The sequence below is a fragment of the Acipenser ruthenus genome, chromosome 9, assembly GCF_902713425.1.
Source record: "Acipenser ruthenus chromosome 9, fAciRut3.2 maternal haplotype, whole genome shotgun sequence".
NCBI classification, from domain to species: domain Eukaryota; kingdom Metazoa; phylum Chordata; class Actinopteri; order Acipenseriformes; family Acipenseridae; genus Acipenser; species Acipenser ruthenus.
In genome coordinates, this window is record NC_081197.1 from 10,258,946 (window position 1) to 10,403,124 (window position 144,179).

Genomic DNA, 144,179 nt, shown 5'->3' on the forward strand with positions numbered 1-144,179 from the left:
GTTTTAATTTATCTTACGACTCATTAATTAAAAATGCACTCGGAATATAAAATGAAATAGTATGGCAGATCACCATGGCTAAAAACCAGTGGGGACGTGTATGTGTGTGTATATATATATAATCTCCCTTTCATTTAGGCAATACAGCATATAGGGGATCAGGTGATGCTGCATACACTGCCCAACGATCTGAGGCTCGTACGGGCAAAGATTCTCTCCTTTCTTGTAAGTTGTGTTGGATTTATTGTGTTAAATATTAATTATGCAAACAAATAAAGCACAATCAATACCTTCATTTGCAATTTTATTTGGTCAATTCTGAGAGGGCATCAACAACTGGCTTATGACATCCAGCTCGCCAACTATATTTATTAACGTGGAGGGCAGACACGCGTTGTCTTTGGACATAGCTGGGATCAAAAAAAAAGGACGGGAATTAATTCAGTTAGACATTTAAGCAGCTCATTTGCTCTTCGTGGTTAACTTTAGCGTAGTTTTTACAGCAAGGATATTCTCAAACAGCTGCTTTAATACTATAACAAGGGCATAACGCAGTTCATGGTAAGTGGTGTTCATGGTGTTCAACATGACAGGCCAGACACAGCAAAAAAAAAAAAAAAAAAAAGCCACCCGCATTAGCATTAAGGTGAACTACACCACTGCTAACCATAAAAAGGCTAATCAGCCACTACTTTCTGCCGTCTTGGAATCCACAGTAACAACTGACCTGCTCCCTTGCAATATTTATAGTTAAGGATAAACACGCTCATTAACATTTACACGTGAAATGCGGGTTACCATGCAAAACTGGGCGTGGATTTTCCCATGTGTTTCGGCATTTACACGAGTAAATGAGATTTACCCTGTCCCTCTCTTTGGCCATTTTTTCGGCCACAAACGTGATTTACACAAGTAATTCTCCCAAACGTACACACGCGTCGCCATTTCACGTGTAAACTGACCCGCATGGAAACCCCATGATTGTCTATCACATAATTTCTTGTATTGTCAATCCTTTTGTAAACAAAATGATCTTACGCAAAATCAAAGCAAATATATCTATAAACAAAGTTTATAAACATCTGAAATGTTATTTGGATGACTGTGTTAAAATGGAGTGAGGTAACCAGTGGAGTACCACAGGGATCAGTATTAGGTCCTCTGCTCTTCCTAATCTACATTAATGACTTAGATTCTGTTTTAGTTAACAAACTTGTTCAATTTGCAAACAACACAAAAATAGGAGGAGTGGCAAACACTGTTGCAGCAGCAAAGGTCATTCGAAATGATCTAGACAGCACTCAGAAACCAAGTTCTGCAATAGACAAGGTCTAGTAGGACCTTTTACCCACCAAGTAAAAAAAAAAAGGGTTAACATACACATTTGTGCGAAAGCATTGTTTTACATGACAGGCCTATTTGATGCAGAAGAGAGAGAGAGTCATGATACTTTATGGTATGTATCAAAGTCAAGATAATTTACTCATCATTTCTAGATATCACTATCCTCTCCCAGAATGAAGCACTGATGTATACTAAAGCTATTCTGGGTAAACTGCCACTATATTTTAATGACAGAAAATCACTTGGGGATGTTCAGAAAAGGGCAACCGTACAAACTTTTTTTTTTTTTTTTAACATACAAATATATACATCGGATAGTTTACCAGATGAAGTAGTGTAACACTACCAAAAATATGATGGCCACCCTGCAATGCAAACTTTGGGACATTTCTTATGGACTGTAACCATATAAAAAGCTCTTTACTAAAATCTCTTCAGAAAACTCAACAATAAAGTGTCTGGATAAGAAAGTGCATTATATTAGAGGTCAAAGAGCCAGGATACCAACTGAACATCACTGTCTGCATGAAGTGCGGGAAGTTTAGCACATCTCTGATTATCAATGTGCCAAGCAATTGCTGCACATAACCTTTGTCATAGGCGATCTCATGAACTGCAACAGGGATTCTGAATGCTTGCTGATAAAGAGAAAGATATGTATAACAGATATCTGTTCACAACTAAGTTCTCTGTAGGCAAACTTAAAGTCAACATCCCCTCAAGACATTCTGAAATATGTTTGTGTCAAGGGGAACCTACATGTTTATCAGCCCTCTTCTTCAGGGCTACATAAGCAATACTTATACTTCTTGATACCACAGTCTTTATTTGAAGATATTTATGCTGAATAGTTGTCCTTAGATGGAACATCATGTTCATGTCTAATGTAATACTGCCGCTAACAACATAACTTACGAACTAATGAATTATTTTCTTTGCATCCGCAATACAAGAATAGCTCAAACAGTTCATTGGAAGCTTACAGCATTTATTCACAATGGAAGCTTCAATTCTGCCCTTGAGAGACCAAAGAGTGAGGGGGCATTTCTGTCTCAATGCACATCCAATCCTTTCTCTCTTTTTGTGGCAGTTTGGTGAATTATGCCAAAGCCAGAAAGTCTTATTCATGAAACACAAAGGCCACCACCAACTTATGTTTAAAATACATAGAGGTTTTAAGCAGACTTACAAAGCTTTTATTTAAGATTTTAGAAAGAAAATCTAATTGTTGGCCGAAGACTCTGGTATGATTTGTGTGCTGCTCTACCCTGACCTGTATGACCAGTCTTCTGTTCCATTGGTGACAGTGTGCACTCAGCAGAACTGCACTGTTATCTCAGAGTAGACGTTGCGACAACAGCAGCCCCGAATAAGGAAAGAAACAAAGAAAATACCTTAAAGTTACCCACGTACCAGTTTGTGCATACTGTATAAGGAGGCCACAAATCAAAATCAAGTTTGTTTTTTTTACAGTACTGGTTTAATGGCGTAGAGGTCTCATTCCTCTTTCCAGTATTCCCTCTTTTCAGCGTCTACTCCGAATATTCCTTCCTATCCCAGCCATTCAGCCCTGCCCTTCTCTAATTACAACTATCGTCACTGTGACATGACATAAAAGCAACTTTAAAAATCAAACCCAGTAATACAGACAGGCAGTTGATCTGAAAATACTCCATATTCAACAGTGCAGAAACAATGCGCTCCTTTATTACTAGCCATGCTCTTTTGCCATGTTGACAAGAGAAACTGATCCCTAGTTATAAAGTAGTTTCATCCAAAACTGCCTCATAATCTGACTGTAAACAAACTCCCCAGCTTGCAACAGTATCTACATTTGTATCTAGTCTAACAGGAAAAAAAAAACACTGAGAAAAAGTTTCAAATATGTGAATAGTTTGTGGAAACACACACACACACACACACACACACACACACACACACACACACACACACATATATATATATATCTATATCTATATCTATATCTATATCTATATCTATATATATATATCTATATATATATATCTATATATATATATATATAGATACTGTATATATATATATATATATATATATATATATATATATATATATATATATATATATATATATATAATGTGTTGAATATTATGCAGTATTCATGTCCACCAATGGAAATGGTTACATCTCAAGACAGAACTGTCAAGATCATATGATACATTACAGTTCATTCTTAAACAGGTCTGGTGGCTTTTAAGTTTACAGTAAATGAATAGCAAAAAAAGGAAATATAACAAAGCAGATTGAAACTATATATATATATATATATATATATATATATATATATATATATATATATATATATATATATATATATATATAAGCTTAACATAACAAATTTACATACAAAATATTTAAAGCCACTACATAACAACACAGTTTGTGTTGGCCTCCAGTAGACTACAGTAGGACAATGGTTTACTCTTAGTGGAAGTCTAACAGTCATATTCAAAACATGCTGTTCAGTGGTGTTGTCAAATGCAAAGTTGGTATTGAATAGGATTGTGTAACCAACCCCACAGGAAGCCGAGTCCATTTCAGTGCATTCTACTAGTATTAGTTTAAGGATCTGCCACACCCCTGTTGTTTTGCGCAAATAAAGATTCATGGAGTATCATCAAGCTATTGGTCTTTATTTATAGACTTACATAGACAGCTGAGCTCATTAGAGTACTTTTTTTTTCAATTTAGCCAATAGTGAGGTGTTTCTTTGACGTGAACTAAAATTGTCCAATGACCAAGTAAGACAACAAAACTAATTTCATAGTCAGACTTCAAATGGATCGTTGACCCACTGCATCAGAGTTATTTATATTTCATCAGAGAGAGAAAAGTTTATTTAAATTTAAATATGATGTACAAAAACAAACAATATGAGTCAAAATTTAACATAAAAGTGATGGATCTCCAAACAAACTTATGAGCAAGACAAAAGTGTCTTTTCAGTATCTCCTCAATCCTCTGAGTGCGATCAGTTCAGTGCGTAGTGCATGTCAGGGATATGGGTGAGACAGCACAGATATGAGCATCCATCTAATTGTAGCTCTTGCAAGATTTCATACACACCCAACCATACCGGTCTGTCCAGCTCAGACTAAACTATACACTGAAAAAATAAACCACTTTGCTTATAGCTTTTTCTTATTAAAGTTAATACTATGGGTTCTATTCACAAAACGTTAAGGACTGTTTTAAGGAAACATATATATGGCATTAAGCGCCATATATAAATGCAATGTTGCTGTTTTAGTTAAGAAAGATAGATTAAAAATGTCAATTGAGATTAAGATGTTTACTTTTAATTAATTCAGAATGCTGGCAAATATGTTATCTACTCACACACACAGAGAACACAAAATTGAGGTTTAAATTGTATTCTTAGACAAGAACTGTAGAGGGAAAATTCAGATTCATTTAGAAAATTCCGGGAAATGTATTTATTTGTGTCGTAGAATTTAGTGAATCTAGATACTCTAAGCCTTCACACATAGTAAGTGGCACAGCTGAAAGATTACATTAATAAATCTTTAAAGGAATGTTTTGTCTTTTTCTTACATTTTCCAAAATACAAGTTTGATGAACCATTGCTCTGATGTTTTTGTCAGGGCCTGCTGATAATGACTGAATTGTATATACTTTAAAAAAGGAATTAAATGCTTGGATTATTCCATGATAGGGGCAAGTACATGGATTCACCCACATGCATATATGAAGTGTGTTAATGTGCTTATAAAATGGCACCACACCCTACCCCACCCCTACCAAAGTGAATTTACCATGTTACAACTTGTTTACTTTCTCTTTAGAAAAACAAAGTATTTTTTTTAAGCTGTACCGTTTTTATTAAAATAGAAGAACTCTTACAGAGTAACTAACCGGTGTAGTTATGACAGATCAGATAAGTCTGGGGTTTTGGGGGTGGCTCAAACAATAAAACAGCCAAAGGAAAACATACAGTCCTTCATTGTTCTGAGCCTGTCCAGCCACATTCCTCTGGATGCATAGCAAACGTGCCAAACACTATGACAAGAAAACACAGGTGACTAAAAATGAGGAATGTGTGTGGAAAGGAGGCTCCAAATACAAGGCCCACACATTATAACAACCCTGAGCTGCTTCTTCCTCTTCTTCTTCTTCTTGGGATGCTCATTAGATGCATGTTCTAGTTGAGCCCCATAGTGGATAGTTATTTAAGTCAGCATTAACCCACGAGAAGTCCTGGGTTGTACTGATGCCTCCTGAACCCCCCTGAGAAGTGGGTTGTAGCAGTATAACCAAAGCCTTCTTGAGTGTTATTGATTACTTAACAGGGCAGCAGTGTGGAGTAGTGGTTAGGACTCTTGACCGGAGGGTTGTGGGTTCAATCCCTGGTGGGGGACACTGCTGCTGTACCCTTAAGCATGGTACTTTACCTAAATTGCTCTAGTAAAAAAAACCCAACTGTATAAATGGGTAATTGTATGTAAAAGTAATGTGTAAAAATAAATAACAATGTAATTGTATGTAAAAATAATGTGATATCTTGTAACAATTGTAAGTTGCCCTGGATAAGGGCGTCTGCTAAGAAATTAATAATGTCTTACAATTATTATTTTACAAAAATAAAACAATTAACGTTTTGGGTGTGACTCATACAAAAACTCAGAAATTATGTCAGAATTTCTTCATATCTTTGTTTTTATTCATTAATAATTGATTATGGAAGTTAAAAAAACAAAACAAAACAAACAACACTCGATTTTAAACTTAATTTATTTTTTATGTTCCTTCCACCAACGCAAAATAGTCCATGTAGAGGGCTACTAATTGGCTTGAAGAACTTATTACTGCTGAATTAATTGTTCATTTACTTTGTAGATATGCAAATGTCTTTATTTGTTTATTTATTTCATATTCTGCAGCTTGAATGTATTGTTTTTTTTTCTGAAAAGGAAAACTACAAAGAATGTAAAAATATGCTTGTACGCTTTACACACATTGATATGGAAATTTGATTTTTGAAATGTATGTTACCCTACAATAATCCTGCTCTGCACCTTTACATATGAAATGCAAAGCCCTCCTTTATTCTCACTACCAGGGCTCTAGGTGAAGGGCTTGTTTTTCAACACAGTAATGATGAACACACAGCCTGATTAAACCTCAATTACTTCAATCAGGAAGAATTTTGGAAGATGATTAGGACTGAATGGACAAAAATAGACAGCTAAGGTTGTGTGACAAAATGCCTAGAGTATGTGCAGCTGTGAGTCCTAACAGGGGGTGGGGAGGAGGGATATTTTGATGAGAAAAAGTTGGCAGTAAAATGTCAGCAAAACATATCCTCTGTTGCATTTTCTTTTGAGAAGGTTAATAGATGCTCATATAAATCAATAGTTTATGCTGATTCTTCCTTTCTTTGTTTTATTTCAGAAAAATGTCCAGGTGTCCCTATAATTTTGACCACCAGTGTATGTCAATGTTATAATTAATATAGTGGTCAATATATAGGAAGTGGGACTGAGAAGTCCTGTCAACAAACAGGGTTAAAATTGAGTGTGCTTTATACTCTATGTTCAAACATCAAAGGGTTAAAATCAAGTTTACTCCATATTCTATGTTCAAACATCAAAGGTTTGGTAATTCATGGTTATGCTCATTATGAACTATCATGCAATTTCCGGTATTTAATTCATATGAAGTATACATCTATTATTGTAATACATTCATATTAAACCCTCAATCAACATAAATTAGTCGTGAATGAGTACCCTCTTACAGTGTGATTGAATGTTTAAACTATTCAACAAATGGATATATTCTTTGGCATTACATCATCTTGACTGGGTGGTAAGAGTGCAACAAATATATAAATGATGAATATAATGCTCATGTTGCAATTGGTACTCTCAAGATTGGTTGTTGCTAGAAAATGTGTTTCTTCCCATTTTTGCAGGTGTTGACAATTCTAAGGAATATACACTACTGCCACCTGCTGGATATTCAATGCAGCACAACTTAGTGAACTAATAAAACACCATTAGTGTTACTCAATCCCCCAAAAAGCACAGTTATTTGTTTCTTCTTTATATATAATGTATTGAGACCCATATTTATGCTGTGGCCAGCAGGGTCAATAACCATGCTAAAAGATGTCTCTAACTTTCATTCAATGTGTTTTGAAATGCTTGTCATGGAAAATTCCATAGAACGTATTATGTATTGTAGTCTTTTGGCAGGGTAAAGATGTGATGACACAGGATGGTAACGTTAACTGTGCTTGAGACTTTACTAATGATGATCACATGCCGTTTTACAACTACTCCTGTTCTACCTTGGTGATTGCACAGAAACAGCCTTCTTTCTCAACAAATTGTTGACAAGATTCATTGAATGCTAATGACACAGTCATACTCATTCAGAGTGAATACTGAATAAAATAAACTCTGTGCTGGCTGCAGAGATTGTCATCTTTGTGCAAAGCAGCTTAGACTTGTATTGAGATCAAAAGCCCGCATTTCACAGTCTCGGTAATCCTGTTTACTTTCAAAGTAGTTCGCCTCACTGAAGACTTTTACAATAAATAAATATATATTTTAAAAGTTTTTGTTGAGTTGTATCATTTTGTTTTCTTATGCCATATACTGTATATAATCTATACTACAGTGGGCTGTACAATACATACTGAAATCCACTCCACAGGAACCGGCTTTCTGTTATGATTTCCATTTGATACAAAGACATTTTCCTTGACACTAATATATTCACACCTTTATTTATTTATTTATCTATTTGTTTTTCACATACATTTTCTTTCTGCAGTCTCAAATGAAATCAATTCAATTTTGATCTGCTACTTATTGAAATGAACATGACTGATTCTAAAATTGTTTTTTAAGTCAGTCCAAGTTGCAGATGGAACTTTTTTTTTTTATTTGTTTATTTAGCAGACGCCTTTATCCAAGGCGACTTACAGAGACTAGGATGTGTGAACTATGCATCAGCTGCAGAGTCACTTCCAATTATGTCTCACCCGAAAGACAGAGCACAAGGAGGTTAAGTGACTTGCTCAGGGTGGGAGGAAACCGGAGAAAACCAGAGAAAACCCACGCGAACACGGGGAGAACATGTAAACTCCACACAGACACACGAGGCCGGAATCGAACCCTGGGACCTGGCACTGTGAGGCAGCAGTGCTAACCACTACGCCACCGTGCCGCCCTTTCTATGATCATGGAATACATATTTAGAATCTGAAATTATCACTAGTCTTTAACCAAATATTAGAATTATTAGATGAGTATTATACAATGTTATAAAACTATCAGGGAAAATACGTGCCTCCAGGTTAAAATGATTCCCCATTTCGATGGCTGAATAAAATGATATCTGTCAAATGCATAATGTGACCTGCATCATAATGCTCCACAACATCAAAACAAGGAAAAAACAAAACCAACCCATAGCCTCAATCACTGCATGGTTTGATCTCAAGCATGGCCAGACAGAGTCAAAGATTTTACCTACAGTATGTGAATACTCTAAAATGAGTTTTGTTAAAACCCATTTCGACTGATTAGACTGGAGAGATAGTGTGTGGGTGCGTGACCCATTCGACTCCTTGAGACCATCACTTTCAATTCAAACACAAAATGTCTCGTTTTCAACTCGACAACATCCACAGTACAAAAATGTTCATTAATGATCAACAAAATGTGAATACGTTAAAAAAAATGATGTAATGCTGGTACATTCATATCTCAGACAAACTGGAGAGTAACAGGAAATTAAAACAAGGTAAAGGCAATCATCCAAATAAAGCTGAAGCACTAACGGACATAGAACATCTGTACAGCACTGAAACACTATGTTTAAGAAAAGCCAGCTCTACTGGTGAACTTCGTCTTCTTTAATATTAGCATAACAAGGGTATCCATGTATTATACAAAATAATAGATGGGCCTCTTCAGTGAGTTACAGGAAAACAATTCCATCTCAGGTTTCTGTGACAGTTTATAAACTCGACCTTCGGTCTCGTAATTTATGACGTCACAGAAACCCTGGATGAAATTATTTTCCTTTAACTCACTGAAGCCCATCTATTATTCTATATATGTATGTATGTGTATATATATATATATATATATATATATATATATATATATATATATATATATATATATATACAATGACATTTGATATACATATAAATAGCAGTTTGAGATTCTATATATATATATATATATATATATATATATATATATATATATATATATATGTATATGTGTGTATATATATATATATATATATATATATATATATATATATATATATATATACACATTGAAGTTTGATATATATTTAAGGTATAAACCACGACAGGCCGTGCGATTCCCATGAATATATGCACACCTAGGTGGGATAGATAGATAGATAGATAGATAGATAGATAGCTAGATAGATAGATAGATAGATAGATAGATAGATAGATAGATAGTATATATGCAGGCTATTTTGGTGAGCAATTAAAATTGCCAATTTAAAAACTGACAATTATTTGAAGAGCTAACAGCTCTGTGTAGTCTACTCTGTGACTGCTACTGCAGGGCAGCAGACTATGACGTCTACCTCCTCTGTATTTGCAGACTAGGACGTGACACGAACGGCTGAATTAACAATCAGACAAGAGAGTGACAACAAGACAGTTAAAAGGGGGCAAGATGGCAATTTTGCCTACAAGCAAATATTTAACTTGGAAGTTGTTTCACTTTAATGGAACCAGAATAGGGTATTTTTTGCACAAACAAATGTGTCTATTTAATCTTATGTAGGCCTGCTTCTGCAATGCTGCTCATTTAATGCTAAACAACACAATGAAGACTGACGTTTAATATGGTGCTCACATTGGAAAATGGATTCAAAGCAGGAAAAGGACCCTAAATAAGTTAAACTGCATTAGTCGTCCTACGTAGGATTCGGTAAATATTTAATTTTATAGAGGATAGAGGTTTAATTGGCTCAATGAAACAAGTTATAAGAGGATTGGAACAAAGGCTTGGAGTAGAAGGGCCACCTCTGCTATGGGGCTTCAAATTGTATTGAGATGTGTTGACTGCACACACCAAGGTTACATGGTATGGGTACATGAATACCAGGAGCAGTTCTGCCAGCATGGCATCATTGCTTCCTCGACTAGGAACTGGCACTACAACTATGATGACAACCAGGAGCAACTACACATAAAACCTTCAATCACATGTCCAAGCCCTTAACTTAATCCTAACCTCAAAATCACTGTTGCACTATTGCTATTCCAACCTGTACAATTGATGCTATTCAAAGTGTGGATTCTCCCAAAGCATTCAGCACTGAGATGAACTGACAGCCTGCATCACAGTCCAGCTATGGTCTTATACTGTGTGTGCAGGGTCAAGGCAATTCTGACCTTAAGACAGGGCAATATATACCTCATGCCGTATATATACACTGTACCATTTGATTTTTGTCCACAGAACAAAATGTAGATATGAAAACCTACTTTTAAATTCAGAAACTTGATGTTTAGGCCTTTAAATTAAGTTCTATATATAAATAACCTAAATAAATAAGTGATGTCTGTCTGCACATCCTGTTCTTGCCTGAACAAAACACATATCTGGCCCAGAAAACACATCACAAGATGGAGCACAGCCTTCATCAATAGGACTGTCAAAGAGAGCCCTCTAGTGTGTCTTTCCAATCACTACACCAACTTTTATTTTTGTATCCCTGTCTTGTTCGAGCTTGTCCTTCCATGAATCCTCTATAAATTATGTGCGTTTCTCGTGATTAATGCGAATAACTTGGCAGTCAGCCTGCAGTTCTGGGTGACTGAATCTATATTGATTAAAATACTGTATACATGCCAAAAATTCGAGACTTATTTAAATCCTCAGATAACATGGGTTTAACCTGAATATATTAATATACACATTCAATTATTTAGACATTAAAATAACCTTACGAAGTAAGAGCATAACACATAATTGAATGGGGTTTTTTTTTTTTTTACAGTTCAAACAAATGTTACCAACAAATTTTCTTTTCGGTATCCTTTTCACTTTTTTTTACATGGATGTCCTGTTCTCATTTTGAGCCGGATGAATAAGTTGCTGCTTTGAATTCATTTAGTTGGGGGAGTGGGAGTTAGCTGACACCTGCTCCCCCCCACCCTACCCCCCCTACCCCCCCTATCCCCCATAGCCCCCCACAGACCGTGCCCCCAGCTCTGCATACATTGCAGCATCTATAATTAGATTCTGTAATCTGACAAAATCTGAATATCTAGAGGTATATTATTTTATATTATGGCTGCCGCAGCATACAGAGGTCTACAAAATGCTTACTCATTAGCATTGTGTAAGACCTCATCCATCATGATTGTTGTCTGTGTAAAGAAGGGAATAAAACTAATGAGGGTCTGCAACACATTTTATGTATAGTAACATGATTTCCCCGATGCCCAGGTAGAAATAGAGGATACACCATTAACGTTATGTAGTTATTCCACAACTGAGCATTATGAAATTTCCAATGAGCTTGGTAAAATACTTTATCTGGAAAAAAAGAAAAACACTCAGCAGGATTGAATATGAAAAAGTTATTAAATGTTAGATCTCTTCACAGAAACGCCAGGGTGTGATCTCTTGTCACAAGACTGTCTGTCGTGCACGTACACGTTTTATGATGTCCGTGTATCTTCAGAGACTATAGCAGTTAAAGGCTAGTCCATTATGTGCCTGACATTGATAGGACACGTGTTTGAGTCCCAGCAGGAATGAGGTAAATGTTAAGTAAATGAACATATCACTACGATACTTGACAGTCCACATGGCATGTTTGGGTGTCGAAAACCATCATGTTTTTTTTTCTGCTAAACTGTTCTGAAGTAAGAAAAAAATACTTAGCAAGCTGAAGAGGGTGTGATAATTGTACTCTTGTTTATGGTTGCAGTAGTAACTGTGTGAAACACAGCCTAGCACTATTACAATGCAGATCCAAACAAGTCAGATCTGCTGTGCACACAGTAAATCAAGTGATTAGGAACCTATGCTAGTATTTATATTTTACACAGCAGGTTTTATTATGGTAAAGCCTATGTGTGTAAAACGTATAGTTTAAAACAATTAAAATGAACACAAATACGCGTACTTGATCTGTTTCTCAAGGTTTGTGTTTTATTCTTAAACATTTGTGTTTACAGTGCCGGGAACATAACCTCTGTATAAATGCAAGACAACTGTCGGGTCTGTGCAGGACAAAAGAGTTTGTTATTGTCAACAACCACTAATGAACATATTATAATTACCAGATAAAAAAATATTTCTCAAAGTTCACCTTCCAGAGAAAATCCCTTTCCCTTACGAAAAAAAACCGAAACAATTTTATTCCCTTTTTCACACTAATCAGAGTCTCTTCTGTGAATAATGACATGGTTAATGGGGTGATTGGCATGTAGCCAATTCCATATGAAACCTCTGTGTCCCTTTTTGGAGCTGGCTTCTGGAAGATTTCAATAAATAATTGATTTCATGCAGCACTCATGAACGAATACGGGTACAATGTCATTTCTTTAGATCACTCAAAAGCTTGTTGTGGGCTCTTTTTCAAAAGGAGTTCTGATTCTTATCTATTTAAAACAAAAAACTGGTTTAATTAAGCTTTATGGGAAAAGAATTGGGAAATCAAGTTGTACATATATTTTATTATTTGAATTTTAAATATAACCGACACTGTAGAAGTCAGGCTGCATTTGATAAAATCCTTAAAAGATATTCATAAATATTAAAAGATATTCATAAATGTGATACTTTTAAAACATATTTGACATTGGCAAAATAAAACATGACCAAGGTTTTACCAATCAAAACTCCACATTACAAGTTTGACGTCCCGTCCTTTGGATGAGACGTCAAACCGAGGTCCTATTGTAAGTGTCTCTGCAGCAGCAGTTGTGATGCATAGTTCACTCCCTAGAGTCTGTATGTCTGCTAAATGACTAATTCATATATGAATGTGCTTTTTAATGTTAAATCTATGTTAGGTTAAGTGTAGGACTATTACGATTAATATTGCTAGTGCTTGCAATAGGTAGGAACATTATTTTTTAAAACCTTGGTTACCACTCCTTTAAGCATTATTTAAAGAGTGAATAAGTAACTGAAATACTATACTCAAAGCATAACGTTTTTGCTTGAACAAAGCCATAAATTATAGCAAAAGAGTAACCTTTTATTTTATTTTGAAAGAATTACAATTCATACATACCATACTACAATACAGGCTCCAGTTTGCTGCAGTGAGAAATGTTAATGAGTACAAAATGATGTTTTATTTTTTTTAAAATTTTTTTACAATACAAAACTCTTTTAAACAACAAAAGACTTGATTACATATTAGCAGGCCCCTATTCAGGTTCCAATATTAATATACAGTTTAGGTGAAATTGCCATAGATACATTGGCAAAACTTTAGATTGTTGTTTTTTTTGTTTGTTTTTTTTGTACATGATAGGTCTTCATTAGAATAGTATACATCAGTAACTGAATAATATCAATTAGGCTTTTCTCAATAAACCATTCAACCAATCCCTAGGGTTGCCACCTCTCAGATACAAAAAAAGAAATGAAGGAGGTTGCTGCAGCTTAAATGTCTCTTTAGAACAACTGTATTGAAAAAGGCAGTAACAGTCGATTACAGAAATATTCTATCAGGCAGCAAAAACCAGGACTCATGATACTATCATTGTGTTGTTGCTACAGTTATCTAAATGAATGTGGATGCAGCTGCTGATGTGTGCGGCCTGTGTGCAGGGTTGTGTCACATGCTGAGTAAAACCCAGGACTAGTGGCAACTCTATTCCTGACTGACAAGAATACCCGCAGGTTCTGCTGCTTGATCGTTTTGGCCATTATAGTCAAGTTGGGGGCAAATTTGATGGGAGCCATTAATGTTAAAGACACATGTTCATTTTCTATTATTTGGTAAGAACAGTGTCTTTCATTGGGCCATTATTTTACCATTGCATTGTCATTACTATGTAATCTGTGTTGCTATGTCAGCAAGTGGTAACAACAACAGCTGTAGGTCGTATACACACACATTACCATGTAGCTGTTATAACCATAAATAACCATAAGTATAAATAATGTCCGGTAGTATTTTGATTATCTTTAATTTTAACATCAATGACCAAGAGCTAGTGTGCATTTCCTGTCTCACCCACAACAGTTCATCCCTCTCCACTTGTTCATTATACTTCCATATCTATATTCCAACAAGAATTGTCAACTACTTCAAATACCAGTTTTTTGTGCCTCATATCACTGTAATAGCGTTTATAAAAACAATAACCAATATACCTATGACTTGGTCCATATCTAGGATATATCAGATAGGTATTTTAATTATATCTCTGAAATGTATCTAAAGCATATTTTTTGCCCCTTTTTTGTATATTTTAAATATTATATATATATTGGATATGTGGAGAACATTTGAAGAATATATTAAATAATCACAAAACCATTAAATAGCATCACTCTTTTTTTTTTTTTTTTTTTTTGCTAAATATGTCTAGACTCAGCAAGTAAAAAACCCATTCCTAGAGATAGCTAGTGTTTTTCTTTAAACCAACAGCTATTTCAAGAATATACCAATAGGGGGCAGTGATTACACTGCAGGAAAACATCAGTCGGATCAATCTGTTTGAATGATCATCAAACATTGAGGGCTATATATGTTCCAATTAAAACTGTTCTGCGCCTTTTAAACTGTGTTCTTTACCTTAAGAAGCTTGCACTGTTTGTTATGTTCATTATCTCTCTCTTCTTTACAGCTATTCCAACTCAATCCTCACCATCTCAATAATAACACAACCTCCTGCTCACTCTAACAACACTAAAGACCATTGCACACCAGATCCATTCCGTCAAGTCAAATCTGATCACGTCTCAAAAATTATTCTGATTCCAAAGTCAATGCATTATTGCCGTACAACCAATGACGGACTCGGTTTGGATAAAGAAATAGCTCTGGAGTGCAATAGCCTTAACTCTGGCCAATGAAGACTTTCAATTAGGGTTAGAAAATGACACCCTGTCTGGGTTTTCAGATCTTCTTTAGATGTATAATGAATTTGAGCAATCAGTTAAATCTGCTTATGAATAATACTATATACATACTACCTAGTAATGCATGATCAACACACTCTGAAACCATTCTTCATTCACAATATGATGAGCGATCATTATAACACAGGACCGATTGCTCAAATAAAAAAAAATGAAAAAAAATTCCCCAATGCCAAGTTTCTACATAGTAAAGATAATTATTCTACACAGACTTTTAAAGTGTGTAGATCGCTTCAGGTGGACAAAATAACAACGCTCTAACAATTTGAATTTACATTGCTTTTTAGTGTGTATGAAAGGCAACAGTGTGTGATAGCTATTCTGTGCATGTCAGCCTACTAAACAGATTTGAACACTGGAATATACTTAAATTATGCCTGAAGTTAAATTCTCATTGAAAAAAAGTGTCAGACCCCCACACTTAGAAAAATCTAAATGACCAGCTACAAATAGAAAAACAATTGTCCCTCAGCCCACAGACTAGTCATGTGTTCCTATGTACATTACTGTAAAGTCACATATTTCACCTCAACAGTTACCACAGTCCCAATCAACCTTTACACCTGCATTTTTTACAGGAATGTAGGTAGTGCACCTATCCAGCAGATGTCACTGTTCATTAAAAAAACATCTCATAAACAAAACATGGTGAATGTTCTTCTTGCATTCTAAGTAAGAAAAAAAGACAAAGCAAAAAATGTTGATGTCAAACTTGCAGCACGCTAAGTAATTCATGTTACTTCTTCATTGTATGAGCCAGTAACAAATTGTATTGGCAACTTAAAGGGGTATTTTATGTTGTCTACATTGTCCCAGTTTCTTTCCTGTTTCATATCCTATTATGCATGTTCTGTGTGATTCTCTTTTGTTGAGGATCCATGTCAGTGCTGCACAAGCTTCAGAGCACAAAGCTTCTCCTTTGGGCTTCTATGCCCAACACAATGCTAACATCCACACTTCACCTCAGAACAAAAGCCTTTACTAGTTTTGAGAAGCAATCCCTGCTAGAATAGGTAGTAAGCAACAACAAACAATATAAAGCAGGTAAGAAAGAAATTGTAGGAATATGCAGACAACATAACCATTTAAAATTCAACTTATTTTAGTAGATATCCAGTTCAGCTTTTTTATTTATTTAATATTCCTGCAGATTTATAAAGTCTCAAGTTTAATGGAAAAACAAATGTGAAGTAAACCTGAGTGCACTTAGCACCAATACTTTAGACAACAGCTTTGACGTTTCCAGTTTTCTCAACCTAAACTTTAGAATAATGTGCATGGTAACAAACGGAAAGTGATTTTTTAAATCATTCTTTGTGAATTTTAGCTGATCTTGGACCCCACCTGATAAGAGAACAGGAATACCGCTTACAACGGTAAAGCACAATCATTTTAGGAGTTCACTTAGTTACATGATATTTATATATTATGTTCATTTTATCACTTTAACCATCTGGTAAATATATAAAAGAAAAGAAAAAAGTTATATTAAATCAAAAGTAAAATTTTTATAAATGTCAGATGCTCTGCATATATAAATTGTTAACCTCATAAAAACATGAGTCTTTTTTTTTCATGGTAAACAGATAACGCTAAACAATTACAAAGACAAAACAATCCCAATATAAAAATGCTGTAGTACACTGTAGTATTCACAATACTATAGTCAGTACTATAGTCAGCATTTATTCTTGTCATAGTTTCTTCTGCCAGCACCAAAGAGTACTGTAATACTTATATGTGGGTTTGCAGAGACATATGTAAGAAATGTTCATTCTATTTGCCTGCTACTTCTGCTGTCAAATATCATAGATCTCCTCTGAGGTTGGTAAAAGCAACTTGTAGAAGTCTCCAACTTCTGACCACTTTTAGGCATGGTCATTTTATTCCTCAAAGTGACCCCTTCAGGTGTCTTCAGATTATCAGCGAGTTCCTTAGAAAGACAATCCAGAGCAGACCTTTCCGTGGGGCTCTTTATCGGGGAGAGCAGTGATTTGCTGCCGGCTGATGGATGGTCCATGATGGGGAATGGCGGACTGAACAATATGAGGCTTTGAGGTCTGTTGGATCTAGCCCTGTAGGATGGTTTCTGTGGTGCTGGGGATCTGTCAGATTTTGAAGACAGATCAACAAAGGCTTCACCGTTGGAATTGCGCTTTCTTCTCAGCACTGGAGGCCCCACTGGCCCCACAGATTTAGGCAAAGGCATCTCTAAAGACGAGTCACCCCCAGAGTGCCTGGGAGTTTTAACGGCAGGTTCATTGTTCTCTTTTTCATCTTTGGGATCGCTTACGAAAGGATGTGCTTGAGGAGAGTCTAGTTCCTTTCTTCCTGAACTTCCTGAAGTCTTCTCTTGGTCCGTCTGGGTGTCAGAGTTCTTATTCTGTAAAGGCAGAGGTATCTGGGTGTATTGAATCTGTGGAGGTATGACTGGAACAGCTTTAGCTTGACAGGTCTTGATCATGAAAGTGGTTCTTACAGATGACACTGACACTGGGGCAGAGTTACGTCGCACAGGAGCTTGCCGGTCAGTTAAAAACATTTCCAGTTCTAACGATGAAGCACTGTACTTGGATTTCACCCTGCACTCATCTGCTGTCTTGGACTCTGACAGAGTGACTGAACCATGACAATGTAAAGCGTTGTTGGATAAAACATTGTTGTTATATTTACAGGGATTACTTGTTGTTTCTGTTGTGTTACCAAATGCACTGCCTAGATCCAAATTGAGAGAGGACGGTCTGTGTTTTAAAATGACATTTTCATTAGGTTTGTCACATCCTGAATTCTGTTGGCCTTGTGATTCCATGCTGTCCAGTGTGGTTAGAGAGTCTTGCTGCAGAGAAGGGGTTTCCTTTGATAGTTTACACAGTTCTTCTTCCGTTATGTTCATGTTTGCAGACTCTGTGTGTGTCTTTGAGGCTGCACTTGATGCTGCAAGCTGAATACTGTCAAGCTGCTTTGCCCCACTTGTTTTGACACTAAGTGGCTTCAGTGACTCGCTGGGTGGCAGCAACCAGTTCTCAGCTTGCAGATTGGGAGTCATGCTGGAAGTCATTTCACTTTCTGCCTTTGATCCACCTTCCTGTGAGGGCTCAGCTGCCACTCTAAGTTTAGTTACATCTGTGCACAATTCCTTCAACTGCTCTCTAGCGTCAAGAGCACTGCATGAGCTGCGTCTGTTGAAAAACACATTCTCTGTAGTTGAACACACAGGGAAATCATCTTGCTTCTGTAGGATATTCATTGTATTTGGTGAATGAAGTGGACTTGTAACCCATTGTTGGGTGTAGTCTTCCCAGGGCTCAACTAGCTCTAAAGCACATGAAATATCCAGCCCTGACTCATCCTTGTCAATCAGCAAGTAAGGACTATCCTCCTCATACTTTGAAAGCCTTGCGCTACTCTTCAGTAGGTCCAGGGACAGGTTCTTACTTCCACTGGTTAATCTAGGAGATTTTATTTCTGGTCCTACCAAGTCATTCAGACCTGATGACATTACCGACTCATTGATGTGTTTCTTCTGAGCTTTATCACTTTCAGGGATTAAACCTCCCTCAGACTCTGCTGAAATTGACTCATTAATTTTAGAACTTGAGGGCTTATTATCAGTGTGAAAGTTACTTCTTGAGTCACCAGTAGGTTTTATTGAAGGTGTCGTCTCAGTTTTGTTTCCAGTCTTAGCTAACACATTTAGGTTTGGATTACTTTCCCTGCTGACGTCACAAGACAGGTTTCGTTCTGGCACCGTATAAGAACTATTTTCACCTGAGCAATTTTCATCTGAGATGTGTAAGTCTGTCTTGAGAACTTCATCTGCAGGACCAGAGGGCAATAAAGGATACGTGGAAAAACTGCTGGTTCTCTTAGCATTTGGGTCTGCTGTTTGCTTCAGATCATCACTTATCAGGACAGTAAGTGGTGGGCTCTGTACAAAGATGTCTTCATCAATAATATCCACATCAGGCTCAATGATTTTCAGCTCAAGTTGGATTTCAGGCCAAAGATTATCCATCAAAGCATCAGCAGCAGATTCGTCGGTCTGCAGAGAACAAAAACAGAAAAGTGACCATGCATATGCGCAAAGCATCTCAGCACAACAACTGAAAGCAACGGAAAGGTTGTCTAAATGATTTACAACTCATGGAAGTTCAGTAATTGCATTCATTTATTTCAAAACTATTTCTGAAATAGATGTGGGTGTTTATGAATGAAATGAAATGAACTTTAATTCATACTGTGTATTGTTTAAAGCACAGATATGAATGGATCATAAGATTAAGACTAAGGTCCACAATATGGTATATCTAAAGAAAGAATGCTGTATATAATCTTATGCTAGATACCATATGACGTAGAGGTGATCGTAAAATGTGTTGTTTGGCATGCCTGAGACATACTGTGGCCAGAGTGTATGCTCGATAAGAATGAGAGCCCACAGTCATGGAATAGTTTTAATAGTAAATTGGGTGTGCAAGCAGAAAATCATTTTCTAAGAAATACATTATTGGAGGTGAATACTCTGTGTATCATACCAGTTCAGAAAGCTCTGCAAGTTCTTCCGTTTCACTCAGTAGAATTTCTAGGTGGGTTTTAGCTTGTGTCGTATCAACCTGGGTAAAAATTGCTGGGAGCTCATCACTGGACCTGACTGTCTGCAGCGAATGCATCAGGGCAGCTGTATCAGTGCCCAAGGCTGATGGGAGGATGTTCAGCTTTGACTGATGGGTTATTGCGCATGGTGGTTGTTGTTGCTGTTCATCTGTTGAAGTTACTGGAGAGTGCTTTGGATATTCAGAAGTATCAGTCAGCCTACATTGGGATTCCATCCGTGTAGGGTCATCTCCTAAGGGGATAAACAAAACATTAATTTAGTTGATTTACATATGTTGTGGGAGTTTGCGACAAGTACCAAGGGTTCCAACATAGACTTGGAAAAAAACGAAGCAAGGCAAACCAATGCACACCCGGGGGAGGGTTCATACCTGTTATCTGACTATCTTCAACGTTGTATGTTTAATTAATGGTACATTCTTGTGATATCCAAAATATTAGCATAACCCCTACTTAATTACCATAAAATGACAACCAGTGCAGCACTTATGAGTTTGTTGGAAACCCTTGTCAAAATAAAAAGGGCAGTGTCAAGAAGATGTTTTTTCATGAACAATAACGCTACTATCATAGCATGCTACCTTTATTTTTGTTGTGTACCTTACCTTCTGCATCGTCCATGACGGTAATGGCTGCTTGTCCACAGTTTACTGTAGGCACTTGCTTATCTTCCTTATTTTGAGTTATCAAGTCACTACTATTACTACCACTACTACAACCACTGCTGCTGCTGCAGCAACTGCTTTGGTCGGCAAGTCCGCTGTCATTACTAGTCTTTAGTGGGGACGCTTCGCTGACAGGAGGCAGAGTATTCTTGTCTTTCACTGAAGTCCTGCAGGGGGTGCTGTTGGAACTGATCACTGCAGAGACCCTTAAAGGCACGGACACAGCAAAGGGTTCGGAAATGTTAAGGGCTTTGCGCTGGTGTCGCGGCGATGCCTCAAGAGGGAATAGGCTGCCAGGAAAGGTGGGTTTGGAAGTTCCGTCGCTGGCACTGGTGGAGTAGAACATTCTCCGCGTCTTGGGAGAAGTGGGCTCACAGCAGTTGAGGTCGTCTCCCTTGAACACTTTGAGCTGCTCTGGCAGGGGTTTGTGTTGGGGTGTGTTCTTAGTGTCCATTTTGTCCTTATTGACAGGTGAACTTCCTCTCATTGCACCAGGAAGGCTCTCGTGCTCCAAGTCATGATCCTGCTTACTTAAATCATAAGTGCTTCCCGTGCCCAAGGTACGGGATTTGAAAGCAGGCATGAAGAAGCCACCAGTCGCAGCCGAACGTTTAAATTGGCTGTCTTTTTCATCTTCTGAAAAAAAATTTGAAAAAGCAGCAAACATTATTATGATGCAGCTGCTGTTTGTGCTTCTTCTTTCACATGTTTCCATTCACATTTTAAAAAAAATAAAAATCAGCCAAATAGATAAGAAAAGACTACCATTGCATAACAGGCTGAGCCATTCCAACCAAGAAAGTGAGAGAAACGTTGTTATACAGTATGACTAACTTTCATCCCAAGGATTTAAATGTTTGTCTGTTTCAATTAGTTTCTTGTTGTTTTACCTCAGAATTCGGATTCAGCACTTATGCAGTTATGGATGATTTATTGGATCTCACTTTAAAAACTTTTAGATTAATTTTAGTTTTAATTTTAAAAAGACTATTTATCAGTAGTACTATCATCTCCTCTGCTTACACTGTCTATGTTCTCAACGAGGATGCTTTCTTACCTTCTGTGGGCAAGGAGCAAAGAGAATCCATACTTTTTGCAGGCCGAATGGTAGCTTTTTCTGTTGATAGAATAGCAAAGGAAAATATCAGTATTTACACAATTAACATATTTTTTTAACATACAATTTTTCTGATAGGAATAAACCAATCGTGACAATTGTATAAAACTAGAAAACTAATGAGAACACTAAATGAATTTATAGGAGGCTATGCTGTACAGTGGTTAAAGAAACATGCTTTTAACCAGGAGGTCCCCGGTTCAAATCCTGGCTCATTCATTACGTGACCCTGAGCAAGTCACTTAACCTCCTTGTGCTCCGTCTTTTGGGTGAGACGTAGTTGTAAGTGACTCTGCAGCTGATGCATAGTTCACACACCCTAGTCTCTGTAAGTTGCCTTGGATAAAGGCGTCTGCTAAATAAACTAATAATAATAATAATAATCTTACATCAGAAATGTTGTCTTTTATTATTGTTTCCTAATAGGGCCCTATTTTGGTATACTCAATACAGTGTGTTAGCTGTTAATGTTGAATTATAAGACTAATTTGGATATCTTTCTCTCTGAAAGAATATGATAATCTCTAAATGGCAATTCAGTCTAAAGTGTGCCAATCATATTACAGTGAAAATGAAGTACGGTGTAAGTTGGTGGTTCAAATAAATACATTTTACTGTAGAACTTTTTTTTTAATGAATGGATGCAATATTAATAGTCATTGATAGAGTAGTATGGGAATACTGGAGCATATTTCACGTGGACGTATTACTAGGATTGAAACTGTTTTAAAAGTCAACTGCTTTTGGATATTGTGTTGCTGCTTGCTCTGGGAACCCTCTGGAAATGAGATATTGGAGTCGGTAATTATTGAGTAATTATTCCTGTTTCTATTTCTAAGTAAAATAAAATAAAAAATATGCCTCATACCTGCTAACTTCTGTCCTCTCACAAACACACTGCCATTCCTGCTCAGCTTGGATTTGGATTCAGATCCGGACCTGCCCAGGTTAAATATGGATTTCCACATCTTTGATTTTCCTGACAGCTTTCTTCTGAAACAAAATAGGATCTATAACTTAGTACTGCACAGTGAAAATAATATTAGAAAAAAAAATGTATCTGCTGGTATTTAAGTAGTAGACCAAGAAGAAATTGAACCTGTTGTGTATACTTTTTTTTTAAAGAGTCCAAAGTAATCCAAAATAAATCAATAAATTAATAAATAAAGATATACAAAATTGGTATATACAAAATAAAATAAAATAAAGGCCTCCATTTGAGGCTTAAAGGGTCTTGTTAGATCACACCTTTAACTTCCTTGCTGTTATTATCTGTAATCCAAAAAAGGATGTAACTGGTCCTGACTGTATGCAGGCAGTTTCTTTGTAGTTTTAAAAAAATTCACAGTGGAGAATGTTTCTTTGGTGCAAGCAGAATAACAATTATGCCCGTTAACGGTGTTGATGTGCAAAGGGCAGAGGCATGTCATACTTGTTATCGGGCAGGTCGATGACGGTGTGATACAGGGTCCCGGTGTTGAGCCTGGTGTCCGGCAGGCTGTTCTCCCGTCTCTCCCTGCGGGCCGGGTGGTTGGGGCTCAGTGACCGGGCCTGAGCCTCCTCCAGACTCACCAGTTTCATAGGCTGAGCCTGGCTGCTGGCAGGGAGGGACATGCACTTTGCTACAGCGCTGCGCTCTGGAACAAGACAGCAAAGATCACAATGGATACGGTGCTACAGAAAATGTGATATTTGAGAGACGTGAGACATCTTGGAAATAAGGAAGGAGCTGCTTTAAAAGCAGCACCGCTTCAACTCGTGCAGCAATTTCAGATTAAGATGTCGCTGTGCTGCTTCTAAAACATTATAATCAGATACTGTATCCACTGTTCTCAGCTGTAATTTAAACATCATGTATGGATTTCTGTATCCAGCTCACTTTGCCATATCTGAATCAGAGAGCCCTGTTTGATATGTATTTTTAAAATTGAGTAAAAGACTGTCAAGGTTTTTCCCCATCTTGTTTACAAAGACGAGGGGGACACAGGTACATTATATTTATGTGTACAGGTTGCTACAACTTCATGGTCGTTTAACACTTTGATAAACTTCTATCACTGGCCAAATAGTGAAACTGATTTTTACTGTTCGCGATTTTACTTTAGCACAGAACGCCACCAAGTGGATAAAAATTTCAATTTCCACAGGGTTGACAAGACTCCTACTGCAGATTGTTCTAGAACCACTGTAAATGCAGGAGAGATGTGATAGCTTTGTGTGATTACCATCAGACTCTGGAGCAGGATGGCTTGCGTTGTTGAAGATCTGCTCTATGTGGTTTAGGATGAACTCCACCACTGCCTGCTGAATCCTGACCTCCATGAATGCAGCATCACCATTACAGGTAGAAATCTCAATCTCCTTTGATCTGAAAAAGAGAAAGGCTTTATCTTAAGAGTACAATCGGATTAACATTTTTCATTTTATGCTCATTTCCACCCTCTCTACCATTATATAAAATGAACCATGGTAAATCTGTTTTCCAGGGTCAATACGAATAAAATATGTATAAACTTATTTTTTGACAAAACTTTAAATATACACCAATAATACAATAGTATTAAAAGGTGAGATGATACTAAACCTAAAGACGAGAGAAACCATTCTTATTCCATACATTATATTTCTGATTTTTCAAGTGACAATTACTGGTGCAAATTTAAGTTTTGCTCATTTTATATCCCTATGTGGTGAACTTGATGGTGAGGTGCAGTGGCATTGGTACAATGCAATTGATTTCTTGCCTACCTGAGGAGATTAGGTGCCCACACAAGGGCAATGTTTCTAGCATGCATGTTTGTTTGGGTGCTGAATGATGCCAGGTGTGTCAGGTGTCTGGTAAGATACTCCAGGGTTCTGTAGGGAATGAGAAATAAAGAAGATTGAATGGGTAGAAATTGAAATATCTACTGTACCTGTTATACAAATATAAACATATTTTGTCCTGGAAGGTTTTACTTTATATTCAATGTAGCAGTTGACGTCACAATAATGACTTTAAATTCAGAGCCCCCCACAGCAGTGATCATATTTAATGCATAAAACTTGATTAAATCTTAATTAAAATGTTGCCTATCAATGAGACAGCTTACATAACATCAATGTCACATTCACACGCAGATGTCTTTGTTAATCACTTCTTTGCTATGCATCTAGGCTAAGATAGTTAGCAGTAAGCAGTTTTCAGCTGTACATAACGCAACTTGCCATCACAAGACAGTGGGAGTGATTTACATGTGTTGACATTTCCTATCCACACATGTAAATTTGCTGGGAATTTAATTAAATATCTGGTGCAAGCTAGCACTTTATAATTACAATATGTATGCTTACAAATCAGTTCTATATGAAGGTATAAAGCAGAGAGGTCTGTAGATCAGGTTGATTCTGTGGGGTCAGATAGTGGTTGACAAAAAGCTGCCATAATACTTTTCACATAGCAACCCGTGATGCTACTTTTCGCTTTATAAAGTAACAGGGGGCTTCATTAGTGATTTACCTATACAGTATGTGACCCCTAAATGGCATTTCTGAAGTGTTTTTATTCTGTTTTTGTTGCTGTTGCTGATCTGCATTATCAAACTGTCACTGCTGTACTCTCACTAGGAGAAGCCTTTGGGTCCTTATATACATTTTACATTTCTCTATTCTTCTAAATGTGTTGCATACCTTGCTGTCATTTACAATTATTCTATCTGTATGTGCTGTGTTGACAAACTGGGAACCCCCAGTAAGGGATTTTGTTTATTTGTTTTATGTCATTGTGTACCTTACCTTTCACTCAAATGTGACTTTTAATGTGACTCTGCTTATAATAATGGTGGCCAAACACTATATAGCTGCCATTCAATTCAGATCCAAATTCTGATTATCCCAAAATGTCATTATACCAAATAAAAACATGAAGTATAATGGATATATGAAAAATATCTGTGTCTAAGGTAATGGAACTGGACTGAAAGAATCATAGAAAACAGCTGCATACCAATAAGACAATGGGGTCTATTCAATGTATCTAAACTAAGGCAGATCTAAATAATAATAATAATAATAATAATAATAATAATAATAATAATAATAATAATAATAATAATTTATTATTATTAATTTATGAATTTATTATTGCGCCTTTCACACCTAGGTGTCTCAAGGCGCTGTACAAAACAAAACGACACAAATCAGAATGACAAAAAAACAATGAATAACAATTAATCAGCTAAATTCTATAAATACATAGATAAATAAAATACAATAAAATAGGTAAATATAGATATAAAATCAATCATCATAAAAGTACAATACATTATAATAAACACTGCAGACTGCAGTAAAATCAGAATTACGAAAATACAGCGGAGAATAAGTGTGTCTTAAGGGTATTTTTAAATTTGGCTACTGTTGTGGATTCTCTAATAAAAGTTGGTAATGAGTTCCAGGGAGCAACACAGCTAAAACTACGCCCTCCACGTGTAACACGTTTTGGAAGCATGCATTTGAACAGTCCAGAGTTAAAGGATCTAAGCTGCCTCCCAGGGATGTAAGGGCTAACAAGGTCCATTATATAACTAGGACCCTGACCGTACAAAGCCTTGTAGGTCAACAATAATATTTTAAAGGAAACACGGGACTGGATAGGAAGCCAATGCAAAGACTTAAGGACCGGAGATATGTGTTCTGTCCGCTTGGTACCGGTAAGAACCCTTACTGCTGCATTTTGCACCATCTGCAAAGCAGGAAGATACCAATGTGTACATCAGTCTCTTTAGTGTATTTGTGTCACTAGAAATATGTAAAGTGTCACAAAAGGTACTCATTTAATGATTATAGTATTTAGATCCACCGCTGTTTTCTACTGAAGAGACCACTGAAAGTGTGCTTGTTAAGAAATCTGCAGACACCATTTGTTTGTTGACTGCCATTGTTACAGATACAGAACATATGGAAAATATAATCTGATAAAGGTCTAGGGTTTTTATTTTTTTTGTATGATACACTATGAGCCAATGTGCAATGCAAGCTATCAGCAGTTTGTTTCATATGTAATTTAACACAGAAGGCAGCAGCCAGCAATCTCACCGGTAGTGAGTCTCAGGAAGTTCTTTGATGACATTTTGAATTCTGGCCAGCTGCTCTTGTTCTTCTTTGACAGACACGGCATCCTGTGATTGGAGAAAGAAAGACACTTACAGCTGAGTTTTACATGAACACAGCAGTGGACAATTCACTGTTGTTTTACTGTTCAGTCCTGCGATAAGCCGTTTGCTATGGCAGTCATGGCTTGACGTTATAAAGAACTGTATAAATGAAGCATCTGGTACTGTGCTGAATTATATTGAACTGTTGCTTGTCTTATGAAGAGGCAAAACCAAAAAAAAAATAAAGAGTTTTTATATTGGAAAAAGACAACCACTAGGGGTCCTTGCAGTATATATTTTTTCTTAGGCAGACCTCAAAATGTGTTTCAAAAGAGAAATGTTTAACTTTTATTAATGCTTAAATAGCATTAATGCTGGTCCACCTTTTATCCTGCTTATAATCTTTTTTTTTTATATATATAAGTTACATAATTTCATGATATGCAAATATTTTAAGAACATCAGTTTAGATAAACCTCTGCATTGCAATAAGTCACATGGTCTGATTGGAGCTAGACCATTGGAGTAAGTTTGAACTACAAGCCATGAAGTAATTAAGTACTTGGAAACAGCAGCAACTTTTCATCTGTGACAAGACATTTAAAATATCTGCATATCCTAAATTAAATTATGTAAAACTACTAAAGAAAAGGGGAAGTTATAATGTTGCCAGTGCTAATAAGAGGTAAGAAATTGTACTTTAAAAACCATGCTTAGCACTCCTTCAATAACTTGTTCTTTTTTATTACTGTACGTTCCAAAAAAGTTATATAGACTATACTGCAGTTTCAAAGGGTTTACACTAGTTAGTTTAAAACATCCTGCAGGGATCATAATAGCTAACTATGTTACTGTTACAGCCTATGAATTACTTTGATCAGCTTGCCTGTGAGAAATAAGCTAAACATTAGTCGTTTAGTAGTCCTGAGTGTTATTTGAACACAAGAGTGATGAATCCCTGATCCCTCATCCACTGACCAGATGTCTAGACATTCCACACAGGATGTTGTGATAATCCTTTTAGTCAGTGGCAATTCTAGGAGAACACTGAAGCAATAATTAAAAAAAAAAAACATCTTCACAACAAGCCTCCAGCATGCCTGACCTCAGCACAGGGAGCAGCAGCATTCTCCACTTACACTGTGATCAGAAAATTAACAGCAATCTGCAGACACACACATAGGGCACTGTATACAATACGTGTTTCATGTAATACAATGTGGTGTAGTGATCTGGTTCATTTTTCCCTGCCTTTTTTCATTTGGTGCAGAAATTACAGTTTCCCTATAAAGGGGAAGAAGCAATTATTTGTAAAAGTCTCTGCCCCTGAGGCTTCACTATGGATCTGTTTGCGTGTTGGCAGAGATTCCCTGAATTAATTTATCATACCGCTTTGTTTTCTCAATATAGATTTTAAGATTTTAAGGACCTTTTTAACTATTCCCCTAATCAATGTGTAATTCTGCTGTTCATTTCAAATAAGCTTCTGAAGGTACAACACCATACATCAGCCTGCTATGCCCATGTTTGTCCGCAGGTAATAGACAGAGTGACATCTTCAGAGGAAATATTTAACTGTGTGCCATTCACATATTTCTCAGTTTTCTGTAAAACAGGATGACAGTGGAGTGGCGTTCTAACTGGAATACACTAAAAGGTGTGGACCAAAACAGAAGAGAAGGCAGCTCGATAGTGTTGCACCATAATGCTTTTAAAAGTAAAAAAGTACTCTAGTATTAGAAGTAAAATCTCACAACACTGGTGTAATGGAAAATGCAAGCCAGCTATATTCCAGCCCAAAATGAACATTGGTTATTAATGCTAGTTGCTAAATTATAACTTCTGGTGTTTTTATAATCGTAACACCACATTTACAGTGGACTGTTTGAGTCACATAGGGTTGTTAACTTCAAAAATGCAAGACTGGCTGACTGCCTGTGTCACAAGCTTCTTAAAGCTGTAAATTGATACACACACTACATGGAAACCTTGCCTACTGTAGCACAATAGCAATCCTTGGTTCGAGATGTGGTTTCTGACGATTTATGTTGAAATTACAAAAAAAACCAAAAAAACGTCTATTTTAAAAACCATAACATATTTAGATTACAGTGTCTTCCTGTAAGTGCAAAACAGTAGTTTTTTTTTTTTTTGTCTTACCATTAATTCAGTTTTGAACCTGGTTCAACAACAGCATCATATTTAGGTTTTCATTCAGTTGAAATTCCCATGGTTCTTGTTACTCAACACCTGTGGTCTTTTTATGACTTTAATTAGCTGTGAATGCAGATAGTTTATGTCAGATTCCTGGTTGTGATTAGTGGTTTAATAAAGTTCCTAATGTTTTGAGACCACAATGATCTCAGTCATACCTGACTTGCTATGTCCTCCGCTGCTGACTCACACAGGTTCCCATGGTAACAAGTGTGTACTTACCAGTACCACCAAGCAGTAGAAAATGACTTCATTTACCATAGGGCTACTGATGGTTCCATTCATAGTTTCAAAACACAAAAGTATTCTTAATTTGGGGGTTAAGTGTGGGGTACTGCACTGTATATCACTCTGCTGTTATCAACAGAAAAGTATTTGATTCTGTAAACAGCAATTACAGTCGGGATTAGCAAAAACTCCTAATGATGGTAAATGGATGCAATGTGTTTAGTGACATATATTTGCTTTGTTCTAAAACGCTACTCAAGTCAGCACAGCCTGTGGGTGTTTAATAGGATACTTATCTAAATGATCTGCACTTCCTTTTTTATTTCGTACCTGTTTATTTCCTTTGATGAATGTTCAATATCATTACGCTTTGTTTCGGCATAGATCATTACTCACCACACTTACCAACTAATCCAGCAGCAATTGCTTCTGAATGGTAATGATTGTGGGGAAGTGAATACTAATGTAATATTAGGGAAGCAGATGTTATGAAGTACCCCTTTAAGGTGGTATAAGTCACATAGGGCTATACTGATGAATCCAATGAAGGCTGGGATATGAACAAGACCCTTGTTACATATAGTACCAGTTCGACAACATATTTACCTTGAACTTCAATTAGTTACACCTGTGGTTTACCTCAAATTTCTTTTGTTTTTCATACTAAGCACAGGTGTGATTAAGCTCCTACAATATTAAGACATGGAATGACTGAAGCTACCTGAAAAAAAGCAGTAAAAGTTGGGTCTTTAATTATAGCATTTCAATATCAGGAGGTGTCAAGAGAGCTGTAAATTCAACTCATATAGTACGATGTGTCTAAAACATTTTTAATGCCCCTAGCTCAGGGAGAGTTGTATTATCAGAGGACATCGACCTGCACAACCCTTGCTCACTATCCAAGCCAGCAACATCAAAGATAAAGTGCTTTAAACGTCTTAAGCCATTGATGCTATTGATGGTAAGCATGGCCTTGTCATCCATCATTGTCAGGTAGGTCGATGTCTTCAGCAAAAAGAGGCAAAAGCCTCCTAATATAACTGCTGAAACACTGACTGCCTGTTCAGATTGAAGCTTCATTTGTCACAGCATTGCGGTGGGTACTGGGTTTGTCTTGGGCCCCAGCCAGCTGAGCAGATTGAGTCTTACCGTGAATTTCTTGTAGAGTTCGTAGGTCAGGAGGGGGTTTGGCAGCTCCCTGAAGTAGAGCTTGCATAGCGACCCCACACAGTGAATATCCTGCAGATACACTTCCCTTGTCAGGTCCGGGCAGGGATCTGAGCCAAACTCCTGCCTGAAAATGTACACGTGGCATTGATTACCAGCAAGGCAAATGGGCAGTGATTTAAGCTGAGGGCTAGGGGCTAAGCAGCTCTTTTTTCCCTAGACCTCTGCTTAAATGTGTTTGAAACAAGGACCAACTTCCAACTCCCTGTTCAGTGTCATCCAAAAAGACTCACAGTACAATCTATTGAAGCAGGACACTTACCTAATGTATATCATTTTATAATTCTACAAACATAAAACAAAACCAATAACTTGCTGTTCCTTATGCTTCTGCTCCAGTGCAAATGGCACAATTTGTTTTTACTTAAACGCTAGAAATAAAAAAAAATGAAGAAATGTAAGGACTTCTAAAGCACACGCGTGTACAGTACGTTTTTGCTTTTAGTACTTGCTTTGCAACATTGGGCCCTATTCACAAAGCTTTAACATATTCATTTTATTTTCATTTATAAAATAACAGTAATATTGTTTCGTAACCTTTAAATTAACCCTATTGCATTATTGATGCAATATGTTAGCCTGTTTCATTGCTTTAATTTCACATTATTCACATCTGTCCCCCCTTGCCTAAGCTCTCCAGGCTGCAGGGGCTGCAGGTAGGTCGATCCATGGCTAACTTCAATCTGTACAGCTCAGTGATCGCATCGCGGTACACCTAGGGGTTGGAGTGGATAATATTCTGGCACTGCTGGGGAGAGCTTTGGACGACTGATTGACAATAATTTGTGTGCAAACGCCAAGCCCAATGCCAGGTACTGCTAATAACTGTGTGTATATCCATAAGTTTACATATATAAAAACATAACGATAAGAACCAGGAGGTTTAAAAACGCTTTCTGAATATCATCAAAACAGAAGAAACACTCATAAGTTAAAGCTTTGTGAATAGTGGTGTGAAACATGATGCAGGGAAATTCTATCCAGAACATGTGATACTGAAACAAACTCCTCTGAAGCAAGAGCTTCACAAAGACATATGTATGTATGAAAAATAAACTGAAAATCCAGATTTATTTTGTGCCTTCAGTATGTACACAGACTTTAGATCTGTTGTTTGTTTACTCCTTATTGATGTATGTGGGTTTCTGAATATCAACACAGCATCAAAGAGTCTCACCCTAATCTTTCTGTCTGCAATAATGAAACACAAAACATCTTTATATTCTGTGTAGCTGTACCGACCACTCTATTACAGTTACGTTCCAAGAAGGAAAATGTAAGTCAGATCTACTCTGAGAACTATTGGCAAGATTCTGGGAGCCAGCTTGTTTATTTAAATGAATTATCCATAATCCCCAGCTTTGAAGGGAAACTACTTCTCCAGTGAATTCTACAACCACACTGATAAAAAGAATTGAATGGTTTAATTTAGTTCACTGTGTTGCTTCCAGGTCGGTACAAAAGCCCTTGGTAATGAACAACATATGAAAAAGTGAGGAGAAATCTGCTGATACCAGCACCGTGAATATAGGGAATGCAGAAAATGGCTATATTCTATTTTTAGAAAGATTAGGCCTTATTCACAAAATGTTATCTTTAAGTTTTTTATTTATGTATTTATTTATTATTATTTAACTTTGGTTAAGGGTGTTTTTAATTGACACTTTTTATTTTTTAAAGAATACACCATTTAAAAATGAATTTTCTTTTTTTTTGACTGTCCCCTTAACGTTGTATTATGATTGTAATCATTCTGAGTGGTTCTATTACAATGATTTACTGGACATACTGGGATTTATTTACATGTTTTGTTAGCTCTGTGTTAAGGTGCTTTCCCCTGAGTCCAGGAGCTGCTCTTCAGTTCCAGTTGATTATCACTGACACACATATTGTAGCCAAGGCTCCATTTTGCTGGCTATACACTTGATAGTGCTGGTGCTTGCTGATACAAAGATACTTGGGCTGGTTTAGTCTACATTACTTTTGCCTAACTAAAGAGAGGCTCCTGAACTCATCATCAGGGTACTTAAAACAGACTTACCAAAAAATTAAAATAAATTACAATATTTGAGTCATTTCAATAAAAAAAAACACTCACTATGATGACAAACCTCATTAAAAAAAAAAAAAAAAACTAAGAAAGTGTAATGCGGGGCTACTAACTCTTTGAAATACTCCCAGGTACAGTTAACAAGTTGTAAACAGGACTCACAGCAGCAGTCATGTCTCTTATGTGAAAGCAAAACACTGCCATCTTCACTGAACACAGCAGCGTTTTTATACCTGAGTCTTTGGATGTTGGAGGTGATCCCTGAGAGCCTGTAAATCCCATCCACAATGCCATGCTCCTCAATGAACTCAGCACAGCACTTAAGGACCTGGGGAACTGGAACAAGAGAAGATCGCACTTAAAATAGAGCCTCAGTCAAGAAAAACAGAGAACCGTATCCTGTTTTATTGATTTTAAGAACTTAACATGATCGCTCTAGCAAAGAGCATATTGGAAATATAAGACACAAAGGCCAACAGGATCCACTGTTACACGGGAGAGTTCAGATATGCTTGTCCTTATCATAGGAACAGTCTGTGTTTCCTTCCCAAAAAAGCCAGCCTCATCCTGTCCGTAACTGATGAAGAAACAACAATATGTGCTATGTGGACATGTCCCATAGTTCGACAACTCCGGAAAAAGGTATCCATATCATTGAATAATCTTAGAAACCTATATTATTATTTTCCCTTATGCTTCCCCTCAATACATTTCTGTTACCATACTGTTAATACCCCATAGCCCTGGGGGATAAATCAAATATACAATGTTCTAAACATGGACCATGACACAATGGAACCCCTGAACAAATTGAACTGTTTTAAGAAGTTTTTAAACAGTGCAATATACCTTGCCACACCAGGTTCATAGAAAAAAATAAAAAGAACATAGTAATTACACTTATGGTTGTATAGTTATAAAGCAACAATGTATTGAATGTGGATGTATTAACAATCCAATTACTGTGTAACCCCGCAAACAATTACAGTGTAATTAGAGTCACTAAATGTCAAAAAGTTACTTGAATAAAAAGAAAGAAAGCAACAGCATCCTGAACTGCAATTTTGTAATATTCTACCATAGCAAACACTGGACTGTTAAAAGGCATGTTTTTTTTGTCATACAGTCATACACTTACATAGCATTGGTTCACAAGATAATGTGTCAGTGACCCTCTCAACTGTCTGACACTACCACAGCTGTAAACTAAATATGCTGTACACAAAATATAAAGAGCACAAAGCACGCAAACAAAAAAACATGCTTCCGAAACAGGAAATGAAGGATTTATCAATGAAGCCGTGACATCACCAGGAAGGGTGTGACGTAATAGAGAGAATCAATACAGGTGTCTATTTGTGCATCTTATTATTTGCCTGGTTGTTAGTATTGGGTTCCAACTTCCAAATAGAACACCATAACTTTTTATTCTTTATTAATGTCTAAGGGGATAATGTGACATGATCAATACATTTTAATTACAGGATAATTGCTCCTATGAGGGAGTAATTAAAACACAAACAAAAACCCCAGTTGCAATATTTCATGGTTTGAGAAATCTAGACTCAGATTATCAAGCACATTTTTTTCCCCTCTTCATTTTGGGACTAATTACAGTGGCAGCCAAAAAACAGCTATAAGAAAGCTGAAGTCAATGCAATGTGTAGCTGTGCGTAGACCCGTGAGAAGGCTCTGTGAGGTACATGAAAAATCTGTAGTAATACTAGAAATTATGCAACAATATCAAGTCTATACCCCACCAAAACCCTACAGGAAAGCAAGAAAAAGAAGCAAAAATTAATAGCACAATTATTAACAGATGTCCAGATTTGCTTCTTAAAGTGATCACCAATATTACAAAATGTTTTACTTAGATATACTGTTATCTCTTTCTTATCTGACTTTTACTATCGTGACCCAAAACTCATTTCACTATTGAAGACAATGAGAAAGACTTCTAGATGTCAAAGAATTGGCTACAGTAAAAAAAAAAAAATGTTTTGCCAATGTATCCCAATAATGCAGAGCCCCTGTAATTCAGCCTGGGCACCTATCAAGGAGTGACTGCAGAATCCAGGTGGTTTTGAATGGGGTACTATCCACTGATGGGTAAGTTGAGAGACCACCTAATTCATTTAACCTGTGACCTAAACTATTTGGTACAGTACTTTAGTTTAAACCCAGACCTCCAGGGGTGAAATGAATGAATTTACTTTGCAATTTGCACTGAAAACCCAAAAGTGGCATGACCAAGTTTGTGGCCCCAGGCCTGAATAGGATTTAGTTTAGTTAAATGCATCATTACTATTCCTCAAGTTGTGGGTATAGGAGCAATAGCATTGAACAGCACATATTGTCCCTGAACATTTCTGCTTAAATCACTAATGCACATAAAAAATTCAATTCCTCCATGACTTCCGTCCTGCCTTAAAGCATGCCTTTATGTGGTGTTTTATTTTTTCTGTCCTAAGCAAGATGACACATGGTAAGCTCACTCGCTCTGCTTCTCCATGGCTCAGAGGAACTCAACCCAACAGAGACCCATCATAGCCTCGACCCCCTACTTATTCCCCTGACCTTTCTGCATCATTTCCAGAATAAAGAAGCTGGAGGAAGAAAGTTCTCACAGAGAACAAACCCAGAGTACAACCCACCGAAGAAACAGCATGGGCAGCTAGCTTAGGCCCTTGTCTTATTTATGTTTTTTAATTAAAATATTCCATGTAAGAGCATTGAGATAGATATTTTGTTTAAATAAGCAATCCTTTAAAGAAGAAACAGTATTCACACAATTAAACCTTTCATATCAACGTCATACCGCAGTCTAAAAAGGCAGAAAATGTACATAACAAATGTAAGAGCATCATCAGTTACTGTACTGTAGATACTTTACACATATATCATGACATGACTTGAGATCAGAGTGCCTTGCAACAGGTATGTGTTCTTTATATAAGTAACTGAGCCATCTCTTATCACGTTATTCAATACGAGATAAAACCACCACACATTTGTCACATGTCACACAGTAAATATTAAATACAAGGAATAGTTTAGCAGATAAAACCCTAGGAACTTAAAAAAAAAAAAAAAAAATGCTGCGTGGAACCTTACATTTCATTTGATTTTGTCCTGGGGAAAATGGTATGTTAGCATTGGCCTCTTCTCTTTCCGAAGATCTCTTGTTCACATGAGTAACACTTTACATGAAGAGTCTGTTACTACACTGTAATACTACAGTAACTAAACATATTGTTGTGTAGCTAAAGCAACAACCTGTTTCATTACAAAAATGTAAAATGTCAGTTGCTAACCTCTTTTGTAATTATTATGTATGTGTGCATGAGGTTGCGAATGTACAATATAATTACTACAGTATGTAACCACACGTGCAATTGCAGTGTTAATGCAGTTTAATTGAATATATATGGCACAGCCCACATGGTTTGAACCTTTGGAAGATGAATGGTCCTTGCCATCAACTTGAGACCTTCCAGCACGGAAGACCCAATGCCCAGACCTATGCAAGTTGGACCAGCTTTGTACAAGTGATGAAAGTTTGTACAAGTGAAGATAATAACTTTACGTTAACTTCACAGACAATTGACACTTTTATAATAGTATGTACTTGCAATACAAGTGTCAAGCTTCTAGCTAGAGATGACCTTTAATTTATTTTTCTTTAAGAGTGTCTATTTATATCAGCAATGCAAGGATTGTAGTTCAATTAGGTTTTTCCCCCAATTAGTCTATATCTATATTCCCTGGGCAATGCTGGCATTAACTTAAATAGTCATCAGATGCAATCTCAATTAGTTGAATTCTATAAAGCCCCATTGCACTTAGTTGATTTTTCAGCTGCCATTGGCAGTCCCTTAGAAATACAACAATTGGCTGGGCATTGATGCGTAGCAACCATTGCGTCCCCCAGAGATGTTGGTCCCCACAGGGCACAGGGTTGAGGCAGACTGGAGGACAATTCTAACAATTATTTGATCTTCAGTTCAATCCAGATTAACAGCAAATGATAAAATCAAATGATGAAATATTTATAAAGATGTTATCTTCAACAGCTCCGCTGTTGAAGTGTAGGTTTAAGTTATGCATACTGTGCAGCATATTAAGTGAAAAATGGTTTGAGTGCTCTGACTAGTGTTTCACTCCTCTCCCAATCATTATGTAAATGAAGTAATCTCCAATCACACTCAACTCATGTCCAATGACTCGAGGAACAGAGCAGTCTGTGACAGTAAGAGGGCAGCAGATAAGAGCTTTCCTCTGCCCTGTGCTGGAGGTGTAAAAAGAGGGTATTTTACTTGTTAAACAGGTTCCTGGCATGTTAAACTCAAGACAAATGATCATTTCCTGTGGGTTTTACAACATAAAACTGTCTGCAGGCCTAGGTTAGAAAGAACACAACTGGAAGAGGGATATACGAGTTTCATTAAAACCAGGGTGGGCAGCAAAACAGAAGCAACAAATTCATGGCGACTGCATTCCAACAGACATCCAAATCGTCTCAATTTGTATATGGATTGAGTGGAAATATTTATACAAAAGGTCAGAGGAGGTTCTACTTGTCATTACTTTATAGTTTCTCTTTTTGGATCTGATTTATTTCAGCTGATGCTTGCACTCTAATGCAATAGTACTCTGTTCATTTTAATTCCAGTCAAATAACAGGATAGATGTTATTATTAACAGTGCCATTTCCATTTCATTATCACACCCACAAATGCAACAAACTTTTCACACATTTAAAATATGTTCTTATCTGTTTTTTGATGTTACAATTATAAACCTACATAGTCTTTGTCAATACAAAAACCTTCCTAAAGCATGTACTGGTAAGAGTCAATTTGTAAAAAAATAAAAAAATAAAAAAAAGTTGATTATATAAGCCTATACAGTTATACAGAAAATGTAGAACTGTAGACATTTCCTGAAAATATATTCAGTATAATAAAACAGTATTATATAAACTGATGCCACTTTGTTTTGCTTCCCTAAGATACAATGGAATTTGCTGATGAAGTTCAGAACTGTACTGTAGGTAGTAAGCTGGAGCACATCTGTTTAGTTTGCGTATCTGCAGCTGAAACTAATGTACTGCTAATGACTTTGCCAATTGCAGACAGACTAATGTCTGTATACCGGTATGCTATTTTAATTGTGTGTGTGCTCATGTTTTTAGTTTCCTTCTCCCATTTTAGGTGAATTTATCTCTCTGTAATTATCCTTGTCTTTAAAAATGGACCACACCAAGCAAAGATGATGGCAGCAGTGGTTGGTTAGCAATTGGCAATTATCAGAATTAAAAGAAAACAAATTCTGGTCAAACGAAGATGTTGGCATTACTACATGCTCTGTGAATACAATTGTTTGGCTCCAGGTGGGCTTCAATAAAAGCAGTGACGTTATTTATGTAAGGTTGCACACATGTGCTCTGCAAGGTATCACACATGTGTTCAGATTGAAAATGAAAAGAGTTTTCCAAGCTGAATGAATAAACCTGCTTGGCTCCAGTTAAAGCTGGGAGGTTATGTAAGGTAGCACACATTTGTTCTTGCTGACATTTTGTAAATTACAATTATTATTCTAAAGAACACTTTACAATGGCTGGAATGTATGACAAAACTGCTCGACACAGACGTGCTCACAGAATATAACGGTCTAACATTCAGTATGTGTTCTCACAGTGAATGCTTTTTTTTCCATAGAATGTTTTTTTTTGTTAGATATTTGTCCTATGGCCAGTTTTACAAGTAACACTTGTAAATCTATCCCCAGTAAAGAACCTTCCATGGAAGATGATACATACACTACAGTACATAAAAAGTCCAGAGAACCCTGCTATTTCCGTAATTACATAGAAGGACATCATTCAGATTATTACTATTAAACACTGGCTATGAACTCGGTATTCCACTATTCTGCAGGAAGGTAGAAGTTCACAGGAAGTTAAAAAAATGGCTTGTTTGTTTCAGGGGAAGGTTGACACACCCATCGCATGCAGCTGGTATAACTTAGAATCTCTCCCGCATCAACACTTCCTCTTATAGAAACTGGTTCCAGGAGGTTACCACCCTATGTTTTAGCACTTGCAAAACATACACTTTCATTTGAAAGTTTCAAGGACTGAAGGGCATATATATATATATATATATATATATATATATATATATATATATATATATATATATATATATATATATATATATATATATATATACTATTGAACTAAAATACAATCTCCATATTTGGATTTCCTGCACAATGCAGTTCAAATTAAATGTGAAGTACTGCCTTAGTTGTACTGTATGTACCACATCCATAACTTCAAAAACACCAAGTCAAAAATTTGAAGGTAAAAACTGTAAGAAACTTGCTGAAATGTTTGTCTACCTGACATAGTGGGTTTTATGGAGACTTTGACCACAAAAGGCAAACGTTTTCACTATAATGTGCTTTATTAAATCTGTGATATCAGTTCTCTAGAGTGGCTATTGACCTGTTTTGTGGGCAATCGCACAGCTATTTTGGTAATATATTAATAATGTTGCAATCCAGATGTTTCATACTTTGTAGCATGGTTTGCACATAGATGGTATGACAGCTTCTTCTCAATATAGCATCCTGCTTTTGATGAACAGACTGAAGATTATATAAGTTTTTTTTTTTGTTTGTTTGTTTGTTTTAAACGAAGATGGACGAGGAAACCTTTGAATAATTAGTTAAGCGTGTATAAAGATATGGTACTCCTGCTCAGAGGCTGTCAGTGAGATTGAGATTCTGGCTTCTTGTAAAGTTACTTTACAGTGTGTAAATTTTACCATCCCTCTTGTTGTAGCCTTTCCTTGAGTCCAGACATAAAGGTAAACTACTACAAATAAGAATTATTACTGATTCCTTTATTCCTTTATTTTAAGTATGCGAAGAGTGATGAGGTGAACTAGCTTCAACCAGCTTCTCTCTACTGATGTGGGAAAGCAGGGCCAATGCAATCCTCCATTTGTGTCCCCAGCCAAGATCAGCAATTTGGCAAGCCTGATTCAAACCATGACCACCAAGTTCACCAAGCTCTGAACGACACTGCTTTTACTAGGAGAGCAACTGGGGACAAGAGTACGTCATGTTAAATCTGAAGCGTCCCACAATAATGCTCAGTTTTAGACTAAAATATAACTTGTTGGTTTATGTTTACTACATGCTCCCAGTCTAACCTTCAGTGCACTGTACATAATTAGAATGCAGAATTTGTAAATGTTGACAGCCCAGTTTATTTGCATCCCCTAAAGGGAGGTAATTAGCTGTAGTAACCTAAGCCTTGAAATATACTGGCCACAATGTCACAGTGAGACAAAGAGACATGCTCATGTTATTATATGAGTCCGTAGGAGGTTATGAATGACATAATCAAGTTTTGTTTTAACTGTATAACGCCAAATGGGGATTATATTTTTCCACATGGTGTTAGTATTAAACTGACTGTAGTGTTCACTCCACCAGCTGCTCTAAATATGTCTGCTTACAGGCACATTGAGATTCCACATGACTTGGTCAGCTGTCCTTTGCACTTTGCTCATTCATTATACACGTTTTTTATTCACTTTAGGAGTGTGTCCTTACATAATCCACTCACCTGTTGGGACATCCTCCTGCGGGAATAAAAACCATATATCACTAACGATCATTCAGTATTCTGTATATATACTGTATAGACTATTGTGCAGGCTGCTGTACGATCCAAGCTTACTGTATATCACCATACGAGAGGTCAGAGCTACTGTTTTCTTGCACTCTGGCCTTGAGTGGAGTAAAAATCAGCTTGTGCTCTATGCTATATTTTTTATACTCATAGTGCAAATCTTAATGTGACACCCTTATTGTCTGATCTAAGCCATCTGACACAAATACATTTCATATGGATGCTTCACATCAATATCAAGGTCTACTATATATTAAAATGTGATACAATTAACTTTATATAAAATATGTACAATTATTCAATTTCTTATAAAACCAATCCTATATCACACTCAGATGTAGAAGTACTTCATTACTTATTGTCTTGACATATTTGTTTACATTCCTCAAAATTCACCCACCCGTGTAGCAATGAGAAAGTTTTCAGGAGTCCTAGTTCTAAAAGCAAGGCCTGCTGCTGTAAGAGGAGATTGATTGTCTATAAAGCAGTATTCATCAGAGTGTAAAATATATTTTATTCCACTATGTGTTCTCAACCTTGTTTGTGTCAGAACTTTGTTTAGAAACATAGTAGTTAAGTTACATGCCATTTACAGAATGTGTGGTACGTGTATCCCTTGGTAATTAAGTATACTTCCCTTCTGTACAGACATGCTCAAATTTGTTGGTACCCCTCCACAAAAAACGAAGAATGCACAATTTTCTCTGAAATAACTTGAAACTGACAAAAGTAATTGGCATCCACCATTGTTTATTCCATATTTAATAGAAATCAGACTTTGCTTTTGATTTTTTATTCAACATAATATTGTAAATAAGAAAACAAATGAAAATGGCATGGACAAAAATGATGGGACCGCTAACCTAATATTTTGTTGCACAACCTTTAGAGGCAATCACTGCAATCAAACGTTTTCTGTAGCTCTCAATGAGACTTCTGCACCTGTTAACAGGTAGTTTGGCCCACTCTTCCTGAGCAAACTGCTCCAGCTGTCTCAGGTTTGATGGGTGCCTTCTCCAGACTGCAAGTTTCAGCTCTTTCGATAGATGTTCGATAGGATTCAGATCAGGACTCATAGAAGGCCACTTCAGAATAGTCCAATGTTTTGTTCTTATCCATTCTTGGGTGCTTTTAGCTGTGTGTTTTGGGTCATTATCCTGTTGGAGGACCCATGACCTGTGACTGAGACAGAGCTTTCTGACACTGGGCAGTGCGTTTCGCTCCAGAATGCCTTGATAGTCTTGAGATTTCATTGTGCGCAGCACAGATTCAAGGCACCCTGTGCCAGGCGCAGCAAAGCAGCCCCAAAACATAACCGAGCCTCCTCCATGTTTCACTGTAAGTATGGTGTTCTTTTCTTTGAAAGCTTCATTTTTTCGTCTGTGAACATAGAGCTGATGTGACTTGCCAAAAAGCTCCAGTTTTGACTCATCTGTCCAAAGGACATTCTCCCAGAAGGATTGTGGCTTGTCAATATGCATTTTAGCAAATTCCAGTCTGGCTTTTTTATGTTTTTCTTTCAAAAGTGGAGTCCTCCTGGGTCTTCTTCCATGGAGCTCACTTTCGCTCAAACAGCGACGGATGGTGCGATCAGAAACTGACGTACCTTCACCTTGGAGTTCAGCTTGTATCTCTTTGGCAGTTATCCTTGGTTCTTTTTCTACCATTTGCACTATCCTTCTGTTCACTCTGGGGTCGATTTTCCTCTTGCGGCCGCGCCCAGGGAGGTTGGCTACAGTTCCATGGACCTTAAACTTCTTAATAATATTTGCAACTGTTGTCACAGGAACATCAAGCTGCTTGGAGATGGTCTTGTAGCCTTTACCTTTACCATGCTTGTCTATTATTTTCTTTCTGATCTCCTCAGACAACTCTCTCCTTTGCTTTCTCTGGTCCATGTTCAGTGTGGTGCACACAATGATACCAAACAGCACAGTGACTACTTTTCTCCATTTAAATAGGCTGAATGACTGATTACAAGATTGGAGACATGTGATTGGATACTAATTAAATAAACTAATTAGTTTGAAATAGCACTATAATCCAATTATTTATTATCTTTTCTAAGGGGTACCAACAAATGTGTCCAGGCCATTTTAGAATATTTTTGTAGAATGAGCAATAATTCATCTCTTTTCACAGCTTCTTTGCTTTATTCTATGACATACCAAAGGCATGCAAGTATACATGATAAAATAGCTTTTAATTTCATCACTTTTCAGGAGGAATGAAGCATTATTTCAAGGAGCTGTAAGGGTACCAACAAATTTGAGCACGTCTGTACATGTCATCCATCATACTGCTGTCCCATCCTTTTATATTTCCTTTACATCAGATTAGACAGAATTCATAAACCATGATCTGTGAGGTGTAAGAGAGTTAAATAGCTTTTCATCACTTAAACAGCCTTATATATTCTTGTGATGCCGCATTAAGTTGAATCCAACTAAATGAATCAGCTCATTCAACCAGAGTTTCATGCATTAAACCATTTATAAAAGTGGGTCAAGTGATATCCTTTTAATGAAACTACCTATAAAAAAACTCTGATGGCTGTCAAGATACCTGATAAATGGGTTTCATTAACCAGTGTGTCCTCAGCTGGCCCAAAGTAGACATTTAAGCAAAGGCCTTGAAGAACTGCTAATAAATTACAAAGTTAGATACAGACTTCCCTGAAGTGTTACAACATGTTGTTTCCTACATTTTGTTTTTTGTCCTCTCTATGGTCTGTGTTTAGTTCATTTTTACAAACTGCAACCAAGGGATTACCATAAAAAGTTACCATGATCAGTAGCAATGGTGCTTTTGTAGTAGACTTGAACCAGATACATCATGATCCAATGAAGTGAACCTTTATTGATTTATTTATCGTTTTTATATAGCGCCACTTGCCAATTGGCATTGGAGCTCTGTACAAGGCAAAAAACATTAAAATCATTTAACATATAGTACCATGTGATAAAAAACATGGTACATCATAAATAATCTAAAACACACAGAACAGTACCATGTAAATATATTTATACACTTTCAAATCATGTATTAAATTATTAAAACCGTTCCAACGCTCAAGTTACCCAAATATTCTTTGAGAAAGCAAAGTTTTTAATAGCTTTCTAAATTTAAGAAGGCTGGAAGAGGTTCTAATTTCCACTGGCAACAAATTCCATAGATAAGCTGCTCTGGCCTGAAAGGTGCGGCCTCCCAAATTAACGCAAGAGAAAAATGGAGGAGAAATATGGAGGGAACCATGCAGACGTAAATTCCTGGTATTGATTCGAACAGGAAGAACAGCTTGAAGATAGGCTGGTCCAACTACGTTTAATGCTTTATAAACAGTGCAAAGGATCTTGAAATCTATTCTCTCACGGACTGGGAGCCAGTGCAGGTCCTTCAGAACCGGAGTGATGTGGGAGCGCCACGGAGTCCCAGACACAAGGCGAGCTGTCATGTTTTGAATCCTCTGAGGTCTATTAAGCTGGACCTCAGGAAGGCCTGAATAAAGGGAGTTGCAGTAGTCCACCTTTGGTCTTAAAAGAGTTTGTACAACTGTCTGAAAAAAAGGGAACCTGGCAAAAATGGTTTAATAACTTTTACATTATGCAAGAGAAAAGTAGAGGAACTAACCACCTGGTTAATTTGGGGGATACATGAAAGGTGGTTATCAATAATCACTCCTACGTTCCTAGCTTTAGTAACTACAATAGGTGTGGTTCCATTAATATTCGGAGGGATACAATTATTCTCGAGCTTGGTGAGAGTCGCTGTGGATCCCAATTCAATGTATTGCCTTACAATCAATTACCCTTCTAAAATGAATACGAAACAACTGCTTTTTGCTGGAAACTATTTTGGGTGCATATCAGGTACACTGAAGTGCTATAAATGACAATATGGAGTAAAGAGCTTTGAAAAAAAGTGTCTTAACCACTGCACAAAATCTTCCTTCAGAATCATTTGCATAGGTAGTTAATAGTTCACATCATAACTTCATATCAACAAAAAATGTTAAAGCCAATTTGGAAATGTAATGGACTTTATAACAATAATAATAATAATAATAATAATAATAATAATAATAATAATAATAATAATAATAATATAGAAAACAAATATGTTCCATTTGCCCCACTATGTTAATGAAACATCTGGCAACACTAAGCGAAATACTTGTACTCTATATAGGGGTACAAATGCAATTCAAAGATTATACTTGAAAATAATTGAACTGCATGAGATGACTGCTATGTAGTCATATTATTCCGGTTAATGAAGTTTTGTTTGTTTTATGCTTTAACAAAAAAAAAAAAAAAAAAGTTACAGGTTTGTTCCATTCTGTTAACGTCTCTCATAACAGGGTATTGTAAAAGTGCCAACCGTGGCCTTACAGAGCACATCCTGTTGATGTCAGTGCTCACTTCCTGTAAAACTGCCGGGCTTCCTGCCGACAGCCTAATTCCATCAGGAACTACACATGCAGTTGTATACACAATGGGACCTATTTTGAATCAAGTGCAAAGGCAAAGGAACATTTTCAGAAATAAATGACACAAAACTTGCAAGAAATTACTCTTGTCAGAACAATAATTTAAGTGCTCCTATTTGAAAGAAAAAAAATCTTGTTTTGTCATAATCTTCATTTTTCTAGAGAGTATGACCGTTTTCAACATTAACATCCAAACTCATATAGGAAATAAATAAACTGGAGGAAGTTACACCTACAAAAGTACCTTTACCTGTCGTCACTGCTCTAAATGACAGCACTACATGGGACTCAAAAGCCTCCATCTGCTGTAACCTCAGGGCACAGTACTGAAAATGCAAGGCTCTTAACCCAGGCTCATAAACACCTCATGAAAGGTAGAAAACATGTAAAATGTGCCAAATTTATCGGAATTACGCAAACTTGGTCCCCCTAGGAAGTCTGGGAAAAAATATATATGAGCAAGCAAATGAAAACAAAATGGGCCAGAGCAACCATAGTTTTTCTCCAACAGAAAGCTTTTCTAAAATATTAATAACCAGTGCAGGCGCATACAGAGGAACCTCATAATAAGCACACTGTAAATGGAAGATTATAGTCAAATGCAAGTGATGATGTAATGCTTTTGGATTATAGCCAGATGCAATCCTAAATGTCATTAGGAGGCTAGGGGAGTATGATTCAAGATTGGTGCAAAATCAAGACAGTTATTGTGCTTACTCTGTATGTTAGAGAGACAGACGGATGGACGGACAAAACCCAGAACGAACATTTAAATATATGAACTTAACAGCCTTGCTCTGCTCAGTGCTGGTGGAGCAGAGGAAAAAGCCTGTACAAGTTAAGAAAGCAGGAACTCTTTGACAATAGACCCTGTGAATACTGTGTAAACTAAATGAGCAATCGAGGCAAGGGCAAAACAGTTGTGCTTTTGCAACAAACAGAGTATGTCGCTTGTACCATTTGCAGTGGGGTCAATGACTTGATTAAAGATTCCTTGCAGACTAATATGATTGGCTGTCTATCGGTGGACGCTCTTGACAGATGTCCCTAGCACATGTGTCTGGAAGCATACATTATTCTGATTGATCAGCACAGTGTTGCATAACCATACAGTTGGCTGATCGGACAGCTGCAATACAATATACAGAGAGAGTGGCTAGAGGTTAGTTTGGATTGCCATAATCTCTACTTTTAACTCATCTCCACAAAGAATACATATTCAAGTGGGGGAGGAGTTCATAGTTTGATATACTTTTTAGGGTATATGTTAGATTTCTTTTTTCGGACATGGTGGTTTTATTCTAATACCTTGGGATTAAAAGATTAGCCAATTTAAGGTGTGTTCATCCAGTATTCAGTATGAAATGTATAGAAATACAAACCTCAAGGGCCAAATCAATAAAGGAGGTGACCAGTGTTAAAGAGACACATGCTTGTCCAAAGCTATGGTACGTTTATCGGGAAATGTGTATCTGTCCTGACACAGGATAATGCGCCAATCTTTTCAGGAAACCAGAGAGACGCTAGATGGAATGGAAAAAGGATGTTTTGATGTGAAAACATGTTGTTACCTTTACACTACCCTGTTTTCCTTTCACTGGCAGACTGGATGTGAAAAAGTTAAAATCTCATCAAGGATCAGTAACAGACATATAGAGAGCACTGTGTCATTTTTACCAGCTCAATACTGTACTGTTGCTGCATCCTGCACTATTGCCAAAAGGTCTTTTTAACAATAACTGTCATTGTTTTGTTATTTGTATTCACATGGCTGAGTCTTTAATGAGCTTGAGTATTGCTGCTAAACTCACGCCACTACCCAGCAACCACACTGACTCATATAAACAGAATAGTCTGAAAGTTGTAAAAAATAACTTTGTGTTCTCTACGTCTGTAAGAAAAAATATTGAATATAGGTTGTCGCAATATCAAAAATAGTTGATTAGAAAATAGGAGTGCAGAACCCTGTGGTTGGATTTCTTAAGCCTCATCAAAGCTATTTTTGGCTTGCTGTACTCATTTTTTTATTTTATAATCGCAAAAAGACAGTGTGCATGTTTTTGTGTACTTAAGGTGTTTGCTGCATTCAGTTTTGTCCTTTCCCTAACAATGCACTCCAGTAGTAGTGTGGTAATTTCAATAAAACACGTTGGCATGTCTTATTGCTTAAATATCAAATAAGACATACTGTATAAGGGGAAACTTGAAATAACCAATTTCAAAACACATACAAGCCTTTGAACTAAATTTACGAGTTGTCTCTTTCAAGTTTTATAATTTCAATGAATGTTTTGTAACTTTAAGAAAAATGACGCAAATAACACTTTGTATATTTGTGTACCTTGGCTCTCACCCTAACTGAGTGTCCTAAGTCTTACCTGTGCCCCTTACCAAAACTATATAAAATCATAACACATAGTAAAAACAAATCACGTAGTACAGGGCTTTTAGTAGAAATATAGTACAATCCATTGTAACTTTGCGGTTTAATTTAAAGTTTAAATATTTAGAAATGTATCCACAATATAAATATAACACAGCAGGCAAAAAAAGAAGAAAAACAGAAACGCCTGCACTTTGTCACAGCTGAAAGTGTACAGTACCTTGATATTCATTTATTCCAAACAGGCAGTCTTCAGAGAAGACATTTAAATGTAGTCTACCGACAGGTTTCTCTTTGAATTATCGTACATTCTGTAGCCTAGAAGCAACAGAAAAAAACTACTGAATCTGATATATGGTAGGTCCTACCAACGTCAAGATTGTAAGTATTTCAATACGTTTTGGGGGTTTGAAAATAATTGTAGCTACAGAGTTTGTAAATTCAAAAAAACCCTGAATATATTTTATAAAAATGGAAAGAAGGGTCGTGTGGTTTCCTCCCAAACATCATGACCCTTCATTATTCATCACTGTAACTGGTCCCTCAAGGGTGCATGTCTCCACCACTTTCATCATGGAAATTCAACAGCCTTTATTGTCTTCCCCAATAGTCTGAATAAGGATGATATTATGGTTAGCGTTCAAGCTTTAAACCAACATTTCATTTACTTTTTACTTTTCTGAAACTTGAGTACATGAGTACATTTTCTTTATGGAAGAATGTGACTTCCAGTATTTCAAGACTGTTTTGTAAATTGTGTTTTTTAGAATTTACTGTAATTTTCTAATCAAACCAGTCTTTATATAACTCACGAGTTTAAGCTTAGTGAACTGGGTGTTATGTGATAAAGGTTCATTTTTTATTTCATGTTAGAACTTTCATCCAGGAAAACACTACCACAGAACATTCCGATAGAACAGCTAGCTTTTATAAAAAGGGAAGCAACATAATGAAAAGACAAATAAAGCTGTAAGTTAGAGTTTTGAAATGTTTAAATAAAGAATAAAGCCACTGTTCAACAGTTTCTAATTGTGATAAAACCCTGATTATCAGGCATTAGCTTGGAAGTTGTCTGTATGGAGATAACTACCGGTTGGTAATCTCTCTAATCAGGGTGTTGTTGCTTAAATCATTCCCTCACCATTGAATTGATAATGAGATGTTGTTCAAATTGAGAACATAAATGGTCAAAGTTATCTTTTAATACAACTACAGCTTATTAGGGAACTTTTCAGTTAGGGGTCATTCAAAATGAATTGCTCTTTATCAAGACCTGCCCCCCACCCCAGCACTAAATACGTACATAAAAATGCTCACATCAGAAGCAGGTTTGCAAAATGTAATTACTCACCATGGTGAAAGGGAAAAGAGGATCAAAATCAGCACCTTATTTGGCTCATGTATTTCCAAAGCTGGTATTATTTTTTATTGTGTGTCTAAAAAACACTTAGAAAATATACCTACATTATTGTACGGGTTCACAGACCCTAATTAGTCTAATTCTGGACAAACTTACTGAAGATGACATTATGGTGTTCCAAGATTAGTGCTAGTCATGGCCTCATCTAATTCATTGACATAATCACAGATACGCACTTTAAAAGCACTTTATAGTGAAGAGAATATGAATCGGAATTATGAATACCATGGTCTCAATTCATAAAGCTCTCAGACAGTATTACTTTTTAATTTTGCTGTCTGATTTCTGGCATTCAGGTTAAGGACCCAATACGTTCGCCCCCCCCCCCCCCCCCCCCCCCCCCCATTAACCCTTATGTGGTTGATTCTTAAAGGTCTAAAAAGCTACAAACGTGTGTCTGTGAGGATTCAATAATGTTGTTTTTCTTTACAATTAAGCGTTTTTTTAAACAATGGAGCTGAATGAATACTATATTGGTGATGCAGTACGGTAATTAGAAAATCCATTTCAAACACATAGTAAAAACTCAGTAATGAAGTTATCTTCGGGATGAATGAAGCTACTATAAAAAAAGTGTAATGAATATCCAAAATGTTATCTGATTACCACAGAAACCTCCAAGCCACATCCCTTATCCTGTTCATTGACAATACAGTCCTCCCATGACCACCCAGTTCTGCGCTATTCCTTCTAAAGAATTCCAACGGCCTTGTCTGACAGGAAGTGTGAGACTGTTTACATAATCCAAATCCTCCTTTCAACGACAATGAACTTCTGTCAGCTTAGTCTGTAAATATATATCATATTTACATAAGTCACTCACAGATGCTGCTGAGTGTTTTATAATATATATGAGGTGGTCACTTGAGGAGTCTGGGTGAGACATGGTTTTGAAGTACTGATAATCTGGTACCTGTCCACATCTGGTACCTTTGACTTGAACTGAAAGCTGATTGACTGATGGTACCTGTCATTAATTCATAAAACAATTTTTAAAAATCAGTTGGTTTCATCAGTGCAAGTCAATGATCATTGTTACTTATTCATCTATTAATTATTTGCATTATTATTATTAATTAGTCATTTAGCAGATGTTTTTATCCCAAAGCAACTTACAGAGACTAGCTTCACGACTGCTGCTGCAGAGTCACTTACAAAAGGACCTCGGTTTTACATATTATTCAAGGTCACAGGGTCACACACAGTGAGTCAGCTGGGATTGAACCAGGAACCTCCTGGTAACAACCCCCTTTCTTTAACCACTGGACCAACAAGCCAACAAGCTATTTGCAGTGCTGCAATGTATGCCAAACCCTAAGAGAAGGCAATATAATTCACCCAATATAATCTGATGATATCAGTCTGTTGCTTGGCTGAATAGAAGCAGACCAAACTGCCATTAAATGGCTAGAGTTTTGGGGTGGGATCAGTGAATAATTGCATGGAAAATATGTGCAGAAAGATTTCAGCATTTCATGTCCTCTGGGGCTTTCCTCGGCTGCTCAAATTTATGAGCCCAACAATTACCACCTTTAAAGCAGTGTTGAGCACTAGAAATATGGTGCAATGAATTCTAAAACTACTACTTGGATTATACTTCAGACATACAGCAGAGGAAGGAGTGTGCAGCTGAGTGAAGTGGGGCAGAGTTTCCATACCCTACTCATTCATGCCACAGTCTCCATTCTAATGAGAAAATAAGGCAGAATGCAATATTATAAGCAGGGAGGAAATGAACTCTGGGAAAATTCTGGTAAAGCAGTGGTTAATATAATAGCAGTTTATGCAGTACAGTCTAATTTTCCTATGGTAAAATAAATTCACCATCTGCTGTTCCCATTAAACAGGATATTGGGTAGTTCTGTTTTCTACCGAATTACTAGTATCACATTTCATATCTAATAAAGAGGAAATTGTTGAGGGAGTTCCTGTTGCAGCAAAGGCAAATGTTACAGGGAACAACCTGCAGGATTACAGTATTTTCTTTGGTAAAACGTCATGTAGATAAACGTTTGGGTTTTGTGCCTGCTGCAGTGTAGTTTGTTAGACTGATGAAGGCACTAGCTGCATTTAGGGTGTGTCCCAGTACCGAACTATGTCTAAGGTAGATGATAAAAGAAATTTTTAAAAAACTACAATACTGAGGGTAGAATTATGACTAACATTAGTCATTGTGATGCCTAAACGTATCATTTAACTGTCATTTTGAATTATTGTTTAAATAATCCAAATGATGCAAACATTTTGCCACGACCCACCCATTCCCCACGCTACTCAGAACATCTGCTTACATGTTATGTTGGAGGTATTTGCTGTTTTATGTACCAGGTATTTTTAATTCCATAAGTAAGACACAACTGCTTTCCGTGTTTCATTGAAAGAAAAACAACTACATTTTACAAGATTTTCAGAATCACATTTTGAAAAACTTTTGTGAAGTCGGCTTCTTGATTTCTTATAGATTTACCTCACGATGTATTATTGAGTATACAAAGCTCTTAATGAACTGTCATACCCAATTTGGAAACATAGTCAGTCCACACTATCTGACACTTTTAGGTCCACTGCCATTGGTATTAACTTTAGATACAACATGTAACAGCTTGTAACTACCAGTTCCGATAGAAGAGAAAATCCCGGTATAAATAGAAGACAGGGGACACAGGAGACACTGGATTTCAAAAGAAATAATGTGCACTGTTTTTTTGTTTTTTTGCCATATGCAAAGGCAATTATAATATCTGTTAGATTTTTATTTCAGGAAGACAAATCAACAATACAATACCAGTCTGAGACATATCCGATATAGGTGAGTGAGAGGAGTGAGAATCTGAGCCCAGTCCATTCTTGTTTTACGCCTACAATCATTTACTTTCACAGGAAGCATCCGAGTCATGGGTCCCTGAGGATGTGCCTATAGAGCTGACTTAGACTATTGCAAGCCCCTCTGCTTGTGAATTTTAGGAGTGTACCCCAATGCAGTGGTTTTACAATGATAATCCAGTGATTCTGTACTATAATTGCATGGGCCTCAGTGGTAATATCTTCATAGTTTCACATACCAATGGTTACACAATGTTATAAACCAATAGGCACTTGCTATCCATTTTTCTATGGTATTATGTACCCTAAATGTTGGCTTCCTTTGAATGCTGCAGGCTTTTGGATTATTTATAGCCTCAATCAGTGTTGCAGTCATGGGGTGGAGACCTCTTTAGGGAACCTGGTACAATACAGTACACTGTTTGTTTTGTGTAACTCTTTGTGTAGATGTATAAATATCTATATAATTGGTGATGAAAGTGGTTATTTCTGTCAAGATCTGAAAAAAACATTGAATTAATATTCTATGTGAATTCAATTTTTCATAATGGATCAAAATGGAACAATGTCTATTTCAAGCATCAGCTCTTTTTTTTTCTTGCCCAGGATGTTGTTCAAACCATGCTTATAATGAATGATTGAGCAGTCCAGATCCTTGTTTCAACCTGGTCTGTAATAGGTTAACTGAACAGAGGTTTTCAATACAGAAATGAAGTCCCCTTAACTTAATAGCAATTACTGAGTTCCAAGTACTAAAAGTATAGTTTTGAGTAATCAAGCTGCAAAGTTTTCATAGATCACATTTGAATGCTGTTCAGTAATATCTTTGTCTGCTATATCCCTGCGTGTTCATCACCTGAAAGACAATTCATAGATAGATAACCATGGGCCCACCATTAATTTTGGGGGGATTTTTTCAAGGGGAGCTTTGCAGATAGAACCAAGCAACTCAACAGAGTCAATATCTTTTGAGGTACATAATTCCATTTGACATTAATATTGTTTTCTTTTCTTTTTTTTTGAATAAACACAGAACTGATCATGCTTATCAACAATTTAACATTTCATTTATCTTATTTATTTATTTTTTTCCTGGAAAACATAAACAATACATAAAAAAATGATTTCATTATGTCTTTTTTTAACAACTTATTAAAAACCACATTTACTCTCCTATTCATGGCAATTTCATCATAGCCTTCGTCCTAGTAGAATCTCTCAGATGGATAACATTTTTACAGCAACAGATCAACAAAAGTATTTAATTGTGGAGTGTGGAGTGTGGAGTAGTGGTTAGGGCTCTGGGCTCTAGACTCTTGACCGGAGGGTCGTGGGTTCAATCACAGGTGGGGGACACTGCTGCTGTATCCTTGAGCAAGGTACTTTACCTAGATTGCTCCAGTAAAAAAAAAAAAAAAACTGTATAAATGGGTACTTGTATGTAAAAATAATGTGATATCTTGTAACAATTGTAAGTCGCCCTGGATAAGGCCATCTGCTAAGAAATAAATAATAAAAATAATATTATAAAAACATGTTGTGATTTTTGTGTCTTTCATACAACACGACACGGTTGCTTCTATATAGCGCTCTTCATGCAGATCGTCCGAGGGCTCTTTAAAATGCTAACTCAAAAACCCATTGGCCAATCAGTCCAGGTCAAACAAATTTGTTTTGAAATGTGATTTAAAAGATTAGATTGTGCCCTGCAGTAGTTCCATTCCACCACTTGAAAGGAGCCCTGACTTTATCTTTCATTGCTTCTGGTACAACACTTTTGGGATGATTGCCTCTTCCATCTGGTTTTGGAGTCCCTGTTATTGGACTTTTCTTTTGGTGTATATTCTGGCTGAGATCTACTGCACAGTTGATATTCTTTGCAGACCCTGACTCTACTTCCATGAATACTGAAGTACTTAAATGAACATTTACGACGTGAGATTTTGCTTGTTGTAGCTCTTACCTTGGTCTGGTACTCTGTGGTAGTAGTAATCAAATCATACTTTCTGCCCTGAGGTAAACTATAGTTGTTATATATTTTTCATGCCACTGTACTTGCGTGAATTCTCACAATCTTAAAATGATTTTACAGTTTTTGCAGCTATATGCTTTCCTTCCTGGCAGAGTTTCTTATTTGTAAGTGCATTCCATTCCTGTGGGTTTGCTATGGTCTTTTTGACCTTTTCTTATTAATCCTTGCATCTAAATTGCTATGCGGCTGCATAGACCCTGCACTGTTGCAAAGATAGGTTTGCATTGGAATGCTGTCACTGGTGCCTGGGTGTGTTGACCCCTGCTGTGAGTCTCTGTCTAACTGAATCTGCTCTTTGATTTGACTGAAATATAAATTGTATGTATCAGAATGTTGTAATAATTAAAATTATAACAATCTCTTTTATAATCTATGAACTACATATACCTTGTCAACTTACAATATGGCATTCAAAAACTGAGGGGAAAGCAAATGCAAACTTAAGCTCTTTTTATAATTAAAGAGACTAGTACTGTATGTGAATATTTACTACTGTTATTACAGAATGAATGACTTGGGATAATAAGTCAGATTTATTAAACACACTTGGGACTATGCTAAGGTTTAAAACCCTGTAATTCCAAGCTCATGAATAGTTGAGCAATATCTGCCAATTCAACGTGTATGGTGAAAATAAATTGAAGCTCATCTAAACATGTATAAGGAAAGTAGACTTGTGTAAACACAGTCAAGAATGTTTATCTATTCCGTGACAGTAAACTCTGTTTTTCTTATTACCATTACTTTGCCAGAAAGCTGTTTCTCTTGCATTTCCAGCTCTGTCACTCAACAGGAGGCAAATCTCTTTTATATTTCTCCAGGAAGGTCCCAAGTCTTCGGTTCCTGAGGAAGTCTCACTCTCAGCGTCAGCCTGTACTGCTCCTGCAGACCTGCTTAAATGGCAGGACTGCTGACAACAGGCTTAAGAACAGCTGTGATTTCAAAACCTGCACTGCCAGACAACATCTCCAGACATGCCAGCTGGCATTTCATTGGTAGCATGACAAATGAGCACGAAATTATTTTTGTGACACTGGTTCTTTAACCCTTCAGCGCTGTATTTTATGGGTTTAAACCATTCCTAGTCAATAAAATCTAAATTGTTTGTATTTTTTTTTTAAATCTAATTTTCAAGGGTTTCTACATTCACGTTTACTGTTCTCTGTTTCCCAGTATGCAGCTTGGTGTAGGGATATCTACCATTGATTTGCACCTTTTTGAAAAGAAGTGCCGACCCATGGTGATATGCTGTAATATCAACACCCTCATGGGACCTGTTTCTGACCAATCAGGATAGAGTATTTAAAATACAATGTATTTGATTTAATGCTAGTATTCTAGGTTTTTTTTTTTTTTTGGTTAACCACTCCATAATTTGGTGGCTTGATTAGCAAGGCATACTTTTAAAACATTCATGTTTTTTTTTCTTTTTTCCTGAAGAGAAACGTGAGCTAATCAGAAAGGAAATAACGTATGCTTACTTTTCCTAGTGAGTTATATAAACAGAAGAACAAACCTATCTGGAGCACACCCATTTGTGTTGATGTATCAAGTTCTTGACGTCATTAGCAAAAGAGCTGTTGGTAGGGGCTCCCGAGTGGCGCATCCGGTAAAGGCGCTCCTCGTGGACTGCAGGAGGCGCCCTATAGCCTGGAAGTCGCCGGTTTGAATCCAGGCTATTCCACTGCCGACCATGGACGGGAGTTCCCAGGGGGTGGCGCACAATTGACCGAGCACCAATTGGGTGGAAAGGGCTTAGGTCGGCCAGGGTGTCCTCGGCTCACTGCGCACCAGCGACCCCTGTAGACTGGCCGGGTGCCTGCAGGCCTGCCTGTAAGTTGCCCAGAGCTGCGTGGTCCTCTGATGCTGTAGCTCTGAGGTGGCTGCATGGCAGGCCTGCAGAGTGAAAAGAAGCGGACGGCTGACGGCACACGTTTTGGAGGACGTGTGTGACTTCGTCTCTTCTTTTCGTTCCAGTCAGTGCAGGGGTGGCAGCGGTGAGCCGGGTTGAAACTAAATAATTGGGCTTTCCAAATTGGGTAGAAAATTAGACAAAATAATTGCTGATTCCAAATTTTGTTGTTGGTGTATGTGTAGTGGTGGTAGTGGGGGCAGTAACTACTGTTACAATGCACTTTCTGGTTGGGGTTTTCACCTTGAATTTCTGGGTATTTACAAGTTCACATGTAGACAACATGATAAGCATCATAAATTCTTAATTTTTGGACATTTAGTTTGGCTGACAAAACAGCCATTTGAAAGGTTATTTTAATTTAACTTCTCCCTTAGAAAATTGTAATAAAATATAGTAAAATCATAGCAACACAACAAGAAAATCATGGCAAACCATGGTAATTTATGGGAAAAGCATGGTTTAAATTGTATACTTTTAAAAAGTCTGTTGTAGAAAAAGTACATTTTGTGGTCGGGTAAATATAAATGTCTGGCTACAAAACAGCAATAGACCCACACTTTTTGGTTGAAAAGAAAAACAGGCCTGTTCCTGACCTGTTTCTTTAATGCATGAGCAATAGACATACACTCTGTTACATGGATCAATGAGCAATCATTGTGTCCACAGTATTGAGGTAGGACAATAATTAATAAAGAATTAGTGGAAAAACAAGCCTTTTCCTGGCCTGTTCCTTGACTGCAAGAACACATGTTATTTTCCGACAAAGTCCTCCGAATCATAATTCCAGTATGAAATTACTGTCCCACCAATACAAGTTATTTGTAACACCTTTCTGTCTAGTTCTACCTATTTATAAAAGATGATCATTGTGGCAGGCAGAAGCCCTGCTGCTGTAAATAGTGTGGGTGTGGGAATGTAAGATTGGCAGGGATGGGGTTAAATCTGTCCCTGCCCGCAATCACAGGTGTGGCCATCCCTCAATTAAATTAGGTAATCGATGCTAATTGGGAAGTGGCCACATGTATGAAAGGAAGGAGAAATCCTTTGTTTGAGAGAGGTAGTTAGGAGAAGAGCTGGAAGTAGCAGGTTGCGCTGTCGTGATAGCACTGCTTGGGTGTGTTTCTTTTGTTTGTTTAAACGTTAATTTTGGCCCTCATGCCTGTTTATTTGTCTGTGTTGTTTTTTACAAAGGACATTACAGTTGTGTTACACAGCCACCATTTTGTTCTTGTTTTATCTGCTGAATGTCATTTGCTAAATCTGCTGCGTGACAGCGTACCGTCTTGTTGCCAATTCGGCTTCAGCTCTGGGAAGTGCTGTCACAAAACCTGTTGTGAACAGTGATTTAGAGACCTGGATTAGCTATAGCTGCTATTTTAGAATTGCATTTCAGTACTAGCATGTCTGGCAAGCAATTTAAACTAAATATAAATGTGAATTCGGTCTATCATGTTTTCAGAAGCGCACCGTAATACGGATTTACTCAGTCCATGTCTGGAACAAAGCCTTAATAAAAACCTCTGTACTTTACCCACGTATCACTGGGGATGGGCCATTGTGAAATCCTCAAGATCACAAGTCTGTTTTAGTCTTTAGTGGTGCTCCCAATGAACCGTTTCTAATATAATTATGCTTTTCAGTCAACTTTCACCCTGACCTTGGCCATAACCCCTCTGCCAGCAATATAACATATGAAATGCATTGTACCCTCAAGACAAATATCAATACCATAAATCACTCACATTTTCCCATGGATACTTTAATGCTATTACACACAGACTAATACACAATTTCTCAGTTGAGTTCCTTTGAAGTGAGCATTGATATGAATTTGTGTTGATTCAGGGTTTAATAGCAATTAAGCATGGATTGCATTAAAATCAGACAATGAATTACGTTGTTTAAATGTAATTTAATCACTTTATGTTCAACAGTTTTGTGGGACTTTTGTATTCTGATTATATATATATATATATATATATATATATATATATATATATATATATATATATATATAACAATTTCTTAGCTTGAAGGATGCTGTGTCAAAACTTCCAAAAAGTCAACTAATTCCCTGGCTGGTGACATATTGCAGAGGCAAACAAAGTGAAAAGAATTGTGTGGCTCTGAATGCAGTGTGTGTCTGCCAAATCATGAATACCAGCAGGGCATGGAGAAGCAATGTAGTTAGAGGAATAAATGAACAGTGTTCAGACAATCAATTGACTCTCTGTTGAGCAACAATACATGATTCTGTCAATCGGATTAATGGCCTCAGCCTTGGGACAAACTTGAGTAATTTCACTTTCTTGTGAAAGACAGAGGGCTCAGTCACTATGGCTGAGTGACATCACTGCAAATACTTGGGTCTAAGAGAGAAAGGAAGTGAGATGTTGTGAAGCTTATCAAAGAACACCATCTGCTCAGTTTGCCCTCCTCAGGAGATATCAAAGGGGCTGTTAAAATACCAGCCAGTGTCAGAGGAATGAAGACACATATCCTCACGTAAGTGAACGGAACAGGAAAAACACCCATACTGTACATCTTGAGGGCTCATATCCCAGTGCTGACCATCTATGACCTTATTTTGACTGGTTAAAACAGAACATTGATTTGTTTGGCAGCGGTGGGTTATGATGGCATGTATTTTGTATGTGTTTTTTCCAGACCTGGGCATTTGCATGAAGTCAAGCCTGAGAGCAGGAACAATACGAGTGTGCGTCCATAGTTACACTGTAACAACAACAAACACTTGCCACAGTACATCTTAATATTCACATCAGAGGGAACTGGAGTTACAAAACTGAACCTCACATCTGGTGAAGAGCTTGAATTATTTGCTGCAATGAATGCCTGCAGCCTTGAACATCCTGTTACATATACAAGCTGGCTAGGAAAGCTCCAGTGTAAAATGTACTCTCTGTTCACAAAAGAACAAATGCCGTTCACTAAATAAAAGAATTTGGGTAACGCTGTTTGAGTTTGAGATGGTGATGTTCAAGAAACTTTATTTAAAGGCTGTTTTCTTACGATTGTAAACTGTTTTTTTTTTTATTTGGGTTATTATAGAACAACATGACCTTTTGTAGACAGCTCATACTTACCATTAAGTTCCTGCACACCCATTCCACCAGCTAAAAAAAGGCAAACATTTTGTTGTTGTCAATACTGTGTGTGTAGGAACATCATTCCAAAGTTCATCTGTTCTCTTGTCTATTTTAGACAAGTTGCTCATAATCAGCCAACAAAGTCAACATACTTTAGATGTAATCCATTAATTCAAGATCACTTTCATTTCTGTATTTAAACTGAATTCAAAATGGATGCCAATGGAATTCTTCCGAATACATGCCAGTGATGTTAGCTTGGATTAATTCATGAATGCATTTATAGTACAAAAAGATTTAATTAGCTTACTAAAAAAATAATACACTTTGAATCTATTTATGTTCCCAGATTAATGAATGGTTCATATATCTACAAAGACAGTTAGAAAGACTTCTAGTTGAAACTTTGCCAAAGTATTTTCTACATTTCTTTTAATATTACCATATATACTACTATTGTTCTATAGTATCTACAGGCTCACTTGTGATAATCACAGACAACACCTAGACGACCGCAAAATCGCTTAACCTTCTAGCCTGACTGAAAAAGTCAAAGAAGTCAACTACATTGTGCCTCAAGTTATTGTCATTCTAGAATCAGCTGGGAAGCAGCATGCCTTCTGCAATGAAAGGCGCATGTGTTTTGTGTTATCAGCATGACATGTCTCTACCACCCACTTTACAAAAAAACTACCATCAAAAGGTCAACCTGTGCCAAAGATTTACCAAGAGCTGTGGAACATTACAGGAATGCATGGAAAAATTGTGGCTGACAGATTTCAGCGCACCAACAGTACTGCATAGCTCATAGTTTTGCAGATGTGTTAGAAGAAGGTGCCAGGCTGGTGAATGTTTGTGAAATGAATAAAGCCTGTGTTTCCTGTTTGAATTTTTTCATTTTTATTTAGTGTGCCCAATTATTTAGCCGCCCCCCCCCCTAATTTTTACCTAATTTTGAACATCACCGCAGCAATTCCCCCACACAGCTCAGGAGAACTAAATGTTCAGCGGGCGTCCTCTGATCCCACAACCAAGCCAGCTTTCTCTGCTACACTCGAGAGCAACAAAGCCCAGCCCAGCAGGGATCCGTTCTCAGCTCACAGGGTGCCTGGCCATCAGGGTTCACTGTAGTGCGATGAGGAGAAACAGCCCCTGCCGGTTTTGCCTCCCTAACTCACGGGAGCGCCAGGTCAATGCTATGAAATCCCCAGCAAAGACCCACGACTTCGTACGTCAAGGACGTGAAGCATGGTATGACTCACCCTGCACACCACATGGCTGTATGTCAACCAGATGAGCCACTCGGGGCCCCCTGTATTTTTGAGTTTTATGTAAAGTAAATGCCTTGAAGGTGGGTTCATACCCTGAGTTAAGCCAAACCAAAAATCACTCAAAGTAAACAGATTACAAAGAAATGGCGGCAGTTCCAAATATGATCACAATTTAAATTGTTAAAATAGGGAATAAATAAGACTCTTTGTTTCCCAACCCTAGTCGAAACAGCATTTTTACAGTGATAGAATGCCTGGTATCTCTTGCTAATTATGATTTTGTATCAGATAATGTCTTTTTTTTTGTTTTAATTCACTTAGTTTCAGTCAGGAAAATTCATGTGATAGAGAACAACGTTTATTAAAGCTTAGACAACAAATACTACATTATACATATTTTCATTACATCTTTGGTCTTTGGCCTTGCCCTTCGAGGTACCCCTGCCCATAATTTAGTTTGCTGATAGTGGAGGCTGACTGTAGGGAAGTCATGGGCAGGGGGGCAGAATAGCTGCCCTCCCCTTTAGACGAAGCCAAAAAACAGGTGGAAGCTGGAGAGGAGGAGGCAAACTCTGGTGTACAGCAGGGATAAATGGATTGAGGTAATATATAAAGGCCTTTTTAGCTGATCATTGGACATGTTTATCGAATGACGAATGAGATACTAGCCATTTAATGGACAACGTTCTCATAATGAGGGTGTCTAATATGCTTGATGTTTATGATTTGAATCTAGTTTAAAAATGTGTTCCCTGCCTGAACCACCGCTTTGCTAAACATATCATTTCCTATTTCAGTCATCACAAAATTTTAACTTTAAAAAAGGAAAAGTTTACAGCAAATGCCTCATGTTCAGCTGGTACACCAGAGTGTAACCATTAACATGTCCCCCTGCAACACTCACCCAGTGGATGCAAAACAGATTTCATACCTGTACCAAGTTGCTCTTTAACATTGTGGTGAGTACAGGAGAACCTCAGAGCTATGAACACCTCGGGAATGGAGGTTGTTTGTAAGACTGAAATGATTTTACAATGGTTTTATTAAATGTGTACACAGTACCTGCTATATACAGCCTTTAATCTGACGAATAATACAAGGATACAGCACAGTAATGCAATACTCATATTTTTGTGGTTTGAAAAGCTTTAAAATTGTACTGTATATGGGAAAATGCTAGCTTTAGCTTACTATTCAAATTGTAACTGTAGCAAAAACACAGATTTAAACATCCAGGAAAAGCTGGGTTAACGTAGTGCTTGTTTTTATTTAATTTTAAACAAAATGCATTCATTCACTTTGTTCAGTCACTCAGAGTCCTTTGGCTTGAAAAAATAACTTTGCTTGGTTTAAAACTAAAATGTTCCCGGTAAAATGGCCCGTACTTGCTTTGAAACCTGCCTCACACCTGTCTGGATTTGTTTGTTGGTACAGTAATTGTGCCTTCACCATGACCAGCACGCCACTTACGGAGTGCTTTATCGAAAATCTCATCATCAGCTTTGCGAAGGATACATCTGCTTTTACTGCTCTGCTGTCTTTCACCTTTGCAAATTGTAGGCGTTTTTTTCTTGATTTCTTTTACATATAGCTGACAATTTCCTGATACCATATTCCCATTGCTGAGTATGTTTAAAAAAATATTTGTAATGTTTTCTTTCAATTAAAAGTCTAACACGTTTGCATTCCCCAGTTCTTCCCAGCTCAGTAGGTTAAGGTTGCACTTTTTTAAACTGGATTCTGGTTGGGTTATCATGGTTGATACTTCCAGCTAAAAGTGTGTTGCTCGGTTGAACTGTCAGTTCGTAAGGCTGGTGTTCATAACTGAGATTCTGCTGTACTGGAAACTATAAAATAGATAAGGTAGTTTGTCTTCTGCATGGCTAGCTTCTGTCTAGTTGTCAGATAAACAGGACTATGTACAGTACTTCTTGCTATGACAGAAGGCTATAGGGAATGGTCTATATCAAGGTTCAGAAGAGAAACTGACAACGACTAGTTGCGTCACTTGATCTGCCCTTTGCTTTGCCTGCAACCTTCTCCAACATGTGACTGAGTAAAGTGGCCTGTTCTACTGTACACAGATTCCATATCAAATTCAATAAGCAGAAGACACTTCTCTTTTGAGATGCCACTCTAGTTTCTGAAGCAAGGCATTGTTCTTGTGTTCACCAAACTTTGTTGTGGACTTCCTGTCCTGCATCATTGTGTTGTGAAGTAGAAACTACCCTATGCTGTGGTAGAGTGTTCTGTACTCTGCCTTTGACAACAATATCCAAGAGTCTTGCAAGAACCCCCCATCCCCTACCCCATACCCCACCCATACCACATACCCTATACCCAATACTCCCACCCCCTACCCCTACCCAATACCCCCACCCCCTACCCTATACCCCATACCCCATACCCCACCCCTACCCCATACCCTATACCCAATACCCCCACCCCTACCCTATACTCCATACCCCCCACCCCTACCCCCTGCCCCATACCCCACCCCTACCCCATACCCTATATCCCAGTAAATCATACAGAAGCATGCTATAAAAAGCTAGTTGAAGCTAGTTGTAGTTTGGATTCAATAGACCTTATATTCCAGTCATTACTTAGTCATGTTACATATTTTCTTAGAGGCTAGACATCCGAGAGCTTTAAACTCTTTACAGGTCATCCGTTGTTATTATACCTCTGGGAGTTAATGATCCTTGTTACTCAATTAGTCAGCACCACTAAAAGTCTTTAAGAATAGATCCATTACAGATCAACCAATGCCTCTGTATAGTTCTGTATTATTAAGTCGTTGTGAATAATGTTGAATAATGTTTGTTTTTCAATAAAGTTAAGTTTCAATAAATTAAGTCATTTAGTACTGTACAGAACTAAGTACAGAACTATTTAGTACTGTAACAGAAAATGTACTGTTTAATGGAAATCTGCTCTTGTTGTATCAATAAGCAAAAAAATCCATACATATTACATTTCTTCTTTGTATTGAACCTGTCTATTCAATGAATTGATTTCATGTGAAATACTTTTACCAAACATTTAGGACTCTCTTGAAAATAAGATGTATCACAAGCGGGCAGTCCTACAAGCAAACTTTCAAATATATAAAAAATATAAATACATTAATAAATTATATATATATATATATATATATATATATATATATATATATATATATATATATATATAAATTGGAAACATGACAGTTCAACTGGAAAACACGTTAAAACTGTGGACAAGCAAGAATGGTAAACAGGTATAAAGCACCCTGAACTGACACTGTACCTAAGCACTTTAAGATCCCACTTGCCTCGACTTACTAAAAACTAAAAAAAGTTTTATCTATTTCTGGAACATCTGATGTAATAGTGAGCATCACTTCCGGGAGCATTACTGTTGCCACTAAGATGTCTGTCAAAAATCAGAAACTGAATATGAGTAGTTATAATAACAGACAGAAGTAATTTAAATATGACTTAATTCTAATATCTGATGCATGTCATTTTTGTGACAGCATCAATATAGCATCTCTGTTATACTGTTTTGTACTGCTCAATACTATATTAAAAGTTGAAGAAAGTTCTCACTTCCATGCAAAAGCAGACTGAACTGATAAGAAACAGACATTTTAAAGTGTCTTACCATCTTGTCCAGAGCTCTGTAAGTATTCGGTCAGGTCGCATCCAAAAGCACTCACAATCCCTTTCCTTTTAGATTTCTGCTTTGCTGCCTTGTTCTTCATGAGGGATCCCTGTAAACTCCAGACAAACTTCTGTTCAAAAAATCTGTAACATCAAAAACTTGACCATTGGTCTTCAGAAAGATGAAAACAATATCAGCAATTCCACATCAGCTGCAGAGATAAATTTGGCTTTACATCCTGACAGGTATAGCACACAGCCATCAAGTTGTCACAAGCCTGCATGAAATATCCCAGCATTGCCGCTGTGTCCCACAAAAAAAAAATCCTCTCCCCCTTTAGCTGCTCTTTGCTGGTAAGCTCACAGACTTTGGCAGTCCATTCTGAAATAAAAGGAACATTCCAGAATGAGTTGTGTCTGTTCGTCAAGCTTCTGAGCAGCAGAAAGTGGTAGCAGCAGTAGAATGATTTAAGTTTTCCTTTTTTCACTCACTTCTCTTTGGTTTTCTCTTACTCTCCTCCTCCCTGCACCAGCTCACTGGTCTACGGGCTTGCGCCTCAGGAAATGCAGTAACCGAGGAAGTGAGCCAAAGGGATGGTATTTAATTTTTTGCTGTTTGCTGTAGCCAGAGTCTTGTTTGAAGGTTGTTTGTGGTGGTAGTGGTACTTGCCGGTTGACCAACTAGTGGTGGAGTCTGGTGTGTCAGGATTCAGGAGGGAGGCATAAGGGGGTGCTGGGGTCAGTAGTTGCTCTCCTATTCTAGAGATAACGGTTCCTGCTCTTTCTTAGCAATGGCCCTGACAGGAAATCTGCTCTCAGCCTGCCCCGCTGCTCCCGACCTACACCATTTCCTGTGGCACAAAGAGCCTTGTTTAAAAAAAACAGTCAGGGCCGACTGGAGAAAGGCAGGGAGGAGGGAGGGGGGAGGTTGGAAGAAAAACGTATGGTTCTTGTTAACTGCTTTCTTGCTGACTCTTTTTTTTTTCTCTTCTCAAGAAAGTCATGCTGACCGAAGCCTCAGTGTTTACACTCCCCTAAAGGTCTGAGGCTTTTCCTGCCAATTCTAATACTAAGGGATTTAGCCAGCTAAAAACCCTGTGTTGCTGTGTTTTCTGTTCTTGAATCATTCAGAGAAACAAATAGGCTCAAACAATAAGGCTTTGTTTAGGGTGAAGTAAAACACACACACACACACACTCATATAATAGTTACTTTAAAACACAATGTTTCACATAGCCATTGAAACTGCATACCAGTATGTTTTATGTTACATCTTGTATTACATGTATCTCCTGCAGTCACCTACAGTATTATTAGTCAGAAAATAGTTGTATAAACATGCACAAGTGTATATCATCGATTGTTATCTATAGATTTGACAAATCACTTACTCTACTTAAGAGGTCAGGGGTTACTTGAGTCTTAATGTAGTCTGTCCTCAAAGTCCCTTATCAGCATTCTGTCAAATGCCAGGCTAATTTACACACCTCTATGGTTCTACAAACATTTCAAGTGCTAATAAGATTGCTCATCCTTTCATCATCATCATATTTAATACACACAGGTGCTGCAGGTCCAGCAATGGTAGCCCTAGTGTCAGATTTAATAAAGACAAAACGAAACAAAACAAAGCTAAGAAATAAAAGTTTACCACACAAGGCAAGCACTTGCCTCACTAAAAGAGACGCCCTGCTCCTGGAACCTACTTGATAAAACCCTCACTATACTGGTTTGGGATCAAATCCCCTAAACTGACCTACTTAATTCCCAGCATCCTGCCAGCGACTCTGGCTTCTTCCGACTGCCCTGGCTGGGCAACGCCTTTACAAGCACCATCTTGGAGTGGAAATGATTCGTGGAGTAGTAATTTTCTTCAGGAGCGGAAGCTCTCCTCCTCAATGTAAACCAACCAAGCACCTGGCTGTGTGGCCATGGCAGTGCAGTTGTCTAAAGCTGTGGCACAGATGCTTTTTGAGTTGCGCGTAGGCTCCCTGGGCACGCCCCCTGACCAATTAGGACCTCCCGATCAGGTCAGTGCCGGGCGAACCTTCCTGCTCAAATGGTTGCCTAGCAACATGTCTCCTGTTATGCATCCCACCTACTTTCACAAAAGCACACATCCGCGCAAAAACCAGCAACAGGGTCCTCCCTGTCACACTGTCTTTTATGCACTTCAATCTGTTTAGATTTCAGACTGCCCATGTTGCCCATTTCAATTGATTAAATCAAGTCTGCAGTTCCTGAAACCTTTATCAACTGTTTTAAAGAGGGGTTCTGAATGTATTCTAATTTTTTTCAAAGGACTGTTTACCCAAGGGAAATGTGTATAAACAATCATCCAAAACAGTATTTAAAAAAAAAAAAAACTGCCCTTTTAAAAACTTTAAAGTTTTGTGACATTATCAGTGGTTTTGTAACTTCAAAAGTCACACAGAAAAAAATAAACAGTGTTGAAATGGTTAATGTGAAGGTCTGTGGGAGGAGTGTTCGTGTGAGCCATATGTTTTCCTATACTGTCTTCCTGTTTACTGGCCTTGCTGGCAGAACATTCTATAAATGGCCTTTCTCTGATAAGTGGACTTAGTAAAAACAACAGTGGAAGGGAAGATTGACAAAACCTGTGACGATAATAAAAAAAATAGTATCTCCTATGGTTCTTAGTGTCATAGTGCCCTGCCTCTATCCAATCCATCTTCTTAAATATCTTTGGTCATTTATTTATTTATTTATTTAGGCAAAATCCCACTGTTACTTCCAATCCATCTTCTTAAATATCTTTGGTCATTTATTTATTTATTTATTTAGGCAAAATCCCACTGTTACTTCCAATCCATCTTCTTAAATGTGTATTGCTAACTGTTAGTTACATTTAGGCTTCTCTGCTGGACAAGTCCCACAGGTTTAGTAGTAATGTAGCTGAACCAAGCCTGCTGCTGACTGAATAAATCACCTGATGACTCAAGTGCCAAAAAGCATCTAATAGGGTTGTGCTACACACCTTGGCAAAATAATGTTAGCAAAGCAAACATTCCACTTGACAAAAGAAAGACCACTCAACATTGTAACAGGGCAGTTACAAGTTTCTTATGGAAGATGACAATGGGATGAAAGAATGGGAGTGATGTTTGTTAAAACACCTTCATACTGGATGACACAATATATAGGTGTATAAAGAACAAGAATTGTATGACACTCAAGCTGTAGGAATATCAGGTGGAGCCAATTGGAATTGGGTTTTGTTTGTATGTTAACTTAGATAAACTTTCATAAAAACACTTTCTTCCTCCTTTATTTTTTTATTTCTTCATAGTGTTAACAGGGCTGGTAAATAATGGGTTTGGGAGATGGCCAATGCGTCTCAGCTTTATTACTGTGGTTTACTGGGTTCCAGGCAGAAAAAGCTAGTCACTCTTTCTAATGCTCATCCACCCACCCAAACCCAAGGAATCAGACTACATTCTTTAAGCTCAGACAGAACCCATATACACTAAAATTCGGCATGATTTGCCTTTTAGATTCAGGTTTGTGCACGTGCCTTGGCCATTCTTTATAATGTGTGACTCTTATTGTAAATAAAGAAAAGCATATTTTATAATTTCAGTAGAATTTAACAATATAAACTAACAAGTCTTAGTCTACAGCTATGACCAAACATTTAGCATCACCTAGAATTTTAGGATTGAGACATAATTAAAAACTAACATAATTTAGAACTTGTATTTAACATCATCTAATCAAAGAAACTACAAAATGATACACAAAAGTCTACTGCAAGCCATAATAGTAGTACAGTATTTCATGTCAATGTGGGGACGTATAACACTAGTTTTCGGAACCCCTCTACTTACTCTTTAACTGTGGTCCTCATTTTGTCCTAATGAACACATTAAACTAGGCCTCTAAGGTGTTCCTTTGTGTAGTGCCAAGTTTCCTAACTGCCTCCTCTAAGCCTCCTGATAGAAAAACACAGCTGATTTGAAAGTCTCTACTCTAGACAAAGAGCTCTAAACAGCCCAGACCTCTGATCCTCTGAACACGCAGATGAAATCTAGGACAGCCAATACTTACGAGATCTTTGCAGTTTACTTTCCTAAAAAGTTGTCAGGATGTTAACAATGACAGAAAAATTACAGGTACGTTATTTAAACAGTTGTAGACACACGTGGGGACGTGTAACGCGATATTTTTCTGCTTTTTTAAAAAATCGGGTAGAATTATTTAATGAAAAAATCGGGTGAAATCGAGTGGATTTTTTTATATGTAATCAAGAAAGAATAAATACTCGGGTAGGAAATGGGTTTTATTTAGAAAGAAATAAACAAATGCTTAAGCACAAGTTTAAATCCCCAACATATGTATATTTCCACACATTGGGGTATGCAAACTTTTGACGACATCTATCTCTCTCCGCTGTCTCTCTCTCTTTCTCTCACTCTCACACACACATACTGTATATAAGGCATTTCTCCGTTCCAATCAAGTTTTATTTTGTAGTGGAGTTGCAAGTATAATTGCACACAGAACATACAGGAAAACTAAACAACTTTACTCCATGCTGTTTTACAAAGAGAAACGATCAACTGTTACATCTAAATGCTCTTGGCTTAAACACACAATCATAAAACAAATAACTGGGAAGAAAAGTGTGCAAAAAAAGCAAAAATCTGTATTGCTGTAATTTTGAATATATATATATATATATATACATTTTTCTAATAGGTAAATCAGCTTACCGTCATCGGCGCCAGTTCTGCTCTGTTGCGTTTGAATCACAGACAACTGCGCAGGCGTTTATTCATATACAGTATGTGCCTATTCGGGGAGTTTTCGGGTTTAACCGAATGCAGAAAAAAGCATTCGGGGGAAATCGGGTTAAATCGGGTAAAACCCACATGTAAAAAGATTTAATTATCTTGAATCTTCTGGTGGCTTCTGTCAAAATTATGGTAGCTTATAAACGCAACAGAAGAAGCCAAAAGGCAAATCGTAGATATTTTTCGAAATACGTTTCTATTTTGGGTAGTCTTCATTTTAAAGTACCTGACTCTGTAATATCGGACATGTAATAGCTTAGCACTTTTATAGTTTAGAATGTGATTATTTACAACAATGCACAATGTTGTGATGTTGTAATGTTGTATACTAAATGTGCTTTTATTTTGCACATGTTACAGATAGACACTTCCATTAACATACTTACATAGATACAGCTACAGTAATTAAGGGATGCTTGAAATCCAGTTTAAAGGTATCCCTCATGGATGCCAGAGTTTATTACAGTGCAAACACTGTTATAATCTGCCTAGTATAATGGATGGCTATTACTGTCTACCCCAACTTTGTGTGCTTTTAATTAAAAAAAATAAAACAATTGCCAACAGAAATGGAGAAATTGCCAAATCACAATAATGTTCCTCCTGAGATATATTCTATTTCCTTCATCTTGTAGGTTTTGCCAAGTTTTTCAATACTAAAATGTCACAACTGCATATCATGGTTCAACAGAGAGGCTGTTTTCCAAATAAAATCATGTTTTAGTCCCCATGTTTTTTTCTTTTTTTTTTCTAAGGCCCTCTTTGCGTCAAATGTGATTGATGGTACATGGTGCTGGACGAGGGTTGCCACCAGTCCTGGTTTTCCCTGGTCATCCTAGTTTTGATGTGGGTGTCCTGGCAGTATTGTGTGCAACTCTGTGGCACAGCACAAGGGCCTCCCACGAACGGTAGCTGCTGTAATCCCATCCATGTAGCAACAACACAGTACCAGTAAGCAGAGCACGTTTTGCTCTCTGACTGTAAATGAAGATGTGGCTTAGTCACATCATTTTACCTGAGAGTTATATAAATAATGTTTTTTTTCAAAGTCTGTTTTTATGATTAAAAAACATTTGATACTGAAAAAACACTGTTGTTGTCTTCTTTAGCAGCAGTAGTAGAAAGTTGTATTTATATAGTAATGCTAAGTAAAAATTGAGAAAAACCCTTTGACAAAAAGTCTTTACAATGCCTTTATGTAAATAGGGCCTAATACTTCTGCAATAGAAACACAGTCTCAATTGTTTATCAAAATATTCCATACTGTATGTATAATATTATTGTGTTTTTTTTTTGTTTTGTTTTTTTTTAATTAATTGTACAGTAAATTGCTAGTGTGCTCTTTTTTAAGCCCTCATATAATACTGTACAGATGCCCTGTGTGCTGTCCTGTTTATGTCCATGAGTTTTTGTGTAGACCTTTTGTTTAGACCTTTTCATTTTTGTTTAGTGTCCTGTCTTTGTTAATTAAACGTGTGTGATAGCGCTTCACTGCAGCTTCTGTCTCTGAGTCTCTCTCCCTGCCGGTACCATCTTACTTCAGCGTTGCTCTGAGTCTAATTCTCTTCACAGAATAGCTGTTGCCTAAAGGTAATGAACACATGCAGAAAGCCTCCTATGGATCATCTGAACATTTACTGGTGAACACATTTGTTTTAGTTTTCTTTCTAACTCACACTGTGGAAGGTAGGGGTGTGCAGAGAATCCATTACTCATACCCGTACTCATACTCTGAAACTAATACCCGTACTCATATTTACTCAGGTGACATCACAGGGAATAGCCGTGGCGAAACCAAAAGTGAAAAAACTCAGAAAGTGACCATACTGTGTTTTAATGTTTATTTAGCAATGCTTTTTTATCATTTGGAAGTCCGAATGTGTTATTTTAATTATCGTTGTATAATAATTTACAAACTAAATTTAACCCTTTGCGGTCCATTGTCGGACTGGGTCCGACATTGCAATTATTCCTCACAGGTCCTTTGTCGGACTGGGTCCGACATCATTATAGCAACGCAATAAACGTGTGTTTAGTCGTTTTTTCTCCGGAAAAAGCAGAGAAAACCATTCAATTGCCGAGTGGGAGCGACAGGAGCCGAGACAAGTCGGAAAAAAAAAAAAAAAAAAAAAAAAAAAGGCGTATCTCATGAATAGTCATACATGGTATCAGGTATCAGATAACGGGGCGTTCATAGTAAACAAGCTGGCTGAGTGCGTCAGCGCACAGAGACTATCATGGACATTGTAATGGAAGTTTTCAATTCCTCCTTGAACCTAAGTTTGGTAAGGAGTCACCCTTCCTGGTTCTCTATCCCAGCCCGCGTGTTGACTCAATGAGGAGACGTTGTAGTTCAATCAATAGTTTTAATAAGTTTGCAAACTGGTGTGCTCAACAAAGTAACGTGGACTCTGTTAGCAATCAGCAAAGACACACACCGAGCTAATTTTAAATGCAGCTTATATAGTTTTCTGGTACATCATACAAGAAGGAAATTAAACAGTGTAACCATATAAGGATTTGTTATAAGACTTAAAAGGAAGTGGACATCATATATCATACAAACAGTCATAAGACAAGTGCACGCTAGACATGACAGCTAAAATTAGTTTACTGGTTGCTCCTTGTTACCCACAAGGGTTGTTTACTTTAGATTCTCATTGGTTCGTCTGAATAGAGAGGGTAATAATAAGTCTCTGATTGGTTGTTGCTACTCCTGCCGGTGGGGGCAGTTCAGGCAGACTTTCTAGAAGCTTCTCAACAGTTACATGTGGCGCTGTGCCAAAAGGAAACTTATGTCTGTCATACCTCTAAAAGTATATAAAATATAAAAGAGAAATAAACATACACAAACTACCCTTTCTATCTTATTTCAGTTCCCAGTATCCTAGAGATACCAGGTAGGGCTAGTTCTCACCCTCATTGTTCCATCTATAAGCTCTTTGTACTGTTAATGCTGTGTCTAGCCTTATTGAGTTATTTAATGCCATTTAGGCAATACCTTATAAGAAAATAATCCACTACAACATTTGCAGAGCTTTTTTCAGATGTTATAGTAATAAAATAATGACTTGGATCGCATTATTGAGGAGTTTGGTGATAAAACGAGTGATCCGGAGATGATCGATCGGTATGTACGACTATTATTATTATTATTATTATTTATTTCTTACATAGGTGAACGCTATAGCAAACAAAAGGGTGGGGCGGGGCTGGAGATGCCTAGTGAGTGCTTTGTTGATATGCAGGGCCATTTAAACCCGTTTAACTATGAAAAAAAATACTTTTAAACAGCGCGTATAAAATTAACTGCGCGTGTGAAAATTAATTAGACCTGGCGTGCCTGACGCGCAGTTAATAAATGGACTGCAAAGGGTTAAAGACAAACAAAGACATACAAAATTGCTTTTCTCACGAAACAGAAGATCCCAAAAAAACACAAAACGTCTGAAAACCAGCACAAAAAAACCTTAAATAAATTATACACGAGTCAGTTTTTTTTTTTTCTTTGAAAAAATGAAAATACAATTATTTGATCTGGATGGGCTCTATCTTTAGACTTAAGATTGACAGTCATCACTTCCCTTTTGGAACCAGGAGCTGATTCAATTATTATTTTTTTTCTTTACATGTTATTTGTGCCTTACTCATAGGCTGAAAAAAGTGTTCATTACGAACACTCGTTTGTGCTCTGACTCGGGCACACCCCTGGTGGAAGGGATATATTGTATTCTCTTATAAACACTATCTGGCTACATGAAATATTAACAAGCTTAATATTTGTACTAAGCTTGTTAAATGAGTTTGACAAAAGCTAAGCAGTATTAAACATTGTATCAAACTTAAAGTGCAGTAAGTGCAGTTCCTCAACTGTAACAAATTCACCAGTGTAAAACCATTGGTTACATTTGCATTATAACATGTTTACAAGTTTACATAAAAAGTATCCAGTCTCCCCGTTCATGCTTATAGACTTGTCTGCTCACCATCCTTTCAGCTTTCTTAGAATTGTATTTTACTGCCAGAGCCTCTGAAACATCTGGAAGGACAAGAAATAAAGCTTGCTACTGGTGTCATATTTCCAAGCAATGGCCCTTTTTGTACATGCTGTCAGTAGCTACAATGTGAAAAACAGAACCACTTGCCTTCATTGGTTAGGGCTACATATTTGACAAGATCACAAAATACTAATTATATATACCATGAGTGTTGGTTCTTAGGCAGACCCCAAATGACTGACATTCTTTGCTGGCTGAGACATGCTCTGATCCAGAGGTCACGGTTTGTTACATTTATTTTATCCATTTACAAACACTAATTGGCTACTCAGGATCAAACTACGAACAGAATCACTTGCCTTCAAGTGAAGTGAAACAGTGAGAGCCTACCTGTAAGTAAGTCATGCAAATGGAGAGTTTTCTTTAACCTAGTATGGTACCAGATATTTTCTTTTTTTCAAAGCTGCACTTATGGGCTCTACAGAGCAGATGTGCTCAGAAGGAACGATTTTATTAGCGCTATCACCTTTAACCAACCAGCTGCCTTTCCTTATGGCTGGCATGCTTTACTTTGACCCTGAAGATATTGCTGAGGTGAAATTAACAAGGAAGTGCAAGAAACGTCCTGAAAGTATGCATTGCAAACCAAGAAGTTTGTCTACTTTTATTTGGTACTTACTTACAGTAAGTATTGAAGAATCATTGCTCTGTGTGTGTGTTCTTAAATGAACTAGAGGATTAAGATATTTTTCTTGCACATCCCACCTATCATGTAAGCGTTAAACCAGGGTACTGATAAGTAAGATTTACGGTCCAGGATTGTAACTGGTCTAATCTCCAAGCCTATTTCAAGAAGCAGCTTGAGGCTGCTACAGCAGCGTCCCAGAGAAGTTATTTTTAGGAAGGGTCCCTCCCTTGCCTGGTGCTCCTCATTGTTTTTATGGTTTCCTCCCTGACATTGTATTCATAATTAGCTTTCTGGAAACAACTAGCACTGCCAGGCGCCTCTCGCAATACACAAAGGGTATGTTCAATAATATTGTGTCACTAAAAATAGAAATATGGCAAGTTGTGGCCCCTTGACAAATAGAACGCCTGTCAAAGAGACTCTCCTTTGTTATCAACTCCAAGAAAGTGGATGCGCCACCCACAACCCTGTAAAGCTCTCAACTTGATTTCACACAAACTATATTTAGTTCTAATTGGTTTCAATTAATTTGTTGAATGGAGAAGATCATTATTGTTATATTTTCGTACATAATTTATAGCCTATTAGACTCCCATTTGGCAGCTTGTAGTCCAACCCTGAAATCACAGAGGCTACGTTACATCTCAATAGTCCCTGGTGTGTCTTTTTGTTTTCTACAATAGGCTTTTAACGTGATGGCTTCTTTAAATCAATATTGGCCACAGACTAATGATAATAACATACACATACACTCATACACACAACTCAATATCAAATAATCATAAAAAGCAAAGTGAAACTCTTTTTTAGGTCACATGTGACCCACATTTTCTTAATAGTTGCGTGCCACCCCCCTAAGAGTATTATCAAGTCCGGAAGTAGCTGGGGCTAGTGAGGCAGAAATGCCAGCTGGGGTCATGTGTGGGTGCCCCAGCAGCAGGGTTGGTTTTAATGGGCATGCTGCAGGAGGCTGATTTATCCCGTGAGGTGTTTCAGGGGTGGGGCAAGTTAGTTTAGGTTGATTTAGGGTGGGTTAATGTGTTTTGTAATTAGGAGAAATGAAACTACAGCAAGAGATTATTCTTACCTACTGCACCAATATTTTGTCCCAGCCATCTTGGGAAAGCTCAGGGTTCACTTCAACATTATACAAATGATTAGATACAGCATACTGTGGCCAGCATGGAAGGAAAAGAAATAAAGGACCTAATAAAACCTAATACCAGCAAATACGAAAAAGAGGAACCAGAACTGTGAAATGATCATTAAAAAATAAACAAAATGTATCTACATGATGACATAACAATAGCTGACTTTTGTTGGCTTGTTAAAGTACCTTTATTACCACCCTTTTCTCAGCACCATAAATCCTATAGATGTAGGGATCAATAAACATCATGCTAATGGTTTACAATTCTGTGGTATTTACAATAATGAGCCTTCTGCAGGTTATGAGGCTGGTAAACTACATGAACACTGTTTTTTATTAACAGGTCAGTAAATTTACTGGCATATTAATGGCGTGTAACACTATTAAAAAGGTGCATCTCCTTTTATGAATCTGACTCACTGTGTTTGTTTGTTTTTATATTGTTTGCTGCTGTTATGCAACAATACCTAGCAGAGTCAACTATGTTAATGACTGGAGTTAATAGGTTATTATCTTTATAAATCAACATACAGTATTAGGGTGCGGTTCAAAATCTCACGTGAAAACCCAGAACCAGAAGAAGAATTTGAACGGGATAAGTTTGACTATCATGCAAAACAACAACAAAAAAAGGCCAGATGAACCAAGCTTTTTCACTATTGCAGATTATGCTTCTCTTTTTCTTTTAAGTAAAATGAAGAACTGGTCATTTTTCAGAATTAGAAACAAAAACACAGTAGCATTTTTTTAAAAAATTTTTTTATTAAAACAAAAGTGTGAGTGTCTTGGAGCTTTAAATTGATAATTGATAAGGATATGTTTATGTGATACAAATGCAAATACCTCATTGAGGAGAAGTGAGCCAGGAACCAGGGAGATTTTTATGGTATAACACGTCATGCCTGTGACATATAGCCAATACAGACCACCTAAATAATGAGAAATCAGCATGCGATGAAACCACCTGCTTGCCATTCACTTCATTCCCAATCACATTTTCAAAGCACAATGTTTTCCATTTTGTAGATGGTGTGAATGGGGTATTGTTAATATCAGCCATATACAGTATGCAATAAAGACCTTTATCTGTGTGTTTAAATATATAACACATGAAATGCTTAAATATCCCTAATTATTGAATAGAGCAGTCCAGAACCTTGTGATGAACTAGCTCTTTAATTGTTTAATTGAACCGCTATGTTTAATTAAGTAGTTAAGGACCTGATTGGAATGGACTGCAAGAGTCACAAGTGACTATCACTGCTCTGAACTGTAATTGTATCTGCTTATCGCAAGCCAGTAATACACATTCAATGTAATAGCTTGTTCTTGATGTCTGCAACAACTGTATATTTCATTGAAATTGTATTAAGGCACACAAAATAATTGAGTTCATAATTGAATTCAAAGTATCCCATTTTCAGGCATTCAGCATAACTGTGTCGTTTGAAAACATGTTCTGCTCTTCAGTGTTCCAGGAGAACAATATAGCATTTGTTTGAGCTAAAAGGTCTTGTGACTATTAATAGCTGGAAGGCACAAAATGCTATTGCTTTATTTCACTGACCTACGTCATTAAACTAATTGCCAGTGTATCACTAAAACGTCATACAGACTGGAAAAAATGTGAGGGGTGGGGGTCGAAAACACTTTACTTTTCCCTATTAAAAAGCCATACGCACTCAATAATATTAAATTGTACCATACACCTAAAACGAGCGATACCAAGAGACATTGATTTTGATAGTTAGTTTAGATGGCAAACAGATTTAGGGTGGTCTAATGTTTTTGTAATTAGGAGAAATTAAACTACAGCAAGAGATTATTGTTACATACAGTACAAATGTTTTGTCCCAGCCATCTTTGGAAAACTCAGGGTTCACTTCAACATTATACAAATGATTAGATACAGCATACTGTAGCCAGCATGGAATGAAAAGGAATGAAGGGGGAGTAACCCTAATGGAAATGGGTTCATGATACGTTACCACACTTCCCAGCTCTTACATGTAATTATTTACTGTATTCTCTGTTTTTTGCTTTAATTTGAATTTGATCTTTTGCTACTGATTTTATTGTACTTTAAAACTGCTCTTATCTGTAATGTGATATTTTGTAACAATGGATAAGGGTGTCTGCTAAGAAATAAATGAGTAATAATAATAATAATAATAATAATAATAATAATAATAATAATAATAATAATAATAATAATAATAATAATGTAATATCGGCTTATTGTAGTGTTGTGAATGTAATGTTCATGATTGATGAGGGACAATAGTCAGGTATGGTTGAGCCAAGCTGCTCCTTACAGCTCTGCCAGTGTACCTCAATCCTGGCCTGAACCCCCTCCTGCTACTCAGTCCTGGTCCAGACAATTGAGTAGAAGTGTATGCTGATTTTGTGATGTATGTCTACTGGAGGTTAGGTTTGAGACCACCAAAGTCATTTTACTTGTGACATGAGCAACATTCGAACCAATGCTCCCATAGTTTTAAAAGCTTGTGAATTACTCTTCTGCACCACATAGCCCTCTGGCTTGTCTAGATTTCTAAAAATAAGACAATGGTCGCATTCAAACTCTCTCTGAATGGTCTTGAGCTAATTTAAATGTCCTGGGGGCACCATCTATAACTTCGAAAATGCAGTCATACTGTACATTCTAAGATAGAACGATAAAGAAATTAAATTTAGTGGACACATGTTTCTGTGAATGCCTTCTTTGGTGTTATGATGCTGGCAATGATGGCTCTCTACTCTTTAATGATTTACTTCACTTGATGTGTCTCTTAGCCAGGAGAATACTCCTCTAAAACAGAAAGGAAGATTCTTTTGAGGCAGTTTATTTCTGAGAATGGTGCCACCTAGAGGCTAACTGGAGACGCACTGCCCTGCAGGCTGTTCTTTCAGAAAGCAGAGGCTCTTCTTCTGCTAACTGTAATAGAAGAAAACATGGTAACATTTTAACAGACCCCCGCCCCCCCTGTACATTTTTACATGATAACCATAACATTTCTAATGTTAATTATTAAATTGAACCAATTCAACCTGTGACCAGGTCCAATCAGTTCTGTTGTGACCAATGTTAACTATTCAACGTAAAAGGCTGTCCTACTGTATAGGTTTTAAAGTAAGGTACAGGCATAAGTTGTCATTTTATAGTGCACAAACAATCACAAATGGTGAATAATATAGCATATCATTGGTTAAAAAATGCCCCATGCATATGTACTGTGTAACCAACTGTAAAGCTGTCCATTGTTATTAAGATCAGTGGTTTAGGCGTTGTTTATTTACAATAATTTAAACAAAGAAATCAAAAGTAAGAAAATAAAAATAAGAATATTTAATGCAAATTCAGAAATTGAATTTGGGGCACAAACCTCTAACAGCATTTTATTTTTTATTTGTATTTTAACTAAAAGGTTATTTGCCTTCAGATATCATGCTGGTTTGCTGTTAACTCCCAAGAGCAAAGACCACTGGGGAAAAAACGGACCCCAAATATGCAGCTGAAGCGCAGACCCCATAAATAAATGAATTTAGTGAAATTGCTCATTTTAAGATCATTAAAAGAAACAAGGCACCAGCGCTTTTCAACTTGGGAGACAGTTAATTAAAGAAAAAGCCATGTAGTCCTGAAAAAATGACTCAAGCATGCCCTCTTTTAATTAGATAACAGCCAAAGGGCTCCAGTATCTCTTTGATCTATTTTTATTTCAGTAAACTAATGTGATGAGAAAAGGCTCTTACATGAATGACACATTGGTATATCACTTGTCACTGCTTCTTTTTGTGGAAATTAAAGGGTACATAAGGACCTTTTTATTTTATTGTGTTACATGTTCCCATGTGTTGCTACAATTGTTTACGTAAGGTGTGTGTATTGTTTTAATTTTCTTTTTTTTTTTTTTTTTACATTTTGACCACTTTTTTAAACTTTTAAATTGCATTCCCTGCCTCAAGATGGCTTCACATGTACCTCTCAGAACTACATTTCCCATCATCCTCCTGCTCGCATATGTAACTGAGATGGATTTACCAGTGAGCAGGAGGATGATAGGAAATGTAGTTCGGAGAGGTCCATGCAGGTACATGTGAAGCCATCTTGAGGCAGGGAATACAATTTAAAAATTTAAAAAAGTGGTCAAAATGTAAAAAAAAAAATAATGAAAACAAATCACAAACCTTACTTAAACAGTTGTAGCAACACATGGGGACATATGGGGACATATAACATATATAATAAAAAAGGTCCTTATATACCCTTTAAGCATAACTGCAACATGGTTAAGGAAGACTAGAGTCTAAATCATCCATCTCCCAGTTTGTCAGTCATAACAATGGTAGTCGAGTTACTTCAGCATTTATGAGTAATACATACTGTATATGTCATTGACAGGTCAATTTTGGGTGCATAATGCAATGTATTATTATTGTATTAAGTAATGTATTATGTATGATGTTTAGAATCACTTTGTATACCCTTTTTTGTTTCAGTCATCACATCCCTGTGACTCAGAAGTCTAAAGCCCCCCTATGGCTTCTCAGTCAGAAAAAAGACATAGAACAAATGTGGTAAGTCTTACCTCCAGTGGGGACAGAGTGTTGTTAATTATGTGAAAGCAATTTTTAAAACCACAGGGGGCAGTATTTTTTTAAATTTTAAATTAAATAAAAAATACCCCAGTTAATCAATATGTGTCTTATTCCTTGCATTGCAAAATAAAACAGCAATAAAACGTTATAGATTCAAAATTTCATAAATCAAAGGAAAGATAATTAACCAAAAGAGACATTTTCTGCATCTGCTTAAGCACATTGCTAACTGCACCTTTTCCTAGCTAATTATGGTTTTCATTTTTACAACTGTGTTTACAACTGTGTTTAAAATGGACAGTGCAATCACATTTTAGCATTAACCCCTTTTATCAACAAACCCATATCACTTCATCCGAGCCTGATTTCAAACCCAAGCCTCTTTAAGCCAGTTAACTCCTGCCATTTACATTTTCTACAAAGAACCCAGGCACTTTTTTTTGAAGTCTTAAGAAGAGCAGAAAAGGTATATATTTTGTTAACAGCTGTAGACTTTATTAGAGTTTTTTTTCCCCATGCTCAGAAAACTTAAATGGCAAAACAACTAAAATGTCTGTCTGTTTGAGAGGAAATTAACTGAGTGATTTATAATACATTTATACAGTATGATATCTACTCTTAGTGCAAACAAAGAACCTTCTAAATCCTCCCTTGGTATTCAGAATAGTCAGATTAAATGGATTCAAGAAAACAATACAGGTGAATAATAGCATCCAATACAGCTATCAATCATTTACCAACCTTTACTGGTGAAGGGTGGAAAAAGGTGAGTGGAAAATATTATGACACTGTACTTGTTTAATCGGGTCGCCTGGGACCCTTTTCTATTTTAATTAGTGTTTGTTCAGCCTAATAAGAAATGGATTGGCCTTTTTTGTCACATTATTATCCACAGAGCTTCATTAAAGCTCAATAAAATGAGTCCCAATGGGCCCCATTCAAAGATAATTCTGCCATGTATAAAGCTAATCCATGTTACGCCAGTGTGCAAAGTGCTGTTATCAGCAGTATGGAAAAACAGCTCTGGCATGTATTACCCATCTTCTGTAAACATTCTGCTGGAACAGAGAAGAATTCTGGGTAATTGCAAAACGTTTTGGTTAATGTTTTATCCAGCTCAAAAAGAACAAAATGTGAAAAGAAGCACTTTAGTTGTGATGCCAGCGAATTAGTATCTTGTCAGGGCAATGGTGACTTGTTTGTAATTACAGGGCATAGCATTGGCTAAGAAGGTTGAAAGAGGGTTGCAATCGTACAGGAAGTGTCAGATTTGGGATCCCTCTCTTTATAAACCAGACGAGGTGAGAGGGGGGAAGAGGTTGGTTTGAGATGCTTGGTTATGCTTTGATGTTCCTTTCCTTCAGTAATCTGCTCAAACTACATTGGAAGAGTACCAAAACACTACTGCCATTTTACTGTTTCACTGTTGCTGATTTCTAGTCATTTTCATTTAAAAAAATAAAACAAAACAACCATAAGAAACTAATGTGCCTGATTTATGTTTCACACACTCCAAACTAACAATTGCATGGCCGCACTGGCAACCACCACGGCACCATTAGAGGGAAAGATTCAGTGTTTGAGGCAACATGTATCACCGCTAAAGCAGGAAATAATTCAAACTTGACGATATTCATTTTCATCAAGGCATAAAAAAATGATTCAATAAATAGAAAAATAAAATCTTTGAATGGCTAATATGAATAACTAACATTCACTAGGGAAAAGAATAACTAAAATGTTATAATATTAACTTAATTGATTTCCCTAGGTGCTAGATCGCTGTGATATTACTATCACATAGCGATGATGAAGGCATGAGAAAATGCACAGTACAAAAATACTCCCCAGAATTTCAAATGCAGTCTATGATTCGTATTAATTGTGAACAAAACAGCAGCCAGAGTTACACTGCCTGGCGAAATCCACCAGAGAGAGCCATGGTGCTTGTTGCTGCCATCTACCGAGAGCCAAGGAAAGCACATTAGTTCACCTTTAGAGAGATGAATAGCAATGTAAAAGTATAGTGTTGTGGACAACAGACATTACTTGGTTATTAATGAGCACAGAATAAAGTTCTTCCACGTCACACTGTAGAAACGTGTCCAGTTCTTTTTTCACAGAAGGATACAACATTATGTTATGACTGTGCATAAAATAACAGCGGTAAAAAAAAAAAGGAAATGTAATATATATTCTATATTTTTCTCATCAAAGGATGAACTGGCACAGTGATTGATGTAAAGGACTGTAGCTGACTGTGAGGCTAGTTAGATCTCCAGAGTTACTGGCATCCAAACCCAGAAACTCATTCCAAGAGTTAAACAGAAGGAACAGTGTTGACATGATTTTGGGTAGAGTTCAGTAAAAGATATTTAAGAAGCAGGGCAGGAAGCGTAAATCCTTCATTTATATTTATAGATTACATAGAAGGTTGTGTTTGCTCAACCTATTACCGTTCAAACCGATTGGCATAATCTCAGCATACTCACCCCTGCCTCAGCAAAAATGTGAAAACCTTGTGTTTACATTCAGCTGCAATTAAATTCTTTGATTTAATAAATCCCATTTTCTAGCAAAGGCTGTTTAATTTGCTTTCATCGTGTAAAACACCTGATCTTGCTAGGATCAGATTTAATATATACCATTTTGAACTCTAATAAAATATTACACATTGATAGCGCTGTACCATAATGTTTTACTATTGAATCCCAGAGAAGCATTCTGCAGTGTTTATGCTTAATTCTAAATTTAAGCAAAGACAGCTGTAACACCAATGTATTTGAGTAGTCACTTACTTTAACATGCAAACTAAACATTTTTACATAACATTTCATAGAAGATTTCCTTTCAGCACCCTGAAGAAGTGCCAGTCCTTAAATAAAGCACCCAAAAGTCACTCAGTTGTGTACCCTTCATGCCTAATAGTGACAGAACAGCTCATGATGAATCTGTTCATCAGCACTTCATTCAAAGAGTATCCGGCTGATTAGCTGAAATAAACAGAAGTGGATCCAGTTCCCTTTCCACCACAGCTGGCTGGTATTGTCTCATCCAGAGCACAAAGCAAATTAGTAATGTTATGTGCACCACAGTCAAGATTAGTTTTTCACTAGATTATAATTCTTTGGTGTCTGTTTACTATTCTGTTTGTTACTACAAGTCCCCTTCTTGCTACAGCTTGAGAAGAAATCATTGACATATTTGGGAAGTCAAACAGAGATTCAAAATACTGTAACTATATATGTAACATGAGTTTTTTTTTTTTTTTAAAAACATCTTAATTGTAAATCTAAATGTGTGGTTCGACACGTAAGAGCCAGGCTCCTCCCTAGTTCATCCAGCCACTTCCAAGACGCAGCGACAACTCTGCAACGGTCTCCCTCTGGGGGCAAGTGAAGCTTACTTCCCAGCCTTAGGCCCAGCCGCGCTGGCCTCGTCCTCAGCCAGGAAGGTTCTCCGAGATCCAGAGGGTACCGCCGGCCAAATCTATCTTAACAATCTCTCTTACTCTAGGTTCACCTTGGGAGAAGCATCAATGCTCCCAGCTCTCCAGCTCCCAGCTGATCGTTTCGGTCTCACCTTTGAGAATCTGGCTCTTTCTGAGCCAAGGGGAAACCCTGTATTCTTTACTAACAACTTGCTTTCGTCTGTGCCAGAGTCCCTCTCTGGCTCCGTCTTTGCATGTTAATTTCCTTCTAGTCTTCCCTGATGTATCCGCTATCTTTCTCTTCATTTTCCCCTTGGAGGAAGTAACGCTTCCACAAGCCAAGGAGAAAGCATGTCATCTTCCTAAAGTCACAAGCACATAATTCCCATCTCAAGTCCCAGGGCTTTGCTCTTTGCAGCCCTTGCTCCTGTCCCGTGAAATGTACATTAGAAAACACTACGGGGCACTACATATTGAAAGTCAATTGTCTTAACAGTGATAGTCAAATACAAATTACTTTATATTATATTCAAATATAGTTAAACACAAAATACAACACGATTGGGATTTATTTTGTAATTATTTATTTTTTTAGACACTTTAGTGCATATGTCATTAATGTACATGGCCCCAAAACCTTTCTAAATATTGTAAGATTTAAAAAGCTCATACAACAAATGTGTGGTTTCTTCAAGATATTGTTATGGTGCAAAAACTGATTCTCACAACTTTTGTAAGGTCAACTAAACAGGACGTTTACTGTGTAGTTTTTCACTGTTCAAGGAACATGGCGTCTCACTGATGTAACATACAACTCCCACTGCCTTACGGCATCGTAGCTTAGCAACATGAGCACTACACACACTCATAACTCAAACACAAACAGGGTGCTGCTGAGCGCTTAACAACCAAACATAACAATTATGAGCTTCGGTTTAGGGTTGTTTTGCTTACAGAAGTGGAAATAAACCTAGATTCTTGTGGACATTTAGATCCATCAAAAACTATATTATATACATCTGAAAGCACTACTATGCTCATTTATATTTTCACTGCAGTTAAAACATTCCTTATAGAAGGGGGCAGTGTCTGCAGTGAGCTGGCTGGTGTGGTATCATACAGTTGGCTTCACATTGTGGATGTCTGTGGTTTGGAATCCAGGACCCTATAGTGTGTGAACAGTGTGCATTTGTTGAGCACTAAGGGTTTACTCCAAGGCATTTTTTCATTGACAAACACAATTTTTAAAGATGTTTTAGGTGATGCATCACATACATGCATATTAGGATCATGGCATCTTCATCAAACAAGTAATTTATAAGACACTCATAATCTGTGCTATGAATAATTGTACAGAATAAATGGTAATACATCCTAAAAGGATAAGATTTCACTATTATTATTTATGCAAATTTATACATATTAAAGTAATCAAATAGATAATTTTGTTGAATATTTTAGTTGAATATTTAAAAATAGAAATAATTATCTTGCAGATGATCTTGCAGAACCAAACACTAGAGACCCACACATAACATATGATATTAAATAGGTACAGCGGTTTTAATAAATGAAATCATAGGAAAATGTAGATTATACAAAGTATCCCTTTAAAAAGGAAATAGTTTTTTAAAAACAGTGCTGTAGATGAGAAGCTTGTCAATCTCTTTTCAGAACGGAATGCTCACAAGTGAAGCAGCACACTTGTGTCCATCTAGTGGCTGACGTGTGCACTGCTGTGTGACAAGTCATCATGAGAAGAGAACAAAACCTGCTTTTAAATTAGGCACCAGTGCCCCAGAGCAAGACAATAACAATGCTGTATCTTTAACGTTTTTGGTTCATGAGAACGTCTTTTCTTGATAATTCTGTCTTTCCTTTCAGCTGTTCATATCGTCTTCACATTTAGGCTAATAATTAAACTATGCTCCATGGCTGTTAAATATTAGTTGAAAAAGTTATTTTACTTCTGCACATAAAAGCTATATATAGACATTATACAATTCTAGCAACTATAATCAATAGAGCATTTGTCGCTTTCTAAGGGGTAGCCCAAGAGGTAGCAAAAATATCCGTTCTCTTTGATATGATGCAAAACTATAATATATAAATGTATTACATTTCTTGTATATCTACAATGTCAGTAAGTGCCCTATTTTAAAGATTTCAATTGTTAGGATCAATTGAAAAGAACCCAGCACCATTTGGCAGAAAAGGTGTGACGCAGTGCAATTAAGGGTTTTGATGGATCTGTATTTCAGCGGTATAATCCTATATCCTACTTTCATTAAAACCAAGGCACTCTGGTTGTGTTCAGAGAGGGAACACATCATTCTTCATTTTCTGGCAGAAGAGCTACATTGCCATCTGCCAGCCCCGTCCCCTGCTGAAGTGAAAACAATTGTGATATGTGATATGAATACCCCACTGACTGGATTAAAACTGGGACTCCTGGCAGGATAACTGCTCAGACCTGGAAGACTTGTTATTTTCCAGTGGACTGAGATGCATATACAAATGCAAACATATGCATATAGAGTGAGCTCCAAAAATACGAATACAGCATTAATATTTAACACATATATTAAGCACAAATCAGAGCACAAGCATATCACACAGAAAATAAAGAATGCCGTTGCAATGAAATTTGTATGAATTTCTAAGTATGTAACATACAGCAAATACTGATAATGCTATATTAAATTAATAAAGTGCAGGGGGTTATTCAAAATGATAACTGTTTCAAATTGTGGACTCCATTACATTGTTAAAAACAAACAAAATAATTACACACGTTTTCCAAGCCCTGCACGTCCATTTACTAGACAGGACTCAATGGTATGGTTTTGAAAGACACCTATGTTTTTGTACTCACTTTCAGGCTTGCCCTTTCTTGGTCAACAATATACAGTACAAGGATTCATGCAGATAAATGTTACATTTATATGTATTTCTCAATTAAGGGTTCAAAGTAACCAACATGGTTTAATATAGTATTGTTTTTCGAGAACAATTTTTCATCCACCCAAACATAAAAAAAATATGATTGTAACGTCCATGATTGGTCCCCCCTCTACCCACTGGGGAGGTCACTACCCTTCTCGTTGTTATATACATAACTCCCAGCTAGGAAGCTCTCTCTGTCTGTGCACTCTAACGTTACCACGTGTTACGCACAGCCTCTTGCCATTGTAGAGTGTTGCGCTATACTGTGCTGTAACCCTACTCATATTCTGTATATCTGCTTGTCAAACTGATTGCGCAACATGTCCATATTACATCAAAACTGAGAAAAGAATTGTGAAGCTGCTCTGCTCCAGGCTATGGACAGTTTTTGGAGGAAAATCCAAATAATTCCAGGTTGATATGTTTTGGGGTTCAGGTTTTGTGTTTGTGAATACAATCAGTCTCTTCCTCCCATGATTGCCAGGCCGTTTAGTCTAGAGTCACTACTTCATATGAGAAAATGCAAGCCCCACCCTCATTAATAGATGCAGTGGAATTCACGCTCTGTATCTAACCCTGTCAGAACCGAGCTACCGTATAGAGGGGGTATGGGAAAAGGTCAATGAACATTCACAATGCTCTTTACAATCTTTACAACAGAGAATTGAGGTTTTTCAACAGAACACCATGCACACATAATGGCAAATACTGCTTTAAACTAGTGCTGCTTACACTACATTTAATTGCAGAAGGGGGGATAAGTGGTTCAGTCATTCATGTGAAGGTCAGATATGAGACGCTCCACAGTACACCCTGTATGTATAGAAGCACTGTGGCTTTGGAAAAGCAATGTTTCACTAAGCTGCCCAACCATTAAGAACCATCAATGTCCCTTGATGTTTTTTTGTAATTGTTTGATAATTATAGTTCTCTTTTTTTTTAGTGAAGTTAATTTACAGTGACATGCATCACTCATTGAATATAAAACCATTTGTTTTGCTCGCCTTACTGTTTACGCTTGATTTGTCGATGATACTGAGCAGCAAAAGTACACACCAGTGCTGTGTAATAAATCTCACCAGTGAGCAACCAGATGAAATATACAGGACCTTGTATTTTAAAACTTGAATCTCTGTTTATTTATAGGGAGGATTAATCAGTGTTTCTCCCAACTTCCCCTGTCAGTGTCACGCAATAACCATCTACCCATGATATGGAATTGGCAGGCAGGATGATACAGTCAGATGACTCCTAAGATGAAGTAATTTCATAATAATAATTAAAATTCAGCTTTTAAGTCTTGCAGCACTTGTGAGTGTAAACTACACAGCTGTATCCTGCTCTCTGCATAGCAGAGAAGCCCCATAGGTGTCAGATAACACTCCCCAGCAAAACAGGAAAATGACAGGTCGCTTCTCTCAACCACAGCACTAAATGTGCTATGAATGGTGATTTGCCCCTAGGTCGTCTATCATTAATAATTCTTGTATTCATTATTTTTTTCTTAACTCTGCATATTTGCAGCTTCAATATTAGTAGGATAATTGTGTCATTTATGTCATGAAGCCAGCAAAATATTACCACTAGGGGTGTGCACCATCAGTTTCTTCCCGTCTAAAAATGAGTCGGTTAGACAAACATTTCAGCTAGTGCATTTTTCAGTGTACAGAAGGCATTAGCCAAAAATGCTGTCTTCCTGAATTCCAGTTTATTAATGTTTTACCTTAGAATTCTGATTGGTAATAGATGAGAGCTTTTACATTTCTTGAATAAGCTGATACAAAATGTATGGTGGGTGGAAGAATGCAACATTAAAAGTGAGCAGCTGGGAGATATATATATATATATATATATATATATATATATATATATATATATATATATATATATATATATCCTCTTCCCATTGTTCAGTCTCAACATTTTATCCATGAGAGCTTTTGTTCTCTCCAATTAGTATCTCCATTGTTATTATTATATTGATCGGGATATTTCAGTCATGCTTCATAATAACTTTCCTTCAGAAGAGATTGCCGAGTCAAGATCGGTCAAAATACAGAGATGACTGCTTCGTATGGCAACATTCTGCATTGCTTTAAGATGCTTATATTCCTTTTACCCTACCACTACTGAATCCTATGCCCTGAGATTCAGTACCTCCTTTATCTGTGATCCTGCAGCTTAACCCCTGCATTAACTTCTCCTCAGGCACCCCAGGAGTGAATTAAAGAGCTCTTTGCTTGGGTTCTTTTATGAAGTTTATGAATGTGCATTTTGTTCGCTTGTCCGCTTGTGCCCACAATGACATTCAATGTCTTGAATACCAATGATCATACAGAATGAAATGCATTTGTTAAGACAATCAAAACCTTTTCATGTATACTGTACATGGTATCATTTTGTTTTGTGTACTTTATACCAAGTAATAACTTCAATTTGAATCTAATATTGTTTAGCCATAATCAGGTACATAAATGCAAATGTATTTGTAAGTCTAAAACTGTACATTACCATGTTCTCAATCACTGCACATGCTTCATGTACAGTACTATACAATAATGAGTTTGAATGAATTATTCTGTGAATAAATCAAGAACCAGTCAGTTCTGTAGATTGAATTACCAGACGCAGTTTACTGCAACATTACAAGCTGGACTGCTAATATTATTAATTCATGGCATTTTGAAACTTTGGGCCATGCAGTTTCTTTACAATGAATATTAATGTACCTTGCACACCAAGTCCATAATTATTGTGATGTGTTGATGTGCAGTCCAGTCCGGTCAATACTGTTTTGTGTCCTAAACCACTGAAACCATTTATAAATATGCATAACATTTCTATATATGCAATTGCTTCATGCATTTGGTTAAAGTAGATATAGTGAACTGCAATTGTAAGAGTTGTCTATAACAATATAATATATACAGTATATATAAAGAATGATGTTAAATGTATCAAACTGGCACTGGCCTACCCCCTCCAGGCATTCCACACTTGGAACGTGCATTTCCACCCTCTAGAAAACGACACTACAATGACGGTATGATGACATCAACAGTCTAGAAAAGGAATGTCCCATGCTGGGTGCCAGAAGTCATTATAAACAAAGCTATTGTTACCTTTTAAGCGTATTTGTATTGAACTGAACTGTCAGTCTTACTCAAAGCAGTCAAGCACATGTTAAATCAATCTCAATTAAGAGACCACAACTGTGTAAATGTTTACCTTGTTGTTCATCATGTCAGTGTTTTAACCTTGAAATAGTCTATGCCAACCAGGGAAAGGGCACAGAGCTACATCAGTGCTTCCCCATGACTGTCAAAAGTGCATAGTTAGTAATTTCACAACAGACTTCTCTGAATAATCTCAAAACGGTTTAATCTGTTACTGTACATTTGTACATTTGTACATTTGTACAGTAACAGGGCAGCAGTGTGGAGTAGTGGTTAGGGCTCTGGACTCTTGACCGGAGGGTTGTGGGTTCAATCCCCAGTGGGGGACACTGCTGTTGTACCCTTGAGCAAGGTACTTTACCTAGATTGCTCCAGTAAAAACCCAACTGTATAAATGGGTAATTGTATCTAAAAATAATGTGATACCTTGTAACAATTGGAAGTCGCCCTGGATAAGGGCGTCTGCTAAGAAATAAATAATAATAATAATAATAATAATATACATATAATTATTACAAATCCAATACCAGTTGATAGACATACCTCCAGACTGTGGCTGATAAACTTCTGAAATCTCAGAAATGATCTGAGCTCTCTGTTTACCTGTGGATAAATCAATAACCCCTTAGCGTACTGTCCTTAAGATCATAGCATCAAATTCCTCTGTTTTAATACAAAATACATCTCTTACCATTGAAGCTGAGAATCGTACATCTTTTACCGGACACATTTTTACGAAGTTTATATTGCAGTGTAGTGATTCTGATGAGTGACCAAAAAACAAAACATGAACTTACTTAGTTTAAAAAAAAAAAAAAACACTTCATTGAATTAGTAGTAGTGGTAGCATGTTGGGAATCTTAATAGAAATATTTAATAAATAATTACATTTAACAGTCCTTGGAGATATAAAAAAAAACAGAGATGACCAGCAGAACGCTCCAGTTACATCTGCTGTAAACCCAGATGGACACAATTAGGTAAGTAACGATGGAATGTTTCTGGAATATCATTCTAAAATCTTACAAAGTCATTATAAACACAATTTTTAATGCAATACGCATTGAATTATTGGTACTTTCTTATAATGCGTGATATCTGAAATATTAGCACAGCCCCTCCTTAATTACCATAAAACAGCACCGACTGGAATGGCACTTTGATGTTTATTGTAAAGCCCTGTCAAAATAAAAAGGGCAGGATCAAGGGATTTTTTCTTGCAACCTGATTGGCTGATGCAACCTATTAGACTAACTTTCCAACCAGCCGAGAGTTTAAACATTACAATATAAACAACCATTTGTTTTAAAAGGCAGATAACAGAATAATATTAGGGTACAGGTAGAGTACACAGCAAACCTTTTCCCATACCAAGTTTTAGCCTAAGATTGTCATCCCTTTGAGAAAAATATGTTAATGCCAGTCTCTTTAAAAAGGTGCTGCATTCAACATCTTCCAGACATAACACTAAAATGAATTGTTCTTGTGTTTTAAATATGTTGTTAATATCCTGTGCCATATATTAACTATAATATTGTACCATTGTCTTTGGCTTCACCACGGAGTGGCTTGGTCTGCAGTATAAACCTCTCCTGCTGCATCCAGAGATTCTTGAGGATCACCACAGCCTGTTTGAAAAGTCATTTGAAATATGATTTCTTATTCAGTATAAATTTCCCTTTGCAAATTTGTGGGACTTTTAACCTGTTAAAAGAAGGTGAAAATATCCTGAAATTCAATAGAATCCTTCATACCATTCCTATAGAGGCAGCAGTGTGGCTGAACTAGTGCAGGGAGTAGAGTCTTGTCATGTCAGAGATGAAAGAGATGTTGTCAAATGCTGGTGTGTACAAGTGTACATCCTTGTCTTTGTAAACAAAATGAATTGATACAGAGGATGGCCGTTACTCATAGGGGCATCGTTACACAGTGCATTGAGCCTCTGACAGCATTAATACATGCATTCCTTGCCAAGATGTTGCATTGTCATTTTTTTTTTTTTTTATTAGATTTATTAATTTGAAATGTTAAACTCATCACCAGTGTCTCAGGAAATGGACAACTTTGGAGTTACAAAAAGTGAGCGATGTCTTCAATTGAACAGCGACTTCCGACTTTGGTCAGTGGTCAACCACAGCCAGGCGATGGACCATCAGTCCCTAAAAGTGTATCCTTGGAAGTATGTTTCAACCTGCAGTGCAAATTGTTTCTACTCTAATTTAACATTGGTCACCTTAAGAATGTGTACTTATTATTATAAATAATAGTAAGTGCATCCTCATCACGACTACCATGATTGATTCTGAGGATTTACTCGGCGATAACATAAGTTTACATCATAAAGGTGTTTAGGGTGGGTCCTATCAAGAATCACTATGATTATCCATGAGTAACACTTTCAACCTATACAGTTTTGGGAACATTTTGGGAAAGGTTTGCTCTTCCTTTATGTGATTGGTTAGCAAATAGGATTTATCGAAGAGGGCTGAGACTTGACACCAGAAATACAACAAGCCTATTGTAACCAGCAGGGTTTTTTTATTATTTTTTTTCTGGCAATTTTCTTTTAAACAAAAAACAAATCCTAGAATAATGAAAACGACAGAATGGGTTAAAAGTATTTAACCAAACCAATGACTGAAGAACACACATATGTAGAATTTCATACTCATATTCCACTTACTGCATATTTTGCCTGTTACTGTGAAATATCACGCCGCCCTCAAAAATGGAAAGTGACCAGCTTCTTCACAGTGGTCAGCCAATACTCTAATGAATGCAATTTACATATCACATACCAACATATTTAACATTTTTGTTTGTTGGATTACACCAACACAAAACAGTAGAAAAATAGACAAGTATATAAGTAAGATTTTGCCATATATCTGTTAAATGTTCTGTGGGCCTGATGCTATAAAACAAGTTTGTAGGAGTTTTTTCTTTGCCTTCCAGAGATCAGAGTCAATGGTGGGTGTAGATACTGTAGTGACTAGTGCAGAACAGAAGAGCATGAAGGATAATAATTCTATTGTTCCCAGTTTGGAGTGATGTGTGGGAGACTGCAAATAAAAATCTTCCAAGTTTAGAAACACAGTGCTATGAAAATGAAATGTTCCTACGAGCCCGGATCTAGGATGAGTCTCTTCTCTACTCGGTTTTCCATGTTCCATCTGTGGTATTGTATTAAGGAAAGGAAAGGAAACATTTGTACCAGATATAAATCTGGATTGTAATCTGACATTGAGAGGTGGGTTAAAATAACAAAGCACATTTAATACAGTGTTCTCTTTAGTGTTCATTTTTTATTAAATAAAAAAATGTTGACACATTTTTAAGCTCAAAATATACACACGCCTTCCTGCTAATTAGTCCTTTGTGCTCCACTTTTTATCAGGCATCAACTTAAACTAATATAAAGGAAAATGTTATTCTCTTCCCTACCTTTGAAGATGAGATCCTAAAAATCACAAATTATCTCCACTGCGACCTCAGTCAAACATATATATATATATTATATATATATATATATGAATATGACACAGTTATTTTTCCATTACAATTACTACTGTTCTCAGCGTAAAAGCTGGGAAACATAGGCAGGCTAAATAACAAATTCATATATTTTTGGAATGTGTTTAAATATATCAACCTTTCTCTGTGCATTATGTCAGAGAGTGATATGGAAGTCTCAGAGCAAGTTTTGTTTTGTTTTGTTTCATCTTAACTAAAAATGAGTTGTGCTGTGTGGGAATGGCTGTGGATTTGGTAGGAGCATGATTTCCATTACATGAGAGTAGGTGTTAAAACTTCATGCTGATATTGGACTCAGCTCTCGCCAAGATAAGCACCAACTAAGACATAGCTTCTTTTACTGTAAACTAATGTGATCCATCTGCGTTTCCTTCCATCTGATGATGTAGAGCCTGGTGTTGATGGCTGAAGTGTAATGCTGGCTCCAGGGATCAGCTTATTTTGCCTCCTTGGCACATCAGCACACACAACTGCTGCAATGCTGGCACCAGGGATCAACCACAGTGCGGTCTCCCAAGCGCATCAGCATGACAACCGTCAGGACTGAGCTGAGTAGGGTACTTCTCTGGGGTCTTCAAGTGGGCACCTTCCATCCTTGGCGTTTCATCGGTTAGCCCATGACACCTTAAGAGGGCACGACAGTAATTCTGGCGTCCCAGCATCACCCCCCTCCGTCCGCCACTCAGCTAAGCCCAGCTTACTTACCTTCCTTTCCATTGACGTTGCTTTCTTTCTACTAAAGGACATCAAATTGTATATTGTATATATATATATATTTTTGATGTTAAGTTTTTATATGGGCATATTTCTTTGTCCCAGCACGGTGCACAAGCGTTCTCTTTATATCTTTAACAAGTTTGTAACTTTATTATTCTATCTTTTCAAGTATGCATTTTAAAAATGGTTTAAGTATCAAGCTTGCTTTAATTAAAGATAGATCGATTACTGCAATTCAATAACATTGTGTCATATCATTGTGTGTAAACTGTCATGTTGGAGGAAATTTCAAAGCAATTGGCAGGTCAGTTTTATAGATAGTGCTAAACAGACTGGTTCTTCTCTAAAACACAACTAGTTATAGGACCCATTTTATTATTACATGGGACTAAGCACTGGAGAAACCCTGCTGTGGCTTAGAAGTTGGAAGAAAGCCTTCACTGCATAATTTTTATGACACCTTTGAAATTCATGTCATATGTGGCAGAAATAATAATTTAAAAAAGAAATACTGTATTTCACACATCACCTTGGAGAAAGACTATTTTATAGAACAGCTGCAAAACCACAATCTTGTGATTCAACAGTGAGATGCAGGACATGACTGAAAAGATCTCTGGAGTGTCCACTAGGGTACAAATTCTAATAACGAGTGGTGATAGGATTGTTATTAAATGAACAATAGATTGTAAATGTGATATGTAAATATTATATTGTGTTTACTCAACTAAATCTGCATTTTAGGGCTATCAGGTTTTATTGTATATGCTTTATTGTATATCCTTCATCTGGCACGTGATTTGAATGGAACGAGGAAGGTGGTTCAATCCTGGCACTTACTATACTCCAAACGAGTTCAAGGCAAACTCATACCAGGCAATGGCAGATGTATTATAGATATAACTCAGTTGGGGAGCAACAAATCCTAGAGTCAATCAGAATGATAGCAAACAACATAAAATTGTAAATAAAAAAGCAACCAAATTGACATTCGAAGCTACTTGCTGTTTAACTGTCACTGTATTTCTGCAGTGGTGGAATTTTCAGGGATCTTCCTGCACAGAGTTAGTTCAGAGTGCTTACAGTTTATAAACATGAATGTCTTCTTCTCTCTCCAGCTACACCTCTCTGTCTCACCAAAGCCAGAGCCCTCTGTTGAAAATTCTATTCTGAGAACAAAAACTGCAAGAGTTCAGTCAGCTGGAGTCTACAGAACATGCCTACAGCCCAACAGCTGTTGTAATGGTGGGCAGATAAGTCAGAAAACCTGGAGCGCACAGGACAGGAGACTCCTTTGGTTAACAGGGTGAAAAGAACATCTTCTGCCTTCTGCTCACTGTGATCCTCAAATAGCAAAAGTGTTTCCACCAAACACTTCAGCAGCGTGCAGTATGACTAAGGAAAGCTGAAACCCATAAATAGGACAGGGACTTGAGTTTATTATACCACCAGATGGTAAGTATCCATCGGCAATAATTATATAAAGAAGGCGGTTTACTGTATCTGTGGCTTTAAAATTATTATTGTTTTATTATTACTGCTATTGCTATTTTATAAAGAATCTGTATAATTGATCTATTTTAGTCTAAAAATATGCAGACATGGGTAGACAGATTTAAACCCTGGATGGATTATTCTAGATAAAATAAAATAACTGTGCCAGCTTTATTAAGGGAATGTGACAAAGCATTGGATGCTTAAGTCAAGCAGAGAAGACACACACTCAAAGGTGGTAATAAATTCTAAAGCAGGGCGTGCCAAAAAGATTGATTTAACAGTGTACAATACATCCTTTGGGTATGAGATTTATATATATGAGATGCAGTTGAAATTCTAATTCTTTTTTAAAAAGTAAGAACAACCAAGAACAGGAATTGAAAAAACAAAGTTTTGTTGTTCTACAGATTGACCTAAATAATGGCTGAAAGAAGTTTCAACCAGACTGGAACCATATCAGAGATCAACATTTGTAACAAATTAAAAAAGACTAGGTAGCAACCATTACAGACGAGCCCTGCAACACTGCCAATAAAGAACAATGCTGGATAGAAATACATAAATAAATAAAACAAATGTATTTCACCCAAGAGCAGCAGCATGACGGATTAGTACTGTACGTCCGTGTTGGCACAGGGGCAAGTTGGCAATGCTCTCTGATGACTCCTTGAGGGGCATTCGTCTTTAACTACCCTTTACACTAAACCAACTGACAAAAATAGTCTTTTGCATGTCTCTAGCCATCATACGGTGCCTCTGAAAAGAGGCCTTCCATATAGTCTGTTTTTAAGGGTGAAACGTATTTGTACAAAAGATGAAGATTTTGAATTTGAAGTCCAGAGGCTCTATGAACAATCTCTTGTGTGAGGATATTCAAAATATTGGCTGAACGAGGCACTAAGAAAGGTACATTTATAGATAGAGCTCAACTTCTTAGTGGTACAAAGACCAATTAGGACAATTTCTTTGTTCGCTGTACAGTATATACTTAAAAACATTTTGAAAAAACAGGCATGTCTTATCTACAGACAATACTGGTAAAAAGATTTGGGGAAGGAACCTGAGAGATATTTGGGTACATGTTGATACATATGCTAATAAGAACAGATCTGGCACTTTGGATGGGTCTATTGGGCTTTTCACCTGCAGCAACTATGTAGTTCAGTAACACATAAACAATACCACATTAGGAAATGTATTACTTGTGGTTCGGATAATGTCATTTACCTTCTCTCATGTCCATGTAATTTTCAAATACATCGGAAAGACCAATCGACAGCTTCGGATGCGTATTAACGAACACAGGAGTGCTATTCATAGAGGTGATCTAAAATCTTCAATAGCGAGACACTTTATATATATATATATATATATATATATATATATATATATATATATATATATATATATATATATATATTCTTGCTCTAGGCCCAAGTGAAATTAATTTAAACAACTCAAAAAAACAGTCACGACAATATAACAGGATAACTATATTTACACACCGCCTTTGTTCAGAACACATTCTCAATTTAAAAACAAGATAGTTCTGTTATGTTTATCAAGAGATTAGGCCCTCAATTCAAAAACAGTAAGTTTAAAACAATAATCCTATCTTTTACAAACTAAATTCTAATACAAACTTATAAAACAATACTGTGTTATTCAGGCGTACAAAACAATCTTATCCACCCATCTAAAATTAATAGTGATAGCATAATAAACACATATACAGTATAAGACATCTGTTTTTCAGGCAGATCATTTTTGCTTACTCTCTGCTTTTGAGGAGTAATTAATTCAGAGCAGTTAGGTGAAGTCAAGTAGGTGAGGAGTTTTCAGTCTCGATTCAGGATTTCAAAGGTCTACAATCTCCCTTCTTAACTGTGCCCTGTCTTTTCTGACATCTGTCACAACTACAGTCTTTGTGTCTCTGAGAGGCCCTCATTATCCTGGAACTTATTACCCTTAGCCCAGACCTATCTGAATCTCCTGCAGGACAGTTATGAAAGGTCCCGTACTTATCCATCTCAATCTGTTCACACAAATATACCATTCAGGGCACTCAGTAGGTATTTGCAGCACTAAATTAGACAGAGCGCCTGCCTGAACACCAGTGTTTACTTTGTATATTTTCCACACCTTTCCAGGCCTAAGGATCTTAACCAGCTCCATGACAGATCCCATGACCAAGAGAGCTTCCTTTTTCACCCAGGAACTCGAGAGCGGATGTCAGAGAGCTACCGACCTCTGGAGGACAAAGACCAGCCCTGCAGGTCTGAGCTCTGAGCTCATTGGGTGCCTGGCCAGCAGGGTTCGCTGGAGAGCGATGAGTAGAAACAGTCCCTTACAGTTTTCCCTCCCTAAGCCACGGCAACACCTGAGCCAATGCGACACTCCCTTCAGAGTCTCCAGCGAAGACTGGCCTACTTCACACAGCCAGCACGCAAAACACCCTGATGCCAAACAATTGCTTTGTTTAGAGAAAAAGAGAAAGATAAACCTTGGTTTATTGAAAACGCATGACTGCAATCAAATATGGCTGTTACAAAAGGCTTAACTGCCTAGCAACAGGGTAAACACAAAGGAAACTACAATACAACTTAAATCTTTACATAAATTGCCATTAAAAACATGAAATATTATTGAAACTATGCTTACTTTTACCCTAAATCACCATAATGTACATTTGCAGGTTTGTAACATATTGATGAGATGGAGGCACTTTATTAAGGTTGAAATATGTCATTAAATCTTCTGGTGTACAGACAGGTATCTGAATCCTGTCCTGGCTATCTGATGCTGTGGAGTTGAAGTGCTTAGTGTGAGAATACCCTGAAGTTTAATGTTCCAATAACTATAAATTCGCCCACTATTCTATAAATTAACTAATATTTCCTTGATCATTTTATAAACTGACCCATATGTAAACAGTTACCACAGCATCAGAGAGATGGGCAATGTTCAAATAGACAGGGTTCAAGTCTGTAGACCTTTGCGGGAGACTTTGACCTTCAGGAAGTACTTACTTCCTGTCTTCTTATTACAAAATGTAGCTTTCAGAATCTTATAGGCTATTCATAGTGTGTCCCCGTTCTTTTAAACTAGAATATGACACCAAACAATGGATAACATAACAAATTGTACGTTTTATTGATTTATTTTACGAGCTTCAATGTCTTTAAAAAACCCAACCTTAGTAGTTTCTGAGCAGATTCCAAATGTTTTCTACCTTCAGCATTCATTTATTTATTCATTTTTAAAAAGCAAGCAAGTGCAGACCTTCTCATAATTGATTCTCGCGGGAGCGAAAAGAAATACCAATAAAACCTCTCATAAGCATTATGAATCTGAACATCATGTTTACTCCAGTGGTATTTCACTTGCAAACTCTAATACAGCCCTAGGGTCTTTATTGTTAGATCACTGGATATGAATCCCATTTATCATACTCCACACTCTTTCATGATTAGATCTTGTTAATCTGCAAGGCTGCACACGTATTAAAAAAACATGGATCTTCTACTTGCACAAACTTAAAACCAATGTGTATTATGTACTGTGTAATATATCCAAATAAATGTGTCCTTTTCTGTGCATTTCTTTTTCACTTATTGACAACGTTTGTAATCCAACACTATTTGTTTTGCCAGATTAGGCATTTAGACATTGCGTGCATGGCAGAAGTTTTTGTTTTTTCATGTGCATGTGTGACACTATGATCTCCATTGTCCATGTGTACTGTATGTTTAATATGATTTTATGGGAAACACCAGTAAATGTCTTTAAATGTTTAAGTAAATATAAACTCTCAGGTACACACTCAGATTCAATTATATGGATGAGGTCTCCATCTGTAGGAATCCAAATTCAAAAATCAAACCGTTATGTTCTGTTTCAAAAGTATTATTTTACACCAGTCTAGTCTTATTTAGATTAAAGAGTTTCAGATGATGTGCCCACATAGGGACCAACTAATGGCATTCCTATTGGCAGCTTGACCAAATGGGCAGGAATACCATATCTCCTCTCAAACGGTCTGCCCACATGCTACAGTATGAAGCCGCCAGTACATCTCAGGAATCAAGCTGGGTGGGAGTGCTCTTTGAGTGTGTTATTCAGGAATGTAATCATGTTGTTTTAGAAAGGATGAGCCCCGTCAAGTCCTTCTCTTCAAGTAACTGACACCCACGTTTAATACTAGCCTCCAGCTCATCCGCCTCACTGTATCACCACAGATATTGTCTCAATGTGTCTGTGTTGAAACATCTGACACCAATCCCCTCATAGCATGAAGAGATGTGGCTTCCAAACAGAACATTGGCATGACAAAAATAATTCATACAAGATGGCCAACTTTCTGCCAAAGTAATCAATATGTCTTTTTGAGGAACCACTATTTACCGTCAGTGATGCTAATGTCCTGAATTGTTTTTTTTTGTTTGTTTGTTTTTTTAAAAGTAGGATGCAGCTAGGACATAATGGGCCTAATTTAGGTTCTGTTTGCCTCAGTTTTTTTGATAAGGGAAAAAATGTCTCAAAACCATTTAGAAACAACTTGGAATTCGTTGTTGCTAGTTTTTAAGATTTGCATCTGTTCTTTAAGATATATAAGATAGTTGCTATTTCTTCCTAGGGGAAGTGCTGTTATTGACTTTTGTCGACAAGTAAAACATCCATTACTTCCTGGTTGAAAACATACATAACAACTGCAGAGTAAGTGAAAGTGGTTTCAGTGCTGGTTTTCATGTTTATTTTTCATTCTAGTTTTCATGCTGGTTTTTCATTCTAGTTTTCATGCTGGTTTTTCATGTTGTTTTTCATGCTGGTTTTCATGCTGGTTTTTCATGCTGGTTTTCATGCTGGTTTTTCATGTTGTTTTTCATGCTGGTTTTCATGCTGGTTTTTCATGCTGGTTTTCATGCTGGTTTTTCATGTTGTTTTTCATGCTGGTTTTCATGCTGGTTTTTCATGTTGTTTTTCATGCTGGTTTTCATGCTGGTTTTTCATGCTGGTTTTCATGCTGGTTTTTCATGTTGTTTTTCATGCTGGTTTTCATGCTGGTTTTTCATGCTGGTTTTCATGCTGGTTTTTCATGTTGTTTTTCATGCTGGTTTTCATGCTGGTTTTTCATGTTTTTCATGTTGTTTTCATGCTGTTTTCATGCTGTTTTTCATGCTGGCTTTCATGCTGTGTTTCATGTTGGTTTTCATGCTGGTTTTCATGCTGGTATTCATGCTGTTTTCCAGGTATGTTTATACAAGTTGTAAAGAGATACGCTGATAAAGAATGAAACTGCAGTGGATAAACAAAGTTAATTCTCTTCAGACTGTGTTGCTCATTGTTGACACTGACAGAAATCGCAAGGCATTTACTTACATTTACTATGTTTTTATTTAAACACTTTTTATTGTATTCACAAAATATCTCTATTTTGAAAAAGGGTAGGAATTAAATACAGACACTGATTTGTATAACAAGGGATTTTTTACTATGTCAAACAATTATTTGTATAATAAATCATTTGTGCTTTTTTAAATTAAAAAAAAAATTGTTATAGTGCCAAATGGAAGGGGAGGGTTACAATTTGATTCAAGGGGCTATGTTGTATATCAAAAGGGTTACCTATAACTTTTACATCACTTTTCTAATATATCCAGAATACAGAACTACCTGGCAGGGTAAGAGTCAAATGTTTAAAAGTATGCAAATAATTAAAGAGTTTGAAGGAGATTCACTGGCAAAATCAATGTTGACTACCTTAACTGTATCATTAGCCAAAAATAAAGAGTGTGAGTAGCAGGTTAGCCGCCCCTCGATCAACACAGCACATCACAGAATGTATTTTGGGGGGCAGAACACAGACTAATCATTATAGCCATTGTAGACTGAATAGAAAAACCCACAATGCTGACAGATATTTATACAGAGTATATATATATATATATATATATATATATATTTATACAGAGTATATATATATAGATATTTATACAGAGTATATATATATATATATATATATATATATATATATATATATATATATATATATATATATACACACATACACAGTATGTCTTTGTGTAAGGAACAGCTCTGGGAATGATCCAGTTGGCACCAGCTACTCAAAGTTATCCAATATACAGCATCTATTGTTTGTACAGAAAACTGGTTTCCAAAAAACACCTGTGATTGCTTCATCACTGAGATTACTCTAAGGATCCGAGGTTCAATGTGGAACTCAACTGAAATACTGTGCACTGGAATTTGAAAGTTCTGTTCAGTCCGCAGGTTGAGTGCATCTCTTAAGTGCATCCAATCATAATCAGTGCTGACGAATGGGTGGGCGGGTGGCAACTGTACTGGGGCCCCAAGCTCAGAGGGGCCCCCAGAAATTACAATATATATATTTTTAAACTTGCATGATCATTTGGTGATGTGCAGTCGAGTCTTGGTGCCGCAGACTTGCTGCTCTGGCCTCTGTAGCCAGTGTATCAGAAGCAACACAACGAGCAGCAGTATAACACACCAAGCAATACTGAAAGTACCGTAGCGGTTTAGTTTTTTAAATGTTGTAGAGCACAATTAAGGCCTCTACACACCAGACGCAATGCGACAAGCGAATGTGTCATACGACACACCGCACTACAGCAAAAAAAAAAAAAAATTGTATTTTTGATACAAGCTATTCACACTGCCTGCGATGTGATAGGCGACACTGAAGCGATGCATAAAAATAGGACTGGTGTCTATTTTTACGAAAAGATAGTTCTTGCAGTATCTAAATACCCGGAGCTGTACAATAAAGGACACAAAAATTATAAAGACACGGCAATGAAATATGTAAAAACTATTAAAAATACATACAGAATGCTAGATCTTTCATAGCAAAGATTGTATTAGGAAATAAAGTGGTTCTATTGAAAGGAAAAGCTTGTAAGTAAATTAAATATTAAATCCCTTGTCTTGTCAAGAGGGTTGGGAATTTAGGATGATGTCAACATTATTACAAACTTCTAGTACATTTACTTTAAATGTTGCCAGGGTAGATGGGTCCATAAGGCAGATGGGTCAACACGAGATACATGGTTGAGTGGACACCTTGATGTATAAAATATCTGTGGAGTATCTTTTTTTCATCTACAAAATATCGCTCGCCTCTGTCAATGTTTGATGCAGAGAAACTGATACATACCTTCATTTCATCGAGAATTCACTGCTGTAATGCCTTGTTTGCGGGTGTTTCCACTAATGTTTTTAATAGGCTGCAATAGATTCAAAATTCTGCTGCTTGAGTATTAACAAGAAAAAGAAAGCACGACCACATAACACCACTTTTAGCATCTCTCCACAGGTTACCAGTTAAATATGGAATTGATTTTAAGATCTTGCTGCTGACCTTCAAGGCCTTGAATAGACTGGGTCCATCTTACATCAAGAATCTGCTTTGCTGCTGCATTCCCCAGCACAACTTGCGGTCAGCTAAAAATGATCTCCTTTCCGTGCCAAGAACAAAATGATGAACTATGGGAGATCGCGCCTTTTGCTCTGTGGCCCCTCGTCTCTGGAACTCAGGGACACAGAGTATGTGTCTATGTTTAAGTATTGCCTCAAGACTCCTTTTTATATACTGAGCATCAAAAGAAACTTATCACTTGTATTTGGATAAAATTCACTAGATGTGATCGACAAATGACAAACTCTGTTTTAGAGCAGGTGCAGTGACTTTTTATTGTGCTGATTAACAATTGACATCACAAAGATGCTGCAAAATGATCTGTCGATCTTGGGCAGGTGTTGTGACTCTTGTTCTTCCAGTTCGTGGCCTGTCATTGACAGAATGTGTCTGGTTATACCGTCTTGCCAGGTTTGAAATTGCTGGATGTGGCATATTGTTTTTTTTTTTCTGTGATTTTCTTTATTGCTTTTATTCAAGCTTGCAATTCAACAGCTGAAATCACTCCATATTCAGTGTCCAATCAACTTTCTCACTAATTAGGTGATTAAGTGCATATGCTTCAGTCATAGTCACTCAAGCGTGTCATGGTCAAGGATGAATGATCGAGTGATTAAAAAGAAACCAAAAACATTTCGTCAATGTCCATCATTTATATACCAAATAAATGTGTTATAATAGTGATAAGTTTCTTTTGATGCTTGGCATAGTTTTTATTATATTGTTTTAAGTGCTTTGGGATTTCTTTTAATGAAAGCCGCTATACAAAATAAATAAATATATTATTATTATTATTATTATTATTATTATTATTATTATTATTATTATTATTGTTAATAAATATGAGCTATACAGTCAGAATGGGACAGCTTGAACATGTTTTTTAAGCACAGCTTTGGTGGCCCCTGTTGTTGCAAGAAAGTTGTTTACACAATAAAGTTTTGGTTGATTTTAGCTTCTTAAGTCCTCAATTTCATTCTCATTCCTTTAAGGCAGATTGAGTGAGTCGGTTCAGTTAATTCTGTTCTTGGAAACTACCAACAAGAACACTTTTGTTTTGTGGATTCAGGCTGATCAATAATTAATTCTCTAGATGATTCTCTTTTTTGTCAAATGAGCCATATTATTGGTATATAAACAAGATTGAGTAAGGCTCTATGAGCTTAACAGGCAACATAAAGGGGATGCAATTGCTTCAAACAATCGTCTTGCTGCATTCTGAAAGAAGTGGCTTGAATTGACACAGCTGGGGAATTGGATTCATGCAGATGTTGCTTTTATTGAGACTGATCATGCTGTAAAATTGAATGGGAAAGTAATAACCATTTGTCAGTGCAGGTGCATTTTTAAAAGTACATACAAAATACATTGTTATTTGTAAGGATTTGTAAGGATTACATTTGTGTACAGGAAGTATGTAAAGAATTCCTCAAAGAAGAAGAATATGATCTTGAAAAGCATGTATATTATTTGGACGGCTTCATTACATTTTATTACAATCATCCTTCACCTAAACAGACTCCAGATTGTAATACTGTGCCCTAATGTGGACTTCCTTCCCTAAAATAACATTGAGTAGAAACTAACAATGAAAATGGTAACTATGCTCTATATTTCATTTGGGTGGCTGTATTAAGTGGCTGTACATTTTTTTTTATTATTATTAAAATAGTTTTTATTAAAATACAAAAACCGTTATTCGTCCTGTTGAGAATGTTTTAAGATTATATTTTCTAGTTTTAAAAATAAACAAATTAAAAATAACTGTATGGATAATCTATTTGTATAATAAAATGCAAAGGAGATTTTTGTTGCATTTAATTTTGCCTTTTTGTCTTTCACATAGGTCAGTGCTTGAAGATACACTTTATGTAAAATACATAATACATAAGCATCCGAATAATACAGAATGCATATAGATACTGTTATCTATGGACTTCTTCGCATATGGGTTTGTTTATTGGTGTAATAGAAATACAATAACTTAGAAAAGAACAGTGTGTATGATTTGCTAGTCTTGAAATATCCTTTATTAACTTTGTAACTCACTAAACAAATGCTTTGAAAAGTATGAACAAAAAAACAGGAATGAAAAAAGTGTTTCATTTGAAAGTGAAAGATTTCAGTCACTAACTGGGTGACTGTATTACCATGGTAGCCAAAAAGGTCTGAATGAAGAAAATATACTGCAGATGGTCTAAAACAACAAAGCACAGATTCGGTGTGGTCTGGGCTTTGGGATTTGGGATTTGGGATGAAATACTAAGGTGTTGATAGTGCTAAAAAAACATCTTACTATACCTGGAGTTCTCACCAAATGAATCTTCATATTTCTGCACTAAAAAAGCTTTTCAGATTTCAGAACCACTGTCTTAAGGCATTGCCTTTTTACATTGTGCAAGCTCTTACCAGTGAAGACAAACCACTTTACAGAAATGCCACAAGCATTCACCGTCTTTCTTCCAGCTCTGTCAACTGCCAGCATATTCAGATTAACCCCCATGGGAGAGGCATGTCTGTGTTACAACTGCAGTTTGAAGCTTCGGTGTCCAACAATAATGTTCAATTTCATTTTGGGTGTTTTTCTTGGATATACCCTTTTTTATCTGATAGTGTTCACATTTTATTTATTGTTCTCAATTTCATCAATTTAACAGAATCTTCCCACACAGGGTTATCCAGGATGAACCAATGAAGTTGCTTTTTATCTGTCATTGTGGTCTAAAAGAAAAAAACGAATTTCCATGAGCTAGAATTGCATAGCTTTTTGTTTCAGTTGGAAAAAGGGGGGGGGGGACCCCTTTATAACAGTTTACCATAGTAAAAGCATATGAAATTGTAATGAAACATAGTAAAATATTGGAAAGCCCAGTGAGGTAAGGTAAAGAATGTTAAAAAAAAAACATGGCAAACCATGGTAAACTACAGTAAATGCCAGGGATAGCTGAAAAATTACTGTGCAAATGTACCTTTTATATAAGAGAGTTTTGCCATCATGTTCAAAACAACAGTTGAGTGTACACCTGCAACGTCCCAAGGGTCCTGATACTCCTGTGTGTCTTTTATTCTGTTCTAAAGAATTCAACGCAAAATGAGTTTAACATGTTGTTTCTAACAAGCAGAATGACGAAAACAAGAAAAAGCTCAAACTATGGTACATTATAGGTAAGGCTTCTGTTTTTATTCATTTCATTTTTCAGTGCTTATTTTTAGCTATTTTTGAGTTATATGTGAATCGTTGTTTTTTTTTCGTGGCTTTCGCTTTTTATATACTGTTTTCATTTTTTTCTCTCACAATATGTATAGTTACTCGACAGTACTTGCACACTTTTTCAGTTGTACCTTATTTCCTTTGCTGTCTTCCACAACTAAATCTTTATGGTATAAGAGAACACCCCTCGGGGAGCAAGCAAAGTGTTCTTCAAGGAGAAGTGTTCTCTAAGACGGAGTTAGCCACCAGACACAATATGAAACAATAAATAAATAAATGCATATGTATTATTTGTCATGATGCACGTGCAGCAACAAATGCAATGAACTGAATAAAATGTATTTCCTTTAATGTCTCCCACAATTAAATCCTTATGGTCACGGGCATATTCTTCTGGGGTTTTTGTGTGTTTAGGCATTTTTTTACATTTCAACGCAATTCTGTTTTAAATTCCACGAGCATGTAAATATTTCCTATCAAACTGTAATATAGCTTTAAATCTCGCTAGCAAGAACAATCCTCTGTGTCTTGTAATCTCGTGCGAGCGTGTACAATCCTCCAACAGAAATGTAGTAATTTACTGCCACTCAGTAGCTGGGGTGGGTTTAAGTATTCAGAATGAATCAATATGAGATACAAGTCAGGAAGAAGGGATGTTGCCCAACTGCACTGCACAAAGTTTTTTTTCCCGGTTATTTATTTATTTATTTTACAATGAAAGGGGTCAAGTCAACGTGAATTGAGTAACCATTTCCAGTGTTTATTGGATATAACCAATTTCATTTTTTAAAAAAAAATTTTTTATCGGGGGTGTTTTATAATTTTTTTTATTGGTTAAAACTGACAATCGGAAGCTCTAAGTATAGGTAATTACTAGAGAACCCTTTTGGTATAATTTAGTTGTTAAGTAGAGTGAATCCACCCTCTTCAAAATACAATAAGGTTGAATTACAAAGCTAATCTGGCCACAGTCTTAGTTTTTTAAAGGATAAGTATATTCCAATGTATAAAGTGGACTGTACTTTGCTATGCTTCGGTAGACAAAAGATTGGATGGGAAAACTGAGCATGTGTGGGAGGTTTATCAAAGCTTTGCTGAGAAGAAAAGAATAACTCCAAGAATGCATTTGTACAATACAGATTCAGAACTGCCTATGTAATATGAGGCTTTTTTGTGAGCCTCTGTAGGATACACTTATTCAATTAAAACTTAGAGGTGACCTTATGTGAAAGTTTGCACACGAAAGGGTGAAGGCTTGTTCATCTACCAAAAAAATCTAACAGTACCAAAATTACTTTCAGGACATTTTGAAAAAAAGAATAATTATTACTATGCCAAATAGTCAATGAAAAGTCATAAATCCAACCCCACAGGCTGAAAATTGTCCTTGAAATAGTATGTATTATACTTCTAGTTTAGATTACTTTTGTAGATCCTTTTCTGTTTAAGCTCTGAAACATGTCTACTCTTCAAGAACAGCTGGTACACCAAAGTGTAACCATTAACCAGTGCAACACTCCTAGGGGATGTAAGAAATACTGTACATGAGTAGGAAGTACAGTACTCTCTGGTTTAGAGAACACCCCTCTGGAAGCAAGCGAAGTGTTCTTATAGCCGAAGTGTTCTCTAAGAGTTAGCCACCAGACACAATATGAATCAATAAATAAATAAATAAATACATATGTATTACTTGTCATGATGCACGTGCATCAACATATGAAATGAACTGAATAAGTAAAAGAAAAGCAATAGGCAAGTGTATGTTAATAAACTGTAATAATAAAGTAAAACAAACTAATGTTAATAAACTAACTGTAAAACTAAATTAATATAGCACCCCTACACATGTTAAATTCAGCAGCAGCAGCTCTAGATTAATTATGAATTTATGTACGGGAGCAATATTCAACACACGCAAAAAAAAAATATTTAACAGAATGGTGAAGCAACTCACCACAATGGAAAACATCAGATTTCAGGCGCTCGAACAATTCTGAACCCAGGACCCTAAGAACCAATAACAAGACTCACAGCTTGAGCAAATAGAGGTAGAAGAGTTCATAGTGTATTATCGGAACTAGACTTTTTATACTGACTGTCTTACTAAACAATACCTTTGGATAGTAGAGGTTTTCTTTGTCCTCCAAAGGTGATACAATACAAGGGAAGCTTCATTAACTTTCAAGCTGTGTACATTTTATACATTAGCAGTTAAAAATGCTCTTTGTGAATAAACCCAAGTATTCTTAGTAGCAAGCGGCTGATCTTCAAATCTCACAATAAATATACAGTTAACAAGGGGGTGAGCTATTTTTGGTCCAGCCTACATGAGCGAATGCTATAAGGATGAGTGGGTCTGATTTTTAAGATTCAATCAATATGGTTTTCAGAAATGCCCGTAGATTACACATTTATGGGTTGCTCCTTTTTTCTCAATTTCACAAACCCAAAGGATTAGAGTAAATACAGTGGCTGGTTTTCTCTTAATAGGGCTATGGCTAGTAAAATAATTCAATAAATCACACCTTTCTGTGCACTTACATTTGGTATGGACAGTAGCAGGTTTTACGTGATGTGTTGAGATGTAATCAAACTGTATAAACTGATGACATTTAAGCAGAATGTAATATGGTTGTCTGACGTTTATTTTGGAAGTAGACACTTGTAACCCTGTTAAACACTTAATGTAACAGCCTCATTGTCTGAGTGTATGCTGATGTCATGGCCTTCTTCTCCAGAGGGCCTTCATCTCAACCACTCTAGATTGACTAGATATCTAAGCACTACTAATTAACAGGGTAACTTTAGTGCATATGAAAGCCCTTCTATCCTGTCCTGAGCCTCTCAAGTCTGCCGGTTGTGCTGTGGCTTTGCTATGCACACTACTGCCCACTGAAGGCAGATGGGAAGACCCCCTACCTAAGAAGTGGATTTGAACCCAAGCTTCCAGAAGTGAAAGGCTCTTAGCTCCCTAGCCTCCTGGATACAGGACATTACTGTTATTCAGCTGCTCTATGGAAGTGCCTCTAGAAAAGGGTAGAGAGGGTTGACTGCACATTCAGTTGGGCTGAGATTGATATTACACCCTTGACTAGGCTGTTTCTAATACAAAAATAAAAACAAACCTAAAATGGATTGAGGCCTGGTCCTTTTTCACGTCTGTGGTTGCAATGCCCATGGGTATTGAAGCCATCTGCCTTTATTAAATCCAGTAATAGTTTTTAAGCTGATTCAGAGTGGGTAATAATGAACACTACCAATGTATCATTCACTAACAGGGAGATTATGTATTGCAAAAATCATTAAAAAATATATAATAGAAAGAAAGAAGGAAAGAAAGAAAGTGGTGATAAAAAAATACATTTCAATGATAGTAACTAAAGCACAAAGCAACCACAGACCAATTGTCCTTCAATATGATAGGAGTGGGATTGTGTTATCAGGTTGGTTATGCTGCACTGTACAATGAAGGAGAGAAAAAGCAATGGAATGTTTTTGTTTGATCAACATCCATGTGTTATTCACTTAATGAGGTTAATTCTGCAAACCAAAGTAAATGAAAAGTAATGGAAATGTTAATTGACTTAGAGTGAACAGAACAGATACCACTTTTGATGCTATGTTGATGCTATCTACATTCAAAGCCCCTCTATCTCAGAATATTGTCTTTTCACTTACATTCTGATGGTATTATATAATGTAGGCAGCTGTCACAATGCATTTTACTTTTAAACAAAAACAGTTACCATTAAAGAAATACAGCATACAATAATGGACAGTGGATATTCCTAAATTCTTATTGAAGTTTCGGTATTGGCTGTGTTAAGACAATGATATAGCTCCTTCACACCAACAAGACTGAGAGAAATGGGACACATATTCCCCCTCCCATGTGGTCACGACTGCTTTGTGACCATACCGTGACCATCTGCTGAAGACATGGACAAGCTGTGCAGAAACTACTCCGCAAGGTGATATCTGAGAGACGTCCCCTTAGGATGTCTGGAAAACAGCCCAAAACACTGGGCTGTCTCACCCAGTCATGTGGCTGCTAGCAGTCCAATTGGTTATGTCCTTGACTGAAACAGTAGATACATTGTGTGTTTGCAGTATGTTTCAGTAGAAGTCCACATGTAGTAAAGCCCTTACATATAATAGGGTCAAGATAAAGTGGAGATTATCTGTGGGACACGCTTCCGGTTTGAAAAAAACGGGGCTCCAATTTATACCTGACCACAAATGTAAATTGATAATTGGTATAATCCAACCAGATTCCTTTTTATTTAAATGCATTTCGTCAATGAACCCTCCTGAAATAAAGCATTGCTTTTTTATAATTACATTTTTAGTAGAAAAACATACATTTTGATATAAGATGAAAAGAAATTAATCATGTTGAATATTGAACTGAACATCATTTCCAAAGGTAAAATAAATTAGACAAATCCAAGCAAGGGCTAGTGAGTGAAATGTTAGTATTTTGGATTGCAGTTATTCGTTTCTTTTTTTTAATGTAAGTTATAAGGCAAGCTCTTTATGTGTTGGTTAAAAAGGAATAAAAGTATGCAATATCAATAAGTAGTAAACAATTACATAGTAAAAATAATAATAATAATAATAATAATAATAATAATAATAATAATAATAATAGTGAATTCAAGCAGAACACCACAGAAAGAGCATTAATGAATATGGAATTCATCAAATGTACTGGTATATGTATAATTAATTCAGAAGTGTCTGCAGATGAGACACATCTACAAAAAAGATGCTCCTGGAGTATTTGGATTGGTAAAGCAGATAACTCCAAATCGCCATTTTTGTGTCTGATGGAAAGAAAACACCATTTACAATTCTAAAACAAATAAGTAACAACTCAAGACTGTTTTGGTAAACACTTACCTTCTGGTACAAGGCAAATTATATATATATATATATATATATATATATATATATATATATATATATATATATATATATATATATATATATATATTTGTTAATTATTATTATTATTATTATTATTATTATTATTATTATTATTATTATTATTATTATTATTTATTTAGTTATGAAAGTACCATAAGATCAAATTTAAGTAACAGCAAAATAAAGAATACAGTAAGGTATAAATAAGAGCAAGTTTGACTCAAGTCTGCCGGTCGAGCATTTATAACTTATAGTAAATATTTGCTTATATGAGTAAAGTCCAGTAAGAACATATAATAAGTATGATAAATGGATGAGAATGATTTCCCAATAAGAGCAAATACAAAAAAACATGAGTACAGTTACCTATTAGAGTAAAATCAGATATAAGATACTGTTATAGTTAGGAGCAGTAGTTGAATGCAGCACGGTATGGAGCAGTTCAGTGCAGGTACAAGCTGATGCAAGAACTGGTACAGCTGGGAACCATATAGATGCTGTCTGAACAGGTGTGTCTTGAGGATGCGCCAGAAGGTCTTCAGGGACTGAGCAGTCCTGATATCTGTGGGTAGGTCGTTCCACCACTGAGGGGCAAGGGTGGAGAAGGAGCGGGCTCTGGAGGCGGGGGAGCAAAGGGGGGGGGGGGGGGTACAGATAGTCTGCTGGAGGTGAAGGAACGGAGGGGGCGAGAGGGGGTGTAGGGAGAAATGATAGTCTGGAGATAGGAGGGAGCAGAAAGGTCAAGATAGTGATAGGCAAGCACAAGAGTTTTGAATTGGATGCGAGCAGCGATAGGGAGCCAGTGCAGAGAGCAGAGCAGCGGTGTAGCGTGGGAGAAACGAGGAAGAGAAAAGACAAGGTGAGCAGCAGAGTTTTGGATGAGCTGGAGCGGACGGGTAGCAGAGGCAGGAAGGCCGGCCAGGAGGGAGTTGCAGTAGTCGAGGCGGGACAGTACCAGGGGCTGAACTAGGAGCTGTGTAGAGTAGTCTGTGAGGAAGGGGCGAAGTCTGCATATGTTGCTGAGGAAGAAGTGACAGGAGAGTGCCAGAGTCGAGATGTGTTGAGTAGGAGAGGGAGGGGTCAAGGGTGACTCCAAGGTTTTTGGTGGATGAGGAGGAAGAGAGGGTGGTGGATTCAAGCAGAATAGAGATAGAGAGATCAGCGGTGGGGGAGGACGAGGGGGGGGGAAGAAAAGGTTTGATTTGAACAATGAGTTTCCTGCATACAGCAAGTATAACTCTATATATAGTCAATAACGCCTGTCTTAGATTAAAGCTTTTAGATCATCATCAATTTTAGTTACTTCATTTCTGATAGATGGCATTTTTAGAGTGCACTGTTAGAGGATTTCTGGTTCTGTAATATTACTTAACAGACGTGACAAGAATATAGTTTGCAATGCTTGACTTTCATCCCAGACAAAGTCCTGTACCCATGTTAAAAAATAATGGCACCTAATAGTAGTCTGTGCTGTTTCTGCGACAGACTGGCTCTTGCAGAATTGCTAATTATTCTCAAATCAATACAGCCATAGTTGTAACTTCAGCTGACCTGATTTAAAAGCCTGACTGCTGGAAACGTCACCTCCAGCCCTTCTGTCAATATGTTTCGTGGGGTCATTCAAAGTAGTTTCATGGATTCATTTGAAGGATTATGTACCTTTGAATTTTGCTTCATCCGTTGCCAACAATAGTCAGTTTTTCCTCTGGCATTTTCTCAGGTTGTCTTTCTCGCTCTACTACAATATTTAAAAATATACATTGTGATGGAAAATCATCCCACGGGACTGCTGTTTTAAACACAGTCCTGTAATGATTTCAGAGTTGATTTAATTTATGAAATAAATAAATACCTAAATAAATAACGTACCTTTTATGGATCCACAGTGCATCACAAAGAAACAAAGAGACATCTCTATTAGTACGATATCTCTATTAGTACGATATCTCTATTAGTTCTTGTGGACATTAAGTGTGGTCTGCTAATGTGTATTAGTATCATTCAGACTAGTGTTGTTACTACTGAGATTAAATGTTTTTAGTAAACTATGGCGAGACCACACGGTAACCAGAGATCTTAGTAGCATTTTGTATCCAATTCATTTTCCATACCTGTGACACACTTTTCACTATTTGACTTCAACGTAAAAAAAAAAAATCATAAAATACGCATGGCTGGGAATTAGGTAAGTGTCCTTTACAGTAAATTTACATCACTTGGAACCAACCCCATTGTTCTCAAACTGAACATTCTATGGAGTTTTGAGGGCCTGAATTAAGAAATAGAACCCTTATTGAAAGACATTACAGCCTGGTATTTGATCGTATTAGCTAGGGACAGTAAGTGTTTTACAGAGATTCATTTACAGATGTATTTACTTTTGCAATGTTTTGTTTTCGTTCTGTTCCTCTCTAAAGCTAGACATTCTATATGTGGTTGTGTGGTTGTGTCCTGCAATGCAGTTTCCTGATTATGTTTCTCATACTTATTCATTCCTGCAAAATTAGACAGTCAAGGTCACTTTACCAAAGAAATATGCAATCTGAAATATCAGATGATGAAATAATAATAATAATAATAATAATAATAATAATAATAATAATAAATATAGCTGCAAGCAGCAATGACTGGGGTCCAAGCACCAGACCATGCGACCTATGACTGTATTTCACACATGGCATAGTAGCCCATTGGCCTGTACTAATCGTTGTAGTATATTGTATCATAGGAGCATATATGGGTTGCTATATGTGTTTCATAGTAACCATTAGCCTATCTGCACTCTGTAAGGGGTTATAAGCTAGTTTTGCATTTGACCCTAGGGAGAGGTCAAAGGTCATGGTCAAGGCAACTTTTCAATAGGGCTTATATGGGTTGCTATATGTGTACCATATTAACCATTGCCATATCTGCACTATAAGGAGTTATAAGCACGTTTTGAATTTGACGTTATATATATATATATATATATATATATATATATATATATATATATATATATATATATATATATATATATATATATATATATATATTAGCAAGGTAATATGTGCAAATTGACTATAGCTCAAATTTGACTGGCTCGTGGCAGCCATGTTTTTTTTTTATGTAGCAACTTGCTTCGACCAAACTTAAGAAAAAGACGTTTCAATACCACCTTACCATCCTAATTTTGGCGGAATAATAATAAAAATAATAATAATAATAATAATCTTAACAATTACAATAGGGATCTAGACCCCTAATAATAATAACTGTTTATTGCACAGTGGTGTTGATAGTCACAGTTTTGTCCCTCATTCATTTTGCTTGGTTGGGCCAAGAATTACACCCCTTTGAGTACAATTTACTGTCAACATGGCTGAAGTGAATTCTAGAATATTGCAATGAATCCCAATAATTATATTCTTTTCAATAACACAACTAATGACAGGGGCACCTTGCATTAGCAGCACCCTGTTTTGGGCGGCTACTCATTCCCTTAAAAGCATTTGCCTTGCAAAGCTGTAGTTAGGCAGAGAAGGAGCTTAATAATTAGCCCTGCATAAAATATGTACATTCTGCCTTCCATTTTGTTAGTTTAACTGACCTGCTAAAAAATAGTGGTTTCTAAAAACAAAAGATTTCTAGTGTTGTTCAAACCGTTTATTTTTAATGGGAAAAATCAGTACATAAAACACAATGGAAGGCATACTCTTTACTAGAATTACTAAAACTCTACTAGTGAAGCTCTTTATTTAATGAAAACAACAAATCCTAACGAAAAACTCTGGATCCTTCTTTTGTTATTTCATGGAAAATCACGCACTTGTATATCATAATAAATCAGCATATCACTTTTCTTTAATTCAAGGTTCATTAAGTGAGGTGCTACAAATTAGAGGTAAGATGCATGCTGTGCTGTGGGTGCTTGAACTCCCCTGATATTTAAGACACCAAAAATGTCCTATTTACCCTCCACCAGTTTTTAATGAACTGTTCTAAAGGGTGCACCTGCATTATATAACTGTTCTTTTCTGCTATGTGTTTAAGTGGCCTCGAGTTTTTTTTTGTTTTGTTTTTGTTTGGTTCTGTGTATGAGTATTAAATGATTGTATTAAATATTAATTTCATCCTCAGTGTGGTGTTCGTTTGTGCTGTTCTATGTCTGCACCTGCCCACCTGCCCGTTGACTTCCTCCTACACTTCCGTTGCCATGGAAACTGTTTTACATAGCTACATCTCCTGCATGGCCCAGGGGTGGATTCAATCAAAAAATACAGCAGCTGCGTTATTCCCTCGTTCTATGGTGACATTAAATCGAATTTTCCAGAATTGCTGTACAAAGAGTTGGGGCATTTTGGATGTTTCATAGACGCATGCTGTGGGGGTTCCTGTCATCCATTTTAAGTGGAAAATTTGAAGAAACTTCTCTGTAAAACAGTTGAAAATCATAAAAAAAAATCTATCTATCAAATCTATCAAAAAATTCCTAAAACAATCATTAAGGTTTTAAAACTCAAGCTCATTGTTATCTAAAACATCTACCCTATCACATTTTGTTGAAAACAAACTAGGGCCTGTGTAAACTGATTATCAGACCACCCAAGTGACCCGCAAATTGACATTAAACCTGCTGTACAACCTGATGTAAAAAAAATGAAGTTTGTCATTATCAACATGATTGTAGATATACTCCATTCGTTGATGTGTTCTTAATTCAAGTCGCAAATGATATCCGTTTTTTTCATTTTCTTGTATTGATTCAAAATGTAATTTTAATAATTTACGTTAGAGTAATCATTGTCCTAACCCCCCCCCCCCCCCCCCCCCCTCTCATGCAGCAAATGGTCTGGACCAGCATTCCAGTTAAACTTGGGACCCATGTTATATTGGCTACAGAGGGATTAGTACATTGACTTTATTATTATTATTATTATTATTATTATTATTATTTATTTCTTAGCAGACGCTCTTATCCAGGGCAACTTACAATCGTAAGCAAATACATTTCAAGTATTACAGTACAAGTAATAATACAATTAAGAGCAAGATAAATACAATGACTTTGGTTCAAGCAAGCAAGACTTATAAAGAACGGATTCAAGCTGACAACGTAGTATTCAATGATTAGTATCAAAGAGAGAGACAAAAACATTATTTCAACTCATTATTTTGGATTTGACCTCTTCACAAACCCAATCTTTCCTTTTTTTTCAATTTTCAAGCAATAATATGTGGCTATTAGTTCCACCTTCAACACCAGTGGGAGCTTCCCTGCTGACAATGTCATTTTCCTGCTGCGAACAAGATACATTGAGACTGGTGGGCTTTTAAAAAAGATATTCTATTGAAATATTTAACCACAAAGAGGAATACTACAAGATTCATCATGGAGACAATATATTTAGATTTCTCTTTCTACTATATATATATATATATAAACACACAAGATTCAGTCAATCTCATTAACTGCAGCAATTAACTCACTTAGCTCCTCACAATACAATTGTCTGCAGGGAAGCTCTCATAGGTATGGAAGGTGGGACTAAGGGGTCAGGTTTCAGGTTCACGTCAAAACATGCTTTAGGCACTGTTCTTTATCTTAATTAAAGGCCCTTTAGACATAGTCCCTTACATTCAATTTTGGTCTGAAGCGAATGATCAAATAAGAAGTTTTTTTTTTAAATGTGGTTGTTGTCCAGCCACTCAGGAGCATCCAGCACAATTAATAACTCAATTAACGAGGTAGTTGACCTCTTTAAGAAACGGAAACGTCTGTGAACAGCTATATGGCTGCCAGACTCATGTGTAAAGATAATAACCCACAAAGAAAAAGAAACGTTTTACAGAGGGTGTTTTAAATATGTATGTGTATGAAAACACGGTACGGACCTGCATTCAGAACCAGATTTTAAAAAAGGATAGCCCTGGTTGAAAGGCTGTTTAAGTATGTGTGTCTTCAGGAGTAAGGCTTGTGGCTATGAACCTTGCTGAGTCTCAATGATATAAAGGAAAACAGAAACAAGACAAGAATTTAAAACCCAACAACATGAATAACACAGGGACAAGAGAATAATACTTCTTTTGAAACCCTTTCAATTCTACCTTTAAGAGGTCCACCACTACCCAGATGTTACCCTTGTTTACCACTACTGAATAAATTAAATAAAATGGCGACATTTTCCTAGTCATGTGATGTTTTTTTTTTACCAAAGTCTCTCAAGAAATGCAAATAAAAAGTATGTTTTTTATTTTGCAGAAATAAAAACAAAACATGACAACAAGTTATTAATATTTTATATATTACAATTCTGCAGAGATATGTGAAGGCATATGGCACGGGTACATTGGGGATTGTTAAGAGCATTGGTAATCACTTTGGGAATTGACCAATACTGTGGAATTTAGTTTGAACTTTTTTGCTGCTTTGGGATCCTGTTTTGTTGTTTTTTTTTCTTCTTAATATTTTTTACAAGGTACTGTAGATTAAAAACTGTAGACAAATATTACATATTAATAAGTCGATTTTGCTGTTTTTCTATAGATATCAGTTTTGTGAAAGTACTAATGTATTTCATGTTTATACTGTAAAGATATTCATTTAGCTGTGTTGTATTAATATATTAGTATTGGATTTTTTTGCTAAGCAGATCCTTGCATTTCCAACGAAAAGTTTAAGAACCAGTAAACCAGATCAAAGTACTGAAGATAGCATGACTTGAACCAATATCTGGACTCTGAAATGTATTTTGTTCCAGAACTATTAATAACATTGTTACACAGTACCCTATTTAAACATCTATCTGTTTCAAGTCTACTTGGACTTGACTCATTTTTGATTTTGTTCCATTTACACTGATTTGTAAAGGGCTCTCAGTGGAATATTTAAACTTAAACGCAGTATAGTAGGGCGAACAAGACACTGAGAGACCAGTGTATTTTAAAGACAGAGAGATCAGAGAGGTTAAAGATACATTCATGCACACACAGTACAGTGCTGTTCAAATACATTTGTTTTCAACAGCAAGCGAGCTGGGGGTAGATTTAGAGGCTGTATTTGAACGTATTTTTATACATTACTACCAGTATTTATAATTTTAATTTACTTGAGTCTACAATATCAATTTAGTGGTAAAAATACACTTCAAACATGTTTTTTTTTTCAATGTTTTCCTTTAGTGGCTTATCAAATGTTGAGACAACAGTTACCATTTTTTTCTGGGCCTGTACAGTGTGTTTTGTTTGAATCCACCCCTATTGAGAAGCAAAATTTCCAACTGATCAACAAAGTGGGCAATGTCGTTCTTTAATACAATTTAAAGTGGGAGACTTACATTGAAAAATAATTGTTTATAAAGTGTAAAAAGAATGCAGTGTCATTTAAAGCCATACGCCACAGAACCATTCTCCCAGATGCAGTTAAAAATCAGATACTAATCATGTATTTGCAAATAAATTGTTTAGTGGGCGCTCATGCTACAAAATGCTTGTATTTGTGTGGTTGGGATTTGTTTTTTACTTAATGCTGCTGTGCTTGCTTTAAACACAGTAATGTGCCGGGTGGATGCACCATACTAACTCTTTTATTATCAGGCAATTTGTCATTTGAATAATAAAAAATAGAAAACGTAGCAAAATGCATTTAGTCTTCTTGGGCCTGAGGATCTAGAACAGGTTTGGCTAAGCGCAATATTTTTTAAATTAGGTTATCAAAAATAGCTTTGTTCGTGGCTGTTTCCTAGGAGCAGAACCAAAAGAAAAAGGCCAAAACTGGCTTAATGTGTCCCAGTTTCCCCCACTGTATATCACACTTTATTGAATAAGGAACTTTATTAACTTTGTCTGTTAACAACTAACTTACTAAAATATCAAGATTAGTATAATGCATCTAAGAGGGTCGCTATTTCCAGAACTCTGGCACATTTAAGCCTTGTTTTGGTGACATCATCATGACATTACCATGCAGACTGATTGTAAACATCAGAAAAGGGCAAAAAAGCAGCCAATTGTGGAGTGCAGGCCACAAAGATGGCTTTTTATCGGGTACTACTTTATAGTTCATATAAACAGTAGGTTTATTGAAGTATCCTCCATTTAGCCTTTTGGTGGCCTGACATATCACTTGAAGTCTGTTCAATGTTTCTTGGCATACGGTAACAAAAATTAAGACAAGTATATATAGCTACAGTCAGCACTCACATATCTGACCCTATAAAATATTGACTTCAGTGACAGATAAAAGCATGTGATTACTTCATTTTGGCCCGTTCCAACCCTTGTCCGTTTTTCAGTAAACACAAAAATGATACAATATCAAAAATACATAGCTGAAAGGACTGTGTTTTAAAATAAGTAGGCTTCCATTTTGATGTACTGTATTAGTTTTGTTGGTCCAGTACTATATTTTCAACAGAAGTATTTTAATTCAGAACAATATGATTCTGAAAATATCACTTGCCAAAAGAGACGACGCGTGGACTGTAATACAGTACTTACTTTTAAATCCTGTACATATTGTTTCTACTATGTAAAATTCCCTCTTAACGACCCAACAGCAAACAGTGACTTAACAGAAAATGAATTACAAAACATACTACAAAAGAAAGATGACCCAAACACTAAAATATTGATTAAAACATTACTGTCACTGTTTTCTGACTTTCTGAAGTTCAAACAAATTAAACAATGTAAACAAATATGACGGCCAGGATATAAACTGTATTACGCAGCAGTCAGCAAGCCAGACGGACAGCTGTACGCCAAAAAAACGTTGATAACTGTGCGGTATGACCTTCAAAAACATTATCTGGTATTTATTTCTGTTATTTCAGCTATAGTTAAACAAAATATATAAAGTCGTATTTACTATCCAACCTTGCCTCCCTTAAGATTTTGGCTGATTCATATATTAAATATGTACTGCAGACTCAGCCATAGTGGAATATTAAATGCCCCTTGGAAAGACTATTGCCCTAGTGCTGCAGAGGAGAGGTTAACGGCTACACTCTGTTGTACTAATAAATAGTTTAGAAGTATTAATGCCCTTTTATTAACTTAAACTTCAAGCAGCAGGAATAAAATTCTCTTAGGGAAATCAAGTGCATTGGCATTTTAAGTATGGGCTACCAAAACAATTATGCAGGTTAAAAAAAAAAAAAAAGTGAATTAAGTAAGTAAAATAAATATCTGTACAAAAACAAAATAATATATTTGTATTACTATTCTAAATGGTTCTTACAAGCCTTTGACTTGAGTTCAGGAGCTGCTCTTCAGCTGGAGGTGCCTGCCATCAATATAAGCAGTGTAAGCTAGATCAGCCAACCTGTCTTTAAAAAGTAAGAGCTAGCGCCATCTAGTGAGCTGCCACTTTCAATCACTTTGGATTTATTTTGTTTAGAGGTGCTGGCACTTACTAATATAAATACAATTTGGCTGGTATAGTCTGTGTTACATATGTCTATGGCAGGCAACTTTAACTGAAGAACATCTGAACTCATAGCTTCCCCCCACCCACGCCCCAAAAAAGTAATTTCAGTAAGAACCACTCTGAATAATTATGCACTTACCTACAACTTAATTGTCATTAATGCATTAAAAGGTTACTCGTCCAAAAGTGCCTTTTTGGTTGCAGAAGGCCCCCTTGACCAAAATCTGGCACTGATTCATCAGACAGTAAGCACTGGACTTGGCAAGTGGCCAATCACTATATTGCACTCCGCGGTTCTCAAACATAATAGGCTTAGATAATTCGCACAGTATCCCACAGGTTACAAATTAAATCCATCTTTCTCAATTTACACTGCAAAAACACTCTCCCTGGTGTGCTCACGTTCCGGCTTGTCATTTTAAGAGCAGCATCTATTTTAAATGAACGAAATAGATATATGCCGTTATTTTCAGGGGCAGCAGAAGCAGCAGCTTTCTCCCTTGGCAGAGTTCTCCTAAAGATTTTCTCTTTTCTCCAGCCTAAGTGACATTTTTTACACAGCCGACTGTAGCGGCTTGCAGAAATGTGCTAGCTCAAGCATTTCGGACCTAATGGGGATCTTGACAAGTGCCTGTGTACCATTTCAGTCTCTGCTGCAATACAATACGTTTGCAGACTGGAAAGTTTCTTGCCTTCAGCGTGTGCCATTGTTTGCTGCATATATGGATTGATTATAGCTTTTTTTAAAATTGAAAATCACAATGGATCAAGCGCAGGACCACATTAGGTAAGTAACAAAACTGAGTGCGTGCGTGTTTGTGTCAAACGTTCAAAATGTAAGCCATATGCGTCAGAATTTATCATTTTAGTTGGACTTTTTTTTTTCTTCAATTGCACACCTCTGTAAACTCACCTACTGAAACACTGATTCGACTTGTAATTTACAATATTTCTGAGCATAATGAGTTGTTCCACGCGACACCTGTTAGTTCCACATGTATTGTATAAGCACCTTACCGACTGAGCAGCCTACCTTTACTATACCAGCAACATAGTGCTTTCCACTGAAATAATTAGGAGTAGCCTATGCTCTATCTATCTATCTATCTATCTATCTATCTATCTATCTATATAATATACTGAATATGAACTAAATAGCAAGTATCTATAACACTAACAGTACCACTTAGATTTCATTAGAATGATTCCAGTAAATTGTAACCTGAGTTTCTTAAAGTCGATATTGAAAGTGCTTTCTAATACATTACGCAGGTATCATTTTCTTCACCGTTGTATTCTCATATCAAAACGGCTCAGGGTGTATTGTGAGTCGTTTAATGCCCGTTACGAAGTGTTGCTTTTCACGCCTAACTAAAATGATCAGTCTTGGTTGAGTTACACACATCAAAGTGATAAACGATGTGATTACAATGTACAAAGTGCAACACTGAAAACAGTTGTGTCTGTCTGAAATGCGCTATAGTGTATCATTGTGTAATTACGAACCCCATATGGTAAACACATAGACAAAAAAAGTCATTAAAGAAATGTGTTTTTTATTTTTTTTTAGATCCATTGGACTATAATTAGATTCCCCAATGGAGTACCTGTAAAATAAAACAAAAACGTCATCCTCCTGGCTAAATACTGCATTATCTTTACTATTCCCATAACTGTGGTTAATGGTGTTTTACAAAAGCATCGTGATGTGTATTTATGGTTCTAAGGAGTGGTTGAATTAGCTTCTTTTAATGGTCATATGAGTCTGGCAGGACTGGCAACTGTTCCACAGTTACCAATTATGTAGATACTGTAACTTAAGATGTTTTGTGGAAGAACCTCAGTAAACAAGTTATGAGTGAAACATCATACAAAAATGTGGACCTGCTGCTTTGGAAAAGTTTACATAGCAAATGAGAGCACCACCACCAAAAAAATATTTATAATTCTGCACATGATCCTATTGTCAGTGTTTTATTACAAACCAGCTCACAGGAATGAATTTATGACTTTAGTGAAGAAGAAGTCTATTATTTATTATATCTTTAATTGATTTACATTTCCAGGATCTGCTGTGTTAAAAGCTGAAGGCATTTAATGTTACAAGCAACTGTGTGTAATATAACTAATATATAAATATTATACATAGCAATTCTGTTATCTGTAATACACAGTTATGGTCAAATGAACTACTGTGCCGTATGTATTAAATATTAACTCAATAGTCATATTCAAATTTTTAAAAGTGAATTATGTTTTTATTATTATTCCTAAAGCACTCTTCTAGCCTTCTGTAAACGCTGTCCACTATGCAGTACATTTGTTTTATGTTTCTAATTAAAAAGTATGTAATACTACATAACCAATGTATTCTGTTATGGAGACTCATAGCTTTCTAATGTAATCATGGTTTTCTATTTTTTTATGAGCAAACCAATTAATTGTGCACATTAATTAGTAAATTAAAAAAAATAACAGCTTTTTTTGCCTTAGTGTGAACAAACACAACAATCTCAGGAGGCTGTAAAATGTATAATAAATTAGCTGAATATTTATCACTGTTATCAGTAGGATAAATAACATGGTTTTAGTCTGAAAACCATGAAAAAGTGTCATACGAGCGGTTTACTTATCTTTCCAGCTATTAAAATGCCTTACAAGATATTTTACTGTGGTCCTTCAAAGTATTGTAGGCCCTATTCTAGTTTAATCTCCATGGGTTGGGTTCATTGTGCTTAATCAGGGGTCACAAGCACCTCCACAAGGGTCAATCTGCTGACCCTACAGGAAAGCCTAAAGTGATTGTATCTAACACAATAATTCCATCCATATTACCTGATGTTGTGTGCTTCAACTAATTATCTCTACACTTTATTGTGCCAGTTTAAAAAAAAATGTGTATTTTAAAACATGATGGTCCGTATTCTCAAAGCACTAGTTGGAGTTATATGGTGGTCTTACAACCTTCAAGGGTTTTGGGAGGCTGCACATGGGGACTTTAGGTTAGCTCCGCCTGCTCACCCCTAGGCTGAATACATTGTTTTGTCTGTGAACAAAAAAACAAAACACTTTGCTGTTGTGTCTGTGATTGATTAAAAAGTAACACAAGTGGAATTCATGATGGCTCAGTTGTGGCAAAATCATTATCTGTGACCCTAATGGATTATTGCACCTGGAAAATGTTGAATGTATGGGTTTCCTGGCCTGGAGATCAGTCCCATTGGCCTTCAGCTTGATTTGGAACCAGCAATAGGGTAGGCTTGTGGGAGGTTGTCTGAAATGATGTACAGGATATTGTTGTCTTGGTTCTACCCATCTCGTAGAGCAAAGACTTGATGCATGATTGCTTTGAAACTTGCCAGATCTTTTAATCCATCTTGACCAAAATCTTCTAGGTAGGTGATGCCAACATTGCTCATTGTCCTTGATACCCAAAGACCCTCCAACATCTTGTATACTCCACAAGAGTATACAACTTCAAGTGTCCTTGAAGTTAGAGTTGCAGGAGCATGCTGGGCTTGTTTTAGTGATTACCAACAGTCACTACTTAGACTATGAACACGAATCTTACATCAGCCAATAGGCAACCACCTTCTAATGTTAGTGTTATTTGTATATTGCCTCAAGGATGGAAGACTTTCACCACCTTCCTGAACAGGAGGTACTGTTTTGAACTAATTTTATAATAGGTTTAATATTACTCCTTTTTTTATTTCACTTTGAGGATTATTTTATCTTCAATGTAATTACAGTAATGACATTTCTCTTTTCTGCAGGCATAAAACCCAAATGCCCCTGCCTTTGTAACAACGTTTCTTCAAAAAAAAGAAACAAGTGTATTACACTGCTGTATTTATCTCTGCAGATTTTAATCAACCATTTCCTCTGGGTACCATGTTTTCAGTTCATTTAGAAATATAGATGAGTTGGCCTCAGGTTGTCATATCGGCACATTGACTCTACACTTTAAGGCAGGGGATAATAATCGTCCTCTGTTTCTTTGCCTTTCAACTCTTGGAAACATTAATTTCCCCTGAAATCTTTGTTTGACATCAATGTCAGGCCATAGCCACATGCTCCACGAACAAATCCATTTAAAATTCAGATCACTTTACCATGCATTGAAGAAAGAATTCCCTTTGTTTATCCAGAAACAATGTCTTTACTTCTGTCTGCTCAGTCGTGTTAGGCACTTCGAAAATGAATCTTTTGATTATTTTTGTGCTTATCACTTGATCTTGTGGCATGGCAGAATTGTCTCGGGGAGGGGGTTGGGTGGGAACAAAACAAAAAAAAAGTCAAATTTATGAATTGGATTTCTTTATCAAAAGTAGTCACAGTGCTTAGTAATAAAGTTTAATTTATGGCACAACCCACACAAATATTCATTATAAAGTGGCATTTGTATTTTGTGTCTACAGTTTGATATTTATCTATAATTTTTGTCTCAATAATAAAAAAAGGTTTATGTGTAGATATCAAAACTACTGTTTTCTAAACAAATGTAATACTTCAGCGCCCTTGAAACTGATTATGTACTTCGGCAAAACGAGAAGATTTATAATTGTTTATTGGAGACTGTTTTACAGTCTCCAAACAATGATAATAAAATGAAAGTAGAAAGTCTGCTCACTGACAGTAAACAGAGACAAGGCATTTAAAGATGTTTATAAAGTTGATAATATCTCAGAACAGGTGGTGTGGATTTGAGCATTATCCCTGGTAATACTGGAACTGGCCATGTTGCATGAAAAAGATGGGTCAATATCAAAATACTGGTATTCGAACAAAAATATCTTAAAATGTATACAGCAGCAAGACTGGCCACGATATGTTGCAGAGCACTTCCATCTGTATGCCAGGACTATGTTATTAGCAAAGCCAGTGTCTAATATATTTTTATACTGAAATAAATAAAACACATACTACTGTATGAAAGAGAGTTTGAATCATTGGTTTTTCCAAGGTAATTTAGTAGGGCTCCCCTAATAAAATGCTATACTTTAATGAAGTGGTTATTTTGTTTTTTAATCTATTTAAAAATCAAATTGTTAAATATTGGTATTAATGGGGGAAAAAATTGCAAACCTGTCCTGTAAGTTTACTTTTGGAATAAACCTTTGTATTTTTTACATGAATAATACCTAAGAATAAGGTATTTTAGGGCAGTCTTAATTTGAACTAGCGCACCCATAAAACAAAATAAAATTCTCTATTATCATCACCTTTTTTTAAACCTTTTTTGTGTTATATAAAAGGTTTTCTCTGTAATGTTCTTATACTGTTAAATAAAAGTACTTGCAATGCCTTTTTCTGTATCCTCATCAAATTGCCATTGTGTGTTGGTGTGTGCGTGGAGATGGGGACTTATAATACAATATAATGACATTTCGAGGTGAGCCTAATAATAGTAAAGTGCCTGTGTTTAGGCGTAAATTGTAGGTGGTATGTAATTTCCTATTAAAGTCATGCACTAAAATTCTACACGAATGCTGTATATTATAGGAGGTGAAGTTTATTATTGCTGGTGAACGGCAGATATGCCAAGTCTTACTCTTTTGGAGTGAGGCTCACTCATTTGGGGAACCTTTCATTCTCAATTTTAGCAGTCTCACTCCTGAAAGAAAGGAAATAATTATGTATTTTAATGGAACATCACAAATCTCACTTCATTTTTTCAAATCTCTCTTGCTTGACTGATTTCTGGGACGGGTTTCATTCAGTACATATGCTGTGTCTAGTTATAATTAGCGTATTGAAGTTTTGAACACTGTACTTTAAGGTTGTATGTGAATCATGTACCAACGCAATCAAGTCTAAATGGTTGTTTATAGTTTACTGCAGTTTAGTGTGGTATCCATAGTTTATTGCATCATATGTATGTCACACTTATTTACATCTACCTAGAGAACTGCTTGTCCAGTAGTGATAGAGCTTGCTAAGTAATGTATCTTAATTCAGGGTACTGTATCTGGAGGTTGTTTGTCTGCTCAACGTATGTTTGTGTATCACACATTTTTACATCAAACTGCTGATCTAATTATAATGAAACTTAAGCACTTTAGTACAGTTTATTGCTATATCTAGAGAACCACTGATAACTCCTTTTTTGTTTTTACAGACATCACTGACATGATTTTTTTATGGAGACTTTCATTGTTTTTCTTCAGGAGAACATCTCAATGTTCTACAAACAAACAATCAAATGAAAATAACACTAAATCTTTGTTATGGATAAGCAATCCTTCAGAGCTTCAGCAGCAACATCATTTACAATTATATATGATTAAGGCTTCATAAATATATCCTCGACAGCTGTATCATTTACAGTTGCATATTATAAACGTAGCAGTGATGAAAGCTTAAACATTTTTTTTCCCATGGAAAAATATTCAGGAGTAATAATGTTTTTCAGCAAAAAGTCAGCCTTAGCCTGCTCTGTGGGTTTAGTCTTGTCATGGGTAACAGAGGGTATAGAAATAAAATTAAAGTGCTGGTCCCTTCTAGGCTGCCAGCGTCAGGATAAGAAACACGTACACTGACTCTAAACACGTAACAAATCTGAGTCTATTGTATAAAACATGCTTTAAGCAGTCTCTGACCAAAATGTACTTTTCTGATTATCTTTTCTGTCTTTCAAAAAATAAGTTGTTTTTTTTTTTTTTTGCAATTTAAATTCTTTCCACGTTTTAAATCAGCTTTACCATGTAAAAAAAAAGTTGTAGACAATCGTATTTTTTACATTGCTATTTTTTTTCTATGAATAAGTCCGACCATTTAGCTCAATTGATATATGCTGCACCTGAAGTAAATCAAATGTAACTCCCTTGTGGCTCCCTCTAGTGGACTCGGAACTCTTTGCCAGGGAGTGAATGAGTTTCTGATCTCTTATTACCTATCAAATAAAATAACCTTTACTATTTTCACTATTAGTACAAATCAGAGACTTATGTTACATGTTTTTAAAACCTTAGTCTTTGAGGAGAAGGGGAGTGTGTGGCAGATATATTGTTGATTAACAAATCCACAGTTTGTGCTACGAATCCACAGAAAACTGTTGATTTGTCATTGAAATCAGAGAGAACAAGTCAGAACAAAACAGAAGGATATTTAGGTCTTCATCTGTTTTGGTTCTGCAAAATGATAAAAAAAAAACTTTACTCTCCATTCCTGGTTCACATTCCTTTGTTTTTTGCATGTTTTTTTTCTAATTCCACTTTTCTACATCTAAAACAGTTCTCGCTACTATCTTCACTTACAACAGACACTTTTATCTGTGTAAGTGGGATTTCAAACTCAAGGGAACGCTTGACAACATTCCCACAATATGAGAGACAAATTTTAACTCTTGACTACGCATAACAAAAGAGCAAAAAACTAATCTAGTTACCAAATTGAATCTCATTATTGAAGAAGTATCAGTTAGGAAGAAATGTTTTAAGTGGCATAAACAACTCAAAGTGTTGAATCGGTAAGAAAATAATCCAGTTTCTCGTGACTAACGGCACTCGAAACAGTTATTATTTTTACCGATTCAACACTTATCGTTGTCTAGGTTTGTAAGCAGCCTTATAAGGGTATGGTTCTTTATTTATGTATTTGTAAAAACCTTAGAAAGTTGCTGTTAAAGGGATATTTTAAACCTTCTACATTTTCTTAATGTTGAATTTCTTACCCATTTATTATCCTGTTATAGTGCGTTCTTTCTTAGAAATTACCATTGCACAACCATAGTGGTCATTTCTTAAAACGCCTCACTTAAATTCAACTTGAAAAAGTGGTTGAAAAAGGACATGAGTTAGTAAGCCAGTTAAATAATAAATCAGCTATAAACAACAATGGAGAACAATAAAGAAGAGACATCACAGGGCATTAAACAACACTGGTATATATCAGTGAATATCTGGTGATAGTCCACAGCTGACACCCAGCATCAGAAGAGCGGTGGTCCTTGTAAACACCTTGGCGAGAAGACCCTTTTAAGCCTGACACCAGAAACAGTTTCCTTGCCAGAAGCTCTGCAAATAAAACTCAAGTCCAACAACTCCTACGGCAGCTAGCCTGATATACAGTGCTATTTTAAACAAAGTGCTTTTTATGTGCCTAATCCTGGCTTATTTCTACAAATATCTACCTGGCTTCAATGAGTCCCCTTTACAGTATTTATTTCAGTCTTATTTGAGTCAGCAGATACACAATAATTTCATAATTTCATGCAATTCGCAATTCCTTTTTTTTTATCTTTAACCTTAGTTAACCATAGTTTTTACAAAGCTTTACCAAATTGTGATGATACCTAGCTTAAATGCGCTTTACCAGACGTGCTGACATCTACTGTGGAGATTGGCTTGGTGGTTGATCAAAGGATGCCCACAGACCTTCAGTTCTCAAGATGCTGCGCAGAGACAACTACAATTGACTTGAATTTGTGAGAAAAACAGGAAATTGCGCCTTCTAAATGAATATGGCTGGCATACTGGCTGGTGTGTTGCATGATTGCTAGTGTTTGGTGAGTGCTTGGCATTTTTCTACTTTTTTGTTGATTCTTTAGCACCCCAAAAAAACTTTACACACAATTTTTAAAGCATGCTCGTCTATCTTTTAACTTTTAAAATATTGCCGTAATGTAATATTTCAGGTGTAGTTTAAAAGATGAAGGAAAATGGGAAACAGGACGAGGCTACAAGTTGCTTAACTTGACTTTAATGGCTTTTACACTAGGGATGAATCTCCCTGGCTAAAGCTACAGGGATACACAATGAGTAATAAGATGGCTTTGGGCTGTTAGTCTGCCATCGACAGCTAGGCAGCACCTTTATCTTCCCACCAGCTGTGAAGGCGCAGCAAATATTCTTTTTTTACTTTAATAAAGCTTTAAAAAAAAAGAGTATATGTATATGTCAGCGCACAGGATTGTGCAAGCACAGCATCCCCAGCTTGAGAAAAAATGATCTCTAAAGCCTTGTAAGTATCACCCTAGAGGTGCGCAGGATATTTCGATTTGACATTTACATTTATAAAAGTACATCACTTGTCAGGAGGCAAGGTGCACAGGTTAATATTTTATATAAAGATCAATAACCAGGTGCAAAGATACATTTTCAAAGAGGAATAAAGCCATTTAATTGAAAACACTTTGTTGTGCTGGTATGAAAAACCTATTTTTAATGGAGATTAAGGATGTCAGCCATGAAGAGGTGGTGTACTTGTGAAATTTCTGTATTCTGCAGTTTATGAAGTTAAGGGGTGCTTTTAAGTTATATGTTTTAAAAGTCACTAGGATGTGATAATTGAAAAAGAAAATGATATGCAAAAAGAAATCTAAACAACAAGTAAAATATACAGTATATTTAACTCTGATATTTCATGAGGGCTTTCTAATCAAGTATTTCTTTCACAAATACCCAGAACGTAGATTAATGCTTGTTTTTTAAAGGGAACAAAAAGTTAAGAGTTTAAATGATATGCTGCAACTTGACAATTTAAGTTAAATGTGTGTGGGAGTGTGCTGCTTCTTATTTTACTGTTCTCTAAGGGAATAGGAAAAAGTAGGCATTTAGGGGTTTTCTTTTTTTATGTAAAAAGTATGCAAATCAATTGCTGAGGCTCTGAGGTTGTGTAATTGAATGATACTCCAGGGGCTTTACTTGCATTCAGTGCTTGTAAGCAGCTGTAGTAATTGCATAGAACTGTCAGCATGGTGTCAAATCCATTTCAAATATTGTAATTTCTTATTCGTTTTCCATTTTTTTTCTTTAAAAATTACATTTGCATTTTCAAAAATATATATATATATATATTTTTTGGAGGTTTTTGGTACGATAGTAAATTTACTCTTGTGTATTCACAAAACTCGTTTTATGTTTTGTTTCAATAAAAGCCGGCACATTCCTTCATATGTGCCTTCCATCAGTCTTATCTGTCAAACGATTCTGTTTGCTCAGTTTTGAAAGAAACACATTTTATTGCAAACATGTCATTTAAAAAAAAAAATGTTTAACTCTGAAATCTTGCAGTCTTGCACTCCCCTGGTCATTTGACCTGCATCCCCACCCTTTCCGCCTTCATTTACAGTACAGTAATTAACTTTGAGAAGTTATGCAGTATAATTTGGCTCATTGTCAGGGTGTACTTTTTATTTCATGTCCTTAAATTGTGTCTCTTGTTGTCACCATCCAAAAATATCTGGCTCCTTAAAAATAATGGTCCAAATATTCCAAGTTTGCATTGTTATAAAAGGTAACAAGGTTAATAAGGTCATAAAACTAGGCATAAGCAACTTAGTAACGGATGGACTGCGGCAATCACTGTCGAAAATGGATTGGAAATGCTACAGCTAAGACGTTTGGAGCATGTTATATGGCTCCATCAAAACATTTATTTGTGAAATGGAATTTCTGAGAAAATATTAATTTAAGGTGGATTGCGGTGGTCAGCTCCTGGAAAGAACCCCATTTCCAGACTCTGCTGTACCTCTTGGCTCAGGCTGCACAGTCCCTCCATTGTTTAAAGAGTCTGCTTCAAGATATTCAGATATAAAACTATCCTTTCCTAGATTAGGAGCATAAATGATAATAAAATCATAAATTATCTCTCCTATCTTGGCTCTCGCTTTTACAAGCAGCCCTCTAATGATCTCTTTAAAATGTAAAATGTCAACATCCAGACCTGGTTTAAAAAGCACATCCACCCTGTGGCTCAACACACACTGCCCTCTCCATTCAGCTAAACACCCCGCCTCAGTCTCTGTATCTCTGTGTGTCTCTTGTAAAAAAAGCCACCCCCGCCCTCTTCTGTTCAAATAACTCAAATAATTGAGTCCTCTTAAAACTCTGTCTGCACCCATTAACATTAAAAGAGATCAAATTGATTATATCCATGGCAGCTGAAAAGTTTAAACCCACTGAAAAAAAAAGCAAACAGTAAAAAATATAAAAGATCTATTTGTAGTTTTCTGGTTTAACATGTTCCTAACTGTTTGCACACGTTTCTTCGGTGTGTACTTCTGGCTGGTCTATTTCTTTTAAAGTAGCTTCCCGAAGAAGCTCAAAAACAGTTTTAAATTGAGAAATCTGTTTTAAATCTACACCTCTCTTACCCTTGTGTCGCTTTTCCACTGTACAACCGAGCCACGCCGGGGCGGGTACCGAGCCCTCACGGTGCGGTTAAGGGGAGCCTGGGTTGTTTTTCCACTGCAGAGCTGAGCCGTGCCACTGACGTCACACGCAACGAAAGACAGTTGTTATTAATTATTGTTATTAATTAACTCAGTTTGCCAAAAGATGCACAAACAAATGGTGTTCAAAAATTAATAGACCAACGGTACAGCTGTATCTTGTATCACTATATTTTGTAAATATATTTAGGAATTTCTTTATAATCCACAAATTAATTAGTTCGAATAATTCTGTTGAAGGGGGAAAAAAGAAGGTTTTAAAAATATGATTTGCCAAAGATATCCCCTTTTAGGGTAGTTGTTATTTTTGTTTGGGTGTTTAAAAAAAAGAAGCTACGCAAACGCAATGAGAGCCGTAGTTGTGTGTATGTAAGGTACAGCTGTATTTTGTTTTACTATATCTTTGTAAATAAGTTTAGAATTGTTTTATTTTCTGCATTTTTTTTCTCTTTATATTAATATAATAAAAGTCAAGGATGAGAAATTTGGGAGAATTTTGTGTTTTAGAGTGTGTTAGTTGAGTGTACCGTACCCACGGTTTATGTCCATTTGCTTCAAATCGTCAGAAATCTGGGCATAAACGTTCTCATTTCTGACGCATGACTCCAGGTCTTCCTGAATACTTATCTGCCCACAGAGAAACTACAGCCTGCATTTCCTCAGCGTCCGAAGGTTGTACTTTTCTCTCATCACACTCATTGCCTGACATGCTGCTTGTCTTTTGTCTTTCTGGAGTGTACTGACTGATGCAACGTAATGACAAAAAACCTTAACCCCGCCCCTGGCTCGGCTCGGCTCGCAGCCGGATTCAGATGTCTTGTGAGGCCGGAGTTTCACGGTTTGGTTTTTGCTCGGCTGGGCAAATAGCCAGTGGAGAACCACCCGTATCCATACTATACCGAGCCCTCACAGGTCGGATGTGCCAATGGAGAAGGGATATTAGTTTGGTTGAGTAGAGTTGAGTTTTTTCTTGCCAGTTTGGCTGTCAGGAATGTCGGAAAACAGCAAGGAGTCCCAGAGCCCCTGTTCTCCACCTCCTTGTACTCCTCATCGCTGTATCAGCAGCTATTCATCTTGCTAAGCCTCAAAAACATAGCGTGCAGTGTGCTACAGTAGGTTGGGGTTTCTGTGTGCAGAGACATCAGTCAGGTTACTTGCATACTGTAAACCCTAATATGATTGACACAAGAGTATTTTAGTTTTTTCATAAGGATTATGACTCACCATGCCTGCTAATGCTTACTATAATTTCAATAACCGTTCTAAAATTGGCTATGCTTTTATCATGATATACAGTGTACAATTTTGAATAAAGATAAACAAACAGTTATTAAACTGTACCACTGTAATCAAACTGTATCCTGTAAAGCAGGGGTTCTCAAACTTTTTTGCTGGGTCCCCCTTTGGAAATGTTTCAGGCTGTGATGACACACCCATCTTCATTATTTTTTCTGATTAAATAGTATAAGGTACTTCTGATTTAAACAAACATGTTAAGTTCCTGACAGGGTTTGTAGTAAACAAATTACTTTTGAAACTTGTTGCAGTGCGTGGTGGGTGGGGAGAGGCGACGCTGTTAAAGGCTGTGTGCTTATGGTATAGCTCTAATCAAGTAAAACAAAACAAAACAAAACAGTTACTTAGCTGACCAGTAAAACAGGGCAGGAGGGATCTTTTACTGTTAGGGATTAAGTGTATATGCGCTGTATGGAAATGCTAAGGATTTTAAGGTTTGACAGTATTTTGTGATCACGCAACCCCACTTTTTGGGTCAGGACCCCCAGTTTGAGAAATGCTGTGTATAACTTTAAAACTCTTCTTCAGGTTTTAAATTATAACTTGTGCCTCATTCAGGTCCTCTGTTTTTTACAGTGCATTCAAGCTGTGAATCTCACATCTGTAAAGAATAGATTGATACCGGTAGAGGGAACTAACTGCAGAGAGGTTTAATTTAAGGTAGCCGAAAATGGTTCAAGCAAACATATTGCAGGCATCCATCAAAAGCCTTGATAACTTTATTACTTCAGTCTGACAGCTGCTGTTGTATCTAAGGGGTATCGAACTGTATATATAAATGATGTCTGTCTGTCAAAAAGTTTCATTTGAACTTTTGGCTGGAAATTCCAACTAGGCAGTATAGTGAGAAATACTGCAACTTTATACAAACTTTTGAAGGACCATTGAAGATCAACACGAAGAGTGGAGTCTCCAGGACCCGCGTGTTTATTATCCTGAAATGACAGCTCAAGAATCATGTGCAATAAACGTAAAATATCATACTAACTGGCAACATGAGGAAAAGGAAATCCTGCCGTCCATGTTAAACAGTCTTGGCAACATGGCCCGTTAACTTGGGCATGTGTGGTGCTTTACAATGTAAGAGAGTTACACCTAGAACCATCCAGAATAATACAATTGACTTGACCAGTTCTAGAGGGGGCCAGTTACAAACAATACACCATAGAGTGATGCACATTGGCCAATGATGATGGGGTGAAGAGGATGGAATGTTTGGTGGTGCAGTCAAAGAATTAAAATTTGCACTGTCATCCATACCACCCTCTTCCATCCTCTTCATCAGTTTATTTTGCCCAGAAAGTGCCCTCAGTTTTTACTTAGTGACACTGTGCTGTGCTTGTTACCAGGTACAGTTGAGGAGATGAGACAGTGTTGCCTACACCATGCCAAGGAGAAGAAGTGTTCTCACAACCCTTCTGATAGTGCTACCATGGACTATCCTGCTGACCATCTGGCATCAGAACCCTGCTACTCGCTATCTCACCATCCTCAGAAGTAAGTGTAAATGCTTGCGGTAGGTTGACTTGGGATCAGTTCTGGCATTAAACCAAGTAAAACCGTTGAGAGCAGGTGATCAGCTCATAAGCAGCAGAAATACACACATTAAAGAAGCATAAGAAAATATTGACAATATATAAACTAGAGAATATATTTAAAACATATACGAAAAGAAAATTAAAAGGAGCAGATGTTTATAGTTCCTCATAAATGTGGGAATTTTGAGTTGAGTCACCTGCAGTTTATATTATTATTATTAGTATTATTTGTTTATTTAGCAGACGCCTTTATCCAAGGCGACTTACAGCATCAGCTGCAGAGTCACTTACAATTATGTCTCACCCGAAAGACGGAGCACAAGGAGGACAAGTGACTTGCTCAGGGCCACACAATGAGTCAGTGGCTGAGGTAGACCGGTGTAGTCATTCTCAAAATGGTTTAAAGACTAATGAAAAGAAACACTTAACTAAACATTACCACATATGGAATCGTTTATGGGCAAGTTGATGGATTTGCACGTGTCTCTTGATAATTTAACTGCATTCCAATCTTAAAGAATTCATATATATTTTTTTTTTGCAAAACTAATTTTCCAGAAGAAACCTATGAAAACTCCAGTGCGAAAAGCTTGCAGTTTTTAATAAACGTGACTAAAATCAAAGAAGAACAACACACTGCATGCACCCACCAGCAAGAGGTCAAGCCTGCCCAGCAGACCGCACGCAGGTATGTGTATTCCAGGCCACCGGGATGGTCCAGGTGGCTTCCCACCATCTATGTGATCACACCAACATACACCCGCCCTGTCCAGAAAGCTGAGCTCACCCGCCTAGCCAACACATTCCTCCACGTTCCTAACCTGCACTGGATCGTGGTAGAGGATTCGCCACGGAGGACCAACTTGGTGGATAGCCTGCTGGAGAGAAGTGGCCTCAATTTCACGCACTTGAACGTGGAGAGCCCCAAGAGTGTAAGGATAGGTCTGGCCAAGGATTCCTCTCACACCCCCAGAGGGACGTTACAGAGGAACCTGGGGCTGCGCTGGCTCAGGGAAAACCTGATCCTCAGTGACTCCCTGGAGGGTGTGGTCTACTTTGCTGATGACGACAACACCTACAGTCTGGAGCTCTTTGAGGAGGTACAGCACGCAAGTGCGAGAATTCATTATTTTCAGAATTCACAGTCCATATTTAAATATACTGGAAGAGGCTTATTTAGTTTAGGAAGCCACCTCATCTATGCTGTTAAAAAGGTTGATTATATTACAAGTTTTGAATAATAAATAATATCATATAGAGTAGATACACGCTGTTATCCACTCCACAGAGCTGCTGCCTGGGGCTTACTGGCTGCTCAAGACCATGAGTGGGTGAAAGTAAGCCTGTATCTTACACAGCACCCTTTTTATAATATATAGTTAAATAACAATAATTAAACAGTATTGCTAATATTTATGTAACGTCATGTCCACCTAATGTTATATATTCTCATTGAGAAACTGGGTTTTATTTGTTGAATGTTTTTTTTTTTTTGTTATATGGTTTATTAGTTGTATGTGCTTTCATTTGTTACCCCCCTTTTTTAAGGGATTGTTAAATTATTACATTTCTGTTGAATAGTAGTGTATCAGTGTTTGTCAGTAAACCACAGAGCACACAATTGTGTTGCCTCTAGACTTTCTTCTTGTATTTAACCTCCAGATGCGCTCCACTCAGAAGGTCTCTGTCTGGCCAGTGGCTTTTGTGGGCGGTCTACGATATGAGGCACCCAAGGTAAACACTGCAGGGAAGGTAGTTGGTTGGAAAACAGTGTTTGACCCAAATCGGCCCTTTGCGATTGACATGGCAGGGTTTGCCATCAACATCAGGCTGGTGATCAAGAGACCCTGGGCCAACTTCCAGCTGAGCGGTGTCAAGGGAGGGTACCAGGAGACCAGCCTACTGAAGGAGCTAGTTACCATAGCTGAGCTGGAGCCAAAGGCCGCAAACTGTACAAAAGTAAGGATTAAAGTACAAAGATTTCACTTGACCAAAAACTTCTCAGAACCTCAGTACATTTGAAGAGCATCCTTGAAAAAACTTACTAACCCATAATTTCATTTTCTTTAGAAAAGCTATTCTTCCTTCTGTTACCAACCAAATACAATTCTCTGAAAGCTGACATTTTTGTGTATTTTGGAGTTTTTTCCACTAATTTTCTTTTTAAAATTTTTACAGAAAACAGTTTTTGACTGTAAAATTAAGCAAAATGAGTTGAATCTGAAACTGTGGGATAGCAGGTTTTTCCAGAGAACCCTTTAACCGTTTGTTCATCAAGACTTATAGATCACATTGCGATCAACAGGGTTGAGAATGAGAAGATTCTTTAAGGGTTTTTTTGTTGTTGTTGAAGTATTTAAATAAATACTGTCTGATCTCTAGTCCTGAAGGTGCTTTTTAACTCATTTCCCTGCTGTGACAAAAAAAAAAAAAAAGCACGGACCATATTCCTAAACATTAGCAAGACCAAGAAAATGTAGAGAGCTGCAACTGAGCAAACCATTTTTTAGCTGATATTGTACCAGTACTGAAATACATTTTACTCACTAATTTTAAAATGTCTCTTATGATAAGAACCACCCAGCACACAATGTATTTTCTTATTAGGAATCACCAACATGAAGATTGTACTCAGGAACTACTATTAAACATTTTTTATTTATTTTTTTTTTGCTTTAGGATTGTGTTGTATGTTCTTTGCCCGGGGTGACTTCTCGTACATCATTCTAATGGTTATTTTGTTGTATTTTTGTTTTCTGTTGTGCCTGCAATTCCTTTCAGATGTATGTATAATATATAACATTGCATTTACAGAAGTCAGACCCACCCCCTCTCCACACTCCCTAGTGCATTGCGTCTTTGCTTGTGCAAGTATCCATTATTCTAGTAAGACAAAATAACCCCTACGCATGCAGTATTTCAGTGGTAACCGCTAGCTGTGTAAAATATTTAAAAAATAAATAGTCTGGTGGCTGAACTCTATTTAAAGCTGCAAAACTGTAAAAGCACTGCAAATAATTTAACAGGGGAACCAAACCAAGTAAATCTATATGTGCACCAGTGATATGCTTCTTTGCTTTTTTAAAAACTATAAATACACTGACTTAGGTATTCAAGAGTGCTCCTGATGCAACACGTGTACGAATGGTACAGTACGTGCGCTTCCAGGTTTTAATGTGACCTAAAATCCTTTTTTGTAAAGATGCTGTGGTCTATTTTCAGACACGGATCTAAACAACACCTCTCTATTAATCCTGCTGGAGTTTCCCCCCAGGGGTGACCCACTTATTAACATTACTAAATGCAGTGTAATTACACTGAAATGAGGTTCTCGAAAGATCAGGCTTATACATTGTACATCATTACAGCAGACCTCATTAATTTCCAGCTATTCTCGGGCTGTAGCACAGCTTGAATGTAAGGTAACTTGTTGTAACGTTATTACTGTATATAGTCATCTTAAAATATATTAATGGTAACCTGAAACAATTACAGCACTAAATGTAAATAAAAGAATGTTTAAAGCTCTTGTAAAACCTACCTCATAATGTGTTTCTTTACGACAATTTCATAGAAACATTTTAAAAAATGGAACCAGGGTTGCTATTGATTGTTGCTACACAAGCACCAAACCCTGGGGATGCTCAAACTCATATCTATTAAACATGAAGAGTGCTTTGGAGACCCGTGTTAATTTCAAAGTCGTAGTAGACTGAACGTTTTTCAGATTCCGTGAGCACTTCGATATAAGTTTAAACCATTCTAATGTATGGTGTAGCATTACATATTGTATGTGATAAATTATGAATACTGTGCCTGCCTTTTAAACACTTTCAGCCCAGCAGCACCACACTAAATATTAAAAGGCATGTATTCCCAGACTACCCAAACTTGTGCTAAAACGGGCTTTTCAGGTTTCATCATAAGTGGATTGTAAGTTATCTAGATACTGTATATATACGAACACAGGTGTCACATACTGGCAAGCAGTTGGACAGACAGACATAAACAATAGCTGCGTCTTTCTTCAGCATGTTAAAAGTGACACAGCACAGCATCCTATGAGCACCACTGTATTAGACACATCATTCCAAGCCCACAGGTGGAGGATCTTTGAGGTAAATGATGTCCTGTCTTAATTGTGTTGCAGGTTCTAGTGTGGCACACCAGAACTGAAAAGCCTACACTGGTCAATGAGGGGAGACAAGGATTCACAGACCTGAAGGTGGAAGTCTAGACAATGGACTCCCTGCCCTATGAGTAAGCCATAGATTCTGTCAGACTAATCACACTCTGCTCCACAGCATACTTCTATTGTAAATTGATGAAGTATATTTGCCGGTCACTTCATTGTTTAAACATGATGCTTTCAATATGTTTTTTTTTTTTTTTTGTGAAGATCTGGTGTTCATCCAGCTAACTTTCTAGATGGTTAACACTTAGGTATTTTCATCTTAATGAAGCATGAGATTTTAGTGGAACCATGAAATACCATGAAATACACAACCTCCAACAGTGGTTGCTTTAAATATGCCCCACGTTATCACACAGCTGTGAAACATCATTAGCTGTTAAGAAAATGAATTAAATTGACATTACAGTACAGCATTAAACAAGACACATATTTTTACTGCAAATACCCCCGAACTGCAACTCCCTGTTTCTCCCCTTTCTTACAGGAATGGCTTAAAGAGAAACGTACAATACCATCCACATTTCCAAAAGATATAATTGATTACCTCTTTAATATCCTATTATGTGTCATTTGTATATTTTGTATACTTCTCTATTGCTGTTTCTGCTTTGATACACAAGGCCATAATCGAATGAATGAAAGAATGTCCTTTTTTTTCTTACCCCATTCCGCCCATCCTACCCACCGGTGGAAAATCTCTAAACAAAAAGTCTCAGTTATAGAGAGGACAGATAATATCGGCTGCACAGACCTAGTGGTAAAAAAAATTGTCAAATTACTATTTTGTACTTGATTAAAGAGTGTAATCCACATTACAGTATCTGTAGTAAAAAAAAAAAAAAAAAAAAAAAAAAACATTCACTACATCGTCTGTGTTCACCTATTTTTCTCATTTCTTCTAACCATACTCTTCTTAATATTTAAAGGCCAGGCTGTTTGAAGATGTTGGCAGTTTTAAGAACTGCACGTGTTTATAAAGCTTACTGCACCGAATGGCTGCCAAGGTAAGGCAAACCGACGGAAGAGGAAACTGCAAGCCGCATAGCCACGCTGGCTAAAAGACTGTCGCAGTACTGCACAAGACCAAGCACTTCAGCAAAGAAAAGTACTGCAAACTTCGCCTAAACAGCTCCACAAATATAACTACGCTATACTTTCTAACCCTTGAGAATATAATAGTGCATATTATATTCACATTGTGCTCTTACTGATTCATATTCCAATACAGGACTACAGTAAGCTCAAAGTTCAGTTAAAAATTCAGATTGGAATTTTTCATTTTTACTTTAACACACTGGCTGACTGGCAGAATATAATAGTGTAGAATCTGTGAGGCAGGAGAATCAGAGCGTGCTACTGATACTGCAGAGATGGCCTGAATGAAGCACTGAGTTGTCAGATACAGGAGCACATTTCTAACTGCCAGCTACCCATGCATGAAATAGCAATCAATGTGTAAAGCGAAGCATTGAAATAATAAAAAAATATTATGCTACGGTGCAGTGTTAAATCCAGTATACAGAGACACCCTATATGTATTTGAAAGTGACTTGGTGCTGGCAACAAGCCACATGTCTTAAAGTTTCTTGCAAATGTTGTTGGATTATTGGAGTTATATGGAACTAATGACATTATAAAGTTTAAGAGCAGGAGGCCACAAATGGAAGCTTATATTTGAATTTCTGTGCACAACCACACAGGTCCTCTGATTTGTAGAGCCTTGAGTTTAAACTCAAAACTCCATAACAACAACATAAGAAAAACTTGGAGACACCTACAGAAAATGTCATGGTATTTCCTGTCTGTTGTCTGCATTGTTATATTACTGCATAGAACTGCCACCGTTCTACAGTTATAAAGTGGAGTAGCCATGTTTTGGCCTTAATGGACACCAGGGAAAACACACCTGTTTTTCTTCAAATGATGGTCAGGGTTCTTGATCACAAAGTAGACTGGGCCTTGACTTAATGTCTTCAAAGAAGCCCCTCCTAAAGGACGATGTTCCCTGTAATCAGGTTAGGGTGACTGAGTCCTGGCCTAGAGCAGAGCCACCAACACCACTTAATACCTGGCACCTGGTGTCCCTCAGAGGTCTCCCACTGAATAAGCAGGCTCAGCCCTATTGATAGTTTTGTGTTTTGTCCTCGCTTCAGCAAAAATACCTGGACAATTAGGAAATTGGGAGCAAATTGGAAGTTAAACTCAAAGTACAAAAATGGGTTACCGGAGAAGGTCATTGGAGCAACAAGGGTTGGAGTTTGGGGATTTGAGGGGATGATAATGAACTGGTTAATGGCAGAGTTGAGTACAGGCCAAGCTCATTGGGATGGATTGCCTTGAATTGAGGCCTTAGAATCTTGTCTTTGACCTTAATTAAGATTGACTGATAGCTTATCCTAGCAGGTAATTGGGTTCCTCATTGAATTTGACTGGTTGGAATGAGTATTGTGTTATCATTGTCTTTGTTTTACCACACCTGAAGTAGCACTTCATTTGTTATTTGTTTGTCTTGTTGTCCTACACTATACCTTCACAAGACACTAAAGATATTCACTTTCTTGATATCAGTACCGAAAATGTTGAACTTTTGTATAAGCCTTGAAAGCACTTGACAGTTGAAGGATGACACTGCAGTATTTAATATTCTTATTCTTTTTCATATTTGTCTAATATATATATAAAAAAAAAATCACCTGCCCACTGCAACATTTCAGAAGATATGGAAATAGTAGCCTTACACAGTATGAAAAATAATTCAATTCATAAATAGTTATTGTAATTCACTCACCAGGCTCTCCTGCCATTCATCCTTCATAATTTAGGTGCCCATTTTTCTCTAACTAGTGCACATGGTTTAGATTGAAGTAGGTGATTTTTATCATTAGGGTTCATTATCAAAATGATTGTGGAATATTTCTAGTTTACATTGTCAGTGAATATCTAGATGCAAGCAACAATGGTAGCATATTAATAGTATTACCCAGTAGACACTGGTAATCCACTGCAGTATTATAATACCATATCAGTAATACCAGTGTTACCGTAACAGGAACACTGTACAAAATCTGTTCCAACTCCAATGGTTTGGCTACAAGGTAATGTACTGGTATTACTGTATGATGGTATCCAGCTAGCATTTTTTAAATCTGTATATAAAGTTGCATCATATGTAGTTGTATCTTGGTAAAATGTTTCAGATGTGTTATAGTCATATCCAATGAGACAGTGAAACATCTTATGAAGGAATGGTTGAAATCATAACTACAATCAGCACAAACATTGCATTCCAAAGGCTTTATAGCAGTGCTCTTACCTCTTTTCAGAAAAAGGGAAAAAAAGGCATGAAATTCCTATCTTAAGAAAAACCACAAATTGACTTTTACAACAAAGAAACACCTACAACTATTGTAAACTTTTCACTTTGATGGTTTAGTGTGGTCGTTGGACATGCAGTCTTGCTCCAAGCATTTGAAAGAGATTAGTTAAGATGATTTATTGATATAATAACCAGTATCCTTTTTCGTAATCTGTGCATAAATACATTTTAGTAAAATAAATACAAAAATAAATAACCACATAGCTTGGTGGCATAAATGAATATAAACTGTAATTTTATTGTAAAAGCTTTCTTAATTGTACTGTATATAGTTTAAAATATTAATATTAGGTGAATAAATATTTAGCCAAACCGTTCATCAGTGTTTTTAGTGTAATAAGTTTTTTTTTTGTTTTGTTTTGTTTTATCAAGGTCTTTCCTCAGTTTGTACATTAAAATTAATGTCTAAAAAGTGGCCTGTGTTTGTTAATAGTCTTGTTGCCAGTTTTGATACAAAGACATTTATCACTGGGGGCACTGTGTGTTGTTAAATGAAGATCAGTATTTAATAATGTTCAATTAGGCTCATGTTTCTTTGCATTGCAAAAAGGCCTTGTCTTCCAGGTGAGTGATGATTACTGCAGCCTTTTGTTATTGCCGTGGAAACGTGAACATAGGCAAGTGTTTGATCAAGGGAAGACTTGCCTTCTCCATACATAGGCACACAGAAGAGAGGTGTGAGACCAGCTGAATGAGGAATGACGTGGAAGGGTTGTTTAAATAATGTATAAATAATGTTTCAATCAGTGTTTTAATCTAAAAGAGAAATATGTTTTTCTAGTGCTGCTAGTTGCCAAATGAAAATGACGTGCATTCACTGGTAATACAATCTGTTTTGCAATTTGATACTGTGTCCTGTTATACTCATGTACATTTTCTTTTTTTTCTGTATTTGCTTTTTAAAATATAAAACAAATGCGCACCTACCTACTGTAAAACAAGCAACTGGTAAGACAGTGTACACGGTATAATGTCACTGTGCAAATTCACTGTGTTAAAGTCTTACCCCTATCGGTTTGAATGAGATATATTCTTTAAATAATTGAATTAGTAAACAATAAAAGCTGCTTAATATCTCATAATTTGTCAGTAATGTAATAAAAGCTTTCTTTCTAAATCCATGAAAACAAATTGGCCTGCTAGTTTATTTCATTCCATCATGTTCTTAATCTTAGTAGTGCTCCATTCTGCGTTTTAATATTTACACAAGAGATGGATTTTTGTTCTGGATTCTAGCTTTGTGAAGGTATAATCCTTGGCCCTATTTCCTGCCATGTTCTGTTGTATCAATTTTAAGTCACTCCTGAACTCTGGACAATATATGGGTGCTGTTGAGGTGAGTATAGCTTCAGGAACGTGTCTCGCAGTACCATGACTGGATTCTAAGAGCCAGGACGCAAAAACCTACCTGTATGGAAATATTGGAGGGTTGATTGAGTCTCTAGATTACCAATCAACCCTGTCTGGTTCTAGTGCAATGATAGCTACAATGGAATGAGCCTTTGGAATAATGGAACAGTGGTAACTATTTTCACATACCTGTACCAATGGCATCACAATGGTATGAAATGCTAAATATTGGCAACCCATTATAGGATCATGGTAACAATATATATATAGTGATGTGGGTGAAGCTAAAGTACCATGTCAAAAAAAGATGATGCTACGAGTTGGCTAATTTTACAAGTGAAATAATCTCTCAAACAAACCACCACATTACAGCAAGAAGCAATCCAAATGGCAGTACTGTAACAGCAATTTACACTGACATGTACAATACAATTTCTCTTGAGCGGCAATCAATAAGGGTTAACCTCAGCGTTTCAGTCTGCAACCTCAAGTGTACCTGATTCACTTCATGTTCCCATATTGCACAGTCACCTTCCCTTTACATTTGTGGACAGCATATTTTGTGAGTCAGCAGTTTCTTTGCTCATTATTTGAGAAGAAATTACATTATTATTATTTTATTTCTTAGCAGACGCCCTTATCCAGGGTGATTTACAATTGTTACAAGATATCACTTCATACACATTATACTGATATCACATTATTTTTACATACAATTACCCATTTATACAGTTGGGTTCTTACTGGAGCAATCTAGGTAAAGTACCTTGCTCAAGGGTACAACAGCAGTGTCCCACACCTGGGATTGAACCCATGACCCTCTGGTCAAGAGTCCACAGCCTTAACCACTACTCCACACTGCTGGCCACATGACCCATCACTTTAAATTCTTGTTCAGTAAGGCAGGTGATATTCAGTATATCTATATTAAAACAAATAAATCATCCTACTAGAGGAGTACCCAGAAAATAGCAGAACCATTTACTTGGTTAATTTGGCTGTTTTCCCCCAATTTAGAATGTCCCCAATTATGCTGCCTCACTGCAACTCTCCACTGAAGGACACTGAAGGACAAAAGCCGGTCCTGCTGTCTGCTTCAGCTCACTAGGCGGCTGGCCAGTAGGGTGCTGTGAGTTGACACAGTCCCATAGGAGCGCCAGAACCAGTGCAACCCTCCCTGTGGAATCCCAAGCGCAGATTGTGCCCGGTGTCGTTTTAGCTCCATTCTTGAATTTTCACTCGCCTCAAATAATAAATAGTTTTCTGTCATTGGCTGAAAAAAAAGGTGAGATTAATGACCTTTGAATCATTAGTGTGCTTGTTTTATAACCATGTAAATCATTTAGAATCGTATTGTTTGTATTTATTGATGCCCTGCAATTTGTGTTGAGTTGTGCCAAATTGTTGGTGATACATATTGCACGTTAATTTGAGACGATCATTATCCTTTTACTTAATCCAGATTCCAAAAATAGGCTTCTGATGATTTTTTTTTTTGGTTTTTTGCATTAACCTACCTAGCTATTATCAATTCCACAAATGTTAACTAAATATATTTGTGCAGTCTGTGCTACCAGTGGATAACCCAACAGTAAAAACAAACCATGACAGGTAAATATAGTAATGTCTTATGTTCAACATTTTTAGCTGTTAAAAAACATTTGTTCCAAATGAGAGTGCTTACGCTGCTGTAATATTATGTTATACACCATCTTATAAATGTTGGTGTGTTGAAAACCTGCATGAAGCTAGTGGCTTCAGGGGATATAATGAGACAAGCATTAATGTCCAGTGGTTGGTCCAGTCCAGTGGTTAAAGAGAAGGGGCTTGATACTTGGAGGTTCCCGGTTCAAATCCCAGCTCAGCAATTGACTCACTGTGCGTGACCCTGAGAAAGTCACTTAACCTCGTTGTGCTCTCTTCGGATGAGACGTTAAACAGAGGTCCTATTGAGGGTTTTCACGTGACGTCACCGGCTGCTGAGGCGCCATGCTGGCAGGAAGCAGGTAAAAAGCACTGTCTTTTAGCGCGGTACGTAGGCCTACCTTAACCACATTGTTAACGCTGTACTCATTTTTGCACAGCATAGAACTTACAGTAACTTAGCTGTCAC

General features: G+C 36.7%; 2 protein-coding genes across 4 annotated transcripts; one reads left to right on the top strand and one right to left on the bottom strand.

Annotated features, from left to right (window-relative positions):
- Positions 1 to 13,611: 13,611 nt before the first annotated feature.
- LOC117973028 (rho GTPase-activating protein 31-like) lies at positions 13,612 to 64,450 on the bottom strand. Of its 3 annotated transcripts, XM_034923925.2 has the most exons (13): positions 64,071 to 64,450; positions 63,580 to 63,960; positions 33,017 to 33,119; positions 30,656 to 30,800; positions 27,006 to 27,088; positions 24,678 to 24,785; positions 24,155 to 24,297; positions 23,362 to 23,566; positions 22,798 to 22,922; positions 21,870 to 21,929; positions 20,753 to 21,448; positions 20,069 to 20,379; positions 13,612 to 19,575 (listed from the first exon to the last, which is right to left on the bottom strand). In XM_034923925.2, exons 2-13 carry the CDS (start codon positions 63,677 to 63,679, stop codon positions 17,305 to 17,307), a joined length of 4,350 nt encoding a protein of 1,449 aa, XP_034779816.2. In that variant the 5' UTR covers positions 63,680 to 63,960; positions 64,071 to 64,450; the 3' UTR covers positions 13,612 to 17,304. The 3 variants fall into 3 exon arrangements, with proteins under 3 accessions (XP_034779816.2, XP_034779817.2, XP_034779815.2); XM_034923926.2 differs by having other exon boundaries at positions 22,798 to 22,919; positions 63,580 to 64,450; XM_034923924.2 differs by having other exon boundaries at positions 63,580 to 64,450.
- A 54,980-nt stretch (positions 64,451 to 119,430) lies between these two features.
- LOC117405171 (galactosylgalactosylxylosylprotein 3-beta-glucuronosyltransferase 1-like) lies at positions 119,431 to 141,847 on the top strand. Its single transcript, XM_034923196.2, has 6 exons — positions 119,431 to 119,922; positions 132,957 to 133,104; positions 133,704 to 134,245; positions 134,808 to 135,104; positions 137,296 to 137,405; positions 138,267 to 141,847. The coding sequence occupies exons 2-5, from the start codon at positions 132,993 to 132,995 to the stop codon at positions 137,380 to 137,382; spliced, it is 1,038 nt and encodes a 345-aa protein (XP_034779087.1). The 5' UTR covers positions 119,431 to 119,922; positions 132,957 to 132,992; the 3' UTR covers positions 137,383 to 137,405; positions 138,267 to 141,847.
- The last annotated feature ends 2,332 nt before the right edge of the window (positions 141,848 to 144,179 follow it).

Coding starts and splice junctions, on each gene's coding strand:
- LOC117405171 (XM_034923196.2), top strand. CDS start 132,993: ATGCCAAGGAGAAGAAGTGTTCTCACAACCCTTCTGATAGTGCTACCA. Junction 134,246..134,807: donor GTCTGGAGCTCTTTGAGGAG/GTACAGCACGCA, acceptor TTTAACCTCCAG/ATGCGCTCCACTCAGAAGGT. Junction 135,105..137,295: donor AGGCCGCAAACTGTACAAAA/GTAAGGATTAAA, acceptor ATTGTGTTGCAG/GTTCTAGTGTGGCACACCAG.
- LOC117973028 (XM_034923925.2), bottom strand. CDS start 63,679: ATGAAGAACAAGGCAGCAAAGCAGAAATCTAAAAGGAAAGGGATTGTG. Junction 33,120..63,579: donor ACAGAGCTCTGGACAAGATG/GTAAGACACTTT, acceptor CTCTTGTTCCAG/TTCCCCAGGTCCTTAAGTGC. Junction 24,298..24,677: donor TGGGCACCTAATCTCCTCAG/GTAGGCAAGAAA, acceptor TCTCTTTTTCAG/ATCAAAGGAGATTGAGATTT.